At 32.4% G+C, this 116032-nt stretch overlaps 5 protein-coding genes across 7 annotated transcripts; all 5 read right to left on the bottom strand.

Annotated features, from left to right (window-relative positions):
- Positions 1-3971: 3971 nt before the first annotated feature.
- Positions 3972-11334, bottom strand: LOC132752900 (baculoviral IAP repeat-containing protein 3-like). Its single transcript, XM_060743306.1, has 10 exons — positions 10733-11334; positions 9862-10326; positions 8650-8801; positions 8353-8368; positions 7937-8110; positions 7354-7532; positions 6907-7000; positions 5945-6034; positions 5256-5360; positions 3972-4845 (listed from the first exon to the last, which is right to left on the bottom strand). The coding sequence occupies exons 1-10, from the start codon at positions 11274-11276 to the stop codon at positions 4649-4651; spliced, it is 2016 nt and encodes a 671-aa protein (XP_060599289.1). The 5' UTR covers positions 11277-11334; the 3' UTR covers positions 3972-4648.
- An 11350-nt stretch (positions 11335-22684) lies between these two features.
- LOC132752888 (uncharacterized) lies at positions 22685-33503 on the bottom strand. The gene is made up of 7 exons (XM_060743287.1): positions 33331-33503; positions 32393-32452; positions 31560-31626; positions 30838-30975; positions 27877-27933; positions 27223-27285; positions 22685-24002 (listed from the first exon to the last, which is right to left on the bottom strand). Exons 1-7 carry the CDS (start codon positions 33379-33381, stop codon positions 23908-23910), a joined length of 531 nt encoding a protein of 176 aa, XP_060599270.1. The 5' UTR covers positions 33382-33503; the 3' UTR covers positions 22685-23907.
- A 320-nt stretch (positions 33504-33823) lies between these two features.
- On the bottom strand, positions 33824-41788 carry LOC132752899 (uncharacterized). The gene is made up of 5 exons (XM_060743305.1): positions 40916-41788; positions 40183-40237; positions 39239-39337; positions 35266-35375; positions 33824-34030 (listed from the first exon to the last, which is right to left on the bottom strand). Exons 1-5 carry the CDS (start codon positions 41018-41020, stop codon positions 33824-33826), a joined length of 576 nt encoding a protein of 191 aa, XP_060599288.1. The 5' UTR covers positions 41021-41788.
- An 11427-nt stretch (positions 41789-53215) lies between these two features.
- On the bottom strand, positions 53216-79598 carry LOC132752887 (importin subunit beta-1-like). 2 transcript variants are annotated; one of them, XM_060743286.1, is made up of 23 exons: positions 79419-79598; positions 79265-79323; positions 72713-72895; positions 72241-72441; positions 71536-71612; positions 71084-71159; positions 70024-70173; positions 69127-69237; positions 67604-67705; positions 67235-67406; positions 66111-66355; positions 65816-65946; positions 65021-65096; positions 64193-64264; positions 63362-63433; positions 60597-60744; positions 59525-59607; positions 58784-58891; positions 57881-58024; positions 57169-57274; positions 56469-56583; positions 55801-55965; positions 53216-54333 (listed from the first exon to the last, which is right to left on the bottom strand). In XM_060743286.1, coding segments are annotated over exons 1-23 (2637 nt in total). In that variant the 5' UTR covers positions 79459-79598; the 3' UTR covers positions 53216-54332. The 2 variants fall into 2 exon arrangements, with proteins under 2 accessions (XP_060599269.1, XP_060599268.1); XM_060743285.1 differs by lacking the exon at positions 53216-54333 and having other exon boundaries at positions 55797-55965.
- A 7744-nt stretch (positions 79599-87342) lies between these two features.
- On the bottom strand, positions 87343-102277 carry LOC132752886 (uncharacterized). Of its 2 annotated transcripts, none has more exons than XM_060743283.1 (2): positions 101956-102277; positions 87343-89476 (listed from the first exon to the last, which is right to left on the bottom strand). In XM_060743283.1, the coding sequence occupies exons 1-2, from the start codon at positions 101998-102000 to the stop codon at positions 88187-88189; spliced, it is 1335 nt and encodes a 444-aa protein (XP_060599266.1). In that variant the 5' UTR covers positions 102001-102277; the 3' UTR covers positions 87343-88186. The 2 variants fall into 2 exon arrangements, with proteins under 2 accessions (XP_060599266.1, XP_060599267.1); XM_060743284.1 differs by lacking the exon at positions 101956-102277 and adding an exon at positions 95095-95177.
- Positions 102278-116032: the final 13755 nt, after the last annotated feature.

Genomic DNA, 116032 nt, shown 5'->3' with positions numbered 1-116032 from the left:
TGAAATGAAAAAGTGATACCTGTTATTTGGCATAGATAATAGTGTCGGCAATTTGTTGCAATTATATAGTGGTATCATTCTACATTCTGTCAGTCGGTCCAAACTATATATTTATGTTTTTTGTTCAAACAAGTAATTTTATGGCACAAGTTAAAATAAACAAGTTCAACTTAATCGCTGTACCTGTAGCCAAAACTTCCTACATAAAATGTAAAAATTGCGGAATTCATATCATTAAACAATTTAAATAATATACATTGCTGGCAAGAAGGATGGTTATTAGAAATGTGATCAAATCATTTGTATAAAGATGACATATGATTGGTGAACTAAAATTCCTTCTTTTGTATCTATATTCCAACAAAAATAGCCAACCCTTCCTTTTCCGAGCGCACAAAAACTCAAAATATTGATACTAAAATCGTTGCCTTTTCGGTAATAATTCAGCATTGATGTTTTGATAATAATTTTACAGGAAATTAGCACTTCTGTCATTTACACATGCATTTCTTAATAAAAAAAAGACTGTGGAAATATGCTTACAAATCAGGTTTATATAAACATGTATCGTCTTGAATATATCGGATTAGGATTGCTACCTTATTTTAATGGCAGAATGTTGAAGGAATATGTTGTACTTGCTCCGGATGCTACCTTAAAATATGCATAATATTTCTTGGAAAAAATTCGACTATAACGTAAGCTTGTTTTTGCTATATGAAAATCCTAAATAAGATCACTATTAAATACGGTAAATAATTGTGTAAACCTATCAACACTTTGACTTTTGCCATCTAAATCGTAGCAGTTGACATGACGTTGAATATTTATTTGCATATTTCCTATTAATTGATTAGAATTGTTATTGATAGCTAGCTAAAAAAAATATAGAAAAATGATTTAATATATCGAAGGTGTTAATATAGAAAGTAATTCATGTGTTTAAACAAGATACTTAAAGAAACTGCAGACCACACATCTCCCGTTGTATGTTAAACATATAAAATTCCCATTGATCTCCTATAAAATTTCCATTTATGTGTATATTAGTTTTGACATTAAATAATGTACCAACATTTTTCTTCCAATGAAATAAATAGACGGTTAACTTTGAATTATATTATCCTTAAACATGCAGCTTTTCAGATTGGTTTCAAATTGTATCTTGCAAACATGATTTTTGTCAAAAACGTCATTACACAATGAATAATAAGTACTTATACGGTATATATTCAAGTTAACAGTTTTCTTGCTAATTCACAATATCTTTCCCAAAAATTAAAAAAAAAAAATGTTTTTTTAAACGGAAGATTTCTACTTATCAAATCATATAATTATAATTATATTTAGTAAAATCATATAATTATAATTATATTTAATGTAATATTACATATAAGGTAATAATTATAATAGTGGTTATTACAATAAAATTAATACATTTAAAGTATATACAACGACTTTTCAGAATATTTTTTTTTTCTATTTAATATATTTCATCATATTCGTTCCAACAGAACAATTAATCTACTATATAAACATTTGCTCTATCTTAGGCCTAAGCATTTACTCTATCCAAGTGCAACATACCTCTTGCGGCTAGAGCAATTTCAAACAATCAACATGTAAGATACATCTTCTTTCATCTAAAAATGATTCTTTCAGTTTAATTCTCTATTACAGTTTTCTCTTCCTATATAAAATATATATTTTTAGAGGTCTGAAAAAAGAGATGTAAACAAGAGGAGTAACAAGGTTTTTACAACAGTAACATGTCTAACAGGAGTTAATTTTCTTATTTTCTAATGGGCTATATTTTCTTCTTATATTATTGGTATTATATAAACCTGCCATTTTATTTAAGTGTTCATCAAACATAATACTCAAATATTGTTGCTGCCAATTCAAATTTCCATTTCGTTTTTTATTGGGCATGTTTTGTTTGTCAATAAAACAATCTAATCTATGTGACCTTAGTCTTACCAAAGCATAGTCGATGCAGAATATATAAAGTACCAGTTTAAAAAAGTGAAATACATCATACTTTACGTAATCATTTTTTATTTCCTTTAAGTGTATACAGCTATATATTTGATTAAATCATTATTAATCTTGAAAAAGTATACTTGAAAACTGGATGACAGAAATTGATCTATATATTATCTGAAAGCGAATGGTTCTTTCACGAAATAACTGCTTAACGGTTAAAACTCTACTAGAAAAAGAACAATAATATTTTGTTTCATAATATTTTACTCTGCTTATATGTAATATATGCGTGTGTTATGTAGAAGAGACATGCTATGCAACCGCTATATTGAGAATCGACCATAAAATCATCGAATCAATATAACTTTACTGTTAATGAAATGTATATAGAAGAAAAATCATAAGCTATAGCTTAATTATTAATAATCTTTGCTTTAAATTAATGAAAATAATGGCTGTCAGCATTTGAAACATTGACACAGTTTGTATGATAAATAAACACATAACATTTTTCAACAAACATTAAGCGTTGTTAAACCTTCAAACAGACGTGCTCCTAGATGTGTACAAATTTATACTACGCATAAAAAATTTGCACTTATAAATTTCCATTACTATTTAGCAAGATGAATGAATTTAATAGTAGAGTTTGTTAATTTATACTGGTACAAAGCAAACAAAATAATAAAAAAGGACTTCTATGATATTTATGATCTGAATACGGATTTTAATGGCGCATTTTTGCAACATGTTTTATCGAGACATTCAATGATCACATGTCATGCGCATTTTCTGAAATGGATATCGATACTTTTTTTCTTTGTTACAAGCTTTACATTGTCATTGTCATATTGAAATATGATACATATTTTAAGAACAATGATATATATAAAGACAAGTCACGAAACAAAACCGAAGATCAGTGACAATTTCAAATTCTAGACGGGGTACGTGTTCCCTAAAATAATTATTACATTTACCACAAGCCGCAAACCATAGTAAAACTCTCTTCACGTTAACGTGATATATGTTATTTCTTGAATACAAGTTATGTTTTATATAAATTATGTGTAATACTTAAAACTAAAATATTTACATTTTGTCCCCAAAGCCCAATGTCAAAATATATTTATCAAGATATATATTAATAAGGTGCCTCCACAGAATGGACCTAAAAAAATATGTGTTTCAACATATCATACGTACAATAAGTAACTATATACCGTAACTTAATACATTTCAATATTTTTAACATAAGTAAAACACCAAGTATAATATATTATTTAACCAAAGCTGTCGGCAAACAGCGCTGTAGTTTTCTTAGTGGTGGATAATTAATAAAATCAATATAGAAAATGGGACATAATTATGCAAACATGCATAGCTGACTTACTCGCTCTTGAAAGTCAACAAATATTTTAAGTTTGAGGTGAATAACTTTAACATATTTTGAGTAAAAGTCAATATATCTACGTGCAAAGGGGACATAATTCAGCCACATGGATTTCAGCAATATTTGACTCTTTGAAATGCATTTCAAATTTTATAGTGAACAATCACGTGTTTTAAGTTTAAAGTGATTATCCTAGAATTTTTGAGATATGTTTACTTAATAAAAAAAAGTTTATCTAGAAATTCAAAGTCAATAAGGGGAATAACTGTTGAAGAAAGGTTATAAACTTACCTGCTATTTCGAAATGCATTCCAATTCAAAAACTAAAAAAGTATTATGAGTATAACGTACTTTTCTTTGGAATTATCAACACTTCTGTATCATATTTTGATTGTGAGCATGCAAATTAAGTTTGAGGTGAATTAATTTGATAGTTTCTTAGAAAAGGGACCTCAACAAAAAGGTTAATAAGTGCTTAAGATCTATCTTGTAAAAGGGGCATAATTTTGTCTCAAGTAATTTTAGGCTTATCTGTTCTTTTGCGATAACGTCCTTTTGTGACAATTAACACGTATATCAAGTTTGAAGTCAATAACTTTTATAGTTTTTAATACAAACGAAAATGTTTACTAACACTAATTCCGATGAGAGGGTAATGACAATATCTCCACTTTTTAAGTGGAGTTGAAAACTGTATGTATTATTTAAACATGAATTAAATTATATCTCGACAAAAATTATAATAAATGAACATCTGAAACAATAAGTATCCTATTGCTTATACGTTGGAAGTCGTTCTTGTAGTCACAGTGTCTGTTTTTTGTTGACAATCCTCCCGCAGCTAAAGTAGCAACCCCTTTGGACAGCGTAAAACACGCCCATTCAGGTAGCTAATTCAGCTGCAAAAGGTATCTAGTGGACATAGTCCCTTCCTTGTACCATTATTTCAACAAGATGTTTAGTTGAAGACGTACATGTATGTTGATCCATGTTGAATTTTCCAAATAACACTTATTCAAAGTCTGCACAAAGTCGTATTTCAGCTTTTTTTTCTTTTTGCTTTGTTTTTGTTGTTGTTGTTGTTGTTGTTTGTTAAATCGTTACTTATTCTCATTATTATCATTAAATACGTCCACAACTGACAAATTTTCATGTAGACCACTTTGTTCCAACGTAGACTGTGACAAAATGTTATCTTTATTTATTGATATGTATGTATAAAGCTTTTAAAGATATAGAAGTTTAATATTTTTTCTTTTTTTGTTTTATTCATGCTCGAAAGGTTTTGACCTTTTGTTTGACAAACATACCACAGACAGGGCAATAGGTAATATCCTTAGAGCAGTCCTGACAAACACGATGATGCGTACACGGCAGAAATAAAATGTTTGCCTCCCCAGGTACGCAAAGCATACAATTGACCAAACGGTTCAATTTCTCGTTTTCCTCCACCATTGCATTTACATCTTGAATATAAAAGCAAATAATTTTCAGATACTTCATAAATAGAAATTGTATCTGCTACATTCAATTGTACATACTATTGACTATCCATAATGTTTAGAAGTAACTTTATGCATTCAGCTAAATATGTTTTGCGATGTTTTTCTTGTCTTTTTTCAATTATAACGCCGACCATGTCCAATCATTTATAATATTTCTTAACATGGAAATAAATCAAAGAAATATGAAAGTGGATCTCAAGATTAAAAGTTTTTATAGTTTTGCTGCCAGGGATTTTGATTGTAGATTTTAAGGTATTGGTTAACATTTATTACCTAATAATAATAATATTTTCAAGCATTTTATGAAGATATGACAAGACAAAGTAAAACAGTAAAGATAGAATTCAAGAAAAAAAGAATGCAATACACACCGTTTCCATTTTCTGCGGATTGAGGTGTGTTTTGAGAACCCGACGCACTCTCTTGTAAATCAAGAATAGTATTGACAACGTCTTCTGCTGTTGGAAACTTGTTGCCTTAAATAAGAATAAAGAGGTTTAAAACATAATTTTGCTTTACATGTTTAACCCTAATATATGTTGTGATTTAAATTGTCAGATCTCATGTGTGTTATGAAATATAATATTCACTGAGATATGTGTAAACAATTAATTTTTAATATTGCTTAAGGAGAAGCAGTTAACTTAGCAATGATGAATAAATAAACAACATAAATCAATTTGCTACACAGTATCACCTTCAAACTTTAAAATGATTTTCACTTGTTCTCATTGTAGATAAGATTAGTTCTTCAATTTTCTTTTTTGTCAAAACAGCGTTTTTGTTCATACAAACTTTTTTGTTCGATTTCGTTGGTAGCTATTTTCATATAGGCACATTCTTGAATCTGTTCATCAGTACCTGGAACCAGCCAGTGCTGTGATTTTAAACAATAAAATACTCAATATCAACAAATATCAAATCTATTAATCTCTTTGAAATAAAGGCTCCGCATGCAGTTATAATAAACGCAATGTACTGCTTTTAGAAAGTAAAAGAAGAACGTGTAATTTATGTATGTCTTTGTTTGGTGTATGTATTTCTTTTTGTAATTGATTACCTCTCCTCTCTAACTCAGCTTTTGCAGTTATAACATCGATCTCCGCATACCCAAGCTTCTGTACAACTTGACTAACGTTGAAACTTGAATCTAAAACAGGGACAATAACTTTAATTGATTACTGTACCGAACAAAGGAGAATGTGTGTTTAAATATAGTGTATAAATTTTAATATAATTGAATTATCACGTGTGTTTGCATTAAGCAGGTACATTTATTCAAACCTAAAAGGATATAGTGTCTGATTTGAAATATAAATGTTGAATACAGCTTTAAAAGTTGAAATGTAATATAAAATTGTATTATTCAATGCACAATATATGGAGACTACAATAGCCAACTTAACGAAACATTAACATATCGTCACCTCAGTACGCTGACGGGTTAGCTCACTATATAATGTAATAGGAGTTAATTCGTTACAGCACTAAGGTGCCGATTCAGACGATATCATATAGCATTTAAGTATGACGTTACAAAAAAGAAATATCATATGTATGACTATGTAAGAAAAAGATTAAAAGTTGATGGTCTTGCATAGTAACAGTAAGATTATACAGGACTTATGTTTGAGTAACTGACATTTAAATCGAAACATATGTACATCGAACGTGTTGTAAAGGAATGCTTACACGTCATATGGAGTCAGATTTGACGTCAGTAAACAAAATGACGTCATGAAAATTACTTTTATGCACAATTTAGTTCAACATATTTTCACCAATTCTTTTTTATTAGCATGTTAGAATGAAAATGATACTCATACATGGTTTATGGTTCATATGCTTTTTAATTAATTACTCAGACCTGTCAGCCTTCGTGATAATAATTCCTGCCCATTTGAACTCAAACTGTGCATTATTCTACAACATCACACCCATGATTGATATCTATCCCGTCACTAAGTAATGTAAAAAAATCATGCGTCGGCTTATATTGTTTAAATTTATACTAAATCTTACATTCTGGATTTGTGTCAAGCACTGACATATTTTCAAATGACGTTGGTAGTGTCTGTATCGGATTCGTCGATATATTGTTACCACCTTCAGCACCCTGAAACAGGCAAAGAACATTGTTGCCAAGATCAATAGTATAGATGATGTCAACACTCAAGTTGTTTGACCTTAATTCAGAATATTCATATCGACCTGAGCATTATAAGGAATGTTGTTCATTGGTAATACGAGTATATCTAACGGTATATTCAAATCATTTTTATGTTCATAAATAACAAACACTGAAACAACCCATTTCCACTTAAATTCAATACACACATGCATGTTAAGTAAGAATAAATGGATACAAAAATAGTAAAGCTATTTTCACTCATGCACACATAATAGTCATTAAATATATTAAATAAACTTGAAAAATAAATTTTAAAAAATCAGCAATTATACTCGTACCCTCTGTTGATTATCTGTGCGCCCTTGTTGTTGCAAACGAACATATTCTTGTCCTTTCAACTTTATAATGTATGAGCAATTTGGAAAATATGTGGCATGCTCTTTGATGGGATCGTCTCCAGAACTCCAGTCCTTTAACCCGCCATCGCATGTAAAACAACGACAAAGATCTCCTTGGCCTTCATTAAGAATGATACGAATTACTTTGCATAGTTAAATTAATTAAATTAAACTGTTGCATTTTTATCTTTTCTCGTTCTTAATTATATAAATTTTAGAAATATTGTCATCATACTTATTACTTTGCATTATTCAATTTTAACGAGGAAATTGAAATTTGGATTGAAAACGTTACAATGACATTCTTTTACTTGATCTAACTTCTAGTGTATTTATATTTCCTTTTTAATTTGATCTAAGTATATTTCCATTTTTTTATCAAAGTATATTTCGCTGATTTAGATATTTTGTTTGTTTTGTCCATGATGCCAGTGCGTCAAAACAGAAATCAACAATGTCATACACGTCAGGGAAAAAACAGCGTAATCAATATTACTAATACTAATAAGTACTACTATGTTACCAGTATAAAACAGTCCTGCCACAGCAAGGTTCTGATGAGATATACTGATCTGTTTAGGAAAATTCTGGAATGACGCAATTCTTGCTTCCATTGTTTGATAGCGAGGCGATCTGATCGGGTATTGTAATGGTGAAGGGTTTGTAGAAACGGCATCTATATTGTTGTCTGAAATTCCTAATTAACATTAAAGTCGTTTATTGTAATAAGTAAAAAGGTAATACTAACACTAATTAAGTAGGTATGTATGTCAGTATATAATATACGAGCAACCAAGTACTCCATAAATATAAAGTATGTAAACAAATTTAGAACTTTAATAGTTGAATAATTTTGTAAAAGGATATTGTATTTATTCTAGGTGCTTATTCATAAATCCATATTTATAAGTTTAACTACCGTAAAGATATAAAGCTTACCTCGAACAAGTGCCCGCTGCAAAATATAATGAAGTTAATAATACAAATTGTTGATATGGTTAACACAGGTACTCCCAAATACTAAAATACATGTATAAATGGGATGGCTCGGTTGCAAACTAGGATTACCTGTTTTAAACTTAGAATAAACAATTTGTTAGTTTGTGGTTCAGTTAAATGATGATATGAAAATAACTGTTACATTGCCTCTTTCATTTGTGCTGTATTGTTTGATTAATATAACTGAATGCAGAATATTTCTTTACAAAATTTACAAAAAGCAAATATGAGTCGAACCTTCATTTGATCTAGTTCGTGCTTCCCAAACTTTTGCACTAAGAAACTACAAGACGTCGAATGTTGAATATGTTCATTCATTGGATCATCTTCTTTAGTCCAATCTTTTAGTCCTATCCCACACTGAAAACATCTAACTAAATCTTGGTTTCCTACAAATAAACAACATAAACAACAAAATGTTTTGTTTCAAATATCTTAATTCGCACCCGATTGTGATGAAATCTTATAAATACAGCTTATTTAAATCAATCTCGAGGTCCACTTTGTTGAACATGACAAGTACTTGGTGTCATACAAGGACACATGAGCAGGGCCCCTGCAGGGCTTATACTATCAACTCCCGGATTGAGATGCATAGACTGTAACCGAAAAAGTATCTAAGAATGTACATGGGGACGAAATAGATGGTAAATGAAACGAATTTCGTTGTTGTTGTTTTTCTTTGAGAGTGTTATCGTTATTGATAAAGGTCATCGTATATTCGAAGTTGAACGCAGTTGAACGGAACTGTGCGGAACAAGATAATATATCTCTTGTCAAGACAGGTCACACTCAAAATATGCAAATCTATGTTCAGTGTTACTAATTGTTCTAAAAATGGCAAGTCTAAATGCGGACTTATAAACTGTTACAAGCATTGATGATATTAATTAGGTCTTATAAATTATTCAAAATATTACAAATTTAATTGATCTTATTAGATATGCAATATAATTATGTTAATATTTTATATTTAATCTGTTACAATTATGTATCCAATAAAGGTATCCTATACATCCTTTATCAAAAGTAGATACATAATTTCAAGGCTCATTATGCCTCAGAAATCCATATTTTTAATTCTTAAGAAATATCAAACATGTGTTTTATAATGTTTAAATGATGGATTTGGAGCACGTTAGATATTCAACAATTGAACAATTGAAGAAAGTAACACTGAACTCGTAGTTATGTGTCATAAAGATAGCAAAAATTATTAACAAAGTAGTATATTAACTTCCATATAAAATACTAATTTACTTTAATAATACCAATTGTCAATAAATCAAAAGAAACAAAGAGATAATATTCATGTGGCAATTGAGTTATTTTTTCGGAAATAAACCAAAACAATAAAAGATTGTGAGAAATAAAAATGATAGCATTTCTAAGGCATGACTTTTGTTATTGTTAATTGTTTGAAATGTGTGTAACCTTTATTTATATTACCTGTGTAGAAAAACCCGCAAGCTACTAAAGAAGATTTATCAGGTTTGCTGTCCCCTGCCCAACTTGAAGAATTAAACGACAACAACCTACATTGTTGATCTGTAAAATCTGGATACCGCGGAGGTTTAAGAGACAAAGGTATCCGTGAGCTTGATGTTACTAATGTTAAGTCGGTTCTTTTATGTCTTTCGTCAGAAGCTGTTGATACTGCAGATGAATTAACTTGACCATTAGAACTGTCGTTAGCAAACCTGGGTAAAAATTTTGACTCAAAAGAAGGTTGCCCTGAATCAATTTCCGTAACTTGAGTTGGAAACTTTTCCTCATTGGTCTCGTTGTATTTAGGTTTGTTGAAATGTTGTCTGTGCAATGGATAAGCAACAAGCGCTGAATCGACAACTGTTGCATCGACAACTGTCGTTGTATGAATCTGACGCGGATCGATTGGTCTTGTTGTTGAAACATCTGGGGGAAAATGATATAAACAATGCGTTAAATACAAATGTTCATTATCTAATTGTAAAGCCTGAATGGAGATTTATATTGGATACATATTATAATGAGAGCTACGAATATATTCCCTTTCGTATGTTGTGGTAAGGCACGTAAAATTTATTTTTAAACTAGCCGTCTTAAACATGGCTTCCTTTAATGTCCGCCATTAATTTTATCTAGATAAGAACGAAACAAGGTGTACTGATTTAAGTGTAATCTTTGATTTTATCTTGAATAAATATACAGCGGTTTAAGTTTGATATCGACGAAATTTGATGAGGCAAGTAAATGTAATTTTTATATAACCTATATTTTACTCTTCAATATCAAGTTTCTAAATATAATATACTTTTTATTAATATAATAACAGACATACGTTCTCTCTTCTTTTTGTTATTGTTGTACACGTTTTTGTTTCTTGGTTCCCTTTTACTGTATCCTGTTCCAGTTGTTATACGAGTCGATTTTAATTCTATGTTATCTAATTCTTCTTCGTAGCAACTGTTGTCAACAACAAATAACGTCATAAATACGTCCCTGCCGATCCAGCGTTTGATAATGTTACCGTTAATAAGTTCTCTTCTTATTTTGTTCCATAATACTTCCAATATGTCGTTCTTTGATACAAGCATGCATTCACCAAAAACTGAAATTATCAAAACATTTCGCCTTTCCCGAAACAAACTGACAAGTGTTTGCTTGGCATGCCCAGATAAACACGTTCCATTTTTATGAATTGCGTACAAAAGATTTGAAGTTAAATTTGGCAAGTGTCCAAACAAAATCCTACTTTTGTTTAAACTGAAAAATATTCCTTGTTTAAACTTTAGCTGTTGTGACGAAATATCGTTGAATATAATATCAATGTCTTTATGAGTTAAACATGTTTCTATTAATAGCTCGTTACATTGTGAGAACATGTTAAATTCCACTAAACGATACTTTGTGAATCCGTTTTAAAGTTATCAGATGACATGTACATTACTTCATTCGTAAGATATGAGACCGTTTAAAGTTTGAATGTGGAACGTTACACCTCTTTATCTAACCTTCATGTTAATGGTTTTCAAGTACATTTACGACAAGGTTTATAGTTTTGTATACATACTTACCTAAGCATTTATTCACGAGACAGTAGCATTTCAATACGACTTTATATTTTGTTCACAAATATATATTATGTATTATTAAAAGTAGAGTATCGTATATCATATATGTAGGGCAAACTATTGTATACTCGTATAAATAGAATTAGATTATTGACTGCTTAATACATGTATGTACAATTCTTTAAATGCAAAGTAGCGAATATTGTTTAAATATGAATGGTAATAGTAGTATAGGTTGAAAAAAATGCCACAAGGAATTCAGCCCGAGGGCCGATCATTACCTTCTAGCCCGCTATTTACGTGTATTAATGACCAGACACCTTTTTGAATGCCACGAACGTGTCACATTAAAAGTTTTGTAATAACTGTCTATAGCTATATGATAAGCATCCAAGGTGGTTTATCATTAAACGTTAACATAAATACAATGAACTATCCGTACTTGACAACATAAAATATCATTGTGTTTCGTATCGTATGTATCAAGTTTCCTTTATTATTACAAGTCCATATTACGTTAGTAACTGTATAACATTATGCTTTGCCACCTGGCATCGCATAGACACATACCCTGGACCAGTTTAAATAATGGGTCACAGAACTGTGCCCTGACGGATAAATAAATTTAGGCGGATATGTTGTTTTGATTCTTTCAATATTACCAAATGGATATTTCATATCTTATTAAGACTATTAATTTTGCTTTAAATTCTCACAAAAACATCAGTATTACTAATTTGTTTTGTCGTTTCTTCTTTAATGCCCAGCAATTGCGTGCACTTTATGCAAACATTGCTGGATCGATACCTCTCTAAACCCAATGTCCATTTTATTGTCTTCGATGACACTTGAATTGTCTGAGGTGGCATTCTGTAAATTATTACTTTGAACAGTTCATTTTGTAGTATTAATGACAGACAACAATCATTCCAAATGATATGCAAAATGATATTACAAAAGCTATGATAGACTAGTGCAATATAGTTTTCATTTCAAATGACGCGTTTGTTTTAGGAGATCTTTTTTGTTTGTGCTTATTATCATCAACGGCTTATTCTTAATGCCAAAATAGTTATAAGATTATAATACATATTATATTAAGAGGAACATATAGTTAACTGTACAAGAAACATTGCAAATATTTGTCTTTTGGCATACTTCTTTTTTCATTTTCGTTACATCTTAACTAAAAGCGTTTCGTTATAAACAGGATAGTGCCAACCAACACCTCATTCGTATTGCAAGTAAATATTCTGTCTTATGAGTTAAAGAGAAAAGTAAATATCTATAGTATTTGACACTAGAAAACAAAACAAATAAAGTAATGTTTGTCACATAAGATACTAACTATGTCATTCGATTATTTCCTTGCATAAATACAAAAACTGCATCCATTTTAAAGGGTAGGTACTGTATCGTCCAAGGCTTCCATGCACACGGGCCTGTGTTTGTGGTGTTGTTGGTAGTCTCACTCGGGATCACAGAAGTAAGAGTCATTTAATTTACCAGAGAACAGTTCAACCACCACATCGGACAGGTGGTCAAGCAGTGTACCAGAACTAGTTGCCTTCACTTCCACAAGAATCTGAACTTTCTGTACATGTCAGAGCAGAGGTACAGTGCAAATGACCGTAGAAAAGATTCCATGATCAATCAAAACGAAAGTGACCTGCACTGTCCGGGAATCGAACCCGGGTCGCCAAATTTACATGCCAACGTTCTACCTACTGAGCTAACCGTAAGTCTTTTTTCCCTCTAACATATTCTTAAATGTGAACTATAGTATAGATTTTAATAAATGAGCTGTAATTAGTGCAATTTAGGTTCCGAATCATCATGTTACGATATTTATTGCCTTTATCAAGACATGATTTATAAGATTCTTTTATCTATGAAATCTAATACCATTCATTTTTATAAGTCAGAAATATATTTTGAAAGGAAACCGGAGACAACTTTATTCAGCGTTCCATTTCTACATAGAAAGTTCTCTCACTTCTCATGAATCATAATCATAAATATGATCTTTTTTGTAAGTATAACTTGAATAACAAATGTGAGTACATTATTATAAATACTGGTAATCAACACATGGCTATGTATAGAATATTTAGAGAGCAATGTTTCTTTTCAGAACGCAAATTATTGGTGGAAAAAGAATTTAAAGCAGCACGCCTCGAGATTCATGTTAAATTTCATGAAAATTTTGATTATGTATTTGACAGTAAAATATTGTGATGGTGAAGAAATAAAGTTATTTACATTTGGCACTTACAATCCATGCAAATAACCAAAAAGAGGTCAAAATGTGCAAAAAAGCCCTTACTGCGTTTGTAACGCAGTAGAAATATGGTGATTAAATACTGCAAAATCAGTCTTAAATCGCAAATAACATGTAAACTTCAACATTGATCTTGATTTATTTTACCGTTCTTGAAATATTAGTACATTTTTCTCAATTTTCATTTTCTTGAAATAGTTTGGCTCATCTGGAGGCGTGCAGCTTTAAAGTTACCTGATAGTTTAGGTGATTTCGGTTTAATGTTCAATGTTGAGTGGTTCCTGTAATCCGCACTTGAATACTGTTAAATCAGCCTTAGGATATGTGGCCTGTTTTTAGATATGTCTTTTGACGTCTTATCTGTGATATGCAGCTTTATAATCTCTGATCCCCTTTCAAATTTCCATTTCATTTAGTTCCGCCCAATGTTTTCTCGTTTAGAGTACACGCATGTTTTTACCTGGGGACCATGTGCCGCTTTTCATGGAATGGTGTCACATTGAAGGTTCCATGATAACCGCCATATGAACACATCTGCGGATGTTTCAAAATTAAAATTGTACCAGTTCATGTTAAATGTTGAATTCTGCTTAAGCCGATGCTAGGGGGCGTGGTCGGTAGTTTGCATTAGTATCGTCCATGAACAGGCTCAATCAAACCGAACCTGCAACATTTTTAATTTTGTCGTGTTGGGCCTTCTTATGGGATTATTATTTTCTCTATTTTATCTTCTTGTAAATATTTTGGAATTTTACTACAAGATCAGCTTATCCCAAACGTGAAAATGGAAGTTTATAATGTAGCTCAACTTGAATATTATAAACAATTTAAGTTGAGTTTTGCTGAGAAAGATATTTAGACAGCTTAACTAGTTTTAAAGAGAGCTTGGGATATCAGCATATGATCTTGAAATTGAAGTAGGTAGATATACTTGCATTGAAAGACGAAATCGTATCTGTAAATTCTGTTCATCACAATCAGTTGAATCTGGGTACCAATTTTTATAAATGTTTCTAATAAAAGAATAATAATGTTAATTAATGTTATAATAAATGTTTTGATTGATGACAAAAACATTTTGCAAATAATGCTTGGCCTTCAGTCCAAAAGTTTATTAATATTATGTCATCTAATTAATAATAATTAATAGAATTAGTGTCGAAAAAATGTTTATAACAGAAGCAAATAGGCTAAGAACTTAAACCTTCTAATTGCTGTTTTTAATATTTAATTCTCTTTGTTTAAATTATCTAAATTATCTTAATTATTAATATTTTTATATTATATGTATAAATAATCAAACTTTAAATGTGTTCCTAGTTGTGTAATATTTATATAAACTGTGTGTCATGTCCATATTTAGTATGATCAAATGGTCAAAAGAATTTAAAATGCGTTATTGCCAATAAATAAAATGAATTAAATTACCTTGTGTTCGGTCAGGAATTACACACCCTTATAGATTATGCAAAATTATCAACCTGTTTGTCTTTTATTCTTAATATTCATATCGATCATATCGACCAGTAAATAATACATATAAAGGGTGTAAGGACAATTTAACGGTATGTTTTCATTAGCAGGTTTACAGAAATTACTGGAAATTACTACACGAACGCTTTTATTTTATTTCTATGCATCCTCATTATTAATGTAGTTATCAGGCATTTTTTATCATACGGAAGGCATTGTTATAGTTTGAATATATCTATATAAATTTATGTATAAAAAACGCAGCCTTACAAATTCTTTGTTCCAGGTAAATATTTGTCTTTTTTCAAATATTATAATTTGCCATTGTAACTAACTTGCTATCCACGTAATGCTTGCAAAACTTTTTTCTATGGGGCAAAATTTTGAAACAAATATGTCGTAACGTCCGTACGTAACAATTGAATCACAATTTTATGTCTGCATATCGGCAAGAGCAGAAGAGCTTGGTTAAAAGATAGTTTTCAAAGGTTCTCAAACGCCACTTGTAAATCGACTTTAATAACTTGTTTAGTTATTGGATTTCATTGTAATTTGACGATATTTATGAAATTAATCTAAACAAATTACCTAACAAAATTTATGAGCTTTTATATTAAGTATCAGCGTAATTCTTAAAAATGCATTTAATCCTTTTAACATGTATTATCTATATACTTCGAAAATAGGAAAAACAGTTTGTTAATGTACTGTCAATGATATTCTGTACATTTTACAAATATCGATGAGTACTGTCATTGCCACATGTTGTTTATTTATCCTAAAGCGTTCATACATTCATTTCTGTTATCAAAATTGTATTTTTATTATTAATATAAATCGTATTTTGTTGATGATTTATTTCTAAATACTTTTAACAGATATGTAAATGAAAGCCGTTTCGTTTAGAATATAACATCAACTTTTTATCATTTCCTTGAAACATCATTAAATCTTATTTCGTTTGTATCTGCCAAATCGCTGGCAAAAAAATCAGTTTGGAAATATCAGACACAATTTAACTTCTGGCATTCCAAAAGGCACAATTTTATGTCCTTTCTTGTTTCTTCTTTATATATTTTATGATTTCCTAAAATGTTTAAGAGGATATTGACATAGATTTATATGCTGATGATTTAATATCTTTATTAAGTGGTCTAAAATTGATAACATGCCATTGGATCCTATTAAGTATACGCTGCATGCTGATAGGTAGTAAACAAAAACTTAGATTTGTAAAAGTGCTGCATTTGAAAATAAACTAGTCAACTCTTGATACAGTTGTATCACAACAAGTGCTTATATGTATGTGTAAAATAGACTTAATAATGCATATCTTTTCCCTGTTTTTATGTTTTTATTTTTATCGTTGTTGTTATTAAGAAGGATGAAATTTTACATAGTTTTTCACGTCAATATAAAGAGCATTATATAACATCCGATGCCTACTTTTCATACATATTATTAAAAGTATAATCTGCAATCAAAAATCTCACAACAATTTGGTTTTGTCACACAAATCAAGTAATTATTATTTTTTTGACGTATCCCAAAACAATGACATGGTTATTTGTTTTCCGTACCACTGACTATTAGAAATAAAAACTAAATCTTGAAAAATAGTTTCAAGAAATATTAATTTAATTTACACACACGAATTTTATACAAATCTGTTATAAAAATTTAGAATTTATTCCATTATTATACCCTGATCTGAATTTGTCTTGGTCATTTGTTACAACTACACGCAAGTGTTTGCGAACATAAAAGAGTTGATATATAAGCAGCAGAAATAACCGGTTAAAATGGCATTAGCGAAAATAGACCGCTGTGAAAAGCAAGTAATATCAGTAATATCGTTTAGCTTAACAGCTTTTTTAGCATGTGTTCTCGTTAGATTTTCCTGTGGTCGATAAGATTTTGTAGCAAGAAGAAATGCTTTATCAAATTATATTTTATCAAATATATGTGTCACGATTTGTCGATGATCTGAACAGCGGCTGAAACATGTCATCAATTACGTAAAACATCTTAAGAACATGAGCTGAAATTACATATATTCATATATTAACAGATAATAAACTATTCTATATATGTAGAACGTTATATTTTATTAAACATAATTAAATGTTCATAATAAATGGCTAGGGACTTTATTTACAATTTTAAAGCAATATTTTAGAACTATACAAATGAAATTTAAGATATGTTCAATTTATTATAAGCGTGCCTATCGCAGACTTGTTAGCATAATTTTCCAAAAAATTGAAATTTTTGATATACAATGTAGATCTAGTACTGCTCTGCTGGAGGCATGTAGCAGTATATGGGCCCCCCTGATGTCTCCAAATCCTAAAAGCCTAACAATTGAACAACCGGGACACTAAAAACTGGAATATATGTTCAATATGTAATAAAGAAATAAGTTGAAAATATTTTTCGCGATTCTATCATATAATGTCAAAAGCATTTTTAATGCTTTTTAAATTGTGAGAATTTATGCAAATTTATAAAATTTCTGAAGAAAAAAAATATCAAAAAAACGTAGTGAACAGTAGTGAACAGTTGAATTGTTGCCCAAAAATATTGTTCAGACCCACATTAACCCATTACTTCATATACACGCCTTTTAACGCCTTTTTCACCCCCCCCCCCTTTTTGTTGTCTCAAATGGTGAAAAAATGCCTTATTTAGGCCCCCGACACTTGTTTTCGTTTGAGAATTGTTGTTAAAAAAAAGTGACCACTTTTTCGGCGCGGCCCCCCAACCAAAAGATACATCAGGGGGTTGCCAGAAGGGTGATGTGCCCCCTTCTGTTTGGGGGGTTTGAAGGGGGGCGGAGTCCCCCTCATCGCCAAGAAAATTTTGGACTTGTGAGAGGCTATAAATGACCTCAGATTAATCATAAGGTAACGTGTAACCAACGCTGAAAAGCATTTGACTCTATCTCAATCCATTGAGAAGTTGCAGCACTTTGAAATCAATTATGATGGAAAAAATCAACGCAAAATAGTGATTTTTGGCAATTTTGAGATGTCCCCTCGTTGCCATGGTAACAGAAAATTTAAGCCTGAGCATGTTGTTGCAAGGGCAATGGTCCAGTCAACAATTGTGCCAAGTTTGATTAGTGTTGAAGCAGTTTTTATAGTATTATAGCAATTTGAACTTGTAACGGGAGACTTTTCAATGAAAACAGCCATTTTTCACAAAATGCTCATGAAGTAATGGGTTAAGTGGTACCAAAAATTTAAAATATAAATTTCCAGTCTAGTCATGTCATTAAAAAATCTCAGCACAAATAAATTAATTATCAGTAATGATATAAAATTGAAAAAAAAGGTTAATTGCAGACTGAATTAGCTATTTGGCCATCAGCTTTTTAAATTTAAGAAGGGTATTTTAGAGTTTTAAATGGAAATACTAATTGTTTTAGCCCTTTATGAACATTGATCGGTGTTTATTATGGTTTATATGGAGTGTATCAAGCTCTAAGATATTCGCAGCATTAACTTTTACATAATTTTACAATAACCATGAAAACACTTATACGAGGGTTGTTCAAAAAGTAATAGGACTGCAGCTCTACTGTTCACATTTTTTCGTTTTCGCTTCTTCCCGGTAAATTTCATATGACGTCAACCTGATTCTAGACCGGCCAAACAAATTTGAATTTCATTTATTTTAATATGATGAATATAATTTCATGCAGCAATATTGTAATTATTAGTTTTCAGTCATGTCATAAAAGTATCATTAACCCTAAAGAAAGTAATAAAAAATGTAATATGCATAATCATTGTTATATTTTTTAGGATACTCAGGAAAATTCAGATCAGTTTCATCAAGATATTATTCTTTGTTTTTAAGTACAAAGTGCCCTATATATAATGCATGTAAAACAATTTTACTATCAGAGAAGCAAACAATTTAAATATTCAGCAGCTTCATTCAGCGGAGAAATTCTGTCAATTGTTTTTATTATGTTTATTTTCTTGAACAAATGATAATTTTTGTTTTCGTAAATAACCAACTTACGTTTAATAAAACTAACGGATCGGTTTGGTATCGTATTGAAACTTGTTGCCATATCATTTGATAGATATACAGTTGAAACGCTTGTTTGTGATATTGGAAATTTTAAGATGTTTCAGACACAACCAAACATATACAGCGGTCTTGTGATACTAGCATGCTTTGATACATGCAATCATTAAAAGAAAAACTTGGATATTACAATACCATATTAACAGACATTCAAGAAAAGAATTTCAAAAATTGTATCTCATGATAATGGAAAACAGGACAAAATACAACTTTATAAAATTGGATTGTAACAAAGAATCTTATGTAGAATGTTGGATTGCATATTACATTTGGCGGACTGTACCGTTTATTCTGATTACCATAGGAACCCTTGGAAATATACTAAACTTCTTGGTATTGTCCAGGAAAAGAATACGACAATACTCAACAAGCGTATATTTGCTCTACCTGTCAGGATCAGATATTGTGGTGTTGTGGTCAGGTACAGCAATAGATGCTAATGAAAGCATTAACGGAACACTTATAAAAAATACTTCAAGTTTTATGTGCAAATTGAGCAGGTTTATCACTTTGGCATCGGCCGGATTTTCTGCGTGGCTTCTAGTTTTGATGACATTTGAGCGAATATTTCTTTCTATGACACATAAGGTAGCATATCCGAAAATGACACCAAGATTTGCTTTTATTGCATCAACAGTGCTGCTTTTTATTATAGTTCTTTTCACTTGCCATTTGATATTCGGATTTTATTTTGATGAGGTGAACATTCCAACGGAAAAAAATGCATCACAGTTCGTCAAAGTAAAGCAATGCTTATTTATGTCGACAGATTATATGATATTCTATAACGAAATATGGAAACCATTGGTATTGTTATTTCTAAATGTTATTCCCGTAATTGCAATTACGTGTGGAAATATTATCATCGGGGTGCAAATTTTACAATACCGAAATATGCTTCGGCGTATATTTCCAGTTCCTACGACTGCCAGCAGAGCAAGGCAACGGAAAACACCTGCGAAAATGTTATTTTTAGTGAGCGGGATATTTTTAGTTACAACCCTGCCATATACTATTTACCTTGTTGTCAAGAACGAACTAAGGGACCTTGACGAACGTTCGATCGCCAGACATCAGTTGCTTACATCTGCGCTGTCGATGCTCCTGTATTCCAACTTCACTTTTAACTTTTTCCTTTATTTCGTCAGTGGAACATTATTTAAACTTGAATGGCAGATAATTATAAAAGAAATAATGGAAAAGCGCATTAACATGTTATGTTTTAAGAAACAACATAGAACGGATATTATCCGTCTTCAAAATTTGAGACAATGAAATGAAATTCGTACAACTCAGATATCCATTAGGGAAATACTGGTTTTAGTTTTAACTGATAAACATGGATGGAAAAGCTATATGTTAGTAACGATACACTTTCGCATGTCATTAGCAGATACATATTTTAAAAGACGTATGAAGCTAATCTGTATGATAAGAACCCAACTAGGCACAGAAATATGGTTTATTATTAAACGTTAACATTATAAATACAATGAATTATCCGTACATGACCACATAAAAGAACACTGTGTTTCGTATTATATATATATATATATATATATATATATATATATATATATATATATATATATATCAGTTTGATGATTATTCTAAGAATCCCAGGTTTGTTTCCTTTATTATTACAAGACCAGTTAAAATTATGGGTCACAAAACTGTGCCCGGACGAGTAAATAAATATAGGCGGATATGTTATTTGGATGTTATATATTTAATAAAAGTGTATCACTTTTTTATTAATTGTATTCTGTTTCAACAAAAGCCTGATATAAACTTTCAAGCAAATTTTCGTGTCATACATTATATCTGATTGAGACCAAAAAGTGCTCACTTTAAAACATTGCTTGCGAATCTTTTGCCGGTCCGAAGTTCTTTATTTACCTTATTGGTGACGTCTGAAAATTATTATTTGTCATTAAAATTAACATTTTACGATCACATTAGTGATGAAATTATCATGGATCCATTATTTCATTGACTGAAGTGGCCAAAATCAATTTTGTAGAAAATTGTTAATGATATTTTGGAACAATATATATTTTTAAAAGCAATTTAAAAAAGTGTAATGTTAAAAGTGTTTTTGGTGAATGAATTTAAATTTCTCTAACGTATTGCTAACTGTGAACAGTACCATTGACTTTAATAAATGAGTGGTATTTATATCAAAAACAATGTTCAGTTCAGGTTGTGAAACACCATCATGTTTCAATATTTATTGCCTTTATCAAGATGCATTTATATATGATATCTGATATACTGACGAAGACAGAAACATTTAAATTTGCTATATTTTCCATATATTACTCGAAATAAGTGAGTTAATCATTTCCCATCTGAGTACTGGCGCACATGCCTACATATTTTACCTAATTATCTTTACTTAATATTTCATACATTAGAAAATCATTATTTGAGCCGCGTCACGACAAAACCAACATAGTGCAGTCTGATCAGGATCCATGCTGTTCGCTTACCAACTCTATAACAAGTGGAGAAACTGACAGCGAACAGCACATAGATACCATATACGGCATTTGATGTTTGGCTTGGTTTGAGTGTGTATGTTTATGATTATATTAAATTAGATAAGATTTAGTGTGACTGTTTCATTACTCCAATTTAACAAATGTACATATATGTACTCTATCGGTTTTGATTTACCGGGATAATTTTAATACAGGTTTGTAATTTTTTTTAATAAAAAGATTTAAGAAGGATATTTGACACTTTGTATATGGAAATATTAATTTTCAATTAGCATACAAGAGGAGAATAATATTTCTTCTTCCGAAACAGTTCATTCTGTGAACGTTCAATATCAATGTGTATTAAAGAACTGAGGCATTCTATGTTACAATTCTTTAGGGATAAACATATGGAAACAAAATATTGTACTGTTAATTATGTATAAATAAATAAAAACCGATAGAGTACATATATGTACATTTGAAATATAACTTAGCGTTATACCAGAATATCATATTAAATTACTTTTAATATAGTCGTCTTTGTATGAATAACCTTTGTAAAATTAACTGTTACTATATGTATGTGTAACAATTTTAATCTTTATTTTTTTATTTTACTTGTTCTCAATTAAAAACAAATTTTTTTCCACAATAAAATATTTACATGGCATATTGATGACGAAAAGAAATTTCCAACTTCAGCTTTATAATCATCACTATCGTCCTTATCGTCATTATCATAACTTAGGTCATCACAAGAAGTGCTATCATTCACTTCAGTAAAACATACTTATTTAGAAGTTTTAGTGACAATCATCAATCATAAGAAAATAAAACAAATAACAAATGTAAAGACAAAGTAAAGAATTAAAGAAAAATAGAATCAACATATCTTTATTCAAAATTATGAGCAACATAAACATACTAATATCATTAGAATTTTATTTCTTAAAACAAATAATACTTATGTAAACGGTATTAGCTGTACAATTCACAATAATGTTCTCTTCTCTTTTCTTTGTTTTATCCCTCTCTGTTAACATTGTTTAATTTGATAAAGTAGAGCACAAGGATGTGATATGCAAAGGATATAAAACCCTTAAAAGTTTTTTTTCCTGGAACAACGTTACTGTTCCGGAAACAGATAATATCATGGACTTTCATTTTGGAAGAAATCTGGTAGCTTCTAAATTTTTATGTGTTATCAAACATATAAAGCGGTATAAATTGACAAACATATTGCATAATTGCAAATACTTCTAAGGTGAAGAAGAATTAGAAAAACAATCTACCTAACAAGAATATAAAGACGTATTTTGCATCATGTTTTGTTTATGTTTCATTTTGTCAGAATCATGTTTACACCGAAGAGAAATCTACTTTGCTGATGTAAAAGCATATGACGAGATCTGCTCTAGTATGATCACAAATCGATATTTTAATAACATAACATAACACAACATATATTTTATTCAACATGAACGTGTATATGTAAATACAATTAAGTAATATAGTCTTTATGAATCACAAAGAACACACAGGGCAAAAAAATTGAGACATGCAAATATAATCTTTATAACATAGCCGTTAACTTGCTGGAACCGGTGCTGTACGGTCATGCTCTGTTCTGTAGGTAGCTCACTTTCTTGTACTTTGATGTTGAAATTCCTGACAGTTTCAAAAGACTGATCCAAATTCAAAGCTAAGCAAATCAGTTTTACAAAAATCAATGTTAAAATGAGCTTAACTGATGTCCAAAAGACTTCAAAATAAACTCAAATTTCTTTCAAGAACCAACTGGTGCATTTCGGATGGTTACAAATGCAAAGAGTGATAAAGATTTTCAGAGGTCAATTTGCACACAAAAGAAATTATTATGAAAACAGCACGGAGTTGGCAAATTATCTGAAATCTTGCACACAAAATTAGTTTCCATTCATGTCATATAACCTCGGTGGAGTGCAGTTGATGAACGTTATCATCAGACAATGCGATTCCAACATATTTTCCCGACCGGTAAATTGTAAGTGGACTAGATGTTTATTATTTCTTTGGTTTTGCACATTATAAAACACAAATCCATATTGCCAACGGTCCTCTTTCATGTAGCTGGTACGTCTGAAGTCCTACTGCTAAGAATCTCAGTGAGTGGAATTCTGTCATCTTTTAAACGCATATCTTCTTCAACAACATTTCCTAATTCAACAGAAATTTTTTTTCAATACTTTGAAACAATTACAATCATGTTTATATGAAGGGATCGTTTTAAGTGTTTTTTGTGTACATCACAATTAATAATATATTTTGAAATAACCCTTTGATATTTAAAGAAATCAATTCTAAAAAATTTAGTTTATATGCCACTAAGCCGTATGTAAATGCTGCTTTTTTTACTTTTTTAAATTTTTTCTTATATTTTTTTTTGTAGATTTTTGTAGTTGAAAAAAAGAATGTTGCTTTATATGAATGTTTGCTCTTTCTTCATTTTGTCACAATACTTAAATCTTGGACATTACCCGGAAGATCTCGCCCAGCAGTCTTTAAACTTCAAATTGATTAGCCCCCACCCAATAATCCCGGGATTTTGTAGTTGTTGTTATTGTTGTTGTTGTTGTTTTTTGTTGTTTTTTGTTGTTTTTGTTTTTGTATTTTCTCAATCATTAACAATGACATAAATTAGTATTTTAAAGTTTACTTGTGTATATCAAATTTAATATGACGTTTCGAAAAACAATTATTTGATATATTTAAAGAAATAATTCAAGAATGTTGTTCTAGTTTGTAAAACCAAAGACAAGTAATAAAAGTAAAAGAAGCAGACAAATTATGATCCAGCGTTTTAATGTCAACAGTGAAACTGCAATTATGTCCGACATCGTCATTTTAATGAGGCATGCCTTAAAATATATTTCCTATTAATTATAATACTAAATGACGTTCATGTCTTTGTGGTTATACATGATTTCAATGTAAAAGCGGTAAATTAAAGGCTTACATATGGTGGAAAAGCTTTTTTTAGTAACTTAAATAAGTTAAATGTATACTGTACGAGTATATATGGAATAACAAGAAGAATGAAACAATTGCAACTTAATATCAATTTTTTATATATTATTGTGACTATTAAATCAAGACAAACTTAATGATCTCATCTTAAAACATGCTAAAATTGTGAAAATAATTGTGATTTTCATTTAAAAAAGTGTTTTATGGAATATATATCAAGGATGAATTTAACAAGTTTGTCTCGAAACGAGTTTAAAGTCATTAGTACCAAACCGTTTTACAAAATGTTCAAATATGAATTGTACATATTGAGAAAAACAACAAATGTTTGCAATAAATAATTACTGAATGTTCGTGTTTGTGCCGCTTCTTTATCAACTTTGTATCAACAAATTCATTATTCAGGTAACTAATGTAGTTTTGGTGCAGCAATCACGAAATACCCCGTAATAACTGTATCACTCACTTTTTTCTGCTAATTTCATTGCAATATGACATACTCCTACTAGTTTGGAAAGGCCTTGGGTATACATAATACCAAAATCGATGTATTGAACACTTCATTGTGCAGATAGACATAGAAGGAACACATTCTTTAGTCGCCTTCAATATGCTAGCCAGGTGGTTATTCTTAAGAATGAATTTAAAAACAGACATTTAGATGGGCATATTTTGTTAGGTTCATAGAAAAATGTTTCATTAGCCTTGCGAACTTATTCATTTCTTTTATTTTGATGTTCTAATATAATATGTATTGGTTCCTTTACTTCTTTTGACTTAACGTGGTGATAGTTTCGGCCACAAAATTGCGCAATCCTATGGTGTTTTGCACATTTCCTGAGTTATTTGCACATTTCTTCATTACTGGATAAACAAGGTGTAAATGTTGAAAAATTAATTTTACATATTTATCCTGCGAACCGGACAACATCCATGCAATAGATAAAACAGAATCCCTGAAGAACGCCAACAAGGTCAAATTGTAAACTGTTGCAAGTTCGGTTTGATTGAGCCTGTTCATGGACGGTACTGGAAAGTGCAAATTACCTTCCACGCCCCCTATCTTGACGTAATACCGTGCTTATGTCATTTTTATTTTTACAAAAGTAGCTTCTCTTTAAGGCGGTATGATTGTAATAAAAGAAGACCAGTCTCATTGTTAAAAAAACAGCGTTCCCAGACAAGATAGAAGGAATGTTTGCAATCCGCGCAAGAAATTTAGACAATGACACATGCGCTTGCTGGAGTCGTAGTCCTTCTCATGCATCCTTTATGTATCCGACACGTCTCTCTATACAAGAGATGCTGTCTAAATATATTTCACTTTAAACCAGAAAAATTTGTCAGTCCCGTTTTTCGATAATTTTTACGATCTGGTATTTTTAATAAAATAACCACGTTTCTTTTTTTTCAGGTTACTCAACAAACCAGGATAGCGCCTGGTCAGTCATGTTCGGGTGTGCAAGTTTGCCTATAAATTTACTGCTGCATTATTTAAAAAGTATGAACATACAAGGGGTTGAAACTAATGTTTCAGTCAATTCTGACAGGACATCTATTTTTGGATTCAGATGTCCCTGTCAGAAAGTAGAAGTACTTGATTTTTTTCCTTCGTCTGGTTAATTTACCAGTATATCTTTATATGTGACTTACTTCATACTATTCATGTATCTATTTCTACTTTATTCGGTCATTAGAGCATGGAGCATGTATGATCACAATAAAACTTCAAGTAGGTTTAAAATTATAAATAGTTATATCTTTATAAGAAATAATATGAACTAAAGTTACTCGACTTGAAGATTGATGTCCCTACTTTCCTACCTAGTAACAGTTTTGTAAAGATATCATATCATCATAAGCTGTCTAGTGCCTACAGATCATCCAAAAATTCAGCAAAAACGTTGATATCATTAATTGTCCGTTTCTTACAATATTTAGGGGTTGTTGCAAAATACGAGTTAAATTCATGATTTAAATATGATTAACGTGATGTAGTTTACATGTATATAGGATTATAACTGAAAAGGTTATTGTATGAGTTATTTAAGAATACAAGTTAATGCACTTTCCTTTTATTTCCATACACTACCTCTATCTTTTTTGGTCCTATGAAACGAATTGATAACGGAAGACTGACTGAAGGGTATAAATGTCAATATTCAGTGAAAAAGTAAATTTACAAAATTAAACTGAAGGTATCCCAAAATCAAGCAGAATTGTTGTGATTATTTTTATTATTTTCATTTAAACAGTTATTGAATCCAAAATAGTCTAAAACGCTGGTTTTATCAAAAACAGTCCGTATCTTTCCAATACAGTGAAATAGATCTTCAACAATCATTGCAATTATACGAAAAAAAATTAGAACTGATCATAAACATAAGTAATGGAAGTACATTATACTAACCGGAGTCGTTTTCTATGCTGAGGCCATCAAATTCTCTTCTGTTATTCCAAACCTGTGTATTTGCTGTGAAAAACAAACAAATTATTATAACTATTAAGATAAAATCAAATATAACAATAGCAACTAAGCAGCAGCAACAGCAGTAGCAACAATAACTATATTATGATTATGAAAGTACTCATAATAGTAATCAAAGTAAACGTTATGTTGCTGCTTTGTCCTATACACAATTGGATCTTTCCATTATTTACAGTTTTATGCAAATTAGCTGAATGGTTATCAAATTACAAACATTGAATTTGAAACTTTCTGGTTAAGCAGGTAGTTTAGATCAAATGTACTGTGCTATAAGTGTTTATAAAGGACAAACATAGAATACGTTATAAATTTATTTTCCATGCCTCTATTAGTAATTGAATTATTAAACTGATCCAGTCGTCAGTAGTCTGATTATTCCATAAAAATCTCAAATCAAATATCTAGTTAAACCCTTTGTAAATCATATTTATTTACTATGTATATATAATGTGTATATTATTCCCAGATGAGAGCCAAACTTGCAAACAAGTTTTGCATTGTTGCTTGTATTGATATATTTTTTAAAAGCATGGAAAATGGTCGATGTTTAGAGAAACAAGAAAGATTAACACATACCTTCTGGCAATGTTCTACTCCAAATATGGGAAGACCTATTGGTTTGTCGTCTAATAACTGGAATAAAAACTTGTATTATGATCATCACACCATGCCTTTTGTTGAGCACTTTTTAATCAAGACCAATTTAGCCTTAAGACTCTATGGCTTTTATTTTTCAAAAAATTTTTTATTCTTGGTGTACAGAAGGTTTTTCATTGGCAATATACCTCGTCCATCTTTTGCTTCTTCCTGTTGTGAATGGGTAAATTTACAGTGATCTAGTAATTTGTATGGAAGTAAAAGTACCATTTTCTTCACATTTTGCTACCTTTATTACATATTAGCTTTACATTTAACTAACAAACAAACAAACAATCAGTCATGTTTTCTAAATACATTACCATATCATTATTAAACGTATGTTTGCCCTTCTATCTGAAGGAATATTTTATTAATCTCTAAGACTAATTGTGCCTTTTGTATTGTCATAATTATTACATGTCGATATTACTTTTAGGGAAGAAGTTTCAAGTTATTGTTAGTCCCTGAAATGCCATGGAGCTTATATGACAATTGTTATATGTAAACAGAAGTTTTTTAAAAAAAAAAAAACATTAGAAAAATCCATAAAGTGTATCTCTAAATAGTGTTGTTAAAACGTAAAAAGCTAGATTTTTAGACAAGAAAATATCCACAATCCCCCTTTTTTGCATATCGAATATCAAATATAATCACATGTTATTAAATATAATCATATGAAAAATTACCGTGGTGTTCATGTTTCTAGTTAATTAGACGTCATTCTTTTTTAAGAAACTCCGCAAATTGTTTGTTTAAACGATATCTATCTCAGGTAAGTCCTTTTCAAACAAAAATCGCAAGGCTTTGAATTACATGCGAACTATTTACTTATAATAGGTTAGCATTAGAGTTTAATCTGATAATTTGTTATGACGTACATAATTTCTAGAAAGTTACATTAATTAAATACTTGTCCAGTATTAAATAGTAAATTGCACCCTAAATTACATTTTTTGGGCAATGAAATGGAGTTAACGGGCGACATCAAATTTAAAGCAGTGATATAATTCTGTAAGATTAGGAAAAACGTCTGAATTATGAATTTGTTATTGCATGTATTGCAGTTCTTTCATTTCGCTGTTAAACAAATGTATTCTAAGACAGTCTTTGAAATTAGATAAAATTCTTTGTACATCAACACAAAGAGCACTGATAATGATATGATGTTAAAGTCTGGAAACAGTGGGGGATAAGTCCCCTTTTCAGCAATGAAAATAAATTATTAAAGTGAAAATTTCAGACTCGGTTTTATTGATTCTGTTGATTCTGTTCATTAGAGATGATGGAAATTCCGACATCTCTAGCGCAGCCTAGTAACAGCTTAAATAGTATTCAATTTTCAACACAATAAAGTATTGGAATACTCTTTTTTTTCGATATTTAAAAAAAGTAAATAAAGTGCCCAAATTTACGACATTATTTTTTTATTATATCATTTTGCAACTTGCTTACTGTAAAAATATGTTTCAGTTCCGCTCTTTCATAAGATTTGAAAGCGTGACAATCGTATGATATAACAATATATGGTAAACAATAACAAAGAGCATTTGTGTGTAATGATATATATTCTAGTTTCGCATGCGCTGACCCAAAACTGAAAATATCTAATGTTTGTTCATCTATTTTTTATAAATAATCATAAAACGTACACCCCGTACCTCATTTTCTCAATTTCTTACAATTGTTACAAACGTTAACTTATTTTGAGATAATTATATGAAGGGAAATACAACTAGAAAATATAGTTCTCGGGGTAAAAAAACACTAATAGAGAAGAAACCAGCTTTCAAATAACCTTTTGAAAATAGGACTAAAACAAAGAACAATATCACATTTCCTTGACAAAAATTCCGTGCCTAAAGTAGTTAACAAAAGATTGAAGACATTGTGAAATGATTACATCTATTTGTGACACGCACACTGGGAAGAAAGGTAAGTATGACTTTTGTCTCTTTGTTCCTGATCTATCGATCTATCACTGAGATAAAGGCCATTCATACAGATGTAAAAATTAGTAGTTTCACAGCACAAAGAAAATGTTTTGTTTGTTTTTAAATCTGGTACAGTAACAGTTGTTATTGTTTTTTACCAATAAAAAAGCAAGGTTTGTTTGTTTGTTTGTTTCATTTTACGCCTTTTTCCAACAGTATTTCAGTCATATAGGCGGGTAGTTTCCTAACCATCATTCCTGGAGAGTTACACCAGTACAAGACTACCTTCCTCCGCGCTAAACTACCAAAGCATCTCCCGGGGATCGAACCCACGCCAGAGAGGTAACTAGATTAAAAGTCATCTACTCTAACCCCTTGACCACGGAGGCGGTAAATAGCAAGTAATAGCAAGGTAATTTAACGCTTCTCTAGATTTATGTTCCATTCTTGATAATAAAGAAAGCTTTTAAAATTTGGAAACTATAGTCAAGCAAACTACATGTAATAAAATGATTTGACATTGTCCATGTCAATGATTATCTTGATCTTGAAAAAACATGGGTTATAACAAAATATGGAGAAGAAGAAATAAAACAAAATAAGCAATGCGCTTATGGATTGGAAATATTTATGCACTTATTTATCTTATCACGAGAATTTCTAAAGCTTGATTTGTTTTGTTTTGTTCTTAGTAAACTTATGGTAACATAGTTTACCCATGCAACCATTGCAGACCAAGATCAGCCGACACACGTTCTTGCAGTATTGACCATGATCTGCATTTTTCGCTTTTTAATCAGTAGTTATGACAATTTCCCTTAAAGCGATGAATGGTTTTGTCCAGAATGACTGGTGGTCAAGTCCATTTGAGATATTTAGCATATTTATCGTTGTAGGGTTCATTTTATTCCTTATTTGAAGGCGTAGGGTCTTTAAATGGAATTTAAATCAACGATTTATTGCTTACCTAATACAACGCCAATTGAAACGGAGGTTGCAATTACTGAAAAGATAATGACAGTTGTCCATAAAGTAATTTCTTGATAATCGGGATCTTGTGGTTGTTGTTGTGGTAGATGTAGTGAAGTTGTGTACATTGGCGTACCTAGAATAAAAAAGTGTGTAACTGATGACTTACAAATCAAGTTATTTCAGTCAGCAATAAAGCACTGGCCATATCAATGAGGTGCGTTTTGTTTAGGTCATATGGCGCCGGAACAAGACAAATGATTTTGGCTTACCGGGGATGTTACAAACTTGGTCAAAACTCTCTCACCTGCTATAGCTAAGAGATGCATAGACAACAGTAATTCGATTCCATTTAGGCGCCTCTTACTATCACGCTGGGGAAAACGGTGGCTGAAATTCTGATGTCTCAATCCATTAAGGAAACCCATTGACCACAAGGGGACATGGAGTATGTAATATGTGCCGAAATATGTGCAAGACACTCTTAATTTAAATATATATGGAAGTAATTTAGCCACATATAAATTTAACACATTACATGGTACATCAATAAACATGTCTCAAACTATTTGATCTACCTTTTTTATATTAAATCAAAAGACAAAGAAAAAAACACGACTGACCCATCTTTAGAGTCAGCTTATAATTTATCATACATTTTGTATAAGAATTAACATTCCAGAAAACAAGTTAGAAATTGAAGACTTTCCTTAGTATTACCTGTATCGCAAACAACAGATGTTGTGAAATATTTATGACAGTATCTCCCTTGCACTGAGTATATAATCTGAAATAAAGAAAATTTAATAAGTACAAAGAATTCAAAGTATTTTTGTACAATTCATCATTTTGCATAAAGAATTAATATATTAAAATCATTTATATCAAGACTAGTATGCGTTCTTCAAAAGTACTTGTTGTCTTTACATGACAAAATTTGGTTTTCTTAGTAATTGCGTAGATATTGGAATACCATCACAATAACATAACGTTCTGGTTTTTCAACACATCTGTTATCAGAGTTCGAGTATGGACGACTTACATACTGCACACACAAGGATAAACATTTGAGCTGAAAATATAATAATTGAAAGCACGAATGGATTCACGCAAGGCCCGTTTAGCCCGAAAATTGCTCTGAGTTTTATTTCTCACCCTAGTATTTTGTATAGAAGACGAATTACCAGCGTGTTTATATTTTGCTACCTTTATGATAAAACATTTAACATGTATCACTACTTCTCTCACGTGATAAGCATCTAACAATTTAAATTCATTGCTTAAACCATATAAAACACATGTTTTCATTTCTTTCCAAGGAAGAAAAACTGTGACAAAACATTGTGAAATTCGGGTAACGGTTACAAATTAATCTGTGTTAAAGTGCTACCAAAAATCGGGAAAAGAGGTGATCTCTCAGAAGCATTAAAAACAACAACATTACATGATAAGTGGTAATGGTAATTGCAGCCTCAGTTTGATTGAACTTGTAAAAGAAGAACGTAATCCGTAAGACATTACAATAAAATCCTATGAATACAAAGGTTACTTACATGTACCTGGCCTTGACCACTCTCGGAACAATTCAAATAAAATTCAAGCTCCGTTTCTGTCTGCAAATTAAAATTTTAAAATGTGTATCAGAGAAAAATTATGCTGCTCAATAAAATAGTTTGTTTATATGTTGCAAGATTACGCCCCATTAAGGGCGTCTCTAGAAGCAAGAAAAAATGAAAAAGTTTTTCATTCTGTATAAAATTTGTTTAATAGTAATTTAATTATTATCTTACAAATACTGATACTGCTGCAGTGATAAATGCAGCTTTGCGGGGAAAATCCATTTTACTACCATTATATGACTTCACGCCATTACATTTAAGGTAGAAATGGTAATTCTAAGAATCAGGATTTACTGTTTTATGATAAATATCAACTGCAAGGTTATCTCGATACTTTGCTTAATATTTGGTTCTCGTGTATTTTGCAAGACAGAATCGCACTCAGGTTAACCAGGCTTCAGGTTTCATATGTAATCCAAGTCTAGCAAGCTCCACAGTTTCCTCCACAGAAATACCAAAACTAAAAAGGAACTCTTACAAACACCCGTGTTTATACTTACTTAGTCCTGGTACAAAACCTACAATAATCGTTTGCAGGAATTGCAGGCAAGCTGTAAATTTCGGCAAAGGTACAGCCAAATTATCAAAACCTTATACATGTATATCCTTTACTCCAAATAAATAGGATCCAAATCAGACTGCATACATGTTATTAGATATATCTTATGCTTAATTCAAAGTTGTTAGGTCCCAGTAAATACAGTCGTTTGTTTGTATAACTCATGGTTAATAGTTAAAAACACATTATATACGGCAAAAAGTATAAACATCAAATAATAACACTACAACATTGCTGTCTTTGATTAAAAGTTTGACGTTACAAACGTGTACTGTTATAATTATACTTGGTTTTGGTAAAAGAAGTAACTTACGGTTCTATATATTTCTATCCCAATATTCTCACATTGTGTAGAGTTAAACATCACTTGTTCAATATTGACGCCTTTCGTGTGGTATATTTTATTTATACCCCCACACGCAGTGTTTCTATGTTTCAAATTTACTAAATTCTCGTTGCATACATCATATCCACAGTTCTTTGTTACATCTGCAACAATATCAAATTTAAATAGGTTTTAATACGCTTTGATACTTTATGAGTGAGACTAAAAAAAGGATTGGAGAACCACACTAAATACCGTATTCCGGTGTATATCGGACAAGGCGATTGAATCATAAAATGCTAAAATCTTGCCCTTTTGGAACCAAGGAAGGGCACCTGAGGTCCTCCTCCACCAGTAAAGGTGTAACGTCGCGATATGACCTATACTGTGTCGGTGTGACGTAAAACCGAAACAAACAGTATTTCCGAACAAATTAGTGATAATCGGATTCAACAATATTTCGTTACAGAAGATACAATTGTTAACTAAGAAGAAGAAACCAACAATTTTTTTTGTTGCTCGGATCCGACAATTGTGCAAATATGATACAAATGAAATCAAATTTTTTACCTGTAGATGATAGGTAAAATTCGCTATAATAATAATTCTTCTGTTTGTTTAGTTGATGTGTTACAATTGCGTGTGTGTAGAGACTTTTCTTCGGATGTTCTGTTCCAAACCAACAAAACTGTAAACAGAATAAACAAGGAACTTCTTACTACGTATATTTTACTTTAATCTAAAAGAGAAATAGCATAATTGTCTTCTTAAAATCTTATGTTGTTATATGAATTATCCAATTTAAGCAATCAAGCACAATAACAAAATATTTGAAAAGAGTTCTTTGTACAATCAAGCACATTTTGTATCTGTTCAAAATATCACATTGAATATGACTTTTACATATTTATCAGACAATATTATATAAGTGATCTAGTTTGATCTTGAAAAGGTACGTATTATCTGAAGTCATTACACGATTGAAAAAAATAAAGACATTAGTTTTTTGTGATTAAAAGCTTTGGTGACAATAAATGCCCATTATGCCCAAGAAATGTTTTTTTTTAATTTATATTCCTAAAAAGTTTTTTTTTCTTTCGTGTTCTTTTTAACTTTCCAGGCCAATCACCTGTATCTCTATTTTTCTCGGAGTAAGTATCAGTTACAGTGATTAAGTAAATTGCATGGAAGTCAAACTTTTTTTTAATTTTGCTACTTTTATGATAAATAATTTCACTTTCAGCACTACTTTTGTACCTGTTATAAGCATCTCACATGCTCTAAAACCATAATTAGAACATTTTAAAACTCCTGTTTCACCTTTCTAAATAAGGAACAATTATTCGTTTCCGAGACATAATGTGCCTTTAAAGCAAGCATTTCAAAACATTTCAAATAGGAAATGCTAATTTTATTTTATAATTACATGTATTATTTTTTTATTTTACAATATACATGTACTTGTAAAACAGATTTAACGCTAAACTAAGTATTGTTTCCATTTGAATTTAAATTAAAATCTTATTTGTGCTTATGCCTCAAATTGAACAGTTATGAATCCTGAATATAGTTCACGAATACTTATTATAAAGAAAGTATGTATAACATGACATGACTGTATAGTTTAGTTTATATATTGTATATTTTGTAACCATTTACATAAGGTTTGTGAAATAGTGATTGCGGAGAGAGTTTTCAAAACAGCTTTTTAAACTTCCTACTCAATCCGTAAAATTGACTGTATATACTTTATTACGTAAATGAAAAGATTACAAACAAAATATTGTTTAAACTAATTTTAATATTTTTTCCCTGATTTGAGGAAGTTATATCCCAGTTTTGGTTAGTGATAACATTTTTTTAACATATACATCTTTGTCTATACATTGCATGAAAACCAACTTCTTATGATACACAACTTACCAATTCTGCTTTATAATAGCTTTGTTGAACCAGTATTTGGTAACATTTTATAGCCACTGTGTCCATATTTCTCAACTGTTTAACTTCGTAACAAAGCTTCGCTTCGTGTTCTTGAAAAAAGAGGGAAAACATAATTGAGCCGCGTCATGACAAATCAACATAATGCGTTTGCGACCAGCATGGGTCCAGACCAGCCTGCGCATTCGCGCATTCTGATCAGGATCCATGCTTTTCGCTTACAAACCGTATAACAAGTAGAGAAACTGATAGCGAACAGCATGGATCCTGATCAGACTGCGCGGATGCGCAGGCTGGTCTTGATCCATGCTAGTCGCAAACCCATTATGTTGGTTTTGTCATGACGCGGCTCAAATTTATTATGGTCAAGTAAGACAATGAATGCTAAACCATTACAAACGTTTTAGAAATACATAAAGTGCACCCGTACTTGTTTAAAGGGTAATAACAATGAAAAGCATATTATTCATTTAAAGATTATAAAACTAGTTACAAAGATTTTGACAGGTAATATGACACATTCCTAATGGTTATTTGGAAATATATTACAAACAACCGTTTTATACGGCCATATAACCTGTCAAAATATATAACGTATTTATAATAAAGAAAAATTTTCTTTTTTGAGGAAAAAAATAAGATTTCTTCAAGGCCCATTATAGTGCTTTATATTTGTAACGTCTTTTTCATTAGATAATCGTGACGTTTCTATAACCCTTTTTTCTAACTGCAGTTGATTTAAGAAGATTTTTCATTTTTGCATCTAATAAAGGACTTTTGCAGTATTTTGGATTCGTTATACAAATATGTATAAAGATTATTGACAGATTATAATTTATGACCTTAGATAAACGTTAATTTGCAATATAAACAACCATTTGATTTTATATAGGGTCATATAGCCTCTCAGAATTCTTTAAAACTAATAGTATCAGCGTTTGTAGATTGATATATAGAGGATATTGAATGAGTGTAAGTTCAAAACTGAATGTATTGCACGAGTTGAAAAAAAAAATTATGCGAGCCTCTGGCGAGCATAATATTGTTTTATTCAACGAATTCAATAAATTTAGTAATGAACTTACACGAATTTAATATTCTATTTATCACATATCCAAAATTAAGACCGTTAAAAGTGAAATAAGAGTCATTTTTCTTTGACGCTTCGTACGCTAACATTCAGCGCGTCTTTACACTATGTTTGTATATAGGGTTAACGCACGTTTTTCCGTGTTATAACGTCTGCAGAGTCCCGAGGAACGGTTGGTGCCCGAGCCCGGTAGGGCGAGGGCTCCAACAGTTCCGAGGGACTCTGCAGACTTTATAACACGAAATAAACGTGCGTTGACGCTATTATAGCATAAAATTTTCAAACAGATTCGTGATGTATAGTTTATACAAAACACAATTACATTAAAGTCTTGTGCTTGGACGGTATTTATCCAATTCTATGTTTTACGTATGCGTTTCATTTTTCCGGGGCCAACAACTTGGAAAATTCTCGGAACCGAACGAAATTTTGAATTTTAATTGATTTAACAAAGCTTGGCCTTTGGAGATTTATTATCTCAAGAAAAAAACGTTACATTACTCTACCCTCTACCCAAGACAAAACATGACCCTCAGAAACTCTTAGAATGATTTCAGATTGACGGTAGTAAAAAGATCAGTGACATCAGAATCGGTTTTTTTTTTTCAAGCAAACAAGTTTATAAAAAAATCAGGCACTAAGCATTATTCTCTCAAAGAAATATAAAGAGCATTTATCAACATTAACATAAATAAAAATCATTTTCTCATATTAATTTTGTGTTATCTAGTTTTGTAAGTTAATCGGAGTGTTAAACTGAATGACAGGTAGATTCTACTGTACTTGTTTACATTGACAACTGTCCGTTTCTTAGAAAGGGCGACAACCATGATTATAGCATAAAATCGGCTATTTTTTCCTCTTTTGCCCATGTTATAACGAGACCAAAACCATGTGTTAACATAGTCACGCGCTCTTGTTATAGCCCGGTTTCACCCATGCGCAATACATACAGGGCCCAGTAAACAAACAAACAAAAAATGACGAATTGGCCTGTTTGCCAAAGAGTCATGCGCTCTTGTTATATTGAAATTTATTGATTCGAGGGCCTCAGTCGCATATTCCAGCAACTATGCCGGAAAAACGGCGTATAGACATCGGTGCTAATCATGGTTGTCGCCCTTTCTAAGAAACGTACAGTTGTCAATGTAAACAAGTACAGTAGAATCTACCTGTCATTCAGTTTAACACTCCGATTAACTTACAAAACTAGATAACACAAAATTAATATGAGAAAATGGTTTTTATTTATGTTAATGTTGATAAATGCTCTTTATATTTCTTTGAGAGAATAATGCTTAGTGCCTGATTTTTTTATAAACTTGTTTGCTTGAAAAAAAAAACCGATTCTGATGTCACTGATCTTTTTTCTACCGTCAATCTGAAATCATTCTAAGAATTTCTGAGGGTCATGTTTTGTCTTGGGTAGAGGGTAGAGTAATGTAACGTTTTTTTCTTGAGATAATAAATCTCCAAAGGCCAAGCTTTGTTAAATCAATTAAAATTCAAAATTTCGTTCGGTTCCGAGAATTTTCCAAGTTGTTGGCCCCGGAAAAATGAAACGCATACGTAAAACATAGAATTGGATAAATACCGTCCAAGCACAAGACTTTAATGTAATTGTGTTTTGTATAAACTATACATCACGAATCTGTTTGAAAATTTTATGCTATAATAGCGTCAACGCACGTTTATTTCGTGTTATAAAGTCTGCAGAGTCCCTCGGAACTGTTGGAGCCCTCGCCCGGCACCAACCGTTCCTCGGGACTCTGCAGACGTTATAACACGGAAAAACGTGCGTTAACCCTATATTAGCACCGATGTCTATACGCCGTTTTTCCGGCATAGTTACTGGAATATGCGACTGAGGCCCTCGAATCAATAAATTTCAATATAACAAGAGCGCATGACTCTTTGGCAAACAGGCCAATTCGTCATTTTTTGTTTGTTTGTTTACTGGGCCATGTATGTATTGCGCATAGGTGAAACCGGGCTATAACAAGAGCGCGTGACTATGTTAACACATGGTTTTGGTCTCGTTATAACATGGGCAAAAGAGGAAAAAATAGCCGATTTTATGCTATAATAACGCTAATGACGTCACGTCAAAATATATGCACGGCCGTGCAATACCATATTTACGGAACGGATGTGTGACAAATAGAGGATATTGAATAATGAGTGTAAGTTTAAAACTGAATTTATTGAACGAGTGTAATAAAATTATATTATGCAAGCCTCTGGTGAGCTAAATATTATTTTATTCAACAAGTTCAATAAATTTAGTATTAAGCTTTCACGAATTTAATATTCTATTTATCACATACCAAAACTAAAGTGCTTTAGAAGTGAAAAAGAACCATTTTTTATTGATGCGCCTGTAGTATAACGCTAACATTTAACGCGTCTTAATGCTATGATTATATAACGAAAATGACGTCATGTCAAAATATATGCCCGGCCGTGCAATACCATTTTTACGGAGTCGTAAATGCTGCATGGCTATGTGATAAAGCACATTATCATTATACATGGTCATATATACTGTAAACTTTCTATATTTCGGAGTAATATTACCAAGAATACTAGTTAGTATTTGATTTTTGTAAGAATATATAAATTAACACAAAAAATGGCAGCTGTTTAACGTTGCTTATTATAGAAGAACTTTCAAGCTTTACTACATCTTTTTATGCATAAAAAGTATTGTTGTAATAGAAGAATTTTTTGAAAATGAAGCTTTTGCATTATTGTTTTACTGACATTTCACTGGATAGAGATATAACTATTGGCTATACAAAACCGTGAATTTGTACTCAAATAGCTTCATATAATAAGGCTTATATTGGAAACACGCCCTCTAACCTTTTGTAGCATTTGTTGTCCAGTGTATCCTCAAACTTCCGTTACTGAGACATATATCCAATGGCATATAATCTTGAAATGGCTCTTCAAATGAGGTGACTGTGAATGAGAAGATAGTATTAGAAAACTAGTTATATTTTGTATTATCAAAAATATGGACTTTAATTGTGATTTGAAATGGAGAGTATAAAGAAATATACAAATAAATAAATCAGTATTCACATTTTTCAGTATTTCCAAAAGCATTAAATTGCAACAGAAATTAGGGGCTGCAAAGAAACTTGAATAAAAGTTTTACAGAAAAACGAAAACTAAATCCTCAACGACTCATCATTATCAAAATGCGCATCATCGGCCATTATGACTTTTATCATCTTAATCATCATCATCGTCATCAATATTATCATTATCTTCATCAATTCATTTCATTAAATTAATTATTATCATCATTTACATCATCATTTACATCATCACCATCACCTCCAACATCATCATTGTATCATCATCATTATCTTTATCATCATCAAACTCAACACCATCAATATAATCATCATTTACATCGTCGTCGTCATCATTATCATCATCATCATCATCAACAAAAACAACATCAAAATCAGCATCATCATCAAAATCATCGACATCAACAAAACCAATACTACCATCATTATAGTTATCAAACATCACTATGATGTAAACCACTGTCACAAGCATACTCATCATCATATTCATCCCCATCGAATTCGCCATCATCATTTTCAACATAATTATCATCAAAACTATTAACAATTCATGGCCAAGAATCTGTAGAGGGAAATGCTATTTAAGGTAAGGAAATGCAAACAAAAAAGTTGTAAAATATATATTTCTTTCTTTAGTACCATTTAGGCTAAACATTGCTTTTCCTGTAGATATCTATATAATAGCCAACAAAAATTTCAGCTTACCATTTGCATTATGCACATTCATTTTAGTTCGAATTAATTCACTTCCAACCATTGTCTGAAAAAAATACAACGAGAAGACAAATAAATTAACTTAACTATATTTTAACCCCTCTTCTTAAAAAGACGTAAATATGAGTTATAGATGTCTAAATAGTGAAAAATCAATCATTAATAGCTCATAACATGTAAATCATTACTTAAATCTTGAATCTTTTTACTTTTCTTAAAATTCTTAGTACATTTTAATCAGGTTTGATTTCATTGAAATAATTTGGCTCATCTTGAGGCATGCAGCTTTAAAGTTTAAAGGAACTCCACTGAGGTTAATAAGCCTAAAACATAACATTTTAAGTTTTCACATAGATAAACATGAGCACTTTAAACAGAAATATAGATAAAATATAACAAAGAAATATACAATAAATACATTGAAAATCATATGTTTATGCTATTCTCAGTCCGATTTGAGTGAAAAGCGTTTAAAGGCTTTTCAATTTTGGGTCATTTTTCACTATTATAATAATTATTCCCCCCCAAAAAAAAACGGAGCGAGCTAATGATCTGAAAATTTACACATAAGTTATAAGTATCTATATCTATATCAAATGGAGTAATAATCTCAAAAAATTATTTCCAGCCCCGTCATGTCAAAAAACTTCAGTGGAGTCCCTATAAATAAATTCACTAAGTTCAGCGTAAGAAAACAAAAACAAAATGAAATACATGTACTCACTGTGGCATCGCAGTGGGGTGAATCTTCTTTCAAACAACTTATCCCACTATAGATAACAGCTAATAAAAGATTCAAACATCTAATTCGATTCAAGAACGGTCCCATTTTAATCCTAGGCGTAATCCACGAGCTTAGTTACTCTTTCTTTTATTTCTCTTATTTTCATTTATTAATATTAGGAATGCCATTGCATCATTTAATTATTTCTAACATTCTTTATACGATAAGTCATTTACTTCATCTCAACTAACCTACAATTTTCATTTAATAAAAATACCACAAGATTAAAATCTAAAAATCCAATATTTCCAATTCTCTGAAAAAAATATACATGTATACAAATTCTTTAATGCGTCCGTGCATATAAATATAACTCTTTTGTCCTTTTTTTTAATAGATCCAGGAAGTAATTCTGGGGTTTTTTTAAAGCCCGCTACGTATAATACGTAGAACACTCAGATATTTAATAATATCTTATATAGTTATATTAAGAATAGTCAGTATTTACATTAAAAATTAAAATTCCAACGCCAAGTATAACCCAAATAAAAATGGCCCCATTTTGTTTGCCTAACTTCACAAATACAACTCGCTTAAAACCTGTGAAATACTTCATGCCCGTAAAAAAACGATGAAAATCACTAATCTTTAGAAACGCAATAAAAAAGAAAAGACACAGTATACTCGTCCTTCGCGCGTATCTCACGTGTACATCTTTAAAACTACGTATAGCACCCAGATATAGTCCTAAGATACGTCGTAAAAATAAATAAGAATACTTGATTTTGTCACATCTTAATACAAGATGGTATTTTTGTCCCCTCCAAAAAAACCCTATTAATTTCAACCTTCTATAAATGAAAATTGATCTTTAATAGATCTATACAATACGGATACCATCTGCATGAAAGGATACAATTTTATAATTGTCATACGCTCATATCATTTTAAGTCAGATTTTTTTTTTCAGTGTAGAGTAGTCTTTTATACATCATTATTAGAGCGTGGCAATGTACCGTTCATTCATAAACATGTTTTGCTCCATTATGACAAAGATATAAAATGTAATGAATTTGACCCCAACTTTAATGAATGGTTGATAATAATTGCTTATTCTCCCCCACCCCCACTTGAAAACAAGAATATGCTATTCATTGACGAAATGTTCTATTTAATACTGGCTTAAACCAAACAAAGTGATCATGTGATACTATATTCTCATCTCTATCTAAAAATTTTAATTCAAGATCTAGAATAAAAACAATCTATTTTAGATCTATATCTGATAAGAGGTTAATAGCAAGAAATTTTAAATGAAGCCACATAATTTTTCTTCTTTAGAAATTTGCAAATATGTGCGTTATAAATTTTTCAATAATGGATTAAGAGCATGTTTGAATAATTATCACCTGAAGAAGTAGTGCTTGATGCGAAATGATTCGTCATAAAAGTAGTGGTATTTTGATTTTCATACTAAATCACTTTTTACTGCTACACATGCAGTACTAAATTTCAAAATGTAAAAGAATCAAAATATTGTTCATCTACATGGTCAATTAGTAACTTTCAGGAAACTGTGACAGGACACTAAAAATAATACTTTTTTTAAGGTAATGTTATATCATTTTTGTGACTAAATGTGTCTTTTATAACTAATTAATATGTTCATGTATGTCCAGTTCTTAACCGTTTCTCAACGGTAGCTTTGTTATATAAATATATTATTACTAAGATTAAGAACTTATTGTATGTCATTGAATGCATGCATTATTATGTAATTTGCATTTTATAAGGCTTAGACAAAGTCTCACAAAGATACCAGTAATATATGCTGATTATTGCCATAATGAATTATATAATGCGTCCCGGGTGTGTTTTTTCTAATTTGTGGTGAATTATCTTTAAGTATATTTATCTTTTTCAGTTCCAGATAAAATAATTTTATTTATAGAAAGGGATAGTGTTTCATAGCTGAAGTGAAAACAAGAGTGGTTTTGATAAGGAAATGTTCTTTAAAAAGATCTCTTAAATTAATACTCCGAATCAGTCAATTATCGTTTGAAACATAAAACAAAGCGACAATTTGCATTCGTATTGCATTGTATTCTGGTTTTGTATTTTGAATATTAAACCAAAGTTTGCCACACGAAAATTCTTACAATGAAACGATTGCTTACAATCTTTTTTTCCGATGTAAAGCCAAACGCTTACTTTTTTCTGTATTTCAAACATTAGCTATCGTCTGCGAAGAATAACTGGCCATCCGTTAGCAAACTGAATAACTAACCGTCATTGGGAGTTCGGGCCATCTACGGGAATCGAACCAACAAACATGAGCAGCTGCAGACGATACGAAGTCACTCGGTAACAGATGCCCACTGCACATACTGAAAGAGACCTTGTGATGGAGAAAGACAGCTTCAACCCAATGGATAAATTGTGTCACAACTTCTTATAATAAAACCCATACTTGCGATTGTAAAATGTTCGTCTACCGGAAAATATACGAAAAACTGTAGTAAAGGTTCGCTTTGATAAGTTGACATTAAATTAAAAAATAAAAATAATAATAATAAATAATAATAACAAAAACACACACACAAAACATTATTAATTTTCAGTCTTGTATGTAGTCAGTAAAAAAAAACACAAAACACTGGGGCTTCTAATACATCTTTGCTATAATCGACACTATAACGGACATATGCTTACATTACGGCATTATTGGTGGTGGTAGTCTTCAATACTTTAACACGTATAATAAGTGTCTTTAATAAATGATTCACGATGATGCGCGGATTCTGCATACAGTAGTGTGCAAATACTGCAAACTTACAGACGCTGTAGTCAGCTAAACAGAACAAAGGTTAATGTTTATCTTTGCTAGGTTTTACAACGACACCGTCTTTGATTTTGTAGATTAAATTTACAATGTAAATTGTTACATGGTGGAGTATAAGAGATAAAGAAAAACAAGTAAAACAAAGGGATTTTAGTCATTGCAATGTTTCATTGTCCACGCAAAGAATGGCGGGAGTATCAATTTACTGTGGTCGACTTGTGAGGTTGTCGGGCGAATCATAGTCTTTTCAAATCAAGATAACTGATGTACATTTTAGTTAGTTCATAATGCAAAGTTAGTAAAAACGAGAAAAACAGTGCACTAACTAGGACATCAAATATTCATGCGGATTGGAAATAACAAGAACCCGTGTTGATAAATACATGTCATCCAATGCATTCAGGGGCGTCCATGGCCGAGTCGTCAAGGTCAATCGTCTCCGGATTCTTTCATATGAGAAATTTATACAGCTAAGTGGTTCTACTCGGGTGCCAGTTTATGCCTGGATTAACCCATGGAAGGGCAACTGAAGTCTTCTCCATCAGTAAAGCTGGAAAGTCGCAACATGAACGATACTGTGTTGGTGTGACGTAATACCATATAAAATAGTACTTATCCATTCAGTTAATCATTAATTTCTATTGCAGTCAATATAATTATGTGAATTCGATTACCATTACTATTTGATGAAACTTCCGTATTAAAGTATCTACCACCTAAAATTCTATTTTTAGAATAGCTGACCATAACCTTGACCCATAACTCTACCAAAACATAAAGGACCACCCTAGATGTTTTCTTACTAAATATGAAACATCGGTTGTAGTCAAAATCTATATTAGCATTAATGACCTTGAATTCAGAGACTTATGTTAAAGGCCTACCGAACATATGTTCCTACTAAGTATGAAAGAAATAAAGGCTGTATATACTGTAAAAATCTTTTAAGCACCAGTGACCTTGACCATAACACTAGTAATCCCCTCTACGCCTAAAGCTGTGCAAATCACATTTAACCTAATCACTCAAACCTTTATCTCAACCCCTTGACAAGAACGCCGTCAGCTTAAAGACTCGAGATTTTAGGTAAAAAACGTACAAAGTTTCTTGTTGATACCTGTTATGGTTTCCGGGTTATGTCCCTGACAAAGTTTAAAATGCAAAAATGAACAAAGGACAATAACTCCAAAATAAGGCAAGGCAGAGTTACGTTTCTTGTGTACTACACATCTACCTATTGTGATCTATCTACCTACAAAGTCTCATGTTGAAATCTCTTATAATTATAGAGATATGTCTCGGACAAGATTCTTCTAAAAGGGGAGACAATTCAATTACAGGACTAACCAGAGTTATGGTTCTTTTGCAATGCAGAGATCTATCAACCTACAAAGTTTCATGTTGGTATCTCTGATAATTTTAGAGTAATATCCCGGACAAAGTTCAAAGTGTTAAAATAATTAAAGGGGAATAACTCCAAAATTTGGCAAAGCAGTTATGGTTCTTATGCACTGCACATCTACTCATTGAGATCTGTCTACCTACAAAGTCTCTTATAATTATCGAGTTATATCTCGGACAAGATTTTTCTAAAAGGGGAAATAATTCAAAAACGGGGCTGAGCAGAGTTATGGTTCTTTTGAAATGCACTTCTACCCAAGGAGATCTATGTACCTACAAAGTTTCATGTTGATATCTCTAATAATTTTAGAGTTATGTTCCGGAAAAAGTTCAAAGTGTAAAAATGAACAAAGGGCAGTTACTCCAAAATTAGGTAAGGCAGTTACGTTTCTTGTGCACTACACATCTACCCATTTAGATTTATCTACCTACAAAGATTCATGTTGATATCTCTTATAGTTTTAGACTTATGTCCCGGACAAGATTTTTCTAAAAGGGGAGATTAATCAACAAGAACTGTCGGAGGACAGTAACGCTCGACTATTCGAAAAGTTGTCACAAGGGTGTTTCATTGAGTATAATAATGCTTACCTATATGAATACATAAAATTGTTCGAAAAGGTACAAACCCTTCAGTAGTTATGGAGATGCCAGCTTACAGGCAAAAATTCACCTAGAATTTCTAAGTCGAAAAAGGGGCATGATTATGCAAAAAAGCAAACCAGAGTTATGGGACTTGTGCCAATCATCTTAGATAATCACAGAGAACAAATGTGTGAAGTTTCAACCCATTCCCTTCAGTAGTTAAGGAGATACCAGCTTACACGCAAAAACTTAAACAAGAATTTTTAAGTCGAAAAAGGGGCATAATTATGTAAAAAAGCAAATCAGAGTTATGGGACTTGTGCCAATCATCTTAGATAATCACAGAGAACAAGTGTGTGAAGTTTCAATCCATTCCCTTCAGTAGTTATGGAGATACCAGCTTACACGCAAAAACTTAACCAAGATTTTCTAAGTCGAAAAAGGGGCATAATTATGTAAAAAAGCAAATCAGAGTTATGGGACTTGTGCCAATCATCTTAGATAATCACAGAGAACAAGTGTGTGAAGTTTCAATCCATTCCCTTCAGTAGTTATGGAGATACCAGCTTACACGCAAAAACTTAACCAAGATTTTCTAAGTCGAAAAAGGGGCATAATTATGCAAAAAAGCAAATTAGAGTTATGGGACTTGTGCCAATCATCTTAGATAATCACAGAGAACAAGTGTGTGAGGTTTCAATCCATGCCCTTCAGTAGTTATGGAGATACCAGCTTACATGCAAAAACTTAACCACAGGGACGCCGACGCCGACAAATGGGTGACTGCATTAGCTCGATTATTCTGCGAATAGTTGAGCTAAAAACGGGGCAAAATAGAGTTATGGTTCTTTAACACTGCACTCCGCCTTGATGTCCTCTACCACTGTGTGAAGTTTAAACAAACTAGAACTAACACTAAATGTGATAAATACCCCCCGCAAGACTGCTTCGGAAATGAGGATGTTACTAGTAACAGAATACCTTGTAAAGAATTGAAATAGAGTTATGGTTGTGGGCAATAAAAGAGAGTTGTGGTTCTTGTATGTTGCATTTCCTTTCAATGTGGTTGGCCATTGATGAAGTTTTATTGGATTACTCTGTAATAAGTCCAGAAAGACTAGGAAAAGGAACAAAGGGCAATAACTCTATAAATACCTAGTTTTCAAGTTATGCACTGGACAAAAAAAAGTAACAAAGGCAATAACTGTAATTACTCCAAATAGAGTTATTGTTCTTGTGCACTGCACTTCAACTAACTCCCCTTGACCATTGTATAAAGTTTCATTGAATTCCAACCATCAATTTTCAAGTTATGCACTGGACAATAAAAAGTAACAAAGGGCAAAATCTTTTAAATCAGTCAAAAAAGAGTTATGGTTTCTGTGCACTGCACTTCCACTCAATACACTTGACCATTGTGTGAAATAGTTGTGAATTCCAACTAGTAGTTTTCACGTTATGCTCTTGACAAGAAAAAAGCAATGGTAAAGTAACAAAGGGCAATAACTCTATAATTACTCTGGACAGAAATATAGTTCTTGTACTTGACCATTGTATGGAGTTGTTTTGAATACCAACCAGTAGTTTTCAAGTTATGCTCCGGACAAGGAAAAGTAACAAAGGGCAGTAACTCTGTAATTAGTCAAAATGGAGTTATGGTTCTTGTGCACTGCACTTCCTCTTATTGTAATTGACCATTGTATGAAGTTGTTTTAAATTCCAACCAGTTTGTTTTAAACTATGCTCCGGACAAGGAAAAGTATCAAAGGGCCAATAACTCTGTAATTTGTCAAAATGGAGTTATAATTCTTGTGCACTGCATTTCCTCTTAATGTGCTTGACAACTGCATGAAGTTGTATTGAATTCCAACCGGTAGTTTTCAAGTTATGCTCCGGACAATAAAAAGTAACAAAGGGCAATAACTCTGTCATTAGTCAAGATGGAGTTATGGTTCTCAGGCACTGCACTTCCTCTCAATGTGCTTGACCATTGTATGAAGTTATATTGAATTCCAACCATTAGTCTTCAAGTTATGCTCCGGACAAAAAAAGCAATGGAAAAGTAACAAAGGGCAATAACTCTGTAATTAGTCAAGATTGAGTTATGGTTCTTGTGCATGGCACTTCCACTTATTGTGCTTGACCATTGTATGAAGTTGTTTTGAATTCCAACCAGTAGTTTTCAAGATATGCTCCGGACAAGGAAAAGTAACAAAGGGCAGTAACTCTGTAATTAGTCAAAATGGAGTTATGGTTCTTGTGCACTGCACTTCCTCTCAATGACTTGACCATTGTATGAAGTTATATTGAATTCAAACTATTAATCTTCAAGTTATAGTCCGTACAAAAGAAAGCAATGGGAAAATAACAAAGGGCAATAACTCTGTAATTACTTTAGATAGAGTTATGGTTCTTGTGCACTGCACTTCCCCTAATTGTGCTTGACGATTGTATGAAGTTGTTTTGAGTTTCAACCAGTAGTTTTCAAGTTATGCTCCGGACAAGGAAAAGTAACAAAGGGCAATAACTCTGTAATTAGTCAAGATGGAGTTATGGTTCTTGTGCACTGCACTTCCTCTCAATGTGCTTGACCATTGTATGAAGTTATATTGAATTCCAACCATTAGTCTTCAAGTTATGCTCCGGACAAGGAAAATGCAACCGACCGCTGGACCGACCGACCACCGGGTGACTCCTATATACCCCCCAAACTTCGTTTTTGGGGGTGTAATTATCTCCAAGGGTTTTCAAGTTATGTTCCGGACAAGACAACGGACGGACAGAAAAGACGGCAACTATATGCTCTCCCTTTGGGGAGCATAATAAAAACCTAGTTAATATTTAATGCACAGAGGAACAAAAAAATACATTATAGGAGTCGTGGATAGTGACCAAAGAATTTTGTCTAAAGTTCACAAAGGATCTTTTTTCATTCAAAGTCCATGCAAGAGTTATGGGTCTTTGAAAGTGACCTCCAATTATGATAACAGAATCATGTATCAAGTTTCATGTGAATACCTTCCAACAGTTACGAAGCTTGATGTTGCACGAAAAACTCAAACTAAGCTTTTTTCTGTTTAAAAAGGGCCATAATTCAGTCAAATCCATGGCAGTTATGGGCCCTAATGACTATCAAGTTTTAAGTGAAAACTTTTAGTTGTTTTGAAGAATACTGGTTCAGGAGATACATTAATATATAGATGATTTAGTCAAAATCTGTCTTAGAATTATGGTTCTAAGTGACTTTGGGTTAGGATCCAAAAGTCATGCATTAAGTGAATACAATAAGTAGTTATATGCAAGCAAAACTGGACCCATTTTTTTTAAAGTTCAAATCCATCCTAGAATTATGGGTCTTGGATAGTTACCAACTATCATGATCCTGAAAATGATTTATGTGTTAAGTTTCAAGGGAATACCTTCTGCAGTTTTGAAGAATGATGTTGCATGCAAAACTTCAAAAAGGCCATAATTCGGTCAAAATTAATGTTGTGGGTTTCAAATAGTGACCTCCAGTCCTATTATGCTCTTCAACAAGTGTGTGAAGTAACAAGCAAATATCATTGGTGGTTGATGAATGCGATTCATACCCATACCAAATTATCTCTGGTGAAAACAAGAGCCGGTTGAACCGGGTGATGCTCCCCGAATAGGTTTTGGACACAGGAAGGTATACCTCTTGTAGTGTCAAATTATGTCACAGGCAAAGTTCAGTGTAAAAACAACCTAAATGTTGTGCACTACACATTGTCTCAATATGGTGATCATTTCTGTGAAATAGTTGTAAAATCAGACTTCAAATAAGGAAGTTATGGGCTAGACATGATTTTGCTGCAAGGTCATGCTGTGACCTTGACCTTCAAGGTAGCGACCCAAATGTTGCATGTGACACGATGATTCAATATGGTGATCATCCCTGTGAAACAGTTGTTAAATCCGGCTTCAAGGAACGAAGTTACTGGCCGAACGCGATTTTGCTGCAAGGTCTTGCTGTGACCTTGACCTTCAAGATAGCGACCCAAATGTTGCGCGCGACACGTCATCTCAATATTGTGATCATTTCTGTAAAATATTTTTAAATACTAAATTCAAATAACGAAGTTATGGGCCGGACAAGATTTTGCTGCAAGGTCATGTTGTGACCTTGACCTTCAAAGTAGCGACCCAAATGTTGGGCGCGACACGTTGTCTTAATATGGTGATCATTTCTGTGAAATAGTTTTAAAATCTGACTTCAAATAACGAAGTTATGGGCTGGACACGATTTTGCTGCAAGGTCATGCTGTGACCTTGACCTTCAAGGTAGCAACCCAAATGTTGCGCGCGACATGTTGTCTCAATATGGTGATCATTTCTGTGAAATAGTTTTAAAATCTGACTTCAAATAACAAAGTTATGGGCCAGACACGATTTTGCTGCAAGGTCATGCTGTGACCTTGACCTTCAAGGTAGCGACCCAAATGTTGCGCGCGACACGTCGTCTCAATATGGTGATCATTTCTGTGAGAAATAGTTTTAAAATCCGACTTCAAATAAAGAAGTTATGGACCGGACACGATTTTGATGCAAGGTCATGCTGTGACCTTGACCTTCAAGGTAGCGACCCAAATGTTGGGCGCGACACGTCGTCTCAATATGGTGATCATTTCTGTGAAATAGTTTTAAAATCCGACTTCAAATAACTAAGTTATGGACCGGACACGATTTTGATGCAAGGTCATGCTGTGACCTTGACCTTCAAGGTAGCGACCCAAATGTTGCGCGCGACACGTCGTCTCAATATGGTGATCATTTCTGTGAAATAGTTTTAAAATCCGACTTCAAATAACTAAGTTATGGGCCGGACACGAGTTGGGACGTACGGACGGACGGACTGACGGACAACCCGACGACTATATGCTCCCCCGAAATTTTTCGGGGAGCATAAAAAGACTAATTTTACAGGTATTAGTATAAATATATATTGTCAAATCATGTTCGAAACAGTTACAAATAACCTTTCATTTTCCCAATGTACTTGACATTTTCTAAGTCAATTTTTGACCTTTAAGCGTGGCCTTGACCTTAAGCTGGCACAAGGGTAAGATGGGTTCTGCCCATTGCCCAGTTGGGTTGAACATTTGAGTAATGTTTGAAGAAAATCCTTCCATTAGTATAGTATTTATAGAGCGGACATAACATATTGTCTAGTATTGATTGTATGTAAATTTGACTTAAAAAGAGGCATTACTTTGTTAAAATGCAATACAGAGTTATGAAACTTGACCTGCATATCTTAATTGTGACACTTCATATATATTTTAAGTTTCAAGCAAATACCTTTTCTAGTTTCAGAAATATTCAAATACTTGTTAAAATTTAAGAACATTCTCTAAGTCAATTTTTTACCTTCAAGCGTGACCTTGACCTTAAGCCGGCAAAAGGGTAACATGGCTTCTGCACATAACCTTGTTGAGGTGAACATATGAGCCAAGATTGAAGAAAATCTTTCAATTAGTGAAGGACTTACAGAGCGGACACGACATACTGTCTAATATTTGACCTTTAATTGTGAACTTGACCTTGAGCCGACACATGGGCAACATGAGTTCTGCACATCCCCTTGTTGAGGTGAACATTTGAGCCAAGTTTCAAGAAAATCTTTCAATTAGTGTAGGACTTACAGAGCGGACACGACATACTGTCTAATATTTGATTGTTTGATATTTGACCTTCAATTGTGACCTTGACCTTGAGCTGACACATGGGTTCTGCACATCCCCTTGTTGAGGTGAACATTTAAGCAAAGTTTGAAGAAAATCCTTCAATTGGTATAAGATTTATAGAGCGGACACGAAAATGGTGACGGACGGACAGACGCGAATCCATTATAGCCCCCCCCCCCACATTTTGTGGTGGGGGTATAATAATTATGATGTTGCATGCAAAACTTTAACTAACATGTTACAATGACTCCAATGCCGACACTCAAATTAATACTTCGAAAAGTTGGGCTAAAAATAAAACCAACAAGTGAATATAGTCAGAAATTAATAATTTTTAATAATAAGCAGAAATCTCTCGTACAAAAAAAACTATAGATAAGACACCAGGAATGAGTGGGTCTTGCTCACTGCTTGCTTCCCTCCAGTTCTTACATGCACAATGTTCCATTTCTCAACAATGTTTCATTTCATGAAAAAAAGCATAAAATCTTGTAGAAATTTTTTTGACATAACATGCTTGTGTGGTTATTTGTACTTTTTTTCCCTCACTTATATCAGTTCTGAAATTATATAAATTCGCAACAGAAACTTTGTAAGGTTTTAGGCAATATTTACTTTAGTAACTTTGCAATTAATTCGAATCAAATACAGTGTAACTTCCGAAAACCGAACACCCATGGAACTTGTCAAAAAGTTCGGATTTCAGAGGTTTCCGGAATTCAGAGGTTCATGATAATGTGGACAAGACTAAGCCACTTAATATCACTAAATGTCAAGGAAGATGTGGCCATTACTGTAATATCATATATAATAGTCTTTTAATCAAGATAAAGATGTGAATGAAAAGAATACGTTTTTATCTTACCTGCAAATGCTCAGTTTGTAGAAATGTTGTTAATTGCATAAACTTACATATCGTCCGATGCTAGTTAATTAATTATTACATCAAATGCAATAAAATACCTAAAGACGTTTGATGCATACATTGTCCAATTAATTGTCATTTAATCCGCTAATAAACACTTCAAATTAACTGACCGCCGTAAATTACTTTGATTAACCGCATCACTTCAAACATATCATTTCACAGTTTGTGATTTTAACGCGTGTCAAATTACACGATCACCGCTAATTAGTAAACAATCGATAGGGAGATTAAATCTTCCTGCAGGGGAAACATTCTCGATTTACAATGTATTTCACACCTTTGGATATTTCCGGTTTTTGGAGGTAAAATTGCATTGATTTGACTCTAATTTTACGAAAACATCGTCCGGAATTCAGAATTTAGAAGTTCCGGATTTCAGAAGTATTATATTAATAGAAAATAGAAGGGAAAAAATCGGGACCGAAAAAATTGTTCGGTTTTTAGAAGTTTCCGGATTTCAGAAGTTCCGGAATTCGGAAGTTACACTGTACTTTTTTTTCAACAATTATAAAACTACCAACAAAATAATTAAACGTCATAAAAAAAAAACACATCTAGCACTAGAATGATGTCAAAAGATATATTCAAAATCAATTGGAAGTCGTTTCAGAATTGAGCATTTTAAATAAATAATTTAACAAGTCTTCTTAATAGCTAATTTCATTTCAAATTCTTTGCTTCAACTGATCGAACAGACGTAATTTTTCTCAACATATAGTATCTCCAATACAGATATAAAATTCCTGAAGGCTACAATTTCACCTTTGTGAATACTTATCTAAAGTACGCAGGAATAAATTTTTAGATAAATGCTGCACAGAATCTCTTCTTTTGTTAACAAACAAAATCTTCGTCTTGTTCCTGATAGTAAATCAAAGAAGATCAGAATATGTAACACATTTTATGGTTACAACGTTATACATGTAAATGTCGCTGAAGCAAAGAACGTGAAAAAATATATTCTAAATGGGTTTTTTTTTCAACAGTATCAAATATATATAAAAAAGTAAACAGAATGAAACAGTCAAGTAGGAAACAAAATGACAGTATATAAATATTATTGCATGAAACCCCTGTGATAAAAAAAATCGAGACTTTTTTATAGGACAAAAATCACAGGAAAAGGATGAAATAAATGTCAACGTCAATAGCACTATGGAAGGTTCAATTTGTGTCCGAAAAAAAAAAGGGGGAAGAAAATATAGCACTTTGTCGAAAAATATATGTATATATTTATATCACGTTTTGTTTTTTTTCTTCATTGGATTGTATAATCACAGTTGTCATAGAAAGCACTTTCTGGCAATGGCGTTCACAAAATCGATTATCGTGTGCAGCCAGCCGGTTTTTTTAAAGTCAATCTCTTCGTTAATCTAACATATGTACACCAATTTGTGAATCAAACATCATGAAAATTTTCCGATCTTGTTAAAGAATGTAACATCCAACAGTAGGAATAACACTTCCTGAAATTGCAAACTGTTTGAAACCCAACTTTCCTTGCATACGAATGTATTTGTTGTATTTGTCCACATTCTTCCAAGAATTTGATCCACACGGTGACACCAATCCATTTCATTGCAGTTTGTTGTAATTCCTTCTGTTTCCAAGTTGTTTTTTTTTTTTAGTTTCCTTTCCATTTATTTTCAACTGCAACGTTACTTTGGCTGATAATCTAGACAGTGCTTGTCCCAGGGTCCGTCCGTCTTTGTAGTAAATCGTCGAGTGTTTTTTATTTATATTTAATTATTAAACTCTCTCTCTCTCACCCTTTCTCCCTATAACCTCTCTCTCCTAATTCTCGAGTCTATCTCACTCAATGTTGTCTCTTGTCAGAAAATGTACCACTATATTGTAGACAACTATTGTTTGAAAGATGGTTGAACTTTTTTTTTTATTGTGTGTGTCAAAAAAACACACACTCGCTCCATACTTTACATCAGAAATCAAGGTAACTCTGAAAAACAAATCAAAATGTTCAAATTAGTAAAATAGACTATTTTCTATACATTTCTTTTTCCTAGTGTCAGTAGTTAAAGGGACTCAACCGAGGTCTGCTGGCATGGCTGGACAGGAAATATTTTTTTTATATTGATATTCCATATTGATGTACTATCATGTAGGTTTAGACCACTATTAAACTTGTGTGCAAAATTTCATTTCATTCCCTAACTCCGTTTTTCAAGAATAATTGTTCTAAATGTGACAAATGACCAAAAAATTGAAATGCATTGCAAGGCTTTCACTCAATTCAGGCCAAGAATAGCACAGAAATACAAATTTCAATTGATTTCATAGTATATTTCTTCAATTATCTTTTGCATATTTTTTTTGGTTTTAATTGCCTTAACTAATCTATGCTAGATATTCAATTCTATGTTTTTGGACTTTAAGACCTCAGTGGAGTTCCTTTAAAATGTTAAAGGAAAATGCAAAATACAAGATAATGGTGTTAAGTAACTACTTGACAGCAGCCAACATCATATCGATATCAGTATTTCACCAAGTTTGATGACACAATGTTATCATTCTGAGAATAGTATTACTAACAAATGTGACTGGCTAATCATTGTCTGTACTGCTTGCAAGGGGTAGCAACTACTGCCACCAGCAGACTGACGGTTAAAGCTTGATCATCATATAGAGATCTTTAACCAAACTGTTACTCAAATTTTTAGAAGGTCATAGAAATTTTTTAAAATTTACTTCATCATAATATACATTCATTCTGACCAACCAGTTTAATGATCTGTATTCATTGCCAGACTATCTGAAGGACATTACCAATGAAAATCAGTTTAAGGCCAAACTTAAAACATACTTGGACTGTTTTTCAACTAGAGTTGTAGATTGGCTGTGCCATCGAGACTGGGTTTGGGAGTGTCTTGATCAAGCATATGTGTATATAGTCTTAATAATGTACAGCGCAATCGAATATTTAATACATTTTTGCGCTATATAAATGTCTTGTATTTGTATCTGTACAGTCAAGCAATGCCATTTCAATATACCTTTTATGACTTTAATCTGCAGCCCATAGGTGTTAAGTTTCTTCTCTCAGAGGACACTTTCTCATGGAATCTTTGTTTGAATTTCACACAAATTATAACACATTTTTTGTCATATCTTGGTAGTCAGTCCAAAAAACCAGCTTTCCTGGATAACTAACAGCCAATAACTGATTTCTATGCAAGTAATCGTACATGTTTTTTTTTTTGAATCAGCGATGACAGACAAAGTTAATGACTATTTTACTTAATGTCCATTACCAATTGCCACTGAGAAATTTCATATTACTCAAGAATCGCACCAACAAACTCTGGATAACAGTTCCTATGCTACCCTATCCTTTCCTATCCATATTGAGGTAAGAGACTCACAGACTTTGCAGAAATTTCAAGCATGCTGTATTACTTTCACTTACCAGGATTGTGCAGCATTCTTCAATTTCCTGATTTCTTTTGTCGCCCATGTGGATAATGTTTTACATTTAGTGGCTTTTGATCTTCTACCTTTTGTAAGAAGGCCTGTGATTGGTTCTTTATCAACCAATGGTAAAATGCTGGCACCAAAGGTTGTACAAAGATCTCTGTAACATAAATGAATATGATGGTTTTTATTTCAGCATTTGAAATTAAGTCCTAATTCTTAAAGCAAAGAGCATTTAAATTTGTGCTAAAATTCTACGAAAATGAAAAGATAATTTTAATTAAAACACATTTAGTCAACAGTTAAAATAAAGTGACTTTGGATTTCTTGAAGCTCTGGCCATCCACAAAAATTATATACACGTCATAATAAGCAGAATAACTGCTTACACCTTTACTTTAACAGAGTAAAAATGTAGTATAATCTTTCATATGATGCACCTGTATAGGTGGTTAAGTTAGCAACACGGAAATATGGGCCAATTTTGGGAATTGACGAAAACCGTTTTAATTTAGCCTAAATATCAATCAACTTGTCACTAAATTCTACCTTTGCACTATCCACTAATATTTCCTCACGCGAAATGTCTGAAATTTTTAAATTCCCTAATTTTTCAACACACGGAAATATTCACTTATACAGTAGCTGCTAGTACACCCTTACCCTATCAATCCACAGCACGCTGATATATTACTATCACTATGATCCTCGTCTAGGGCTATGTGTTCTATAAATGATATCATGTGACCAACATGTGGTTGAAGCAGGGTCACATCAGCTGAAATAGATATAATCAACATACACACACATCTGAAACATGTTTTTCAGGTAGAGTTTAAGTCTTTTTTCAGGTCGAGTCTTTCCAAAAGACATCGACTCAGTTTCAGTCAAATAACAGTTTTCCAGCTTTACAATCGCAGGAAGACTTTGGGTGCCCCTTCATGCATTCATTCATTGTTTCAGGCACAAGTGGGCTCCTCTATTACAAGTAACCAATATGTCAACATGTATGGTAAAAGTCTGTCTAGTTATTATCTAATAGTTCTTACAATATTGTACTGTAAACAAGAGCACTGCATGCGTTCATAATGCCTGTCTGTTCAAAATTCCTTAAAAGTTAAATAGTTAAAAAAAGGTTATAATATATAAAACTCCAAAAATATTGACGTTAAGAATGATCTCCCTTGACTTACAACTGCACCTTGTGGTAATAAGCTTCATGCCAATACGCTTTAAAATGTTTGAAAATTTGTTTACATGACATTTTTGGTACAAAATCAACAACACCCAAGCAATTATAATTATAAATAGCACAATATTTTTTTCTCCGGAACAGACAAGCTAAAAAACCAAGACCACTCACCATTAGGAGACTCACTGTCTCCTTTTAATCCCTGCACCATGCCAGTATATGCTTCTAGGCAACCTTCACGTAGTTCATTCAAATAATCTATCATATCATAATCCGTCTGAAATGACAAGAATACACCTTTGACAATGACTGTCCTACAACAATGTTGGCCGATTTTAAATCGGGGATATCATTAAAAATTTGGTCATAGGTATGAATCAAGTACAAGAATTATAAGAAAATTGTAAGAAACCAGTTACCTAAAATACATGTGCCTGGCTTTTTAAGTATAATGAAACCCTTTTTTCAACATGCAACAACTAATGAATAATCTAAATCACTTATTTCTAAACAGAGTTGGAGAACAAATGGCTTAGATACATGGCCTTAATCCAATTTACCAGGGGAAAATTGCCTAGCCAGGTGTTTGTCATTCAGAGCCAGGTTAGGTCCACAGATCTAGCATCTTCCCCATAAAGTTATTAAGTTGGCTGTAATTAAATTTGCTGTTGATTGGTTAGTTGGGTTGTTACACAAACATGGTAAATTGCAAATGGTTCAAAGCTAGCCGTGTAAACTATTTGTCCATAGAAGCAACAATGATGTTTTTTGTAACACAGGCACTGGATAAAGTCCAACTTATGCATGCAATATGTAGGTGGAAAGACATGTTAAAACCATTACGAAGAAGTGCAAAATATAATTATATAGAAAAATACGTTACCTTATCAACTTGAGCTTGTGTGGCTTGCTGTAAGGTAGTTAAAACAACCTCTAAATAATTCTTAAAGTAAGGTCCTACAGCTAGAGCAATATCACCAAATATTGAGAGAATCTGAGGCTTCACAGATCTGTGCACACCAACATTCTGAAAGAAAAAAAAAAACATATCAAAATATTAAGATTTCTTCCACTCCTATTTTAGTCACACGTTTTTGGTTGGGTTTTAAAACACCAAATGGAATCTTTCTAGCTTTACTGGTGGAGAGAGACCTCAAGTGCCTCTCCATTAAACATTTTTAGCCTTTTGCAGGAGCCTCGAAAGAACCACCAACAGTCTGTAGACTAGCTGGACAGCTTTCTCACACAAATAAATTGTCCCTGGCAGTGTTTAAGCACACAGTGATGTGGAAGTAGTTATGTCAACAACCTCGATACATCTGTAAAATGTGGTAAAATATCTCAGTGAAAACAAAAATTCTAATCTAACTGCTTCAGTCAAATTAAAGTTACAGTGCAAATAATAAGTTATACAAGGCTCAATATTCCTTTAATTGCTGCATGTGCATAGCTTTATGCCTGTAGGGCACATCATGTGTAACTGTTAGATTGGGTTTAACATCACACCAACACAGTATATGTCACATGGCAACATTCCAGCTTTACTAGTGGAGGAAAGACCTCAGGTGCCATTCCGTGCATTATTTCAGGAACAAAGGGCACCTTAGTAGCGCAATGACATTTCGTAAGCTAGCTGGATAGCTTCTGCACATGAAAGAATCTAGTCTGTCGGGATTCAAACCCACAGCAGTGAGGGGCAATTAGATGTGTAACTATATTTGCAATTTAAGATCGTGTTAATATGCTGGTACAATTGATAACAATCTACAAAGAAATGAGAGCCTACCCCAAGGTTTTCTAGAAGTAACATCATAATCTCATCACAGTATGGCAGGATTTTCTGACCGAGCGCCCGACTGAGGTCACCAACTAAACCTACAGCCGCAATACACACCTGAAAAATAATCATATTTTTCTTAATTAATGAAAGCATGGGATTTTTTAATTATAGCATTGGATCATTATAGTCTAACTGGAACATACCCTAAAAGATCTTTAACTGACACAGATATTGTTCAGTATCTTTTTTATCATATGTAGAACCAAATGTTTGAACTGTCTTCTTTGCAAACAAAAAGGCAATATATAGTATTCATAAAGATGAAGCAATCCGAAAGCTCAATAGGTACACTGTCAACTTGCCAACCCTGGCTCGGTTTCCGGATGGCTTACGACACTTTCGTTGTGACTCATTAAATCCTTTCTATGGTCATTCGCGCTTTACCTCTGCTCTGGCATATACAAAACTTATTAGTTCCTTGTAAAAATGAAGGCAACCAGTACTTAATAGCATGTCAAGGAACGATGCAGGGGCTGAAATGTGCTCTGGTAAATTCAATGTGGCTAAATGCTGTGATCCGGAACACCACCACCATACATTAAAGATTGTAACAACATCATCTTTACATTCACCTTTTATATTTTACAATGCACTTGCTTATTTACAAATTCATTAACTTGTATCTGAGAAAAAAAATTTGTTGTAAAATGTTGGTGCAATGATATGACTACAGTATATCTAGATTACCTGGTACTCGGCATGATTTTTGAGGGCTAGGAACAGGAATGGTTTGAAGGCATCCATGTACTTCAAGAAGTTCTCTCCTAATACTGAAAACAAAACATCATATAACCTGATTATCAAATATCTAATTACCTCAATATCAAAGTACTGCAAGCATGGGATAGGTAAACAATAAAAAGAATTGCTATCAGAAAGTTGGCTTAATTATTGTAAATATTTGAAAAAATGTAACAAGAGACTGGTTATTTCAAGTATGTTCTAAATTTATAAATGGCAGATAACTCAGTCATAAGTTATGCTTAAGACTGTGTAAGACAGTAAACCTTTATCAGAATTTTGAAAGTTAAATAAAATTCAAAGCTGTAAGTGACCCACAATTATGTGTTTCAAACAATGAAAGAGAAGTTTCAAATGAATTCCTTAGAAGGTTATGAAAATAAAACTTGCAAACAAAGCTTCAACTTGTAATTTCCCATGTTTCCATAGATACAATTCAGCTAAAATCAATGCAATAGTTACAAATTTAGACGGTGACCCAATATTATGATTCCAAACATATATTTTAAAACAATTGACTAAAATGCTGAGTTTTTCTACATAGAATCTACACCAGAGAAAAAGAAATCCTTAAAGCATGTCCAGAATGTTTAAAGTTTAAAATATTGCAGGCTTGGTTTCATCGAGTACTGGAAAGTGTAAGCTGTCATCTAAGCCCCCGGCTCAAGAAGAATTCAACATTTAACATGTAATGGTACAATCTATATTACTATTATTCAAACAAGAGCTTGTTTGAAGGAAACAATATTGGTAAAATATTTTTTGCCTTGAAATAAGGAACATGGCCATTCAGAAACTGACATGGTATTCAGGAATTCAATATTTTCACAGGATTGTCGGACTGTTTCGAATATAAGGAGGTCATTTTTGCTTTTATCATTGTGTGCTGTCCAAGTTTTGAGACAAACAAGAATGTATTTGAGACAGTTTTTTATGGCCTCCAGCTGCATCTTAATAAAAACCCTGTTTATATTATTTGCAAAATGTTCTATGTTATAAACAAAGTAATCTACCATACCTTCAGTAAGTGTGGATACAGCTAAGAGGGCATCCTCTTGCACACCTCCAGATTTTCCGGTCGAAGACTGGAACATGCGCAACAATGTGCTCATTATCTGGTCCGAGATCTGTGGCGCATCATCCGACGTTACTTTTCTTAAAACACTCTGAAAAGATACAAAAGACAGTTACAGCACAAGTTACAATTATTTACTATAGAAACAGGCCAGCAAAAAGATCCGAGCACCAAACTCTAAACTATCGCGTTGGTAGCTCAATTTTTGTATCCCTGGACTGTTCCAAATTTAAAGATGGACAAATCCGTGCAGGTTAAAAGGTAAATCAGAGCCAATGATATTTTTAAAATTAACAAGCAATTATCATAGTATTGCAAGCAATCCATAAGTCCCCTACCGGTAAGAGCCCAAGCAACATTCTGAAGGGCCATTGGCCATTCACTTATGTTCCTATTTTAAGTAAATTTGTTGAAAAAGTTCTTTAAAAGTGATCACAGGAAACAGTTTTTATGTACAGACAGACAAACTGAAGGACACTCTAAAGTTATTTTTTAAACATCCCTGTTATCAAAATATAACATTTTTAAAATCCTATCATGATTGAAGAAGTTGGAGTAAAAATTACCAATTTCTCAAAAAAAAAATCTAAGTTCAAAAGGGGCATAATTCTGGAAATAGTCTTGCTAGAGTATTGAACACTCACAAATGTTGAGTGATAATAAGAAACATTTATATGAAGTTTGAAGTAGATACATTCAGAAAAAGAAGTTATTAAGAAAAAAAACAATGTTTTTTCATGAAAATTTTAAGTTCAAGGGAGGTAATTCTGATAAATTTTGAGCTAGAGTTGTAAACCTTGTCACATATGATGTGGTTGATTACAAGCAACTTATATTTAAAGTTTGAAGAAAATACCTTAAATAAAGAACTTATAGTGAAAAAACTTAAAAACTAGAATCAGAAATCTTGAAATTCAGTCTATTTGTTGCCATAGCAACCATAATTTTCAACATAGGAAGATAAGAAAAGGATGTGCATAATTTCCATACTGACATATCAGGGGTTTTTTTTGCTATATAATTGTAGCCGTTTAACGGCTACTTCCCCAGCTGGAAAAAAATTCCCCTTGAGCTAAAAAATTCCCCTTGGTCTGAATAAAATCAACTATTATGGCTTGCTTGTTTAAAAAATCACATTTTTGTTTAAATAGTTCATATTTTTATAGGCCTACAGTGTTTAATATTACCGATTGTCCTGCAAGTAAAAAGTCCAATGCCGACGATGGGCAATCCTCTCCATTACGCTGATCATATCTCTAAACATTCTGTCTTTATGAAAATTCTCCTCAAAATGTGCAGACATTTGTAAAAATATGTTATATTATTTATTCTTATAGATTTCAATCATAGTCTGGAGGAACATGGAGTTATATTAATACCAAAAATCGGCAAAATATTCTATAATCACATATTTTCGCGACATACTTCCTGTTTGATTTTCAGCTTGAATTTGGAGAGGAATGTGTTAGTTTAAGTAAATAACTTACAAAACATAAAACAGTCAATTGATTTTTGTGCATTAAGTGTCAAAATGTCCTTTGCTAATCATCATCTAATTAATTTAGCACTTAATGCAATTTTTACATAGAAAAATCAAAGCAACCATTCTGAAATAAATAGGGGAGGTGTGTGAGGAGGTTACAACACTGTTGAAGCTTGGCAACATCACAAATGATATTGACTCAAGTGATTCCAACTAAAAAAAAAGTGGTCTTGTATGTTTAAGTAATTCAAGGCCAAAGATCTGAACTGTTTTCATTGTTTATGACTCACTTGACTTTTAGGACATGTGTTTATTGTTAATTTTAAAGTTATTAACTCCTTTTTTAAAGTAATAGATTTTCCCCAAAATGTCATTTTATCGCGCATTTTTTCCCCAACTGAAAGGCCAGGCCGTTTCCCCAAAATTGAAAAAAAAGGCCTGCATATACCCATATGTCAAGTTTCATAAACATATTTTCAGTACTTTTTGTGTTATCACTGGATCCAGGTTATGTGTAAAACTTGCCATATTTTCAGTCTATTTGTTGCCATAGCAACCAGAATTTTCAACATAGGAAGAAAAGAAAAAGACGTGCATAATCTCCATACTTCCATCTATCCATATATCAAGTTTCATAAAAATATTTTCAGTACTTTTTGCGTTATTGCGGGATCCAGGTTATGTGTAAAATTTGCCATATTTTCAGTCTATTTGTTGCCATAGCAACCAGAATTTTCAACATAGGAAGAAAAGAAAAAGACGTGCATAATCTCCATACTGCCATCTATTCATATATCAAGTTTCATTAAAATATTTTCAGTACTTTTTGTGTTATCGCGGGATCCAGTTTTGTGGACGGACGGACTGACGGACGGACAGACTGACGGCCGGACAGACAGACAGACGGACGGAGGGTAAACCTAAAGTCCCCTCCAGTAAACCGGTAGGGGACTAATAAAATATTCTTAGTAAAACTGTATCAAAATATATGGCATCATCAGATTCTGAAAAATAAACTTTTTTCCTTCCAACACTAAATTTTGTATAATTGGACTTATAACCATGCAACTGCCTGCAGTCAAATTTTCATTTCAAAATGTTTCATTCTTGCAGACAAGAGTATGAAGTTGCATTAAAAGTTTATACTGGTGGAACAATAGGAAAGTCATGCCCGGTGGTGCTAGCATTTGAAGAGTTATAGACTGAATGTTAAGAAATGGCTCACCTGTAATGTAGCACATAAAAGGGACGTCAAATCGTTGTATTGTGATCTATCTGATGACATATGTATATCATTCTGAAATGGTAACAAAAATGTTAATTCAAAACACATCCTTCATCCTAAATTAAAGTGAAATTATGCCTATCCAAGTGTAAATGGCAAGTGCACTTGTAAAAGTCAAATTAACTTTACATTTTGCCATATTTATATTCTATTTGATATTTTACTATAAAAATATAATCTGTAAGTTATGTGACACATAGAAATTTCTATCAATATCATTCAGGGGGTATCAGTAAAGTTCAATTCTTAAAGAGTGGGGCAGTGTTTTTATAATTTCATGTACTTTTTTCATTTATTCTAAGCATTTTTATTATCAATTATTGATCAATCCCTATTATAATAGTAAAATCTTTTGACATAAAATATCAATTCAACTCAGCCTGACAGCAAAAAAATAAGAATAATGTCACTAAGTTTATAGCATGTTATATTAATTCTTTCCATAGTCAAGTTAAAATTAAGATATTGAATGACGCCTTCAAAATCAGTGTTCCCACTTCTATTTTTCATTGGGGGTATTTTTACCCCTTACCTTTGAAAACTGGGGGTAAAACAAAAATTCAGGGATGTACATAAATTTGTACAATAATTATATGAAATTTAAGGATAATTCCAAAACCATACATCAGACAATTATACTGTTTTCTTCAAGATTTACTCCACCCCCACCCCCTTAGGTAAAATTCATTGTGACCAACATTTTCATCACAGTACATAAAACTTAGGTGTACTATATATTATATTTCATTTTTATTTAAACAATAAACCTACCTCCATTTGAAGAACTCTTTCTAATTTTTCTAGGACTAATACAAGTGTACGTAAAACTATCTGGTAACAATCCTGAAACACAAATATGCAAGACATTCATTTACATTTCTGTACATTTTCATATGAAAAGGTTAGCATGAAACCTATTCTGCCTAGTTAATAGTAGTTATATAACTGCCATTTTAAACTTTTTTTATAAGGATCAAGTCAGCCCCAGTATGCATTATCTCAAGCATGTATGCTTCTCTGAGTAGAACCACCCACCCTCATACAATAGTTATAATGATAATTCCTCAAATTAATTTGTTAATCTTCATAAGGTTTCATAAATGAAAATACTATGATTACATGGCCATTAAAGGCCAATCTTTCATGAAAACATTTTGATTCAGAAAATTGGTTTCACTCCAATTTTTATAAATATTCATAATTTTAATACTTACAAATTCAAAATTTTGAAAATCAAGATATTTTTTAAAATTTCGAAAATCAAGATATAAAGGATATTATTTGCATGTAAACATATTATGATAATAAGTGACTTTAAAAGCCTAAATGATAGATAAATATGACCTTGCAAGCCTCATGCCTGTAATTACAAAGTTCAAGGATGCAAGATAATAATAATTTTTTTTTAGATTTTATGAGACAACATGTGTACGAGGTAAAAAAAATTTTGAAAAGCTTTTGAAAGTGTCCACAATTCTGGAATAATTTGAAAATTTTCAACCATGCTGCTGAAATGTAAAACTTGTAGTTATTACATAAAATAATAGAAACAAAACAAATACATATATATGTTAAAAGACCATGTACAAGAAGAAATACCTTTGTACTATTTTTCATCATCTCCATAATAGCCTCGTAAGCTGCATTTCTTAAATTATTCTGGTTACCATCCGGTCTGCAACATAAAAGAACTTCAATATGAGCCGCGTCACGACAAAACCAACATAATGGGTTTGCGACCAGCATGGATCCAGACCAGCCTGCGCATTTGCGCAGTCTGATCAGGATCCATGCTGTTCGCTTATCAACTCTATTACAAGTGGAGAAACTGACAACGAACAGCATGGATCCTGATAAGACTGCGCAGATGCGCATGCTGGTTTGGATCCATGCTGGTCGCAAACCCATTATGTTGGTTTTGTCCTGATGCGGCTCATATGTCTAAACAACTCAAGATTAGTAAACAAATTCTCAAAATTTCAGGAAAAGAAGCCAATATCAAACACTATCAAAATATTTCATTTGTTAAATTGAAGTTCTCATTTCTGAATCAACGAGTTTAAACTTCATTGGACCCAGCATTTTTCACAATGGGCCATAATTCTGTCAAAATATAGGCCTGGAGTAAAGGGCCTTAGACAGTGATCTAAACATGAGTGACGCTATGAGCAAATATTTTTAACAGTAATGAGAAGGTTTACATATGTTGCACATCAATCTAAAACCAACATGTTACCCAGACACCTAGGTGAGTAGAACAGGCCCATTTTTTTTTTCAGAAAGACAAGCTAATAAAACTATGTTAAAATCCATTTTCTATTAAATTCACTTAGCCACGCTAAATTCACGACATCTCACTAAGTTAAATTGAATACATGCAGAATGTGTACTCACCTGTCGGCAGTTTGCATAAGCTTATGTACAATTTGTTGAAAGTAATTTGACAAACAGCAGGTGGCAGGGTCGGACCCATCGTCTGGTTGTTCTGCATTCTCAAAGGCTGCCTCTGCTAAACTCGAAAATGCCTGAAAAAATGAAAATCGTCAAACTTTAATATTGTTCACCATTCATTTTGGCAATTCCCCTCCCACTCTTTTTGCATCTGGTATTTGACTTAATAAATGTACTGAAAACTGTCTCATATGAAAACACAAGATGGCAGTTCTACGTCTTGACTCTAGATACTTACCCAGCAGACATTGCTTGCGACCCTTGGTTCAGTCTCTAATCCAGCCACGAGGGCGTGTAAAAGTGGATTTAAATACTGTTCATTTATTACTGCTTCCGGCAAGATTTCACACACGCGACCAATAGTCCATGCACCAGTATCGCGAACAATAACACAAGGGTCTTTAAAACTTTCTATCAACATTGGTAAAGCTTGATCAACTAGTTGTTTCAAAGTCGCTGGATCTGGTCCCTCTAATATAGAACCTACAACAAGAAGTCATCACGTAAGTATACAAATATAATACAAGATATGATTATAAAGTATAGAGAAAGGACATACCAAGCTGTAAAAGACTCATTACCCAAGATTTTAACATAAAAGATAGTAGTCATTTCAAATATTTCTTTATCAATATTTATAGTGACTTTAAGGCCATTCTTAAGCTTCCAGTATAAAATCAGGCCAGCTAAACCATCGTGTAGTCTGATTAAGTTTGTTTGTTTGTTTTGGGTTTTACATCACATTGATACAGTATAGGTCATATCGCGACGTTCCAGCTTTACTGGTGGAGGAAGACCTCAGGTGCCCTTCCGTGCATTATTTCAGGCACGAACGGGCACATGAGTAGAACCACCGACGTTCCGTTAGCTAGCTGGATAGCTTCCTCACATGAAAGAATCCAAAGTCCCTGTCGGGATTCGAACCCACAGCGGTGAGGGGCAAGTGGTTTGAAGTCCACGACCTTAACCACTCGGCCACGGACGCCCCGTCTGATTAAGACCCTTTAACATCGCTTTTCATTGGACAACTATGTTTGCATAGCTTTATATATGTGGCTCTGTCTATTTACGAAAAAATCTCACTTTTTCCTCAAAAAAGGAAGTTTGGTGTGTAATAAATTTGTTATAAAGATTCCTGAAGAACTAGCGGCTCGGGGTTATGCAAACAACTGTTTATATAGGGCCATATAACCTGTCAACAAATCTTGATAATAATATACTGTTAACCACTTAAGAACTTGTGACATCAAAATCCATCAAATTAACCCTTACTGCACATAATATCTTGAAAGTACTTGTCCATCTTTCAACATTCAGCTTCAATTATTCAATGTTGTTTTATATAATTCTGATATTTCTTACCGAAAGCCATCACAGAAGCATCCCTGTATCTCCAGTCTTCGTGGTGTATATTGTCTTTAACAAACGGTAGTACGTGCTGTATGATGTCATCCTCACAACATGTGGCCATCAACATCAAACAAACACCGGCTGCCTTACACGGGTTCCATTCATCGTCGTCATCAAATTCTTCCTGCAACAACATTAAAATTTGTCTCAAGACTACAAACACATCTCAAATTAACCGTCGACCTACAGAATTTCTTAAATGTACTTAATCTGCTTCTGTATATTTTGAAACTATTAATTACAAATAATTTTTTTTTTTATATGGCAAAGTCTCTTACATAAATATGTACATTTTACAATATAATTTTAAATAATGCTTACCTGTTTTGTAAGTGTTGCAAGTAAAATTGGAACAAGGTATTGTAGTGCCCCTTTAGCATAAAATCTACTGGTACGTTCTGGTGGTTTACCGGCTTCTGCAGCCTAAAAACACAATGTTTACAAATGAGCCGCGTCATGACAAAACCAACAAAATGGGTTTGCAACCAGCATGGATCCAGACCAGCCTGCGCATCCGTGCAGTCTGATCAGGATCCATGCTGTTCGCTATTAGTTTCTCTACTTGTTATAGAGTTTGTAAGCGAACAGCATGGATCCTGATCAGACTGCGCGGATGCGCAGGCTGGTCTGGATCCATGCTGGTCGCAAACCCATTATGTTGTTTTGTCTTGACCCGGCTCAAATAACTTTAATCATCAAATTGGTTTTATAATCAGTGGTTTTTCTCAATTGGGAAGAGGCCTAAGCCTCTTGATTTTTGGGAAAAAATATCGCAAAAATTAAATTTGGGAAGTAAAAAAGCAGGTTTAAGTTCACATTTTTGGGAAAACTGCATGATTTTAAAGAAAATTTCAATTGGGAAGAGGCCTTTTATCAGAGTCTGTTAAATAAGCAGGAAAATCACTGATAACAGAGTAAGTTGTAACAATTAATGAATTGAATTGTATGGGAAACGGACAATATGCAGGTCATATGGCTTTTCAGTACTAATGGCAGAGGAAGATTATAGGCTCATCTCACAGCAGTGTACCTCAGTACATTATTTCAGGAACAACCATGTTACTAACCTTTCTCGATAGAAAAAAATTTGTCTCTGTGAAAAAATAATCAAGCATTAAATTTCAACTAATTCATTTACAAAATGATTTTCTAACTTTTTTTTCACATATTTCACAGGGACTGATCTTAAGCCCCTTAACAATTCTGAAGTCTTAGTTTTTTCCCACAAAGGTCGGGGAAAAAATATCACAATTATTTTTATATGTTTTGTCACAAATAAACAAAGTTTAAACTTCGTTGTTAATGTTCAGTGTTTCTAAAAAACTTGATAATTAAATCGAAAAATATTTTGTTTATCAAGCTGATGCATAACTTTATGGTAATTACCGTTGTGAAGCGGATTTTACAAGTAAATGTCGTAATATGAGCAGTTTAGGCTAAAACTACCAACCAAAAAAAGTCTTATTTCACAATTTTCTGAAATTCTTCAAAATTTCGTCGAGCTAAAAATACCCGGACTGTATCAACAACATGTCGATTGTTAACACACAAAACTACCAAAACAGGAAATTAACCAAAGAAAGCACAGACCAGACACAGAAAATACAGTACAGGCAGTGATTTTTCTCACTTAATTGGGAGGAGGCCCTAGCCACTTGTTTTGGGGAAAAATTATTGCTAAAATTGCTAATTTGGGAATTAAAAAAGCAGGGTTAAGTTAAGATTATTGGGAAAACTGCATGATTTTAAAGAAAATTCCAATTGGGAAGAGGCCTTTAATCGGAGTCTGTTATATAAGCAGGAAAATCATTGACAGGTAACAGATTACGTTTGTGCATATCTACCTCGGACAATTCTATTGCTAAGTCGACCTCTTCATCACAAACGGTAGACCAGAATTCAATTCCTTGTAAAGCGATCTCGTCAACTTCCGACTTCATAGCTTCCATGGTTATCTGCGAAAATAAAATTCATGAAAAAGATCATTTTTCTTAATTTATATGCACATAATATTTTTATTGTCTTATATTTTCTCAAGATCACAGTCAGTTTTTTTTTATTTTAATTTTTTTTGTTGGGTTTTACGTCACATCAACACAGTATAGGTCATATTGCGACGTTCCAGCTTTACTGGCGGATGAAGACCTCAGGTGCCCTTCCGTGCATTATTTCAGGCACGAACGGGCACCTGAGTAGAACCACCAACATTCCGTAAGCTTGCTGGATAGCTTCCTCACATGAAAGAATCCAAAGTCCCTGTCGGGATTCGAACCCACAGCGGTGAGGGGCAAGTGGTTTGAAGTCAACGACCTTAATCACAGTCTTTTAAAATACAATTTATGGAATACAGTATGTACAACACTAACACTGTGCAACTTTTTTGGAAATGATGGACTTGAGCTTACTCGGACAAGTTCAAAGTAACAAAGACTGGTTAAAAACTACAAAGGTTATTAAGAATTTTTCTCAGCTCAAACTCTATCCTAAAGAATTTGATAAGTCAGAATTTTCACTGAACAATGAAAAACCTCAAATTTGAGGAAAAATTATCATAACATTCAGTCCAGTTTAAATGGTTTAAAGTTACAAAGACTGGTTCAAAATTACACACACCAGTTTTCAGTAGTAGATAAGTTCTATGTTACAGACTGGCAAGTAATTGAATATTAGTTTTGTTTGCTTTTTGGGCTTTTTTTAAAGACATAGACATGTCATTCACAATACCAATCTTATATACTTACAGCAAATAAAGCTGGCCCCATGTAATGTTCCATGTAAACATAGTATAAAGACATGATTTTTACAAGACATTGTAGGGCGGCTACTCGAACCCGGGTATCTTCTGACTGAGTGGCCTCACACACAACTTGCATAATAAAATGTCTCTCAGACTGTAAACAAACGAAGTAATTAAATATATAATACAGTATTGTAAGATTTGTTTATAACTCTATTTCAACCTTTTATTTTGGTCATATCTAGCAGTCTGAAAACAGCTTTCCTGGATTACTAACCAGTAATTATCATTTCCTCCACAAGTGACCGACTACTTATCCCACATGATTTCTGAGTAAGCAGTGAGATATGCATGATCATTAGATTGAATATATAAGATCAATTCAGTATAATCCTGAAGTTAATATTCAATCACCAATATTCAATCACCAGAGGACTGAAAAAGGACCCCTGAATTTATATTGAGGAAGTTATTCCACACTATATCTGACAATTATCTATCTTCCACTAATGTCAAAACCCTCGCAGGACGTAGACATGCCTGCGCGTCAGCAATTAATCATTTGAATAACATGGACTGTGTAAAGTCCTTAAAAAATTGACAGTCTTCCCTGTTGCACCAAAACAAAACCGGGCTTTATGGATAAAACTCCCTTGCAAAATATGTTGGGCCATTCAAATATTTTGTGCCATTGTAAATTCCTTAAAAGAACTTTCCTGGTATTTTCTTATATACCACATACTCGAAGCAGTGACCAAACCCTTTTTCAAGCAAAATAAACCCACAGCCAGACCATGGGACATTCTTTCATTGCAAATTTCATCCAATACATCTACTATGACCATAATATTGCTATAATTTTTTCGATACCATGATGGCGTCATGGTGTCCCTTTTCAACATATAAGAGTATCCCTTAATTTTACCAGATAATTTTAGTTTTACACCATCACTCAGTATAAATGCTAGCACGATTTTAAAACATGATTCATTGAAAGAAAAACATCAAACGTATTTAATAAAATTTTGCCTTTCAGAAATTTATATTATATTTTCAGCACTCACCTCTATGTCAAAATTAGCCTTTGTAAACTCTAGGGAGTTGAGTAGAGCATTTGTAGCAGCATTTCTTACGTTATTACTGAAACAAAGACACACTTCATAGATTAAAATAATAATTTCTTCATATCACCAGGTAAAAAGGATAATGAATTCATGTTATTTTAGGGGCGGATATATAAAGAACTTACGGACAAGTTACATACTTCTGATAAAAACGGACAATTAAGTCAAAATCACAGTTTCAAAAAAAAGCAAAGCTGTTTAAACTTTTGTGAATTATCAAGCTATTTCTACTTGCTTCTTATAAAAGAATTCATAGGTTATACGATCATGCACACGTAAAAGGGGAGTTTTTCAACTTTTTAAAAAAAAATTAAAATTTCTCAAAATTTCTCAAAATGCCTCAATTTATGCCAGGTGTAAAAAAGCTGAGAAAGGCCTTTGACCTCACCAACCTGGTTTCTTCTTTTTTCATTCCATGAACTATAGCTGTTAATATTTCATTTGACTGAGTCTGCAGTATTTCTGGATCCTGCAAAATAAACATTTTATAAATTCCATAACTCGATAAATATCATATTAACTCTTTGTAAATTTCTAAGTATATTATCTCCACTAAAGGCTTAAGGTTCTATCTTTATGATAAAATTTTAGTTTTGAAATTTCCATAATATCTAAAACAGGGTTGACCTCATATTTCATATACATTCTTAGAAATCAAATAAGCTTTTGTAAAGGGTATATCAAAACTTTTGCGAAAATTTTAAAACAGTAAAATTGCATTGTTTTCATAACCTTAAGGTAATTTCTTGATACAGTTGTCTCTGTTACTTAACACCAAAATCAAAATAAAAACATTCTGGAACAAAATATTCCCCTTTCTAATACTTTTTTGGGGAATGTTCCCTTCATTCTTCAATGAAACATACAGTCAAATTTATTCCATTTATTCTACAGTTATTTCAATTTTGATATAAACTATTTTTTTGCAATCCACAGACATCAAATATGTCGCATACACACTTCAAACTCATTATCTATTCATGCTTGATTGTTAAGTAAAAAGTTCTTTCTTTATCCTAGACTTAAAAGTTACCACCAGAAGTGACTCTCTAGAAGTTCATATAAAACGTCAATAGGCAAGAGACTAAGAAACTTACTATATCCTGACATATATATCCAATAGCTTCTAGACACGACTCCTTCATCATCTCCGTACTGCCTGGATTCGTCACATTGTTACACAGGGTGTTGATCAACTCTGGCCACAGACCTTGTGGAAGCTCTGTACAGGCTATATTGGCCACACATTGGGCTGCTGAACTCGGTCTTACAGTCTCTGTACCTAAACTGGACAAGACCTATAAAGCAAGAACAAATTATCCAATTTAATATAGCTCCTTTCAGAGATTTTCACAGTATTTTATACTCTCGGACCATTACTACTATGAATCAAACAAGATTTGTCTCAAAACAGAAAACTTCTTTCTACCGAATATTAAAAAATTATCGGTTTTGATAGCTTACAATGCATCTACATTATAGCAAAACATAACAACATATTTCAGAATATCTTAAAACCATTATCTGGGTTATTTTTCTTGATTACCATGTATCTAAGGCACAACTTACATTTAACTTGACCAGATTTCTGACATCCTCAGCAAACTGAAGCCATCTTTGCTGGTACTCGACTTTCAACGCAGCATCTTTAGAATACAGAGCATTTTTCAACTGGAGACCAGCCTGCATTCGTGCAACAGGGCTATTTGTACCATTTTTCAAGATTTCTGACAAAGATTTCAACAGGTCTGGCTGAAATAATAAACATTATATTCAAAGTTACTAATTGATTTAAATAATTCCTGATTGAATAGCATACAGACCATGATCAGACGCCACTCTGAACTGCTCATGTCATACTTTTTTTCCCCCTTTGTAATTGCTTTTTATTTTTTTAATTTCAGTATTATTAGGGAAACTTTTAATTCTTGAAATGTATATACTTTATGGAAAAGGAAAGGCGAATTTCAGCCCAAAATTGGCAGAAGAAAAAAAGCAAAATAAAAACAGTGAATACACATTCTAGTACACTATAAATCAGACACATCAACGGATTTGCCTAGTTATTGCTTAATAAAAAAGATACTGATGTCACAAAATTTTAACTTAGGGTTAATATTTTAAGTCACATAGTCATAGTGCTCTTTCGGTCATAAAAGTTTTCTGTTGTACAAGTTTTTGAATAAATTGTTAATCATGCTGACTTGGGCATTTTGATTTATATGATAATGTGTATTTGCTATTAAATTTCAAAATTAATAAAACTGAAAACACATAAGGGAATGTTACTCTTGTCTCAAAGGAAGTAATTCTTAATTTTAGCTTTTACTTCAGTCAATGAATTTAAGATTTTGAATTTATTAGCCCAAATTCCAGTTCTAAATTTATTCTACTATATATTATTTAACTAAATTTTCTTAAAATTTTCACTTGCCCAAACTATTTTTCACTGGCCATGGGCCACCGGGCCAGTGCTAAATTAAATGACTGTTACTTTCAGAAACATAGTAGTCCAAGTACTCTTGTCTAATGGGTTTTCACTAGCCATTAAATCCTGAGGGTCATTTTGACCAACTAAAATGCCAAATCCCCATGATTTTAACAAAATTTGACCCTCCATCCCGAGTGTCAAATCAGGTCTTTCGGAAATTTGAAGTGTCAAAGACTCATTTCAAGAGTCAAACTGACACCCTGCAGTGAGTGAGTCTATTAAGTTTTAACTTCGAAAATGATTACCATCAAAGGGTAGTCTCACAAACTTAAAAATAATTTTGCCCTAGCCCGTGACTTTGTCACATCAGCGAATGGAGTGGACAAGTTGAATTTTTCTGGTGAAATGAATAAATATTGATAAATTATACTGTAAAATGGGTTAACTTAAAATATCATCAGTTGTATCTGGGACATTTTTGTGTCTTAAATCTATTATGCCTGCCTGCATATTAGAGGTGCGTGGTTTAAACCGGTAAACCACGGTCTGAGACATCTGCCGTATGTACCGCGGTAGACCTGGAAAACAAGTACTTTTAGCTCTAATTTAAAGCAATTACAGATCCATAAAATGAAATCATTTTCTGTTGTTCATGTCACTATTTCTTTGAATTAACCTTTTTGCAAACAACATTCGCCGACTTTTATCATTCCCCGATAGTTCTAAGCGAAAATTGAATGCTTTATCATTTACCGCATGTAAGCCTGAAATGTCGACTTGCAAGATCTCAGTAGAAGAAGCAAGAATTGTCGACTTTTCTTTTACTTGTTCAAATATCACTTATTTAATGATACGAAAACTACTGTAAAGTGTAATATCGTAAAGATTTATCATTCACTAGGGCATTCAGTGCATAAAATTATGGTGTTACTATTTCAAGTATTTACATAAATAGCGACAAACCAGGCTAGGGGTTTTCCTTATGTCACGACACACTTACTGCATGCGCATGGCAATCAACTAATTATAAAACGGCGTAGAAACAAACTGGATTAAAAATAATGTTTGTTTAACTAATGAATATTAATTAAGAAGTAACATGGTCAGTGGTTTTCCATGTGATAATTTTAATTTGCTTTTTCGGGTACATGTTTGTTTTTGTGTCCTTTTGGTGTCCGACGCGGATTATATACTTAGCCCCTGCAATAAAAAATTTCCAATAGCAGCTGGGACTGTTATGAAATAAAAAACAAGAACTGATCCCAGGGCTTTTTTTCACAGCTTGGGGAAGCAGCCCAGCCCTTAATTTTGGGGGAAAATTACACGGTATATTTGCAAAAGGGGAAGAAAAAACTTGATGTAAATTGAATTATTGGGGAAAACTGCATGATTTTAAAAAAATTTTCTTTGGGGAAGCAGCCCTATACCGGCCCTTGTTATAGAAGGTAAAAAGGCCCTGGATCCATTACCCAATTATTGTATGATTGTTAATATGCGCAGCATATTTGATGGTTTTGAATTTTGTCGAAAGTAGATCTACCTAATTGAAAAAAAAATAAAACGATGCTTTGATAAATCTGTATTTTATAGATCTGCTTAAATTTAATATTTGAAATTCTATTAACAGCCTACCATGATACTTATTTAAGAGATGAAAAATAAACCTATAGCGTACAATGAAAATTTGTGGTATACCGCGGCTTATACTGTGGTTTTTAGGAAAAACCATGGTATACCGTGGTATTTTCATTCTCTGGGTACCAAACTCTACTGCACATATTGACTGCTCCTATACCATATATGGCAAAATGTGTATTGGCCAAGGAGTGTTTATTTATAACACATAAAGTAAAGCCATATATTTATTGAAGTGTCTGGGGGGTGAAGTGTCTTGCTACCATTAAAACACTTCTTTTAAAGATATGTCATATGTTTAACGAATCCGGGTCAGCTCGGCCCTAAAACATACTCGGCCCCCGAGTCAGCTCGGCCCTATTCCAACTCGGCACGGGTCAACTCGGCCCACTTTTAAAAGTAGGTAAAGGACATCAAAGGACTCCTATTGTCAGGGGCTATTATTATCAATCAATGTGTATGTTAAATACATGGTTCCCACTATTATTTAGGAGTGAAATTCCAGGTTTTTTCCAGGTTTTTTCAAGGATTTTTTTTTAAATTCCAGGTTTTTCAATTTGAGAATTCCCGGTTTTTTCCAGACTTCCCAACCGTAAAGGGTGAAAACATAATATGCCCCGTTTTTCAAACGGGCATATAAAAATCAGGGCTCATCCGGAAGGGCGATTCAGGCGATAACTTCGCCGTGTATATTCCAATTTCGCTCTCCCAATTGATCAAAGAGAAGTCAACATCGCCGATAAAATCTTAATTCCCAAATAGTAATTACTTAGCGATGTAAAGAGCAGAGATTGTATCCGCCCATATGACGACCGCTAATTATCATTATCCAATCAGAGCGTCGCTTTATACTACCCTTCTACCTGTAAGCAAAGCGATAGACCGCCTACTCTAAATAGTAAATAATGAGAGCATCGGCCCGAAACGGTATAATTGTGTGATAGTTTTGCGAGTTTAATACGGGATTTGGCGATAATTATAGATTGTTTTTTCCCGATTATCTAAACACGTGCAATCTTCCCTAATTGATATACACGAAGCACTTCGATGGTGGGTTTTTAACCCGAGTAAAGGCGACGACCTAAAGGCGATGTGCAATGGATTTTTCACGGCTATCACAAAACTGTTAGTCAATTAGAAATAATCAATTTCATTAATGATCAGCGACAGGATTAAAAACTTAATCATAGTTTTGAATGATTTCAGGCTGTTAACATCAATTTTTACTGTAAAATTGTTATGTCGGTCACGTCATGGCTACAAGGCGAAATGCCGAAACCGAGCAACTTAAGAAAGTTACTGATTCTGATAGTTACACCTACGCGAAAATTTAAGAAAGCCAATTCGCAAAAATCTTGCGATTGGTATGTTGTAGATAGTGGGGTGTTTGGCATTGTTCTCTTTGTAGAAATGCCAAATTTGACACAGCTTACGCACGACATCCCGGCTAAACTACATATCGGTCGTATATCATGTAACGTATATATATATTGTCAGGAAAGAAGTGTTCTTTTTGTTTCAATATATATATTTGTTGTAATGTCGTAAATATGATGCTCAGATTAAGATTTATCAATATTGTAAATTTTAAAAAGCATTATTTATAAAGATATTACCGAATTTAACATTTCATGAAAATAAAGGGAGGTAATTAGAAATTAATTTTCTACAATTTCTCAGTCAAATTTTTCAATAAGAAATGAATATATGTAATTTTAGTGATCAAATATAATGTGCACAAATGTTTGCAGTACATATTTTACATACTAAATGATGTTTGAAAATTGTTTTATAAGCATAACTATATGCATATAAATGTGACATTACAACATTTAGGAATATGAAAGAAATTTCTGTCACCAGAACAGAATAGAACAGATATTATTAATCAATATCCAATGTGACCTCGTCTTCTATTAAAAGTGAGGAAAGTAAAAAATATAAAATTGATTTTATCATCATATCTTTTTCTTACACATTATTATCAACAAATCTACCATTGCCAGATCTACTATTAATTAATCTACTATTAATTAATACTACTATTAATTAATCTACTATTAATCAATAAACTGGAGAAATATTATATGTGATGTTAATTGTGTTTATATTATAATTAAAGGATGTATAGCCATGCATGTTAATGCATACACATTGGGTTGTTTCCATTCTCCCTAATTTTCGCGAGGAAGTCACTTCTCCCTAAAATTTCCCCCCAGGATGAGCCCTGAAAATATTGTTCATTTTACTTGCACAAATGAGACAAATCTTAATTGGCCTGTAAGAGTTTTGTCATTTTAATGAAAACAGTATATATTTACATTTACAATATTCAAATTGGCATAAAACTATTAAACATGGGTCAGTCATAACAAAACTTTAATTGTAAATGAGAAACGAGGCAATTATATTAAATTTTCAGCAAAGTAATTACATATGTTTTAGCTGCACCATAAGAAAACCAACAAAGTGCTTGTGTGACTAACATGGCTCCAGACAAGCTTGGCTTTCCATGCAGTCACATCAGTATCAATGAAGTTTGCTTTCAGATGTTAAAAATGTTACACAAGCTTTAGGCAGACAATATTGATCCTTATGAGACTGTGCAGATATGAAGGACTCATCTGGATCCATGCTTGTCACAAACACACTTTGCTGGTTTTAGTTGGACTAGGGGTCGCTCATATATATTATAAAAGATATAATTTTTTTGATACTAGTCAGATCAAAATGTATAAGGTGTAATTTGTTTTGTTGATTTTTTCCCCTATTCCTATTTCTCTGTCTCGCTGGCGCATTAGCGCAGACGACATATTTGCTGAATCAACTTGACGACTGTGCAGTAAATTCAAGTGCTCCAGAAACACGGACATGCTTATTATTTTTTCGTTCGTTTTCATTGTTAATTTCTAGCGAGGTTTCAAAGCCATTACGGCATTTGATGTATAAAAAGCTAAATTTGATTTGTAAAATATTCAAAATACCAAGATAGCTTTTTAAAACCATCCGCGGTGGAAGAAAACATCAATAATCCAAACCAGGAAATGGACATTGCTTTGGCGGCAGCCATATTGTTCAATATCGATTACTTCCCTTAGCGGTACGGACTAAATCCCGGACTATTCCCGGACTTTTACCGGACGGAGCAAATTCCCGGCGTTTTCACGACCGGGAGCCGCGATTTTGAAAATCACGGACTTTTCCCGTTTTCCCGGTAGCGTGGGAACCCTGTAAATATACCGATTAATTAGGTGATAATTATGATTGACTTATTCATTCAAATTTGATTAGGGACCACCTGCAATTAAGGGACCACCTGCTATTAAGTAAACACGTTTTTGTTTCATATTTTTTTGAAAATTACTTTACAAACAAAATGCATCTAAGGAAACACATTTTTATTACATCTATATTCACAGGCACAAGTATCGGACCTGGGAAGAAAAATATGAAGTTATTTTATCAATCTGTTCATATTTTTTCTTCCCAGGTTCGATAACCGTGCTTGTGTCTATATTAATTTTATCGAATCTGCAAGACAAACAAATAACTTTTTTTTTCTAAATATACTTTATTTCAGCAGAGGTACAATGTATAATTATATAATAATAATAAGATATTTCTTATTAACCATTTACCTTAACAACATACAAACTGGGACATAATCTTATGTCCCAGATGCAAAGCAAAGTAAATACGTTATAGGCCTATATATTTTTGTAAAGTGGGCCGAGTTGACCCGTGCCGAGTTGACCCGTGCCGAGTTGGTATAGGGCCGAGTTGACTCTTTTCCTGTTTAACTACAGATCTACTCAAATTATTAATGTCGAGGTGGAATATGATGTTGTTCTTTTTTTCTTATTTACTAATCAAGAGGTTTTCCATTATAAAATCTGTTTTAAAATATACCGGCACTGATGGCAATCTACTCGAGACTTTTGGCCCGAAACAATTTGTGTACGAAACGTCAAAATTGAGACATTCTATTCCGCCATCTTGAATTGTCAAAAATACCGGCAAAGTAAAATCTAGAGGATTTCAATTGTTATACATACTAGGTTCTGTTGTGCAGCTTGTTCAAGAAACTTCTGCGCTTGTTCTATATCGCCTTGATCTGAAAAAAGAAATCGAAAGTTAAGTTGAGAAAATGAAAAAGGTTTTTTTTTCAACGAAGATGTCGACAAATAAAGAAGTTTTATAAACATTTACCAGACGATGTGGTCTTTTCCAAAATAGTTATTAAATCCATTATGCATCGAATATTGGTACAGACTGATTGGCAAATGTCCAAAATCAAAATCTAACACTTTATTTAAGTTTTTCCGGCTTTCCCTTTCCGTGCAAGGTGAACTCCATGTGGGAATGCGCATTAATTCGCTGAAAGGCCACCGGTACATTGGAGAAGAATCTTTACAGACGTTTATTTTCATTGGTTAAAAAGTGGCAAATGACTAATTGTGATAAAGTTTAGACCAATCATTTACGCGGTTAGAAAATCTGGACTATTTTTTAGATTATTGTCAAATTAGGAGCTTTATTGACATTTTCATGTTTCATAATTATGTAAAAAGCATAAATTTATATGAAAAGATGTTTGTAAAAGCAATCAATACGTAGAAATATAAAAATACACTCTTGATGTGAATTGGTATTGAGAACTACTTTTTGTCTGAAATTAGGTTATTAAATATCGCTCATTTCCCGCGAAAATCACTGTTAAATAAGTTCCGACAATTAAACGATAATCTCTTATAAAGATATGCTATGCATTTTTGTATAGATCTATAGGTCTGGAGCAAAAACAGGTTTATCATGACCTTAATTGATACTTTAGATGCCCTTTACTGCCATTATAGAGACTCGTGACGCAGTAATAAGAAGGCATCAAGGGTTGACCAGTTGTGGAAACATTTTTCTAAGTATTACTGATCGGCTTTATCTAAAACAATGTTAGTAGTACTAGTAACACATTTTTGGCAGAAAATGTTTAGTTTGACGCCTTTGAAAATATTCATTTGGGCAGTTACGAAAAAATGGGGGAAACGTCCTTTTTCATGTTTGGCTTTTTCCTTAAGGTATCCGGCCGTTTACTCAATTAACGCACGGATTTATAAATCCGTGATTAACGCAAGAAGATTAATAGTTACTCTCTTGCATCAGCACATGTTTCATTTACAAGTTTTCAGTACGGAACTTAGGGTTAAACAGTTGTCTAAACTTGAGAGGTGGGGGGGTCTGCTTCACTTATATATAAGAAGTTAATTAGTTACACCTTTTCACTCATATATAAGAATAATTTGATGAGTTAAACCATTTCAATCATAGATAAGAAAAAGTTATACATTTTCATTGGGAAAAATTGGAAAATGTTCTGCTTTTGCGCACGACATTATTCATGCAGTAGCACGGTACTAAAGATTGGCCAAATGTTCAAAACTTTTGGGGAACATTTTTCTCCACGTTTCCGAAAAGCTATTTATAACTTTGAATACAAAAAAAATGACAATTAATTACACATTTTCAGCAGTAAGGTAATCTATATCAAGCTAATTAAGTACAGGCTGTCATAAATATTCATAAGTGTGATTGAATAAGTGAATGAAACGTCCAATTATCGATGCGAACAATTTTCAAAACTTTTTTTAGCCCACTACTTTGCTCTACTAGAAATATATGAAAGTTAGAAATTTTCGGCAAAAAGTTCAGTTTTGTGCGCTCGACAATATTCATTTGTGTGTGTGGGTTTAATTAAGGGATTTTAAGGGTAAATGAAAAATGGAAAAATAATCTAATTTTAGAGATACATTACCACACATTTCAGATCCACTTCAATTCAGCATATGGATTTGACAAGCACATGTAGTTTGCTTTTATTCAGCAGAAAAAAATCTGGTTTACACACAAAAATGTCATGTTTAGTGCAGTCGTATATATTCTTTAGCGTGGTTCTAATGGTTGACAAATAATTAAGTGAACGAAATGTCCAATTTTCGTGCGGAACATTTTCCCCGTTTAACTCGAATTTGTTTACATTTTCAGTTGTACGCAGTTGAAAATATTTACTAGTACCGAGTAAAGGATTAACAAGTTGCCCAGAACTTGAGTGAACCATTTTTCTCTACGTTTACGATCTGATTAACTCATATTCAAAATAAGATTTTAAGTGTCACATATTCCGTTTCACTCGAATGCATGAAAGACATGAAAAGTTACCCTTTAAACATAAAATGTTCAGAAGATAATCAGTTGATGAATTAATTGGTGCACTCGAGAACATTCATTTGCGCGGTTGTGTCAGACTCGCTGCACTCCATTCTCTCTGAAGTGTAATGATTTAATGAAGAAATATCGAGTCCTTTTGATTATTATAATCATAACCACGGGGGTGAAACCCTATATGTATCTCAAAAATGAGCATCGGTAAAAATTGTATGTGAATTTCCGCTGCACCAGACGTGAAGCATAACACCAGATGTGACTGTAAAAATAGGTCAATCGCAGGGTAAGTTTTCATCTTTTTAAACATTTATTTAAAATTCAATCCTTTTTTTTAAGAAAACCAAAATGTGATTCTACCCTCCTGTTTCCCAATTTTGTTTTGGATTTCTATGCACTCTTCATCGAGATATTCTCTCCGTCGTGGGTTCTGGTGTGTCCAAAACATGCAATGTGACTGACGGATGCCTTCTGAAAAACATATTTCCTGCAACAGTTCTAACAGAAAGGTGAATCCATTTAAAGAAAATGCCTGCATGTAATTTATCCAGAGCATTACTGAATATCCCGTTATTTGCATTCTTATGCCTGGCTATATATATGGTATACCGGTTTACACGATTTTGGATAACGCGAAATGTAGATATGTGCTTCTCATGGTTATTTGATTCTTTTACATAATTATTTAATGAATCACTTTTAACAGTATTTTTCATATCTTTAGGTATTTTTGAAATTCCTTGAAAACACAACATGTAAATATCTTATATCAGGATAAAAAACTGTTTAAATCACAAATTATTTCTAATTTTTATCTATGTCAGTTGGGCACTAATTCACGTTGAAATTTTGGGATAGTATAGGAAATAAGGACAGAAGATGTGAAGGATTTCAGACAGCGCTTTTAGAACAGCATTGTCCGTCATTCTGTGATACATTTGGCTGCTTCTGGAGGATGTTTGTCAGGTAGTTTGTTGCTGTTCCATCCAGAAATGTACAGGATAATTTAAACCAACTTTAACAAGCATCCAGGTTTTTAATATTTTTTTCTTTGATTGTTGAGAGTGTTGAAATACGTCATCCCCCCAAACTATTTATATGTATACTGTGTAACAACAATAGGATTGGCGACAAATCACATTAGTTGTTTTATTTGTATGATTACGTCATATCTGTACGTATGTACACACTATTTTAAAATTTCATATTATTAATCATTTATATAAAGCAACAAACTGTAAAGAAAAGATAAAAATAATAATTTTATTATTATATTACTGTTTTTATTGACAAGCGCGAGTAAAACTTCGCAAGACGGACATTTGTATAACACATTGTTCTTTTATATACAATATGAAGTAAAGTGTGAAGATATTGAATAGGAAATGTCGACTAATGCTCCTTTTGACTCATGTTCATAAAACAGCAAAGATAAATATTTTGTTTGTTTGTTTCTTTTTACGCCTTTTCCCAACAGTATTTCTGTCATATAGGCGGGCAGTTTCCTAACCATCGTTCACAGGAACTTGAAATTCTATCAAATAACCAATATCAATGATAATATCCAAATATACCCCCGATATACTATAATTTTTTTTATATAATATGGGGGCATATTTTGCATATTATCTTTAATATTGATAGAATTTCAAGTTCCTGTGCCATCGTTCGTGGAGAGTGACACCAGTTACTAGACTACCTTCCTCCGTTCTAAACTACCAAATAAAAAAAAAAAGGTTGTTATAATTATGTTGCATTTATAGTGACTTACTTTCGGTTTCAGTTTATTTCTAGTAATATAGGCCTCCGGCCCAAAATAAATGTACAACAAGACAATCAAACAGTAGAGTGGTAAATTGCAAATAAATTTGTAACTAGATGTAATGAATTGATTTTGTAAATAATTCATCGTCGGATACCCACGTTTGATAAACATGTTACATACTGATAAATGTTAATGGTTCGGCCGTGGGTATCCGACGATGAAATAATTATACAGTATTTAGCTCTTGCTTTCTTACATTCATTGCTTGATATAAATTTTTAGCAATAGATATTACCTTAGAAGGTTATCGTTGATTTTATTTGAAAGAAAAAACAAAAAAATACAAAATACATTCGTAGGAGAAAATATTTTTATTTAAAATCTACATATAACAAGAAACATGGCAATGCCATTAAACCAGGTTTTCAATTATCACCATTGTAGATAAATATGTTGTATTTGAAATACAAATACAAGCAACAAACAATGTAACTATGTGCAATGTAAAACATGAATAATGTAGGCGGAATTGCGCACAGAAGAAGTGTTCACTATATATATTCTGTATAAGGAAAAAAAAAACAAAGGGCCATAATTAGGTAAAATATCATCCAATCACAAAACCCCGACAATATGTACCAGGGCACTTGATGACAAAGCTTCTGTGAAAGTTTCAACAAAATCCGTTGAGAAATGTAGGAAGAGTTCAGCACAGAAGAATTTGTTCAATTCTGTATAAGGAAAAAAACAAAGGGCCATAATTAGGTCAAATATTATCCAATCACAAAACCCTGACAATATGCGCCAGGGCACTTGATGACAAAGCTTCTGAGAAAGTTTGGTCAAAATCCGTTGAGAAATGTAGGAGAAGTTGCGCACTGTAGAAATTGTTCACTATATATTCTGTATAAGGAAAAAATATACAAAGGGCCATAATTCGGTCAAATATTATCCAATCACAAAACCCCGACAATATGTGCCAGGCACTTGATAACAAAGCTTCTAAGAAGGTTTGGTCAAAATCCGTTGAGAAATGTAGGAGGAGTTGCGCACAGAAGAAATTGTTCACTATATATTCTTTATAAAGAAAAAAACAAAGGGCCATAATTAGGTCAAATATATACCAATTGCAAAACCCTGACAATATGCGTCAGGGCACTTGATGACAAAGCTTCTGAGAAAGTTTGGTCAAAATCCGTTGAGAAATGTAGGAGGAGTTGCGCACAGGAGAAATTGTTCACTATATATTCTGTATAAGGAAAAAAAAAACAAAGGGCCATAATTAGGTCAAAGATTATCTAATCGCAAAACCCCGACAATATGCGCCAGGGCACTTGATGACAAAGTTTCTGTGAAAGTTTGGTCAAAATCCGTTGAGAAATGTAGGAGGAGTTGCGCACAAAAGAAATTGTTCACTATATATTCTGTATAAGGAAAAAATATACAAAGGGCCATAATTCGGTCAAATATTATCTAATCGCAAAACCCCGACAATATGCGCCAGGGCACTTGCTGACAAAGCATCTGTGAAAGTTTGGTCAAAATCCGTTGAGAAATGTAGGAGGAGTTGCGCACAGAAGAAATTGTTTACGCCCGCCCGCCGGTCCGCCGACATACCTCAATCTAATAACCAGTTTTTTCCTTCGGAAAACCTGGTTAAAAATGGTGAAAACATTTTTTAAAATATATTTTTATTTCTTTTTTATGTTTTGAATAACCCCAAATGACAGGATATAATAAACATAGCGCCAAATGACGTCAGCGAGGAAACCAATAACAAATGTCATTGTTACAGTTTTGCTTATCTTTCTTATTATTTTTTTTATAATTTTTCTTAATTTGTAAAACATTTTTATTGATAGAACCCTTTTAGGTACGGAATACGGTTATGACCATCGTGGTTATACGTTAAAATCCAGACAGCTGCGATGACGACAATACGATAGTGTGATGACGACAATACGACAGTGCGATGGCAACAATGCGATAACACGATAACGACAGTACGATAATATGACAATGCGATACCACCATGGCGACAATGTGGTGGTGACAGTGCGATAACGACAGTGCAAAAATGCGATGGCGACAATACGGCAATGTGATAATACTATCACGTTATTGCATTATCGTACTGACGTCATCGCATCCCACTATCGCATTGTCGCCCTCCGGATTATAACATATAACCACGATGGCCCTAACGGTATTCCGTATCTAAGAAGACCGCAAACAAAACTTTATTTTCAAAGATTTTCCTTTTCCACAATCAGTCTCTGTTTGGATTGACGTTTGAATCACAATAGATAATTAGATCCGTCTTGGATTTTACATTGAAACAAACAAATACGGGTATTATCTTCAGAAATATTTATAAATGTTTTCCAAATAAATCTGTCAGGAACAATAAAAATAACATGTTTTTCACAAACAACAAAAAAACAACAATAACAACAAAAAGAAAAGTAAAAAACAAAACAAAAAAAAACAAGGAAAAGAAAAACTCACGCACGCATAAACGCGCGGGCACACACACACACTCACACACACACACACACACACACACACACACACACACAGACGCACACACGCACACGCACACACACACATACCCCATAGCATTTGGAAATTTGAGTTGATTGATAGTTTGTTTAAAAATGATAAAAGAAATTGCAATATTTCACCCCAGCTGTAGTATTCAATCTTGAACATAAAATAAAACAGCTCATAACGAAGCCTGTTTTGAGAATCAAATCCTTGAAATGTCCTTATAGGAAATATTTGTTACTCCCATTCAATTAACTACTTTCTAAAAATGGATTCTGTAGATTTAGCCTCTTATTGTCAAAACAGTGTAAGATTTGTTCTTTTGAAAAAGGGGACAATTATACTGAACATTTTAAATAAACATGGTTTTATTATTCTTATTGCATTCTTAACATACAATAGACATGAACAAGGATAATTGTAAACTCTCGAGGTCTCTTGAAAGGGTAAACATACTCATAGTTGATGATTAGTAACGGATCGTTTTTTATTTTATTTTTTTTAGGCAAATACATTATACGTACAGTCACTTAAATTTGAATAATGTTTTATGTTTACTCATATAGGTTTTATCTTTCCAATGATGCGAAATAATTTTATCCACATTATGATTTTATAGTTTAAGAATCTATTGTTATTCAGTGTAATTTTACGGGTTTAAGGAAGAGAACATTTTAAGGGTTTTTACTGTAAAGCAATAATACCAGAAACTCTTTAAGTATTTTAGAACAAGAGTAGCAATAGTTTCTTATTTTAGCAATTTCAAGTTGTAATATGCATATGAATATGGAATGAGAAGAGAGGTAACTCTGTAAGTGATATTGGACATTCTTGCAGAGTTGCCTCCCTTCCATTAGATAAATTTTTATAGTCTCTTGTAATTCTGATAAAAATGGCCGTACATAAATAACTTTTACTTTGTAAAATTATGTCATTGAATTGTTTTATGTTGTTATGTATGGATGAGACTCAAATAAAGAATATATATACAATGAATTCAACATTCACAAATGTTATTATAAATCATACATCGTTTACATCATTTGTATATATTTAACAGTTTGTGTATGTATTTGTGAAATAAATACATAATCATTCCAAACATTCAGGCGGCTTATTTCCTTATACAACATCATATTCAAAGATATACTATGCTTAGACTTGATACTTGAAAATATTGATAACTGCTACACGGTCTTTCTGTAAATATAAAATAAATCACACAAAGTAGATATGTTATGCTTTAAATCCTACATGCTATAACTTGACACAATATGAATAGCCATTAGATAAACTGGCAGTTGTTATGAAAGGACCGGCTTTACATGACCCCTGATGAGGATTCCCACACATAGTACGTGTGCTCTTTTATTCAATTAAGACATATTCAATAATAATTTTACACATTTCAATAAATTTCTGCAATAAAAATATTTTACCAAAAGTTTAGCATATTATGTCTTTAACATTTTCAGAAATTACATTAATATCAGACTTAAGGGTTTGTGAAACTTTGATTTTTTAACCACTAATGCACTCCTTATACTGTTCTGTATTACCCTGCAAATCAAATTATAAACAAAACAATGAGCAAAAAAATTGAACTCAGATATGAGATTGGTTTATAAGATAACTCAAGGCATATGATATGCAACTTGTTATAACAAACAAACAAACAGAAAAATAACAGTCAAAAATCACTAATATCACAATAAAAGAATCAATTATGACTAGCTAAATAAACAAAAAGGTAATGTATGACAAATGCGAGACAAAATCCTTACCAATGGTAGGATACTACGTCATCGTGCACCTGCAAAATGCTCCCAATCGGACTATTTTCTTTTTTTTGTAAACAAGTCGTCGACTCAATGATAAAAACATTATGTTATTATTCTAAAAAATCGTTAGAATATAGCGCACCAAAGACTGCCTTTAGTACTTGATATAATTGTAAAAACGTTTAAAGTTTACTGCCTAGTTTAGTCCTGAATGCGGGATAAAGTTTTTTTTTAATTCTACATATACTCCCACACAAAAGTTATTCCACCAGACAAAAAAAATTTACAGTTGTATCAAGTACTTAAGCCAATCTTTGGTGCCCTACATTATTTTTTTTATATTCGAATAAAGAATATTTTGTCTTCGACTGGACGGGATAACAGTCCAATTGGGAGAAGTTTGCAGGTGCTCGATGACGTAACTTATCCTTGTCCATTCATTACAGAAGTCCAAACATAAAAAAAGTCAATACAACTCATGCTGGAACATAATTGTAAATAGCTACACAAATCTTTCAATCCATTTAATTGAAAAGCCATCAAACTGGCGGTTATCTCAATGACATCTCTAATGGTTAAAGGCAAAACACTCTTTCTTGTATGACAAAATATTTTGTTATCACAGATTGTGTCCCTTTTAATACGTTTGAACGTATATCAGTACATTTCTAATGGAATTTAAACGCTCTTTGCACATTGACCAAATCTGATTTGACTATAGTACGTGTTTTCGGGTGGAAAATAAACAAATTGTCGTCTAAACCTCTCATATATGCTGCCATGGTACCAAACCCGCTTTGAGTTATGAGTAAGATATCGCATAATGACAGTATAAACTGTTCTAAAATAGCTGTTGCCAATCCTTTGCAAGATTCTGATTTTATAGCTTTTAATTTTCCAAGTCTGTCGACATGAACTATTGTTCGATTAATGTTGATATATGATTTTATATTTTTTCTAGCAAGTTGTTTTATTTCTTCCGAGTCGGAGGCAACATATATAGCGTTTTGCACTTCTTTTTCGAAAGACTTTAAAAACTGCAGAAGCATAGTTCCATTAGATACTTTAAGAATTGCATCTGACGGTATACTTGGATTTCGGCCCATTCGGATGTGACTACAGACCAGTTGTTTGCCTTGCACGTGTTTATCATAGAATTCACTTGCATCGTTCAATATTGTTTCACCAGGTTTAAACAATGTGTGAAGTACTAAATGAATGGCCTTTTCATTTGTAACATTTAAAAGCCACTTTAATCTTGATGTGGCAAGTTTGTGTTTTCTTACTTCATCTATTGCGTAGCTGTTCACCCTTACAGCTACAACTTGTTTTGGCCATGTACGGCTGAAATCAGAGCTTTGTAGTGTTTCCTTTATCTTTCCTAAATTATCAATATAGTTTAATTGAATATAATTTCTTTTAGACACGGTTTTAACAAAGTTGTAACACAAAGACCAATCGTAACTGTTTGGAAGTAAAATATTATCTAATTTACAAGGCTTGTCCATGTCGATTACAAAAACTCTATTTGTAAGTACGGCCATTAAGAATGTTGAAATTATTCCTTTCTGGCGGTCACCCCAACCTCCGCAATACATTGATGAATCACATTTGTAGACAAGAAACCTTTGTTTTTTGCAATAAGAAATGTCTGATAATTTAATATTTTGCAATACACCATCTCTTAACGTTTGTCCACCTTTAAACGCCAAACAACCATTTTCTTTCACAATACGTCTACTCCAAAGTGTTGGGCGATTGAATCTTTGTGAAAAATTCCCGCTTTGGTACTTTGAAGTGTTTTCCTGTAGCATGTTCCCGCTTTGGTACTTTGAATTGTTTTCCTGTAGCATGTTCCCGCTTTGGTATTTCGAAATATTTTCCTGTAGCAGCGTTTTGGCAATATCAAAATTTGAGAATACCACGTACAGGAGAATTGTAAATGCAACTCCCAGTCCCTGAAAGTAGGTAAACATTTGTCATAGTTATTGAAATAAATAAAGAAAATTCCTATGATTGATATATAAAGTATAAAATATGATCAAAATGACCTACATTTTAAGAGGTCGTTCGAAATGATTGTGCGGAACAATTCATTATTCAATCTTTGCTGCTTTTATGACAAAAATTTTCACATTTAGCGCGACCCCATTCAGGTAACAATCATCTAAAATGTTTAAAAGTATAAAACTCCACTTGCACTTTCTAAGGAAGTAGACATTCATTCTTATCTGAGACATAATGGGCCTTTAACGTACTCTAACTCTACATTATCAACATTTTGTTAGTTTCATGTGTCAATTATGATATTAAAATAGAGAAAAACAAAATCCCTAAAGAACGCTCAAAACGGCAAAATTGAAACTTTTTATGGCTCGGTGTAACTGAGCCTGTTCATGAACGGCAATGGAAAATGCAAGGTACCGTTCACTAACACTTTTACCGTCTTAAGCATGATTCAGAATTAAAACATTTTGTTTTTGGAAACATCTGCAAACGACATAATTACTAAAATATTTGAGCCGTGTCACAACAAAACCAACATAATGGGTTTGCGACCATCCGCGCAGTCTGATCAGGATCCATGCTGTTCGCTTACAAACCCTATAATAAGTAGAGAAACTGATAGCGAACAGCATGGATCCTGATCAGACTGCGCGGATGCGCAGGCTGGTCTGGATCCATGCTGGTCGCAAACCCATTGTGTTGGTTTTGTCGTGACTCGGCTCATTTCACGTTTTGAACACAAATATTGAATAGGCTACGATCTCAGCCAATCGATTTATGGAATTAAAATGCCAATCAAGTACAAGTAAAAATATGTAATGGTTAGAATAGATAGACAATTCAAATGATAAAATCTATACTTGCTTCAGTTCCGATGTAAACAACATATGAGCCGTGTCACGACAAAACCAACATAATGGGTTTGCGACCAGCATAGATCCAGACCTGCGCATCCGCGCAGTCTGATCAAGATCCATGCTGTTCGCTATCAGTTTCTCTACTTGTAATAGAGTTGGTAAGCGAACAGCATGGATCCTGATCCTGATCAGGATGGTCTGGATCCATGCTGGTCGCAAACGCACTATGATGGTTTTGTCACGACACGGCTCATATGTACTTTGCATGTTACGTTAATATACGTTAAAGCAACACGCCTCCAGATTCATATTAATTTTCATAAAAATTTTGGAAATGTATTTAAAAGTAAAATATTGTGAGGTAAACAAATAGAGCAATTTACATATTGCAATCGGCATTTACAATCCAAGAAAATTACCAAAAAGTGGTCAACATATATATATGCAAAAAAACAAACAAACAAAAACAACAGCCGTTACTGCATTAGAAACGCGGTATAAATATGGTGACAAAATACTTTAACTGCGCATAACATGCAAAAAAACTTGGATCTTGAATGTTACCTTTCTTAAAATCTGAGTACATTTTTCTCAATAATTATTTTCTTGAGATATTATGGCTCATCTGGAGGCGTGCAGCTTTAAAACACCTGTCCTTTCAATAAAATATGTTACATAATTTCAGTTTGACTTGAAATAGGGAAAAAACGCCGAAAACGACAAAAAATGAAAATGTTGCAGACTCGGTTTGATTGAGCCTGTTCATGGACGGTACTGGAAAGTGCAATGTAGCCCCCCCCCCCCCCAGCACCGGCTTAAGTAGAATAAGGAAAGTACATGTATATGGCATTTTATAATTAGTTCCTTATTTCATTAAGATCATACTCTTAAATAAGTTGCATCACACTTCAGTGACAGTCTGTGAATGGAAGAAAATTAAAAAAAGTGCAGCATTTCTCATCCCCAGCACAGGCTAAATTAGTTTATAAATTAAAATTGATCATTTAGTCACTAAATAAGCGTTATAGACTCCGACATGTTCTTTTATAAAACATCGATTGATGAGCGCATTCAAAATGTGGTAGAGGACATTTTCCATCAATCTACTTACTGTTCTAAGTGAATCAAATGCGTATTGACATTGAAATGATTACGTTGACATTGAAATGATTACGTTGCTATTCATTAACTGCTTAATAAATTAATGTAAAATAGAGAAATTGAAAAAAATGCAGACTGGCTTTGATTGAGATAAATAATGGGCGAGGCTGGCTTTGATTGAGATTGTTCATAAAGCCAGTGGTACCTACAAATCATTTCATTTACCGCAAAATTTACTGCAAAATTTACTGATGTCACATCGTTATTTAGTCATAAATAGCGTCACTTGGCTGTATATCAAAATGCACATTTTGTAATGAATTCGAAAGAAAAATAAAACGTTTTGTTCACAATTAAGAAAAATGGCCGAAAATTCTATTGACGGCAGATTTTGGGCCCGCAGTTTATACCGGGCCTAGACACCCTCCAGAAACGGAAATGGACTGTTAGTTCTGGCTTCCAAAATTTTATAAGCCACTTTTTAAACATTTTTTCTTTCTGTTCTGGTACAGTTCATTGAGTAAATGAAGGCAATAGTACTGGTAAAATACTTGAAGTCTCCTTAGGAATGATGCGGTGGCTAAACTGTGCTCTGGTAAATTCAATGTTGCTTACTGTTGTGATCCGTAGTACCAACCACCAACATAAACTTTCGTTAAATGTTTGCATAAACCAGACACCAATGACCATCATTAATGCTTGTTATAAAGTAGTGTTCATATGTTTGGCCTTGTCGCAACATGTATTTGTCATTTCGGACACTAAGTCACTAACTGTAAGTAAATGAAAAGACATTTTCAAAAGCATCTCTCTGTTCCCTTTCTTTCCTGGTTAACTAGGACTTCTGAATGTAAGTGGTTCATGTATTTCTATCTTATATGCCCTCAGGATGCATTTTCCTATCTTATATGCCCTCAGAATGCCTTTTCCTATCTGTTATGCCCTCAAGATGCCTTTTCCTGTCCGTCCTTAAATTAACGTTACATCACTGATGGCAATGGTATATTGGAATAACGAAGGTAAGTCAAAACATAAGGTAGACAAATTTTAACATTATCTGCCCACTGATCACTAAAGTATATATTTTATTATGACAGTGCTTTTAAATTCTATCTAGAAAACATGATAGTACCAAAGGATCTTTTTCTATACAATATACTTTATCAAGCAATAGTTCCACAAAATAACCACCCAGGCTTGAACTTTGGGAGTTACAGATCTTTCTTACAAGCAAATGTATCTGCTATAAATGTTTTGTCCCAAAAGATTTTGCGACGTAAAACATGAACATGTATGTTTGGATTTATTTCTTCTTCAAGATAAAGTTTTTCCAAGCAGCAGATATCCCTTAGTATCCCTTTTCTCAAACACGAATACGAACAGAAGATTCGAACAGAAGATTCGCTGTCATCGATTGACTCAGGAACCTTGTGTCCATCTGGAACAAAAGATCACTGTTTTTGATGGAGATCAAATAGATTAGAGATACTACATTTTGTAAATATTGATCAACATATATTAATAAGTATGAATTAAACATCAACCAAATAAGATAACAGTAAAAATATTAAATTATATTATTACATTGCTTTTTATTAAATTTTAATGATTGTTGAGTTAAACTTAATTTAAAACAAACGGCCATCATTCAAAATAAGACAAAGTTTGATGACTATAAGTTTGTTAGTTTTATTATCTCGCAATTTACAACAAGTTTTAAAAGCTACCTGTATGATCTTGCCATTATCATATTTGGCAATGACACAAAGAAATTCCTAAACAGTCATTTTGAATTTTACTTGTGTTCCCACAATGGTCAACTTTATAAAAAGCGAAAAATAAATCAAAATTGAGTACCAAAAATAATAAACCAAATGTTAGACTTATGTTCCGGATTTGCTTCCGTAGAACAAAAGATCGTCAACAACCGAAGTAACATTATCGATTCATTCTTTTTGTTTCGTATAAATAATAATTAAATGACACATGGCGATGCTATCGAAGGAAAAGCAAATAATACGCGTGTAGGTGATTTGGTTTTGCATGTAATTTTAAAGTATTTTTATAATAGTATTTTTTTTTACAATGACGCAAGCATAAACTCGAAATTTCGAGTTAGTAAGTCGAAATTTCGAGTTAGTAACTCGAAATTTCGAGATAAGTAAGTCGAAATTTCGAGTTAATAAAAAACATACACCTGGCATTAATGCTCTTCCGTAACTATTCGCTGATTTCTATATTGTTTAAACGTTATCGTGGAAAAAAATACTGGGTTAATTTAAACCTACCTATATCACGTAAAAACCTTGTACTTTACTGGCATGCGAGCAGTTCCCGTACAGAAGCAGTACCCGTATTTTTCATTTAAACGCTTGATTTTTACTTGCATTCTTCAAAAATTCATTTCAAATCAAGCAGATACATAAACGAGACAAAATCTAAGTGTCAGTTCGGCAGTACGTATAAAAAGTCTCATTTTAAATCACTTTCACCTGTGCGTCGTCAAAACTTGACCTTGTTTTCTCGGGGGGATTCCGTCCTTGCGCGCATGCGCAAAAATACTTACACGTGAGGCTTGTTAAAGGGTTTTCCACTAATACCACCTGTTTACAGATAAGTAGGCAATGTGATCAAAACTTGTTTAAATATCAGAATTTTGACCAATATTACTATATAAAATAATTTTATGGCTTTGATGCGTAAAATATCATGCATACAAGCATGCTATTGCATGAGAATGCGTTGGGGTAACGGTACCGGGTAATAGATATGGCTGCGTTTAGTCTACGCTCTATTTTCTGAATTACATCTATTTATCTCTTAGATAATGGTCTGTTCAACAATTGTAAATGAAAAATAGGTCCGATATAATAAAATTGTATAATTATAATGGGTTAGATTTTATGTACGGGAACTACTTCTCTCCATACAAAATAATGGATAATTTCGGTACCCCATATGAGGCCTCATAAGTAAGGGTTATTCTATGTTTAGAACATGATGGAATTTCCATGATTTGTGTGACGAGCCGAATATTGATGTGTAAAATTCAAATTTTGGTGAGTGAGCGTAAAAAAAAATAATGTTTAAGTAACTATGATTTTTGTACGGGAACTGCTCGCATGCCAGTACCGCCAAACGGTTCAGAAGTTCCAAAACGAAGGTTGTTGGAAGCCGTTTTATATACAATATGGGCACCACCATACTTATTTTCTGTGACGTCACAAACAATGCGCGTGAAATCTACTGGTATGGTAGCGTAGTTGGAGCAAGTTTTAAAATGGAAAAAATCGCTACATAAAACCGCTTTTATCTTTTAAATTGCAAATGCAAAATTTCATCCGTAGCCTACTGTATCTGTTTTACATAATTAAATCTACTCCCGCCGAAGTTTCTAATTTCTGTAGAACACCACGGATGGACACTAACATATACTTAGAAACATTTTTATTTTAATTTTGTCCTACACTGTTTGATGACGTTAAAACTTTAATTAATAGATCTACTAGATCTATATGCATTTATGCACAGACTTCTCTTATTCTTAATGTTTTCTTGTTCATATATTTTATATGCAATGTAAGAAACTTGTACAGAATATATATACAAACCAGAAAAACTCGTTTTTGCTCTGGTAAACTTAATCCGAACATTTTCTTATCTCATGAAAACAATCCAGAAATGATCTATTTTTTACTATATCACCGTCTTGCGCTTTGGGGTCTTAATGACATCATGCGCAAACGTCATCAATGACGTCAAAAGCCACAATAAGTAGTTTGTTTACAGTTAGAAAATAGACCTGTGTAATTGATAATGTGCATTTAAAAGCGAAAAAATTTAGTAAATGTTCATAATCTTTTTAAAAATCTTTAATGCACATTATGCCTTGGAAATAAATATTTTTTTATGCTTTAAGAAAGGACCAACACGAATTTTAAAATAATTTCAGTTTACTGATAAATAGCACAGATACTTGGGGTTTGGAGCTCAAAACGCCTTTAAAATCCAAATAAAATGCATATTTGTCAATCCCAGGACATGTACTGATTATATATATCAAAAAATCTTAATATATGCCGTTTTGAAAAAAAATCATATTGCAACAACTATAATAATACACAAGATAAAAATGTTCGCCGGAAAAAATCCGCACCCCTACCGTCATAATCACCATGTATTTTATTCCATTTCCAATATTTTCACATAATCCTTTGGTCCATCGACACAGAAGATATAATTCTTCACGATGATGGTCAATTTTAAACTTCAACGGTAATATAAACAACGCAACAGCCGAAATAAACATCAATATTATCGCCGTTTTTTTTCAACGACAAAATCTTTCGATAAATTCAATGGACCAGACGGCTATGAACGAAGCTATCCGATTATGTGGCCCCAGCTTTGCCGTGTGCAAAATGCGCAGCGCTTTTAAGTTTGGGAACCACATAATCGGATAGTTTCGTTCATAGCCGTCTGGTCCATTGAATTTATCGAAAGATTTTGTCGTTGAAAAAAAACGGCGATAATATTGATGTTTATTTCGGCTGTTGCGTTGTTTATATTACCGTTGAAGTTTAAAATTGACCATCATCGTGAAGAATTATATCTTCTGTGTCGATGGACCAAAGGATTATGTGAAAATATTGGAAATGGAATAAAATACATGGTGATTATGACGGTAGGGGTGCGGATTTTTTCCGGCGAACATTTTTATCTTGTGTATTATTATAGTTGTTGAAATATGATTTTTTTTCAAAACGGCATATATTAAGATTTTTTGATATATATAATCAGTACATGTCCTGGGATTGACAAATATGCATTTTATTTGGATTTTAAAGGCGTTTTGAGCTCCAAACCCCAAGTATCTGTGATAAATAGTGGTTTTAGAAAATGTTTTAAAATGCTTGTTACCTGAAGAAAGTAGCGATAATTTAATGTGAAATAATTTTCACAAATGTAGCAAAATGTAAACAAAGTAGTAGGCCTAGATCTATTTTGACTTCCATACAAACTGCTTGTTCTCTATATAACTGAACTTATTGCCAAAAAAGCAACAGATGAAAAAGACACTTCAGGTAATTGACCAATGAGTAACTTTTTGGATATTACTTAAAAAGTAGATCTACATCAAAATTAAAACTTGGGCATTTAAACATTATGCTTACAGGGACAAAACAACAAAGGAGCCCTTTTGTGCCTTCAGTAATGCCAAAGGGACCTGAGATGTTCTTCCGTCATTTAAGCTACACTACTTACGTCCGTTTGTTTTTTGTTTGAGTTACAATTAAGTCACAATGACACAGTATAGGTCATAATTTATGATGTTATAGCTTTTAATGGTGGAGGAAGACCTCAGGTTACCTTTCCGTGCATTATTTCAAGCGTTACGAGTGTACGCCGAGTGCCGTTTTTTCGCCGAAGGATCGCCAGAGACTTATATATATAGTTATGTGTTATAACTAATGATTTAGGGGATATGTAAGCTAATTGTACTACTATTGTCTTTATCTATAATTATGAAAATAACATCAAACTTGTGTACATATTGAATGTAAGAGAAATAGCACGAAGTCTAACGTGTACACTGTTTTAAATAGTTCAAAAGTTATTTGCTTTTAGAAAAACAAAACATAGCCAGGTGTCTCTCTTGTAAAAAAAGATGGATTTTACTTCCTTTTTTTTTGTAACAAGTTTAGATTTTTCTTTGTTACTTTTTTTTTGTTTCACCATCACTTAACATGAGACATAATCAAGGAAAATATGCTTTATTTAAAATGATCTGTATGACTTTAATACAAACACAATAGCTTTTAAAAATGCACAGCTAAAATGTAGTATCGCACGATCATTTAACTTCCTTAAAATATTTTTAATGCGTATAATGTCAATGTTGTAGACAATAAATATTGTCTTTAACATTTTTGTTCTCAACTATAGTCTTTCATTTTCCATTCGAAATATTTAAGTTAGAGCTCTATTTCATTACAAAGTTTAATGCCTCACGTACATAAAGCATGTTGGTATAAACAGACTCGCCAATTTGTTATCTAAAGTCGGCGAAAATAAAAGAATTAACACATGGTTATACATCGTTCTCGTTATATATTTATTTATGTTTTAAATATGTATAGATGAGACTATACGTATAGTAAAGAATATATATCATTGTTTTCAGAAGTGTGCATTTTTTTATTCAATAAAATAATACAGTAGAAACAATTTTCTGTAGTGATATATTTTGTAAATACTGGTATTCTTCTTTAGAGTCAAATAAACAAAAGTTGAATTGTTTGTGACGATGGATGCTGGCAATAGTTCACTGCAAAGATCTGGTTCACAGTATCAAAACTATTCTGCATAATTTGAAATGAATAGAAGTTGAATTGATATATCTAACTTAAAAATAATATACTGATTTATAGTTACAAGGTAAAATATAAAAAGACATTCCATACAGTTAACTCACTCCCTTCCATTGTGCTGCAAACGCCAAGTTGCAAACAAAATCTTTATTTTACATATAGATCTAGGTGTAAAAATGAAATAAATGTTTACTTTTCACTGATTTGATTCTTCTGAAAAAAATGATTGTAATATATTGGACAATTTTTTATCCTTATTTGGATTTTGACGAGGTTTATTAGCATTATAACGCTTAACTCAAGCTGAAAAAAAGAGAAAATTCCAAAGAAATTGTTTATATCATATTTTTACTCCCTTTCTTCATAATTGAAGTTTTGATTGTGCATAAAAAGGTAACGCATATTCGAATAAGGTAACATCCTAAGCATGTATGTAGAATCAATTAGCAGCTACGAATATGTTGATCGATCTACGCACACATTAATGATTTCAATTATGATCATTTTTTTCGAAACTTTTTCTTTTTATACGCCCGTGCGTATTTGCATAACGGTAGGTACGCTACTGCGGCGGGGCGGGAACCTTTAAGTAGTTGAACCACCGACGCTGGTTGGATGGCTTCCTCACTTGAAAAATCCAAAATCCCTGTCCTTATCTCGGTATCCGAACCCGCAGCAGTGACGGGCATGAACGTCCAAATGTACATGTAATTGACACATACGATGTACGATAGGCCTATAACATTCAATGCCGATATGACATTTCAACAACTAAAAGTCGACTCATTTCGCCAATTTCATTAACATGACGGGACTGGAAATATTTTTTTGAGATTATTACTCCATTTGATGTAGATCTATACTAATAAGGTATATGCAAAACTTCAGATCATTAGCTCCCTTCGTTTTTCCAGAATAATTATTATAATAGTGAAAAATTGAAAAGCGTTTAAACCACTCAAATCGACTGAGAATAGCACAAACATATGATTTTCAATGTATTTCTTGTATATTTCTTGGTTATATTTTATTTATATTTCTGTTTTAAGTGCTCATGTTTATCTATGTGAAAAATTAAAATTTTATGTTTTTAGGCTTATAAACCTCAGTGTAGTTCCTTTAATATATATATGATACCCTTAACCTATAGATTTTCTTTCCGTTTTTGTTTTGCATATTTTATAAGTCCTCGTTACTCTTAATTGCTCGACCTTTATTACTAAAAAGTTTAACTTCAGACTTAAGTATGATACCTATATAGATTTTCTATGCATTTAACTCATTACTCTTATGGACCTTTTAGATCTAAAAAGTTCTAATCAGACTAAGGATAATAGTTCTTATCTGTACTAATACGATATATCTATGAAAGGTTATTATATGTAGCAGATACGTTCTATAGGTCCGTTAGAAATGATTTATTCAAAGCTTTTCGTTAAGATATTGATTTGCGCATAAGTTATCAGTCCATACCTACATCAAATAGCACACACATATCGGGGGAATATTTTCAGTCCTATCATGTCAAAAAACCTTGAGTTGAGTCCCTTTAAAACTCTATTTAACATAGCAACCGGACCATCTTATTTAACTAACGTACAAAACTCATGCAACACAGACATTCTATGTTTCGATTCTTTTGAGAATCGTCAATTCTTCATAGAACGAGCATAGGATAATGGAAACTATAGATAGTTTTACTGTTAAAGAAATGATAAAAAAAAGTATTTCATTGCATAAACCTTTATTCTCTTGAAGGAAGAATTTTTTTTTCCATTAAAGAGTTTAGCAGCAAAAAAATAAATTGTTTGATTTTTAGAACGAATGGGTTTCAAAATGCTTGTATGAAACTAAAATGAAAGAGCATTGCCTTAAAAGCGAATGACAAGCGAATGACAATGCATAAAATCATTGCTAAACGTTTGTGAATGCGTGCGCGTGAGTGTGTGTGTCCGTGCGTATGTGCGTGTGGTTATATGTGCGTGCATACACGTGGGTGGGTGTGTTCTAAGCTTTTAGGCACTGAGACGACGGACGCCGGACATGTCGCCAATCATGTCCTTAAAATATTAAATTGCTAAATGGCGACCTATTAATTTTGAATTCACTGAATGCGACTTAATATACGTAATTTTTCTTTCTTTTCTATTTGACATACAGTATACATGACTAAACGATGCAAGGGAGGCTTTTGAAAGCAATATATGCATCAGGCTATGATATTTTATTCCGGAACATTTTGATTCCGGAACATTTTATTTCATTTACGTACATTATTCATGTTTAGTGTCCTGTTTCATTGGTCATATAATGAAAACGCTGTATTTCTTATAAATTATGTGTGTTGATTTCATAGAAGAACAAAAGTGGATACTATATTGATTTCCGTTCGCCTTTTATTATTCATAGTGCTTGATAGAACCGCGTTCGTTATTTCACTGGTTAATTAATTAATATAAACTACCTTAATTACATGCATAAAGCAGTTTAGACGTTCAAAAATTAGTTAATCCATTTAATTGATTTCAACATACATTGCAAAGACAAAGTATAAGTTTAATGTTATGTACAAGACAAAAAATAATTTGGCTTATCACATAAACCGCGGCGCAAGAGTGTAATAAAGTCATTTAATAAGAACGATATTACACTAGTGTAATAACACTTTGATGTGACGTCATTTGCGCTATATAGAAACATAGCGTTATTAAAGCGCGTTACACTACAGGTGCGTCATTGAAAAAATAACTCATTTTTACAGTTTACTGTTCTTATTTTATATATGTGATAAATAGAATATTATATTCGTGTAGATTCAATACTAAATTTATTGAACTCGTTTAATAAAGCAATATTATGGCCGGCAGAGGCTCGCATAATATGATTATATTCAACTCGTTCAATAAATTTAGTATTAAACTACACACATTCAATATCCTCTTTATATTATAACATTAACTTTTATAACATGTCCTGCTTTCTAAATTTGTATGATGCACATCGTCTCAGGATTAAAGCTGCACGCCTCCAAATGAGCCAATGAATTTCAAGAAATTCAATCTTTAGAAAAATGTATTAAGATCTTATTAATAAGAAAAGTTAAAAGTTTCATTATTTAAGTAATGATTTACGTGCGGCTTATGACTTATTTCGCAGTATCAATCATTATTATTCTACTGCGTTACTTACGCAGTATGGGGTATTTATGTACATTTTGACCTCTTTTTGGTATTTGACGTGGATTGTAAGTGCCGTTTGCAATGTGTAAATTGCTTTCTTTGTTCACTTCACAATATTTACTTTTAAATACATTTTCAAAATTTTCATGAAAATTTGCATGAATTTGGAGGCATGCTGCTTTAAATAAAGCTACGTATCTTTTTACTAGAGATCCAAGATGATGTGCAAATCAATATTTGTCACTGCATGTATTGTCTTAAAAAAGATAAATTATATCGTATGTATAACCTTAAAGAAATGTGCAGTCTGTCGACACAAATATGATGCACGTCACATTAAAACACAAACGCACATTATATATATTTTCTTTTTTATCGTTTCGATAAAACTGTGTTGTAAGCTGTACGGTCGTAAAAGTGTAGACACTTCTAAGATGGCGGACAGTCAAAGTAGTAAAGGTTGTTGTATCACTTTTTGCATTTGTAACATTTTTAAAGAAATGAGTTTAAGATGTCAAAATACAACAAAATACTTTGAAAACATGAACCTTTTAACAAATTATAACTAAATACAATGCGAGATCCTCGATTCAATTTTCAGTTTACCTGATTGGCATTGTTTAGTACAAGATACCCCAAAACATAACAAAATGGATTTTTTCAATACGATACCGAGGCCCAACACGTTGTTTATACACATTTTGCATTGGGTATTATGGCAAGATATTTTCAATAAAATATTAAAGATGAGAAAAAGAGACATCCACCTTTTCCATATTGACAGTCCGTCATCTTGGAAATGTCTACACAGCTTACAACACAGTGAATATAAGAACTTATTATATTTCCCTTTATAGCTTAATATTAGATGCTCTTAAGACAATATGAAATATACGTTATAAATTCTGATAAAAATACATACCCAGAAAAATCGTATCTGCTCCGTTAAACTAAATCCAGCCATCATGTTATCTCTTAATCAATTCACAAATTTAAATCCACATCAAATATTTACTAGAAAAACACTCATATTTAAACTCGTAAAAATATCGAAACATACATGGATGCAAATATGTTCAAAAAGTGCTTTTTTTAAATAAAAATATAAAATGAGAGTATCAAATTATTTACTCCAAGAAAACTCGTTTCAGTCCCAGTAATCCTAAACAAACCATTTATTTATTTCATTTAGCTATTTTCTAACGAAGTTCATATCAGGAGTTAAAAACCCCGGTGAAATGAAGATACAGAAATGAAACAGATATTTCACCATCTTATTATATATAAGAGGTTATTCATTTCAACATCAAACAAACAAATACGCACAAAAACCCAACAACTTGAAATTCGATATCGTCTAAATCCCACACTATGTGTCATATCTTGCTGAAACTTAGAAAATCTTCAAAAATCCAAAAGTGTGGCTCTTAAGTCTTAACCTTCTGTACCTTAAATTGTATGATGCCGGACAATATTAAATATTCATAATGATATCCCAACATTAATAATTGACCAGATCCAAAATAGAATTAGTACAAGTCCAAAAATACACATAAATCGAGGGTAATATATTAAGGTAAAATAAGGGTAATATAATAATCATATGATCAATTTTGTTTTTTTTTTTGGCAAAAATGTTAATAAAGATTTACCACGAAGCGTCTTTTATATAAATAACAATTAGATATATTGGAATTTATTATTTATAACGAATCCGCATGACGAATATTAACTTAAATATGCTGTGGTTTTTGGTTTATTTATGTTCGGCGCAGGAATTAACCATATCAGCGTCTATATAGAAGTCTCAGAAGGGACGTTTTTTTACGCGTCTTTCTGTAGCCTGTCCTTTGTTCGTAGGTGGTAGGAGCCGACAATACTTCCTAGGCATCAGGTTTCTATCAAAACGGTTCTTGTTAGCGCCAAAATCCCAATTTAATCAAGACAAGTTCGTGATATTGACCTTCTGTGTGCCTTTCCGTGACGTGCACGCCTCTGGAGGAATGTTGTGAAGGACTCTTTTTAGGTTGGGTTAAACGTCGCACCAACACAGAATAGGTCATATGACGATACTCCCGATTAACTGGTTGGGAGAAGGATTTCACGTCACTGATTTAATATCTACTCTCGTTCTAGCTGACACAACCAGTACGGCGAGCCCATGCACGACTATTGTACAGTCCGAAATTCTGAACAAAAAGTCCAAATTCGGTTAAAATTGTTGAATACTGATATTGTATTCTCTTTAAAGTGTGTAAATGTGTTAACTCCCGCAAAGAAATTTGATATCAGCTGTTATCGACTTTGTTTGAAGTCTCTCTTATTGTCTATAATCTTTTCTCAGGTTACCTAGCCGACTTATCCATGAATTTTTCATTGACAAGGTAATGAAGGGTTGAGGAAAATCAATTGAAAGTAACTTTTCTCGAAGTATATAACAACATAGGGCTGTGCTTTGTAACACCGCACTTTGGGGTCAAACGCACTTTGGGGTCCAATTTCGACCCCAAAGTGCGTTAAACGGGTACATATGCATTTTTCAACATCAGGCAAACGACCGCACTTTGGGGTCAGAGAAAATTTATGTTCATTATGTTTTAAATAATATAGTGTAGTCAAAGCCAATGGTAAACAAAAATCAAGGTATTAAATAGACACAAAACATGTGCCCTGAATCAATAGGGATTTAAATGGTCTTGATTATAGTAAGTGAAGAACTTTCACAAAATAAATCACCAAAAAAAGAATTTGTATCAATGCAGCACGCCTCCAGATTCACGCTAATTTTCATGAAAATTTTCATGAAAATTTTGAAAATTTATTTGAATGTATAATATTGTGGAATAACCAAAAGAAAGCAATTTGCACATTATCAATGGCACTTATAACTTACGTAAATTACCAAAAAGTTGTCAAAATATGCACAAATAGCCCTTAATGCGTTAGTAACGCAGTAGGAATATAGTTGTAAATATTGAAAACTCAGTCATTGACCGCACATAACATGTAAAATATTACTTGAATCTTGAATCGTTTTACATTTCCTATAATCGTAGTACATATTTCTCAAGTTTGATTTTATTGAAATATTTTGACTCATCTGGAGGCAGGCAGCTTTAAGCTTAAAATATGTTTTTCTAAAATTTTCCATTTATTTTAAAAGAATGTACACCTTTCAATAACTTCATTGTTTTTAGCTAAATGCATCATTTTCCCGTTTGTTATTTACACATTTTACAGAAATATGATTTTACCAGTGGTCGACTTGGTTTAAAGTCAATGCCCCTCCCCCCGCTATACTCAGGGGGTGGGGTTGAGTGGTGCATATTCATTCACCAATCAACAGCCCTTTCCAAATAGACACTAATATAATAGTAGATAATAATTAAAAATAATACACTAATTATATAAAATACATATGATTTAAAAAATGGGCCGAAAAAGGTCGGCCGAAACCAGACTTGCGCGGCCAAAAACGACTGGGCCGATTCCAAAAAATGGGTCGAAATGTGACCAAACTACTGTGCTAGTTTTATACTCAACTATGGGCTGTTATGAGATGTGAAGGCTGTTTTGATTGGCTAAAATATGTACGAAAAAACAAACTAAAAAATGTACGAAAAACTTTAATAAAATATGAATGCAAAGCTATAAAAAAAACCAAAAAAACCCAAAAAACAACATGAATGCAAAACTGAAAAAAATGTGTATGCAAAACTTAAATAAAAATATGTATGCAAAACTTAAATAAAAATAAATGCAAATGTCACTTTTATGCCACCGTAATTTTGTTATATGAACACAATTATTGGATATTTTAAGTAGTAAAATTAATGAAACTTTTATCACTTAAGCATATTGACCGCCATCTTGTACTCAACCTCAAATATTTCAATGTCGAAGATCGAAAATAAGTCAGTTCTCAGTATTTAAGCAGAACTCAGATTACACCTTTAGACCTCTGGAACCCAAAGTGCGTTGATATGTAGCATATTAACGCACTTTGGGGTCAATTTCTCGATTTTGACCCCAAAGTGCGTTTGACCCCAAAGTGCGGTGCGAAGTTTAACGCACTTTGGGGTCGGACCCCAAAGTGCGTTTGACCCCAAAGTGCGGTGTTACAGTGCTTTGTATGCAGGGGATTATACATTTTATTTAAGATTTAAATAAATAAAAAAAAACTTTTTGTACTATATAAGATATTCAGATATAAATCTGAATCGGTGTTTTTTATGCAACGGTCATTTAAATTAACAATTCTGACCAATGTATGTAGGCTTTGATCATACGCCGAACACTGAGAAAGTTATCCAGCTCCCTTACTAGGGTGGGTCAATATGTAATGTAATATGGTCAATAAATTAAAAACAACAAAAATATTTTACGATTTTCTATTTATCCCTTTCGAAATAATCTCCTCCAACGGAAGTTAAAAGTTAAAGACGTTTTATCCAATTTTCACCATAGTCTTTCTTGGGTATACCTTTCCATAACTGGAAAATGGTCGACGACCCAAGTCTATTGCTACAGTCTAGAGAAGAGGAAAAAGTCTTGAAAAAAGATGAATGTTTAAGGACAGCAGTCACTCGTTTGTCTAGAAACAAATCAATTACACTACAGGAGTGTGAACAGAAAATAGAGGCCTGTCTTTCAGACCAGTCGAAAGACGATTTTTTAATTTTTTCCTTTAAGACGACATCTCCATAAAACTTGGGTTTGATGACAGAACGGCCTCTAGAACATGAATTTGGACAACAGTTCCACAAATAACGTACATAACCTTCTTGACATAATTCCTTGGCAATGCATCGTCGATGAACAGTTTAGTGGCCTAAACCGTGTTATTACACTTGCGAACTGGTGTATAATAGAACCAGCTTTCATATAATTATGAAAACTGCGGAAACATTTTCAGTAATTTTTGAACGCATTTATCTCGATTCATCTTCTGGTCAAATGTTAGCAAATGAGGTATTTTTTGGCAGTTATTTGTCTAACTGAATATATGCATCCACCCGAACAGTTGCAAAAGATATTTCATTGTTGCCACAAATATTACAAAAAGTATCATTACAAATATCTACTGAAGATTTTCCTAGTTTTGCTCGAGCTTTTATGTCATCCCATATTTCAGCACTTTTAACTGAGCGTTCACCAGCCATCTTTTACTTTTCATCATTTGATAGTAGATCTTTTTCTATTAAATATTTTCTGAAAAACACACATACGTCATAAAGATATGTGAACATTTATTTTGCATTATTTTTAATAAGCTCTCAGATAAATGCTTATAAATTTCACATATTTGTTATAATGTTACAACGCTATTCAGGCATCTCGTTTCGTCTATTTTCTAACACAATAGATTATACGAAAGTTCCTCGGTTTTATTTATGTTCTGTTTTGAAGTTTTGCAAAACAGTCCTTTGTTGGATTTTTTGTTTTTGTTTTTTCTTCTTTCTTTTGTTTAAATTTTTGTTTTTGTTTTGGCTCGACTGTATGCTATACAAATCATCCCGGCGCCAGCGTTTAACAAACATGTGATTCCAAATTTGTGTTTAAATTTTAGTGCATTTTGTTATTCCTTTCACCAATATAAAAAGCAAATGAACAATCAACACAAAAACATATTAACATGCAAATTGCCGATATAAGTCTGTACATGAGAGATAATGTAATCTGCAACATCGCTTACGCTAGCTCCTCATTTAGCGGTATTCAGTCTTCAACATTAACTTTCGAATTAACAAAATTTAAGTTAAGTATAGGGGAACATTTTATAACTGCTACATGGAGGCGGTTTCAATGGCTGTAAGTATAATGTCAAATTTAAAATAATTTATATACAAACTAGTGTAGTATTTGGTGTTTCTGTCAAGGGAGATATTTGATAACTTTAGAATATACATGTAGAATGTTTATTGAGTTACTCCCCTTGGTGTTTAAGAGATTCACTTCATGGAAAATGCTTGTGTTATACACACTCAATGACACAGTTTAAAGCATCGTCTCCCAATCACTAACCATTGACTTCTCATTATTATTAATTAACCTTTTACCCTATGAGCATATTGCAAAAAATGGCCATTTTCACTGAAAAGCCTCCTGTAACAAGTTCAAACTGCTATGAAAGTATGAAAAATGCTTCAATACTAATGAAACTTGGCACAAATGTTGACTACACCATAGCCTCTGTAACAGCATGCTCAATGGTAAATTTCCTGTTACCATGGCAACGGGGGGACGTCTCAAAATTGCCAAAAATCACTATTTTGCATTGTTTTTTTCCATCAAAACTGATTTCAAAGTGCTGCAACTTCTCAATGAATTGAGATAGAGTAAAAGGCTTTTCAGCGTCGGTTACTAGCTACCCTAAGATCGACCTGAGGCCATTTTTAGCCTGTCACATGTCCAAAATTTTCTTGGAGATGAGGGGGACTCCGCCCCCCTTCAAACCCCCAAAAAAAGAAGGGGGAACATCCTGATGTAATATTTGGATTGGGGACGGCGCCGAAAAAGTGGTCACTTTTTTGAACAACATTTCTCAAACGAAAAACAGTGTTTGGGGCCTAAATAGGGCATTTTTTCACTCTTTGAGGCTTCAAAAAGGGGAGGGGGGGGGCAGGCAAAAAGCCGTCGAAACACGCTTATATAAGGGAAAAGGTTAATGTATATTTTTCACACGATCAAAGTTGATGTTAGAATTCATTAAATCTTATTTGAATTCATATAAAAGTAAGAAGATAAACGATCCATTATGCCTTAGAAATGCAGTATCTTTTTTTTTCTCAGAAACTTTTTTTCTTTGGTACCTTGTCATAGTTTCGACGAAATACTCATCTGCCATATACATAAACTATCTTTTGCTTATTTTGTTCTGTTAACAAATGTGATTTTGTATTGCGTGTTTTTACTGAATGTTAGAATAAATTTTATTGAAGTGAATAAATGCAAACAATACAGGAAAACAGATATATAGCTTTCACAAAACAGAGGATTTTCTATAGCATAAATATTTAAACCCTAAACTATACAAATCTTTATAGTCTGCATGATACGATTTATCTGCCATATTTTATCTAAATAAAGACCGTATTTTAATATGACAGAAAACTTGATGCATATCTTTTGTACAAATATACAAGTTAATTAATTCATATCGATGAATTGGTATACATGCAATTTCTGCTTTTTTGAGCTTCTTCTTCTTCCCTCTTCGTATTCTTCGTTATTTTAAAAAATATATTATGTTTTACATTTGTTTTACAGTATAATAGTCTATTTTTCGACATGGAAAATTTAAATGTACACAAAATATATCATTTATAACAAGAACAATATTAGAGTATTTTAAAAATGTTTGAAGCTTTTATACGTAAACGTTTTACAGAAATGACAATAACATTTGTACTGTATATCCACACGGTTTGACTTTTACATTAACCATGGAGCTAATCTGTGCATTTACTCAAGTGCACAACACTTCTAGTTTCACAAACAAAGTTTGGTCCAGTTTCCGTTTCCATTGGCAAAAGCACTTGAATTCGTCATTACATTTAAAATTGTCTGTTTCATTGTTCTTTATATATGACAGATTTTGTTATAAAATTCTCAATTCATAGCTAAGTTTTTTGTTATTGTTCGAGCTTGTTTTGCAAGAAAAATTCGATTAAAATATATTATGTTTTACATTTGTTTTACAGTATAATAGTCTATTTTTCGACATGGAAAATTTAAATGTACACAAAATATATCATTTATAACAAGAACAATATTAGAGTATTTTAAAAATGTTTGAAGCTTTTATACGTAAACGTTTTACAGAAATGACAATAACATTTGTATTGTATATCCACTCGGCAATCTTGACTATTACATTTACTCAAGTGCACAACACCTTCCTAGTTTCACAAGCAAAGTTGGGTGGAGTTTCATTTTTTTCATCTTCAAAAGCACTTGAATTAGTTATAACATTTAAAATAGACTGTTTCATTGTTCGTTATATAATTATGATAGATTTTGTTATAAAATTCTCTATCAAAGAATTTCTTTTTTGTTATTGTTCGAGGTTGTTTTGTTTGACGAAATCGATTAATCGATTCAGTTTTGGCACGGGTCAACAATTTAGGTCCTTTGTAAAACTGCTCATAAGTTTTATTCATACCAGGAAAAGCTAGTGCCCCGTATTCCCTGAATCTAGCTGAGTTTAAGATTCTGTTAGGTTTAATTGCGTCGTCCAATCTTAGCGCGTCCCTTCCGGCATTTGTGGCAGCCTCCTCAGCCGTTTCGAATTCTGTTTGATAACCTCCTTCCTTTGCTTTGAAGTCTTCAACTAACGAAACATGGATATGTTTTAAATGTTCTTTTAAATCAACAACACCCGGAAAGATGTCAGCAATACCTTTATCAATTGCACTTATTTCGCCCATAATACAATTTATTTCTTCTGTGGTATCTTTAATCTCATTTTGAATTTTCAATAGACAAGATATATTTGTAGACTGTTTAATTTTCTGTTCAAGGGCCTTGATATCTTTTTTATTTCGTTTCTTCAATGTTTTTATTTTGAGAAAAATATCATACTGTGTTCTTTCAACATGCCCTATCACATCCTTCAGATGTTTCTCAAAGTCCTTTAAGCGACGTAACATTCTGTTGTTAATGTCATGTTGTTCACTGACGTGAAGGATTTTTGAAAATATATCATCGTGAAAACGCTGCACCTCCGTTTTAGTATTTTCAAGACATGTTTCGTTATACTCTTCTATCCCCGCTACACCTTTGCACAATATATGCTTGTGATATAGGCAATGACTATAACACAACACATTGTAAATTCGAACAGCCTGTTTTCGTGAAGTGAACAAACATCGTCTTCTTTGTGTAGTAAATCAAGTAAATCTACGATATCTCTATTTTTAGGGGATGCTTCCAACCATTTCGATTTTGGAAGGCCAAGAAAATATGAAACAGATTTGTCTGAGGGTGTTTTGCACATTGGACAGGTAATTTGATAAAACGGGTTACTAAGCAATGTCTCGATGATGCCCAATAAACATTTATCACAAAATGTGTGATGACACGGAATAAAGTATCTCGGATTTATATAAACACATGTACAAATCGGACATGTTAAATTATATTCACAATTTTTACCGTTTATTACTGGTTTTAATCCAGACATGATTCTAATAATAATACTACTATTCCAATTGAGACAAACACGAAATATTAATGAATGATAAAATAATGACTTCTCAAGATACTGTCCAAAGCCATACAATCCAACCTTCACACATTAGGATATAAATTTTAGTCATTATATGTGCTGGCAATTTGACAATATAAAAGATATTCATCATCTATAATTATAAACATACAAAAATGTAATAATACACCCTAAAGAAATTACAATATATGGTATTGTAGTCTAGTTTCACGCTTTACGCGATAAATCTATAAATAGAAACACGTAAAACGGTTCTGATTATCTATTCTTCTACCATATATATTTGTAATACGTGTACGGTAATTGTATATGATGACATGGCATATATACTATAGGAAGTACTAGCGACACTGACGGAGATACAAAAAATGTTGTTTGCGTGCGCGTGCCGACGTACGTTTGTGTTGTTCAAGATGATACTGATATACTCGAGTATTATTATACATTATATGTATTAAATCCAACAAATAATGAACTTGTTCGTACATCAAGTGTACTTTAATATATAGTTGATATTATATATTTATGCTGAACAATATTGTTTCAGTATATATTAGTTATATATATGTTTCCGAGTCGACATTTTTCAGCTGGGGGGAATGTGTCATAGGATAAATGTATATATATATATATATATATTTATTACATGGTACTGGCGAATGTTTATTTACCTATACTTAACCTATACTTCCAATAAACTATCCTAGATTATATCATTTTTAAATACACACACATACACACACAGAGCAAATTATATCAGTTTGAAATGGTACTCTTACAGGGTGTCATATGCAGTTGTTGGTATTAAAAACTCCTTTTCGTTGAATTCGATTTACTTTTGCACGGGCCAATAACCAATCATAACTCCTTCCGCCTTTCTCCGCCATTATTCAAAACAATAACAAAGCAAAATATATATCCATTTCTGTATTTATTCATTTATATAATTACAGGTATAAATGTATTTTGTATTTATTAATATATACTTAAATGAATCATGTATGTCAGTAATTGTAATATTGTGTATTTGATTAAATAATGACTTCTGTATATGTACCATAAATTGCATGTTTATATAATTACAGGATCGTATCTTTTGTTGCGTTCATTTCACTTCAACTCCAAATTTCCAATTGATACTGCCTACCTGGTTGAGCTGACCCGCGACATGTGCATGCGCGCGCGTGTGTGTGCGTGCATGTGTTCAAGGCTTCTATCCAGCCGCCCTTTCATGCACTGTAGTGGGGAGGGAAATTGAGAAAATAGCGCAAATGGTGATACAAGCATGAAACTTTCAGGAAATCATCGTAAGACCATGTAGATTTCAAAAATGAAGTGGGCCCAAAAATATCTTTGCTCATTCAAGATGGCCGCCATTTTCAAAATGGCCGCCATATAAATTTAATTTACATTATAGCTCATACATTAAAAATTTGTGTAAAGACCTCGAACTTACACCATAGCATGTATGACGTGTCTCCTTTACAAAAAATAAAATCTTACCAAATTCTGCTTTCATACCTCTTGTCAATCTAAGATGGCGTCCAATATGGCCGCCAATTTTATGCAAAACTGTTATATAATTTCTATAGTACAATTTATAGCACAAATTATGTTTATTTCGTTAAGAAAGTGTTTAAACATACCAGAAATAACAAAATCATATATAAATTATAATGAAAGTAAAGTTTTTAAAGTTTATGTCTAAGAAAATATCTTTAAAGATATCAAGAAAAAAATCTCATTTGTTTTGCATATTTCTCTAATTTGGTTTTCTAAATCTATTCGTTTATGCAAAATAAAGTTACTTTATTTCTTATTTGTCATTCAATAAAAAAGGGGTTTGTTGTAAACATGTAAGAAAACCATAAAAACTGTAGATTTTATATTTTTTAAAAATGGGTAGGATAAATTTATCCACTAACAACAAAATTTACTGTATGGTAAGTTGTTTCTATTTCTTTTGCTTTTCTGTTAATCCTTATGCAAATGTTCCCTATTAAAAGCATTATTTTTTTAGATGAAGGTATTTTTGTTTTCTTTGGTTTATACAGAATTTATTTTAGTTTGATTGTGTAGGAAGCTATAAAATATATGTCTTTCTTTGGGTCAAGTAGGTGACATAAAATATCAATAAATGCACATACATTCATAAGTATACACTCAGATATTAAATTTGGTAGCATGATATTACTTGTTTCAATATCTTGATATTATTTATTAATTGTTAATTGTAAAGTCAATAAGAAAGGAATAAATCAACAAACTTGCTTTAAATAGCAAACAAGCACATGATGAATGTTGTCCATTAACGCATATTATTAACTCATTCACAATTTCATATTGAAAATATAAAAGTGGCTTGAAAGCTAACTCAGCTAGGAAATTATTTTTTTACATCTCATCTGTGTATTGTGAAACAGATATATCAATGGTATCACCTGTCTTATATACAGTTTTTGATGATTTGAAACAAAATAATTGTAATTAATAGATTATTTATATTTATTTTTTATTTCAATAACAGAGCAATGATGATCCTATATCACACACCATTGTTGGGAAAATGTCACAATTCTTTATAAACGTATATAGGTAGTTGGGTGTATCAATTTTGTCATAACATATGATTTTTGAAATATTTGTCTTCGGCTGCTTTAAAAGAAGCAGCCTAATATCCATTTTTCTCAGAATTGTTTCTCATCAGAGGATGTAAATAACTATTATTATTCCTATATGAGTCCATATAAACTTAGTGACCCCTGGTGCATGATAAATTTTGACCATCTTGTCCATGATTTATCATATATGTATTATGATGATACATAATTAATGTCTATACTCCGGGTACTGTAGTTTTAGAGAATACAGATTTATTTCATAAGTCTGTGTAAAATTAGTGAAACCCATTTCAAAGCCATTTCAACTGCAGAAGTATCATACAATTTTATGCATTAGTTTAACACTGGCAGTTTTTATTGTGTTTTCATGTACAAGTCTATAAATCGGGGTGGCTCTAATGAGCAAGATTCATTCAATATGTTAAAGACACAAGATTATGGTGCATGCTTAGTATCTCTATGCTCTGTGCATTCTGCTTTTTGAGAAGACTTTTTAAAAATTTTTACTATGTAAAATCGATGTACACTAAGTGACGAAAAGAGAGTTTTCTGTAACATTTAATGAGGTCTTCTCTACTTGATAATGTTATACCGGTATGTTGTATATCTAGGTTCTAGGCATTGTAGTTCTCCAAAAGAGGACTTACATGTGATTTCCTATATAAGTCTTTCAAAACTAAATGCCCCTCGTGGCAGGCCTTTTTATCATGCTGCTGCAGTCTAAAATGGCTTTCCCTGGTATGTTACTTATTATATGTTTACAAAGACTTTAAACTGTCTTAAAAGTCTTCTCAGAAACTAAAGTTTCCCGGGCAGAAAAAATTATCATGAAACATCACTTTGTGATACTCTTTAAAAATTATGAATTATTGGCATAGGACCAAATCACTAAGTTTACATGGACTCATATAGGAATATAACTATATGAGTCTTCTTGTGTGAAACAGTTCTGAGTACCTAGATATTGGGCATGTTTCCTTTGAAGCTTACCTTTACAGATAGTTCATAAATAATAACTGTATGTGGTGAACAAAATTGATACTTATCTTATGATCTTATCTTACTTCTGTATTAAAAAGTTATGGCAATTTCCCTGCAGTGGATCTTGGGTGAGTGGTCTAGGATTGTTTAATGGTGGCCGGAAACATGAAATTTGAATAATCTTTGACAGTTAGTTTATATTTCGAATCATCAGCAACTATATGTGGGTCGAGCGATACTAGATCATATGATGTATCAGTCGCCTTAATTTTACTTTATATTTTTTGAAAATACCATGTCTAGATATGTTATTCTATAAACAGTGCTAATTCAATTATACTTAATTACAATGACATGAAAGTAAATATAACTTTGAAACGTACTGTAATAAGCCTTCAGTAAGACTATGATATCTAATGCACAATTCATTTTTCTCAATGTGATGGCTTTAAAGCGTTTTTTACCTTTTCGTAAATAAATTGTGAAGGAATTAATTGTATTCGTTAATAAGACAATATTTAACGCATATTTATTTGATGTATATTTAGTTAACTGATAATGTTAAGAATATTGAAACAAGTTATATCTTGAAACAAATTTTATAACTGACTGTATACAAATAAATGTATGTTCATTTACTGATATTTTAGCACACTTTAGACCTGAATGAAGGGAAAAAATCTTTAAAAAAACATTACTTTTTAACAGTGAATATTTTCATAGAAAGTTTAACAAAAAGCAAAGAAATAAAATTAACTGACAAACTTCGTGTTTTTGTTTTTCAATTATCAGATAAATTTACCCCACCCACTTTGACAAAATATAAAACCTACAGATTTTATATTTACAATAAACACATAGTGTTAATTACACATCAAATACACTATAAGAAACTAAGTTACTTTTTGAGTTTTGTACAAAGACATATAAGAAAATCATGTTAGAGAAATATGCAAATATTGGCATTTTTTAAAAATATTTTTAAAGATACTTTTGGATAAATAACTTAAAATGCTTGACTTACATTGTGGTTTAAATATAATTTGATAATTTTTTATATGTTTATTAAATAAACGTTTAACACTTTTTATCGAAATATGCATAATTTGTGATACAAATTATGTGACAAAAGAGACATATCAGTTTTGCATAAAATCGGCGGCCATATTGGATGCCATCTTGAATTCTGAAGAGGTATGAACGCGGATTTTGTTCCATGATTTGAATTTTTGTAAAGGAGAAATTTTCTACATGCTTAAGTGTAAGTTTCAGGTCTGTACAAAAAATTACACTGAATGAGCTATTATGAACGTCAAATGTACAGGCGGCCATTTTAAAAATGGCGGCCATCTTGGATGAGCAGAGATATTTTTTGTCCCACTTCATTTTTGGAATCTCTATAGTCTAAAGATGATTTCCTAAAAGTTTCATGCTTGTATCACAATTTGCACTATTTTGACAGGAGAGACCTTATTTCCCGCTCCACTATTATACTTTCTATAGAAATGTTGTCTCATTCCAAGTTTGTATAAACTGAAACTGATCTCTAATACGTTGTTTCATAGCAGGAAAATAATTTACATCTTGCCTAAAATTCACTATAAGATTTCTGTAGCCTAAATTGTCTATTTGTTGTTTAATCTTATAGGCCCAGCAATTCACATAATTTCCTTTGCTAAGTATACATAGGTGAATCGTGATTTTTCATTATCTTTAACCAGTATTTAATAGCTCTTTCTTTACAAATAACAGAAAGTGGGTCCCTTCTCAGTTCATCAAGAACAGCTAAATTAGGAGTTTGTTGTTTAACACCAAAACATGTTTACAAAATTTTACATGTATTTTATCTACTTCAGGAAATTCATAAATACCCAATACTTCAGAGCTATAGAGAAAAATTGGTACAACCAAAGACTCAAAAAGTGCATATCAAAATTGACTTTATCAAAAAGAGACAAAGGTGAATTATAGGCTTTAAGAGCTTGATCTGACAGTGCTTTAACAGACTTTTCATGTTTCCTGTATAAGTAAAATAAACACCAAGATAAGTAAAATTATCTTTTACCTCAATTGTTCATCATTTATTTTACAAACAAAATTATTTACTTGTTTCCTTTTCTGAAAAATACACATTTTTGTTTGATTAACATTTATTTTGGAAAATACGT

The sequence above is a fragment of the Ruditapes philippinarum genome, unplaced genomic scaffold (genome assembly GCF_026571515.1).
Source record: "Ruditapes philippinarum isolate M1 unplaced genomic scaffold, ASM2657151v2 ctg421_1_1_1_1, whole genome shotgun sequence".
Lineage (NCBI taxonomy): Eukaryota > Metazoa > Mollusca > Bivalvia > Venerida > Veneridae > Ruditapes > Ruditapes philippinarum.
The sequence above is the reverse complement of the archived record's forward strand: the minus strand, read 5'-3'. Positions and strand labels throughout refer to the sequence as shown.

Excerpts from the sequence above, each read along its gene's own strand:
- LOC132752887 (XM_060743285.1), bottom strand. The coding sequence starts at position 79,458 with ATGGATTTAATAACTATTTTGGAAAAGACCACATCGTCTG. Across the intron at positions 69,238-70,023 it reads TGGGGCCAGCTTTATTTGCT|ATAACCATGGAAGCTATGAA; the intron begins GTAAGTATATAA and ends TTATTTTCGCAG. Across the intron at positions 60,745-63,361 it reads TTTTATGTGCTACATTACAG|AGTGTTTTAAGAAAAGTAAC; the intron begins GTGAGCCATTTC and ends GTATCTTTTCAG.
- LOC132752900 (XM_060743306.1), bottom strand. The coding sequence starts at position 11,276 with ATGTTCTCACAATGTAACGAGCTATTAATAGAAACATGTTTAACTCAT. Across the intron at positions 7,001-7,353 it reads GCACAGATAATCAACAGAGG|GGTGCTGAAGGTGGTAACAA; the intron begins GTACGAGTATAA and ends TGCCTGTTTCAG. Across the intron at positions 4,846-5,255 it reads ATCCGCAGAAAATGGAAACG|ATGTAAATGCAATGGTGGAG; the intron begins GTGTGTATTGCA and ends TTTATATTCAAG.
- LOC132752899 (XM_060743305.1), bottom strand. The coding sequence starts at position 41,020 with ATGGGACCGTTCTTGAATCGAATTAGATGTTTGAATCTTTTATTAGCT. Across the intron at positions 35,376-39,238 it reads GACAACAAATGCTACAAAAG|AACACGAAGCGAAGCTTTGT; the intron begins GTTAGAGGGCGT and ends TCTTTTTTCAAG. Across the intron at positions 34,031-35,265 it reads GCTATTATAAAGCAGAATTG|TTTTGTTGGTTTGGAACAGA; the intron begins GTAAGTTGTGTA and ends TTCTGTTTACAG.
- LOC132752886 (XM_060743283.1), bottom strand. The coding sequence starts at position 102,000 with ATGATGGCTGGATTTAGTTTAACGGAGCAGATACGATTTTTCTGG. Across the intron at positions 89,477-101,955 it reads AGCAGATACGATTTTTCTGG|GGACTGGGAGTTGCATTTAC; the intron begins GTATGTATTTTT and ends ACCTACTTTCAG.
- LOC132752888 (XM_060743287.1), bottom strand. The coding sequence starts at position 33,381 with ATGTTTAACTCTACACAATGTGAGAATATTGGGATAGAAATATATAGA. Across the intron at positions 31,627-32,392 it reads GTGGTCAAGGCCAGGTACAT|ATTATATACTCAGTGCAAGG; the intron begins GTAAGTAACCTT and ends TCTTTATTTCAG. Across the intron at positions 27,934-30,837 it reads TTCAATTGGCGTTGTATTAG|TTATTAGACGACAAACCAAT; the intron begins GTAAGCAATAAA and ends TTTTTATTCCAG.